This window comes from Nicotiana tabacum, chromosome 4 (assembly GCF_000715075.1).
Source record: "Nicotiana tabacum cultivar K326 chromosome 4, ASM71507v2, whole genome shotgun sequence".
Taxonomy (NCBI): domain Eukaryota; kingdom Viridiplantae; phylum Streptophyta; class Magnoliopsida; order Solanales; family Solanaceae; genus Nicotiana; species Nicotiana tabacum.
In genome coordinates, this window is record NC_134083.1 from 7,665,364 (window position 1) to 7,809,542 (window position 144,179).

The following is a 144,179-nucleotide window of genomic DNA, read 5'->3' on the forward strand; positions in this document are numbered from 1 at the left end:
GACTTTGTTGTTACAAAAGAAAGAAAAGTGACTTTAAAAGATAATTTGGGATACTTTGACTCCTAAGAGTTGACTAAACATATAACTTAATAGACATGATAATAGCATACATTCAGGTTTAATCTTTCAAAATTGTACTACTATCCTTAAAGGAGCCTTGTAAAATTCACTTCAGAATGAACCTTGTAACACCAGCTAGTGAGAAACTTCACAAGGTGCCCAAAAACCTTTAGAGTTTTTGGGCTACCAGATTCCTCACTTTTTCTGTTGTATAACCCTCTCAAAATAATAGTCGTAAAACTATATATTTTTGTATATATACACATTATGTATATTATATTAAAAAATTATACAAATTTTATACACTTTTCGGCTACCAAATATAAATAGTTTCTGGCGCGGGCTAAAAGTGAAAAAGTCCAATTAGCATGGCCTAACAAGTTTTCGGACTGATAATCGAAAAATAGCCAGCGTTTGCAAAGTCATTAAAAAATAGCCATTATTTTACTAAAAAACGAAAAGTTTATTATGCTGGATTATAGAACTCATGCGTATAAACTTCTAGCATATTATGTTAATCCGCTTTGTTTTTGTTTGAAATCATAAATAAGATGGGGTCAAATTTGAATTCCTAAAATAGGAGAATTTTTTTACAACTGATTACCTTAAAACAAAAAACTATAACAAAAACATAAAATGTGGCTTTTGTTAACATTCAACTATTACAAGTGTTCCATTGCAATGAGTTACGTGTTATTTTGCATGTAGATTTGTTTTTTGTGTGTAATAATGACACATAAATAAAACGTGAATAAGCTCTTCTTTATCTTTTTGTGGCTCTTCTTGATTTTCTTTATTCCACTTGAGTGGGTATATTTGATTACTTTTACTACTCCTTAAATACATATCTGATAGTTTGATAAAATGAAAAAAATTGTTTTATGTGAATATAATGCAGTGATTTTTTTCCACGCTTTTTGGTAGTTGAGGACTCTACTTATACAATTGATTTATTCCCTCAGTCCCATTTTAGATTTAGCTTATAAATTTTATCCAAATATAATTGTCACTTTATGAATTTAAGATTAAATTTGTTAATTATTTCCAACGATATCCTTAGTTCTTTTTAATACTGCTCAATTCTCAAAAAATATTTAATAGGGATAACTAATAATACCTTATATATGTTATTTTTCTTAATGGACGTAAAAGAAGCTAAAACGATAATTAAAAAGGGGCGAAGAGAGTACATAATAGTGACTACTAATGAATTGCACTTGGATTTCAGGTATTTTAGTTAGATGGCATTTTGATTTTCAAAGTAGCAATACTTTAATTGCTACAGTTGAATAGGTAATTATCTCATGAACATCCCTCCATGTTTGTGTACATGGCACTTACCTCTCGTGTAATTTGAACTACTATATTTACCTCCCTTATTTTATTTTTTTCCGTAACAAAATTACCGATAAACAATTTTTTTTATATATATTACAAGTTTACCCTTTAATTTAAAGCATTTTGTAGCTCTTCTCATTTTCTTTCATCCACGAGAGAGTCCATTTGATTTCTTTCCTTTTTTCACTTTCTTATTGTAACGACCCGATTTGTCGTTTTAAGAAATTACGTCCCGTTCAGTGACTTAAGGTCTTGAGCAGCTTCGTATTATGTGTATTGACTTGCGTGCGTGGTTGAATTCAGTTACCGGATGATTCGGGGTGATTTGGGACACTCGATCCCAAAGTTGAGTTCCGTCGGTTCCGTTAGTTCTGTTGGGTGATTTTGGACTTAGGAGCGTGTCTGAAAAATTAATTGGAGGTCCGTAGTGGAATTAAGCTTGAAATGGCGAAAGTTGAATTTTTGGGAAGTTTGACCGGGGGGTTGACTTTTTGATATCGGGGTCGAAATCCGATTCTGGAAATTTGAATAGCTTTGTTATGTCAATTATGACTTGTGTGCAAAATTTGAAGTCATTCCGGATTGATTTGATGTGTTTCGGCACAAGACATAGAATTTGAAAGTTTAAAGTTCATAGATTTTGATTTGAGGTGTGATTCGTCATTTTGATATTGTTCGATGTGATTTGAGGCCTCGAGCAGGTCCGTGTTATGTTTTGGGACTTGATGGCATGTTTGGTTGAGATCCCGGGGGAGCTCGGGTGAGTTCCGGGATGGTTTCGAATTATTTTTCCTTATTTTACAACTGCTGGAACTGATATCTGGCATTGTTCTTCGCGAACGCGGAGGGTCTCACGCGTACGCGAAGAAGGATTTTGGACGGCTGGAATTTGCCCATCGCGAACACGATGAAGAAGCCGCGAACGCGAAGAAATAGATGAGGAAAGCCTACACAAATGCAAGTGGGCAGACGCGAACGCGAAGAGGAAAGGGAGTTGGGGGCCTGCCTGGTGTTAAGCCTTCGCGAACGCGACTCGTGTCTCGCGAACGCGAAGGGCAGAGGTCGGAATGCATCGCGAACGCGAACGCGAAGAAGGAATCTGGGCAGCACATTTTTTTTGTGCTTCGCGAACGCGAAGCTATGGTCGCGAACGCGAAGAAAGCCTATCTAGGCAGAATTAAAAGTCCCAAAAACGGAGGTTTGAGTTCATAACTCAAAATCAAATTTGGAGCTCGGTAGAAGGCGATTTTTAGAGAGATTCTTGCGTGGGTGTTTGGGGTAAGTGATTCTTATCCAGTTTTGATTAATTTTCATGATTATATCTTTGAATCCATCATTTAATTCGGATTTAATGGAGGAGAAATCAAGATTTTTGTAAAATCTTCCAAAAACGAAAATTTAAGATTCGGAAGTCGAGCTATTATTGGAATTCGATAAAATTGGTATGGTTGAACCCGTATCTTAATAGGTGTTCGGATTTTATGAAAATTTTGCCGGGTTCCGAGGGTCGGGTCCCGCATTGACTTTTGTTGGCCTTTTGGAATAAAATTTTAAGTCGACGTATTATTATCCGAAATTGTTTCCGATGAATTTTAATGAAGTTATACAATTAATTTGGCTAGATTTGAGCTATCCGGAGGTCAATTCAAGCAAGAAGGCTATTTTAAAATATCGGCCTAACTTCAAAGAGGTAAGTGTCTTTCTTAACCTCGAGTGGGGGAATTTTCCCTTAGGCATTGAGTCTTATGTGCAATTTGTGTAATTGAAAATCATGTACGCGAGGTGACGAGTACGTACTTGGTTTATATGTGCAAATTTCATTGATTAAAAATTCTTAGACGCCCTTATGTATTAAATTGGAAATTATTGGCACTTATTAAATCCTCTATTTGTCATGCATATATCCTTGTTTGTTGAAATTATTTTTACATGATGATTTGGTGTGATTGCCACCTTGATTTTTATGTGAATTATTATTTTGTTGAGTTGTTCACTTTCGGATATTTTATTAAGATTCTTTGTGCACACTATGGTCGAGCCATGGGCTCCTTATTGTGAAAAATAAGGTATTGTTGATTTTTATGGCAAGTTGTAATAATTGAGCACTTAATGTGCAATCTGTGATAATTTATAATATTTGAGCACTTGATGTGCAATCTGTGATAAGTTGTAATAATTGAGCATTTGATGTGCAATCTATGCTATGTTGTAATATCTGAACACTTGAGGTGCAGTTTATGAGATGTGATATTGGCACATTATATTATGGGAGTTATGTTCGGGTATTTGCACGATGTTTCTGCCGTGCTATTATTATTATTAATTTATACACATGCGGTGTGACAAGACGGGCTATATATATATATATATATATATATATATATATATATATGGGTTTGCGCATATGGCGAGACAAGGTGAGAACATTATTATGCACGTGTAGCGAGACAAGGCGGGCATTTACTTTACTATTGCACGCGTGGCGAGACAAGGGGGACTATGTCGAGGATTGATTTGTGATGGCCTGGGGCCATTATTGTTGTTGCATATTTATTTTGGGACTACGAGGCGGTACCTCGGGAGATCCCTTGTTGAGCACTTAGTTCGGGACTATGTTTGCACTTGCCCTTGGTTATTTTATTTTTTCATAATTTGTAAATTCTTGTATTTTTGGTGATGTATTATTTGACTTAATATTAAGTGTTTTGTATTTCTTGATGTATTGTGTTGACCTTGATTTTTTTTGTACGAGACTTTGAGGATTTGTATATTTTGGGTTGTACTTGTCTTTGATCATTGAGTTATTTTAAATTAAAAAAAATTTCCAGTATGTTTAATTTAATAAATTTTATATCCAAATCAGTAGTTTATCTGATGCTTTATTTTAAAGGAAATGTCATTTTTTTTCTCTCAAACGATTTCTAAAATAAACTTATCCTTTTGTTGATTTCTTACTTGATTTAAATAATTTTAACCTTACTTTATTAAAAATAAATTGATCACGTGGATCTTATATACATTGAGGATATTGGCACGTGAGTTGTCCGTGCAGTTGAGATATAAAATGAGGGCACGAGGTGCCGGAGAAATATGATGATTTAATTATGGGCACGAAATACCGTGGAGATATGAAAAATAGGCTGAGACCCGCGTTTATGAAAAATATGAAAAAGGGATGAGACCCATGTTTATGAAAAATATGAAAATGGGTTGAGACCCGTATTTTTTAATGATTTTGAAATGAGGTATCACATGGTGACTTTTTAATTGAAAGAATTATATTCAAAATATTTATTTGGAAGGATTTTTACTTAGAAAGTATTATATGAAAGAATTGTATTTGAAAGATATTTATTTGAGAAAATTTTACTTGAAAAGATTTATTGAAAGAATTATATTTGAAATAGAATTATTTGGAAGAATTATATGTGAAAGACATTTATTTGAAGTACTTGATTTAATTGGTGTAATTGTAATTATTAATAGTTGAGCGATATTAATGGTATTCTTGTTGTCTGCTGTGCATATCACTAGTTGTTTCATGTTGCTCTGTTGTTATTTGTTTCCTATTATTTTGTATATTATATTGCACATGTTATTAGACTAGTGAGTGTCTTGACTGTACCTCGTCTCTACTCCATTGAGGTTAGTCTTGATACTTACTGGGCACCGCTATGGTGTGCTCACTCTACACTTCTGCACATTTTGTGCAGAGCCAGGTATTGAAGATAACGGACTTGAGTAGAGTTAAAGCGAGATCGTAAGGATTCAAGGTAGAGCTGATTGGTCGTCGCAGTCCCTTGGAGTCCTTTCATTCCATTGTACTGTTAACTTGAAATCAAACAGTATTGTATATTCGGTCCTCGTGATCATTCCATGTATTCAGTTAGAGTTTGTGACTCAGTACTACCAGTCTTGGGAGGTGGTATATTCATATTTATTCCGTTGTTAGTTTTGGTTACTTATTTAATTAAAAAAAATGGCTTCAGAATGTAATAGAAATCAGCTTACCTAGTCTTAGAGACTAGGTACCATCACGACTTCTGTGGTGGGATTTTGGGTCGTGACACTTATAATGCGTATCAGATATTTCGGAAACAACATCTCTATCTCCACAAAGTAAGGATAATGTTTATATACACTTTACCTTTCTCAATACTCCACAAATATGAGATTATACTGAGTATATTATTGTTGTTGTTGTTGCGTATCATATAATTTGGTAGAATGAAAAAATATTTATATGCGAATATTGCAATAATATTTTTATTTGTAGTTGACAATTCTACTTGTACAGTAATGACCAAGATTACGTAGTTATTAACAATGGATTTCATGAATCTCAAATTTATGACTTCATTGATTTAATTAGATTGCACTTGGGTTTTTGAAATCTCTACACTTTGACTCCTAAAAGTTGACTAAACATACTCCCTCCGGTCCACTTTAATTAATTTATAATCTTTGTTTTTTTTGTTATTATCAATAATATTTGATTTTTTTAGATATCAAGAAGGAATTAACTTCTTTTTTTCAAAAATGCCTTTGGAGTAAAAAACATATGAATATTTGTTGTATTTTCAATGAAGAAATTAAGGTTAATATGATCAATTTTATTATTAATTAACGTTAAAAGATGAATTCCTAATACATAGGAAAACAACAAAAATCAATTAAAATAGACCATAGAGAGTTTAACTTTTAGACGTTATCACTTGTATTTTTGTATGTAATAATAACGTATAAACGTGAGTGGGGTGATTTTCTTATTTCGTCATATTGTAGTTTTTCTTGATTTTCTTTCTCCCACGAGAATGGATCCATTTAATTTTTTTTTCACTCTTCCTTTCATGCGTATCAGATAATTTGTAAAAAAATAAAAAAATTAAATTTAGATATTCTAGAGTGATATTTTTTCCGCGTTATTTGTACATCGTGCCCCTTTACAATTTTAAAGTTTAAAAAATGATATTTTAGATCTCTTATGTGTAAAAGACAAATCTCTTAAATGTAAAAGTAAATATTTCATATGTAAAAAAAAAAAAAAAAAAAGGTAGGATCATTAAAATAAAATAAATTTTTTTTGTAAAGAGTCACAAAATCAATTGATCATTTTTCCATAGTTAGACAATTATACTTGTACAAGTAATGACCAAGATTGCGCTATATGAATACATAGTTATTAACGATGAATTGCACTTGGATTTCCGGAATCTCAAATTTATGGCTCTTTTGATTTAATTAGCTTACATTTGGATTTTAGAAATCTCAACGCTTTGACTCCTAAGAGTAGCCTACACATATAACTTTTAGACATGATAATAGCATCCATTCAGGTTTAATCTTTCAAATTAACGAAGCCTCGTAAAATTCGCCTCTGAAATGAATAACACCAGCTAGTGAGAAACTTCACAAGAGGTGCCCAAAAAACCTTAAGTCTAGAGTTTTTGGGCCAATAGCCAATTTTAAGCATGTTGTTTAAAATATATTCATATTTTATATTATATTTAAAGATTAGCCAATTTACCCAAACTTGAGGACTAAGTATTCTGAATTTTTGGGCTGCTAATTTGGAATTCAGGACTTAGTGTTCTAAATTTTTGAGCTGCTAATTTGAGATTCAGGACTGTGTTCTGAATTTCTGAACTGCTAATTTAAAATTCAGGACATAAGATTCGAATTTCTGGATACAATTTTCGAACTTTAGAACACGATATTGTGAAATTTGAACTTTAAGGTTTAAACTTTAGGATGTTGTGTCCTGAAGCTTGAGCAATTTGTAATTTTTAAATACATTATAAATCGTGAATATATTTTAAACAACATACTTAAAAGTGGCTACGTGGTGTCATTTCCACCTCACTTTTACTATTACAAAATGGGCCATATCAAAGAGATATTTGGGCCTTGCTTTCCAATGATGATAAAGGGAAAATGGCCTCAAATAACAACACATAAGAGGAATTGACAAATTTATAGCCTTATATTAGGTTTTGAAAAGGTAGTCCCAAACAATTGACATTATATATCCAAATTCTAAAAAAAACTATATTTTTATTTATTTTCTCTCACTCGTTTGTTGCCCTCTCCCTCACCCAATATTTTGAATTGGCGGTTTCACCTTCCCCTTTAGGTTGTTTCAAAATTTATTTTCATTATCTATATTATTATAAAAATACGAATACAATGTTGAATTGTTGATGGACCAAATTAGCCTTAAAATATGGGTGTGGGGGTGTGAGGTTTACTCAGACAAAAGGAAAAAAAAGAGAGGGACACTAGGTGTCGTCGGCCGGGGCTGTCACCGGTAGGGCTGCCTCTTAAGGTTTCTTGAGGGAGTGGGCATAAAGAGGGTCCCTCCCTCTTGTTTTCCGCCCCCCCCTTTCATCTGCCCTTATTTGAAATACCACAAGTTCGGATAATAAGCAATAAGCTAGTAAAAGATGGAAAACCTAAAAGAATCTGCAACCGACAGATTCGGTTGCACCCTATCTTTTATTTTTTTTTCCTTTGAATAACGGTTTGATAAAAAATTAGTCACATGGCTCACCTAATCTTTGCCTGAAAACTCTTCATGTTTTCAAGCAAAGAGGGGCAGCTGCGAGGACCTAATTTTTGACTATATTTGAATTTTTATCACCTTCTACTATTTAAATATTTTTAGAAAATTAGTATATATATTTTTAGCTTTTTTATATTTTTTTTATATAGGATAAAAATTAAAAATAATTTAAAAGGTCAAATTATTATTATTAGTATTATTTTTATTTTTTATCTTTATTTTAAAATAAAATAAATTAAAAATAAAACCGAAAAAAATAAATATTTTTTTAATTTTTGGATGGGAATAAAATAATAGAAAAATTAAAAGTATGGAATAAAAAAGTAAAAGTAAAAGTAATTGGAAATTATTTAATAAAAACGTAAAAGAAAATGGAAAATTAAAAAAATAAAAGTAAAAGAATGTTGAAATTTTAAAATAAAAGTAAATGTAGCTGAAATATTTTTTTTTAAAAAGTAAAATAAAGTAGAAATTAAAAAAAAAAGAAAAGTAAAATAAGTGAAAATTAAAAAAAGAAAAGTAAAAAAAATGGAAAATAAAAAGAAGTAAAGTAAAAAAAGTGAAAAATTAAAAAAAATAAAAGTAAATGAAAGGGGGAATTTGTTTTTTCAAAAAAGAAGAAAAATGGGAAGTGTGAATTCTTTTTAATTAAAAAATAATAAAAAAAAAAAATAAATCTGAAAAAATTTCGAATTTTTTCCCTATAAATAGAAGAGAAATGTGAGGAGAAAATAGTAGAAGGAAGGAAAAAATAGAGAAGAGAATGAAAAAATAAAATTCTTCTTCTGTGCTAAATGAATTTCTACTCATTTCATTATTTCTTTCGAAAATTCAAGCAATTCATCACCCTGTTTAAGACCTAAAAATGCCTCAAATTCAAGCCTAAAAACACCTTGTGAAGTTTCATTGATAGTCACCTCTCTCACGCCAAAAACCAACAGCCTCACGAGGTACAATCGAGTTTCGGTCCGGGCTCGAATTTTAGAAGGTTCGTTGCTAGATTTTCTGCTCATCTGCCGATTTGCCCTTGGTTTGGTGTATTTGCTCGGCTCAGAATTGTTTTTGTATTAATCAAGTTCTGAAGGAAATTTTTTGCTTAAAGGTTCATTGCTTATCCTCCCTTTGTTAATTATTTCATTGTTTTGTGTGATGTTCTTATAGAGGTTCATGTGATAATTTTTTATGTTATTTTATTTATACACATTATCATGTTGTAGTTTCTTTTTACATGTTTCAAGCGATTTGTCAATAAATTATTTGAATAGGATTTCATCTTAATGAGATTTGCTATTTAGAATTAAGAATGAAGATCTTGCCATATTAATGAGCCATGCGTTGGAGTTCAAGTAAGTGAACCAGAAATGAGTTACCACATTTAATAGGAAAGAAAGAATTAGACATGGGTTGGATTGAGTATAAATATGTCAGGCCCAATAATTTTGTCACTAGACTAATAATTAGCCCATTCTTCCATAATGGATAAATGTCTCCTAATTTTAAAGATAGAGTAGTAAGTTATAAATATTTCTAAGTGTGGATGACTTTTCAATACTTTAAATAACTAATATATTTCCCGACTTCCAAATAATTTCCTATCCATAAACTCTTGGTCTTCCAATGATTTCAAATTAGTTTAGGAAAATAATACAAGTGTGCGTTCACATAACTTGACCAATCAACTTCGAATAATAATAAATGTGTTATTGATTGTGTACACGTACGCGTGACATGATTCTTGATGCCAAACAAAAATAAGTACACGTACGTGTGACTTATGTCAAGATAATTTTTATAAATCTAATCAAGCAATAAAAGCGAACATAAGTAAAATATGAGAATCAATAAAACACAGGTTATCCAAAAATAATATAAGCCAAATGTAGTCATAAAGCGACTGTGCTAGAACCACGGGACTTGGGAAATGCCTTACACCTTCTCCCCGGTCAACAGAATTTCTTGCCCGGATATTATTTTCGCGGACCAATTATAATAGAGTCAAACCTTCATTTGACTAGAGATTCAAATAAATGGTGACTTGGAACACCCAAACAATCAATTCCAAGTGGCGACTCTATAAATAAAATAATCCATACTCAAACTTGTCACTTTAATTGAAAAAACTCTTTAACCCACAACAATCCATAACTCATATATCTTTTGGGGCAAAAAGAGGTATGACAGCTCTGGCGACTCTGCTGGGGAAAATAACCCAGAACTTCTGGTTCAAGGTTCAAAATTTGAGCTTGTAGTGTGATCTATACTTGGCTTTCTTGATTGTTGATATTACTGTGTTTGTGGGCCCAATGTGCTAGTTGCCGCTCATTTACCGCTTTGATATTATTTGAACTATATAAACTGTCTTCTTACGCCTCCCTTCCGAGTCTTCTAAATTTATGGTGCACACGTGCGTGTGGCCCACTATTCTGTTAGAGGTCATACCAAATAGAACGAGGCTGGATCAATAACTAGGCCAGGTAGACTTTCATGCTCCTGGTACGTTGCCCCCACCTCGGCTCGAGCTGTCCGCTTGGGTAAGCCAGGTCTAAAATATCTCCTCCCCCAGGATTTTAAACCTAGAATAACATAGCCTCATGCCGGATCCCTAGTAGGAACGTTTGTTTGCATTACGTGCATTTGACTTTGGGGATTCAACACAGGGGTTGGGTCCATCTAGGTCAGGTGTACCCAAATATAAAAGACCATCATGATGCATCCTACGTGCTATTTGTGCATTTTGTTTGATCTGATTTACATGTTGATCGGCTGCTAGAATAAATATAGAAAATTGAGAAAAGGCAGAAGTGAGAAGTAGGAGAAAGAAAATTCATCTGGTTTCCAAAAATCCTGGTATTTGAAAAATCTAGAAACTATGTCGAAAGTTTGAAAAAAAGAGAAAAAGAAAAGTCATTTCAAAATGAGTCAAAAAAATCATGTTTTTCCTTTTGTGTCAAAACCGACCGAACTATGCGGGTCTGATTCTCACTGGATGTGAGATACGTAGGTAAACCTCATCGGTTCCGGCCCCAATTTTTCAAAAATTCAAAAAATATTTTCCCTTTCCTTAATTCCCTCTTTAGAATTTTTTTCCTTAGAAAATCCAAAAAAAAAAAACAAAATCCAAAAATATTTTTCTTCTTTTCCAAAGTCTTTCATTCGGAAAAAAAAATGAAAAAATAATTTTCAAATCAAAAATCCAAAATATTTTCTTTCTTCTTTAGAATTATATATATATTTTTTTTAAAATTCAAAATTCCATAAAAAGAAAAAACTCAAATAAAATAATATTTAAAAGTCTTTATTAAAAAAAAAATGGGTCAGTCTATTCCTGATCTTTCCTGAACTACGTAATGATCTGATTCATACGGCGTCATGATACGTAGGTAATCCCCATCGGATTTGATCATAGCCGTAAACAAGTTGAGTGAAAAAATAAATCGGAAAAAAAATGAGAGAAAAAGAAAGAAAAGAGTGACAAAAAACAATAACAAAGAAAAACAAAGAGCGAAAAATAACAAAAAGAGAAAGAAAAAAGAAATCAATGTAAATACCTAATTTTGTACTGTTTTAACACATCCTAAAGTCATTAGTGTTTTGTTACTTTAATTATTTTCCCCAATTTTTGTGTCTTTGATTGCATATTTCCTATCATAAAAATACCAAAAAATAGTTCTTTCTTTATTTGTGCATTTAAGAATTAACTAACTATTCAATTGGTGAATTAATCTAGTTAATTGATCATTTGAATAAGTTACTTAATTAATTTATTTATTTGTATAAATTTAGTTTAATAAGTAGGATTAAGAAAGAAATTGGGCCAAATTTGAAAGAGAAATTGGCTAAAAGTGCAAGATAAGGGGCTGCCCTTGAAAGGATCTGAAACGACGTAGTTTTGCCTCAAGTGACCCAAGGTCAAATATCATCCATTGATCACCCCTTGATTTAATGGTCCATATTTGATCTCTCCATAGGTATTTAAAGCCTCAAAAATCTGAAAAATTCCCTCATTTCCCCATAACTCTTTCTCTCTTCTCTCCGAACACCTCCAAATTAACACAATGTAATCTCCACAACCTCCTCTTCCCATATCTCCAAACCAATTCCTTCAAAAAAACCCTCAAACTCCTTGAATTTTAGATCTAGAAACTTTAGCCGCCACTTTTTGGCCCAAATTCTTGAAACTCCGGCCAACACCACCCTACAACACATACATGAATGGATAGAGCTCCACGAGACCTATTTTTTCCTACCCATTTCACCCCCAAAATCCCCGTCGCTGCCGTCCCGCTCCCCACTGCCCGCCGCCGCTCACACTGCCTCACCACCACCAAAATGCCCCGAGCCCCTATTTTAGCTATTGTTCGACTCAAAGACACTTGTTTCTTTTGGCGAGATGCTGAAACTCATTTCGTTCTTAGCATCTACCTAAAAGAAACGTGTGTTTCGGTGTCGGACAACCATCTCTTGGCATCCCTGGAGTTTTCTCGTGGCTCGCCCAGTTTCAAGCATACTCGTTAGGTATAATCGTCATCTCTTTAATTAATTTCTGATTTTTTATATTAGTAGATTAGTTTCTGATTTTTGATTTTTTTGTTTTGGTTGTGTCTTGTTAATTAGAGTTTCAAGTTAGTTTTATTTAATTAGTTATCTCTATTTAGTTTAGTGGTTTGTTAGATTGTTATTGATTTAAATATGATCTTTAGTGTATTAGTTAAATCGTTTACTTAGTTTGTCGATTATTTAGTTGTTGTTAGTCGTTGTTCGATTGTTAACGATGCTCGTTCTGGTTTGAGCATTTAGTTTGTAAATTTAGTTGTTTGTTTAGTAATTAGTTTGCAAAATTCTAATTCATTCCAATCAAGTTTGTTTGGATACTTAGTTCGATTATATTTTTAGTTTCGTTCATACTTTGTCAGTTCATAGTTGTTTAAGTTTGATTTGTGTTGAGCAAGTAGTTTGGTGTTGATGGTTAAAATCTGAAGTTTAAGTTTATTTATCACAAAATAGGGTAATAGTAGCCTACCTTTTACTAGTAGGGTGGCTGAAATGATATTTTTTTCTCCTTGCTTCTGACATAGCAGATTTTGAGGCTGTCCTTTCACATTGGACAGATTTTGAATAGTGTTTAGCACACAAACTCAGTCTTTTGGACAGATTTTTGGAGAATCAAAATCTGTCCCAAAAAGTGACTTTATTTGACTATATAAGGGGGCAGCTATTTTCTCACTTCAGGACACTGGATCACACATTTGTTGGACAGACTTTACACCCTAAAAATACAACTTGAAGAGTAAAAAATCAACAACTAAAGCACCCTTTAGTAAGCTGAAATGGTGAGCTTTGTGAGTAAATTTTAGAGTAAAATTTTAAAGTGCAAACTTTTAGAAAAGTATAAGTCTTCTTTAGAGCTTGTTCTGGGTTTCTTCTAAGGTTTTCGGGTTGTTTAAAAACGAAACTGCTGCTATTTTCTGCTTGTGTTTGCTGCTGTTTTTTTTCCTGCTGAGCTCTATTTCTTCACTGCTGTATTTATTTTCTGCAATCTAGGTATTTTCTTAAAATTTGCAATGCAGATTTTTATATTCAATGGATGAGGATATGACTCTTTTTCAGCTCTATGGATACGGTTGATATGCTTTACTGGAATAAATGAATGTTTAGCATGTTATTCATATAGTCATATTTCAGCATGTACATCTGTAATATTTGGTTGATCTTCCATTTTTCTTTACATGTGTAGCTCAAATAACATTATGTTAAGTATATCTAGTTAAGAAAAATAAACATCTTTTAGAATTATTATGTAGAATTTAGTTTTCTTTGCCTTGGTTTTATGTATTTGTGGTTTTATCATTTTAATTTTTCTCTTAGTGCTAAAAATAACTGATAGTAATACTTCTCTTCTTGGTTAAGTAAATGAAGTTGGGGAATAGCATGTGATGAGTGTGCGGGAGAGAGGAGAGAACCAGTGAAAGAATTTCTTAAATGTGTTATTGCTATTTTGAACTTCTGTTTGATTGAGCTTGATGCATATATTTTTTTTTCTCAGTTATATGTCTAGAAGTCCATGTTCATTAATGCATTAGTTTTAGCTACATGTCCTAGTTGAGTTTACATTAATTTTAAGAATGTTTTAGGCCAATATCACCTTTGATTTAAATTTGCTGGCCATTTTTTTTTAACATCAAGGCTACTGAAAAATTTGAATTTGTCAAGTTTAAAGTAGTAAACAAGTTTTGACTCAGTCTTTTAAACACTAGGTTTTTTTATTAAATAAATAGTTTTAATAAATGAATTAATTTAAACGCTAGGCAATTAGTAGGCGCATTTATAACTTCACGGAATCGCTTGCGTAGCGTGAAGTTTAACATTCAATAAATTAGTTCAATAGCCTCACACCATAACCATTAGTTTTAGTTAATTCTTTGCTAAAATCGATGATTCGCTTGCGTAGCGCGATAGTTAACTTTTAATAAATTTTAAAAAAAATTTAGTTTTCTCAAATGTAGTAATTTTTCCAAAAGTCATAGCGTGCTAGTAATCCTTGTCATGACTACACATTCGCTTGCGTAGTGTGCTTACGATATCTTGTTATTCTTTATCAATTCTAATAAAGCAAGTATTAAAAGCAGATAAGTAAAACATGAAAATCATATAAATCACAGTTTATCCAAAATTAATTCAAGCCAAGTTTTAAGTCAATAAAGCGACCGTGCTAGAACCACGGAACTCGGGGACTGCCTTACACCTTCTCCCCGGTCAACAGAATTCCTTACCTGAACTTTGTTTTCGCAGACCAATAATAATAGAGTCAAACCTTCCTTTGACTAGGGATTCAAATAAAAGGTGATTTGGAACACCCAAAGAAAATCAATTCCAAGTGGGGACTCTGAACAATAAAATAATCCCTACTCAAGTTTGTCACTTTAATTGAAAAAACTCTTTAACCCACAATCAACACACATTATCTTTTTGGGGTAAAAAAGGGGTGTGACAGCTCTGGCGACTCTGCTGGGGAACTTTTAAGAATTCGAGCTTGTACATTGACTTTATTTGGCTTTATTAATTTTTGTATATACTATGATTTATTTGGGCCCAATGTGATGTTTGTCCGTTTTTTACCGCTTTGATATTGTTAAACTATACATATAAATTGTATCCTCTCTCGCACCCCTCTGAGTCTTCTGATAGTTAGTTATGTTGTGTTTTCCTATCAACATTACAAAATTTCTGTCTTGAGATAAAGTCAGTTAGCCAACCAGCTTCTGGTGAAGGATTTAGTCACACATGATTAGGCGGGAGAGCCGTTAGCTAGCCAGTGCTGTTCTACTACTGGTGACGCTTGACGCTTCTCGTCTCGGGTTGTCCGCCTGGGTAAGCCAGGTCCAGATACCATTTCCTTTAGGATTTGAAAACTTAGAAGAACAAGACACAAGCAATGAATATCCCTAGTAGGCTACGATTTATTTGCATCATGTGCATTTGACTTAGCAGCATTCGACACAGGGGCCGAGTTCTGTTTTAGGACAGGTACCTTGTTGAGACCATTATGTCATGTTATGTGCTACTTGTTGCATTATTTGGGAGGCTTGCATGTCGACCGACTTTAGCATAAATCAGTTGAACGAACAGAGAAAGAATGATATGGTCTGATGCATATGGTTTTCGAAGATTAATTTTTATTAAAAAAAAAGAATATAGTCGATTTTTACCGAACTACGCGGGTTGAATTCTCACCGGATATGAGATATGTAGGCAAACCTCATCGGTTCCGGGCCCAATTTTCAAAAAATAATTAAAAATATTTTTTCCTTTCCTTGATTCCCTCTTTAGAATTCTTTTCTTAAAAAATTCAAAAAACAATTAAATCCAAAAATATTTTTTCTTTTTTTCTGAAGTCTTCCATCCAAAAAAAAAAAAAATCAAATCAAAAATATTTTCTTTTTTCTTTAGAAGTCTTTCTTTCAAAAGTTTCCAAAAAAAACAAAAAAAACACATAAGACACTATTTGAAAAAATCAAAATCCAAAAATAATTTCTTTATTTTAAAAAAGTTTTCCTTTCAAAAATTTCTCCAAAAAACATAAAATTAAAAAAATAAAATAAAATTAAAAATTCAAAAATATTTTTCTTGTTAGAAGCTTTAGTGGTCTGTTTTTTATATGAGTAGAAACAATAAAGGAAAAAAAAGGGCTAGTTTATTCCTGATCTTCCCCTGAGGCGTGAGTGAAAAGAAAAAAGGAGAGAAGAAGATAAGAGCGTCAATAAGAAGCAACCTCATATGCCGGAATGAAACATGAAGCCTCCAAAAGCATGTTAGACATAGTGACAATGATAGGAGTATGGCACATTACGTGTGATTCATATCTATAAAATGCTTAACCCTAACACGTTTGCTGTTTCTTATCTAGTAAGCTTAAGGTGGTTGGTTTGTGGTGAAACTGGCAACACACCATTACTTCACCAGATCTAAAGGAACAGTAGTAATGGCCAACGATGATGAGATCGAGCTGGTCAGTGACGACCCCCAGGGTCAGTCAGTTGAACAAGAGTCGGAGGAAATAAGAAAATTGAGACAACAATTGTCTGATGTATATCAAGCTTGGGTGTCTGGTCAGCCTCCACCCCGGGGTCCCTCAGAGGGAACTTCCACCGTACCCCTGGCTACTCAACCACCGCTCCATGCAACGAGCGACCACATCCTACCACCAGGGTATGTGCCAAACTACAATCTCTACGTTGCTCCTGGTACCTCTAATGTGCGACCTCCAATCGCACCAGTCAGGAACACTCCTCTAGTCGTGTCTGGTGCACCGGTATACACAATACCGCCTCCACCTCCTGTGACGAGGCCAATCAACGAGCCACCATCTCATGCTTATGATGGCCAATACTACTCTCCAAATATGGCTTTCGGGGTCTCGGCTCCATATAATCAGACTCCTCAGTACGAGTCACCAGTGGAAAATGAAAAACTTGCCAAGACGGTTGAGCCGGATGAGATGGCCAGGAAAATGAAAAGTCTTGAACAGAACATAAATAACATATAGGGACTAGGTGGTCACAAAAGTGTTTCGTTCAGTGATTCATGCATGTTCCCTCACATCCATTTGCCACTAGGGTTCAAGACCCCAAACATTTGAGAAGTGTGATGGACACATCGACCCTATCGCCCATTTGAAAAGGTACTACAACCAGCTGAGGGGTGTAAGTGGAAAAGAAGAATTGCTGATGGCTTATTTTGGGGAAAGTTTTATGGGGGTAGCCTCCAAATGGTTCATTGACCAAGATATCTCTCACTGGCATGTCTGGGACGACATGGCCCAGGCCTTTGTCAAACAATTTCAATACAACATTGATATTGCGCCGGATCGTAATTCCCTGTCCAATATGAAGAAAAAACTGGCTGAAAGTTTTAGGGAGTATGCAATCAAGTGGAGGGAGCAAGCGGCCAGAGTTAAGACACCCATGGATAACCACGAGTTAATCACTATTTTTTTGGAGGCTTAGGAGCTTGATTACTTTCAGAACACGATGTCCGTAATGGGTAGACCTTTTGTGGAAGCGATCAAAATAGGAGAGATGGTCGAAAATGACCTCAAGACTGGCAGAATTGTAAGTCAAGCTACTCTCAAATCCACCACCCAAGCTATCCAAAATGGGTCGGGAAGTTTGGCAAATAGAAAGAAGAGAGATGCAGGGTCCATGATGACTTCCGGATCTAGGGAAGTTCAAAGAGGGGCATCGCACCCTTATGCGCAAGTTCAGCAGGGGCAATCCAGCTACCCTCAACATTGTTATTCCCCGCCAATTACTCAATACTCTGTGGGCCCACCACATTATACAGTGTTTAATGCTCAATCATATGCCCGACCTCCCAATCAACAAGTACGGGCACCAGCTCCAAGGATCCCCCGACCTCAGCAGCAAAATTTTCGGGCACCCTACAATGCTCGTCCTAGGCAGGATTATGGTCGAGAGCAGAAGCCGGTGGAAAAATTCACTCCATTGGCTGAATCATACTCTAGTCTATTCCAGAAGCTAAAGCAGATGTGTGTGATTGGACATATTGTTCCCTACCATATGCATCCCGATTCACATGGATTTTAAGCAAATGCTAGATGTGAATATCATTCAGGTGCTCCAAGGGATAGCACTGATGAATGTTGGAATCTAAAAAGAGGCATAGAAAGACTCATCGCGGAAAAGTTGATTATGGTAACAAATGGCGAAGACCCTCCTAACGTTACAAACAACCCGCTGCCAGCAAACAACGATGCCCATTTTTGGGGAATGATCGGCCGAGATCAAGAATACAAGCCGGTTGGCCGAGCAAAAGTTACAGTGGGAACGATTCAAGAAGGAACAGGACTGGAAGTAAGTCCAAGCCGAGATGTACCATTGATTGTGAAAGGCGCCTAGAGCTCAGGGAAGGTAACTTTATTTATTCCAAAAATCTCAAGGTTGGAAGTTCGATCCAATATTCCAAGCCTAACGTTGTATGTCCTTGGAGGTCACCCCATAACAAAGCAGAATCAGGGCGGTACGAAGGGTATAACAGAGCCGATCATAATCAAACCTGTCGTACAATGCCGTGTGACAAATACGAAAACCATTCTTTGGAACTACAACAAAACTGTAGTAACCTACAAAGGCAAGGAAATCATAGAAGAAGTAGGGGAAACTGGAGGTTTGACTTTATCAGGGAGGTGTTACTCCCCAGAAGAGTTGAGGAAGGCCAAGCAAATTAGAGAAGGCCAAATGCCAATAAAGAAACCGGTCACGGAAGAAGAGGCGGGGGAGTTTTTGAAAAAAGATGAAAGTTCAGGATTACTCAATTATTGACCAGTTGAGAAAGACTCTTGCCCAAATCTCTATGTTATCTTTGCTTATACACTCAGAAGAACATGCCCGTGTACTAATCAAAATCCTGAACGAGGCACATGTCTCAGAGAAGACCACCGTGAATCAGTTAGAAAAGATGACCAACATATTTTTTGAGGTGAACAGAATCTCCTTTACTGATGATGAACTTCCCGAGGAGGGAGCCGGGCACAATAGGGCTTTGCACCTGGTTGTCAAATGTTAGGGGCATTATGTAAAGCGAGTCATGGTTGATGGAGGCTCGAGTGTAGATGTATGTCCTCTCTCTACCTTGCAGAGCATGAAGATCAACACGGACAGAATGCGACCCAGCAATGTTCGCATCCAGGCTTTTGATGGCTCAGCAAAAGATACCATTGGGGAGATCAACCTCACCATGACGATTGGGCCTGTTGATTTTGAAATTGTCTTCCAAGTAGTGGACATGGAAACTTCTTATAACTTTCTTCTTGGAAGACCATGGATCCATACGGCCAGAGCTGTGCCATCCACCTTGCATCAGATGCTCAAATTCAAGCACGACAGGCAAGAAATTATTGTTCACAGAGAAGACGAGTCATCTTTTTATAAAGACCCGTTAATCCCATGTATTGAGGCCAAGGAAGGATGTGAGTCTATTGTCTATCAGGCTTCCGAAGTGGTTGCTATGGACCATGTTGAGGAAGGAAAGCCCATCCTGCATCCTCGTCTCTCTGCCACATCTATAATGGTGGATGCACTTATGATGAGACAAGGTTATGAGCCAGGAAAAGGCTTGGGGACATCAATGCAAGGAATTTCAGAACCCATTTCTCCGGTCAGTAACAAGGGTACTTTTGGTTTAGGCTTCAGGCCAACACAAGCAGACGAAGACAAAGCCAAGCACCGAAAAAAGCATGGGTGGGTCTTGCAGCAACCTATCCCTCACATTTTCTACACTTTTGTCACGCCACGATTCAAAGAAGGTCAAAATTCCTCGACGCATGCAAACATTGATGAAATTTGCCATGGCCTCAGCCAGATGTTGTCTGAAGTGAATATGATCCAGGCTGGTGAAGGCACTAGTCGTGCCGATATGCAACTAATTGGCCCAGACACCATGCTCAATAACTGGGAAGCAACTCCTCTCCCCACAAGGAAGGAGTCTTGGTAGTTGAATTTTGCAGCTTCTTTCTTTTATACTTTAGGTTACTTTCAGGGTTGTAATCCAAATATCTTAGTATGATTGTTTTATTTTGATGTTAACCCTTCTATCCTTTCAAATTCAATGAAATGCAGTTCAGTTTCGTATTAAATTTTGTATCTTTTCCTTTTCCTAATTCCTGCCATTTTATTTCCATTTCAGTTTTGTTAATGCCGGCTTTAATAACATGACATGCATGCGGAATTCATGTCCAGATCTCAAAAAGTTGTCTAATTTCGAAATAATGCATCAAGAGGTCGAATATGATGAAGATAAGGTTGTTGAGGAAATAAAAAGAGAGTTGGAACAATTTGAAAACAAGCCTAGGCCCAACCTCAATAAAACTGAGCCAATTAATATCGGAGGTCATGAAGAAGTCAGAGAAACAAAGATAAGCATTCACACTGAACAAAAAACCAGAGATGCCTTGATTCAACTTTTATTTGAGTATAGAGATGTGTTTGCTTGGTCTTATGATGATATGCCGGGTTTAAGCGCCGATTTAGTGGTTCATAAGCTTCCCATGTATCCTGATTTTCCACCAGTCCAACAGAAGCAACTTAAATTTAAAACGGACATGAGTGATAAAATCAAAGAGGAAATAATAAAGCAATTAAGCGCCAATGTTGTCAGAGCCGTACGATACACCACATGGGTGGCAAATGTTGTGCCTGTGCCAAAGAAAGATGGAAAAACTAGAGTCTGTGTTGACTACAGAGACCTGAACAAAGCAATTCTGAAGGATAATTTTCCTTTGCCAAACATCCACATTCTTGTAGATAATTGCGCAAAGCATGAGATATAGTCGTTCATGGATTATTATGCTGGGTACCACCAGATTCTAATGGATGAGGATGACGCAGAAAAGACTGCTTTCACCACTCCATGGGGTACTTATTGTTACAGGGTCATGCCATTCAGTTTGAAGAATGCAGGGGCAACTTACATGAGAGCCATGGCTACTATTTTCCACGACATGATGCACAAAGAGCTTGATGTATATGTCGATGATGTCATCATAAAATCAAAGACACAGACTGATCACATGTGCGATTTGAAAAAGTTCTTTGAACGGCTTCGAAGGTATGACCTTAAGCTTAATCCATCCAAGTGTGCATTTGGGGTTCCATCTGGGAAGCTCCTTGGTTTTATAGTCAGCCGGAGAGGCATCGAATTGGATCTATCTAAGATAAAGTCCATTCGAGATCTGCCACCCCCGAAGAACAAAAAGGAAGTCATGAGTTTTCTCGAGAGGTTGAACTACATCAGTAGGTTTATTGCTCAGCTCACAACCACGTGCGAGCCCATTTTTAAGTTGCTGAAAAAGGATGCTGCTATCAAGTTGACGGACGATTGCCAAAATGCTTTTGACAGGATCAAATATTATCTGTAGAAACCCCCTGTACTGGTCCCACCTGAACCTGGTAGGCCTTTATTTTTATATCTATCGGTGATGGATAATTCCTTTGTATGCGTTCTGGTGCAACATGATGCAACAGGCAAAAAGGAACAAGCAATATATTATTTGAGCAAGAAGTTCACCAATTATGAGGTTAAATACACCCTTTTAGAAAGGACATGTTGTGCCTTGACTTGGGTCGCTCAGAAGTTGAGACATTATCTTTTGGCCTATACTACTTACCTCATATCCAGAATGGATCCTCTGAAGTATATCTTCCAAAAGCCAATGCCCACTGGCAGGCTCGCAAAATGGCAAATCCTGCTCACTGAGTTTGACATCGTCTATGTCACTCGCACCGCGATGAAAGCACAGGCTTTGGCCGATTATTTGGTTGAGAATCCAGTTGATGATGAGTACAAACCACTTACCACATACTTCCCAGACGAATAGGTCAACTCAATAGGGGAAGTAGTTCTAGACGACAACCCTATCTGGGAGATGTATTTTGATGGAGCTGTCAATATCAAAGGAGTTGGGATCGAGGCAATCCTCATCTCACATATTGGACAGTATTACCCTGCAACGGCCCGGCTTCGGTTCTTATGTACCAATAATATGGCAGAATACGAAGCCTGTATCATGGGTTTGAAAATGGCCCTCGATCTAGATGTGCATGAACTATTGGTTATGGGAGATTCTGACTTGCTTATCCGGCAAACCCAAGGCAAATGGGAGACTCGAGATATCAAGCTTATTCCATACAGACAATATGTACAAGATTTGAGCAAAAGATTCAAATCCATCGAGTTCAGGTACATTCCTAGGTTTCACAACGAGCTAGCCGATGCTTTGGCTACTTTAGCCTCGATGCTCCCTTATCCGGGAAACACTCATATCGATCCACTAGAAATCCAAGTTCGGAATCAACACGGTTACTGCAATACAATTGAGACAGAACTAGATGGTGAACCATGGTATCATGACATAAAATGATTCCTGAAAATAAGAGAATACCCAGAGCATGCCAAGGGAGATCACAAAAGAACTATAAGGCGGCTCGCCAACGGTTTCTTCCTGAATGGGGAAATTTTGTACAAAAGGACCCTAGATTTGAACTTGTTGAGATGCGTAGATGCAACAAAAGCTGAGTGAATCATGGGTGAAGTGCATTCGGGGGTATGCGGACCTCACATGAATGGATATGTTTTGGCGAAGAAGATTCTGCGGGCAGTGTATTATTGGCTTACAATAGAGTGAGATTGCTTCAGTTTTGTTTGCAAGTGTCACCAATGCCAGATTCACCGTGACCTGATTCACTCGCCACCTTCGGAGTTGCATCCCACGTCCTCTCCTTGGCCTTTCGTTGCTTGGGGAATGGATGTTATTGGGCCAATCGAGCTAAAGGCTTCAAATGGGCATGGATTCAATTTAGTTGCAATTGATTACTTCACCAAGTGGGTGGAGGCCGTCACTTTCAAAGAAGTCACCAAGAAAGCAATGGTAGACTTTGTTCATTCCAACATCATCTGCCACTTTGGTATCCCAAAGACCATTATCACTGACAATGCAGCCAATCTCAATAGTCATTTGATGAAGGAGGTATGCGAGCAATTTAAAATTATGCATCGTCATTCTACCCCGTACCGGCTAAAGGCCAATGGAGCCATTGAAGCGGCGAACAAGAACATCAAGAAGATTCTTAGGAAAATGATCCAAGGTTCCAGATAATGGCATGAAAAGTTGCCTTTTGCTCTTTTGGGATACCGCACGACTGCTCGCATATCTGTTGGTGCAACTCCTTATCTGTTGGTATATGGAACGGAAGCTGTAATACCGGCTGAAGTCGAAATTCCCTCTCTTCGGATCATTGTGGAGTCGGAGATTGAAGATACAGAATGGGTAAAGACCCGATTAGAACAACTAATGCTGATTGATGAAAAATGGCTAGCAGCAGTGTGCTTTGGCCAGTTATACCAGCAAAGAATGGCACGCGCTTACAACAAGAAAGTGTGTCCAAGGCACTTCGAGGTAGGCCAATTCGTTCTGAAACGTGTTCTTCCACACCAAGTAGAAGCTAAAGGAAAGTTCGCCCCAAACTGGAAATGACCCTACATCATCAAGAAAGTGTTACCAAAAGGGGCCTTGCACTTGATAGATAAAGAAGGACGGATACCAGACATGACTATTAATGCAGATGCAGTCAAAACATATTATGTCTGATATATACCCACTGTGGAACTTTCACGCATGATTTTCTTAGATCGAGATGACGAAGGCTACCATTGCTCGATATTCCAAATAAGTGTCACCCTTTTGTTTCCCCTTTTAAGTTGTATTTGTCTTCCTGGTTTTCCACTTTTTTGGAACCTGTGCACTTACAAAAGCAAAAAAAAAAAAAGAAAACAAAAAAAAAGTCAAACAATAAATTTTCTGAGTCATTGAACTACGTCCGACCTGATTCCGAAAGGATACGTAGGCAGCCTTACCCTGGGTTCGGTCCCATCATAACAAAAAATCCATATTCCCAATACTCCAAAACTGGGCAGAAGTTTGTTTTATCTTACGATTTTTTCTGTAGAAACGGTTCCAAAAGTTATAATTCAGTTCAAGGTTCTTTTCTCCTTTTTCTGTTAAGAACTTCTGATCGATCTTTGAGAATACTTGAAGTCGCCATGCCAGGGGCATTGGGCAACCTTCCGCATGTCGTATCTTAGTAAAAAAAAATGATAAGAAGAAATGAGAGTGTCTTATCGGTGAAAACCCGTATGGGCACTGTAAGGCGACAGTGAGCAGAGAAATGAGAGAGTCTTATTGGTGAAAACCAGATGGGCACCATAAGGCGATGGTGATTAGAGAAATGGGAGAGGTCAGTTAGCAAAAACCCGCAAAGGGCGCTACTAGCCGAATGAGGGTCTTCGATACCCCGACATGAGCACAACCAAGACAGTTTCAAGATGAACATTTGCGACGGATTTTGAGAATTAGACAGCTCAGACGGATCAGGCGTCTAGTCCAAAATGCATGTCATGATTCATTAAAGTTGGCACATACTTCCAGATAAGTCTCCATATTCCTTTCCCCGAAAGGGACACCTTTTTGTTTAAGCACAGTTCTTTATCACCTTCAATTATTCTTCTATTTTTACCCATAATTATTTTTTGAGTCCCTTTCGGTCTAATCTTGCATCAAAAGCGAAGCAAAGAAATGGCTGCAAAACTGGCTATAGTTTCCCCGTAATATCGAGCATAATTTGGGGCATATATGGCATTGGCAAAGGCAGAATCCATCTGTGATCTCATTTGATAAAGCAAACGAAGTATCTCAAAGAAACTTAAAAGGTCGCCTAAGCAAGACCTTCTTCATGAGAAAAGTTGATAAGCACTACGGACACAAACTGGTACTGGGTGCAAGACAACTGAGTTTGATTTTAAAGGAAAAATTTGCCTTGCCTTAGGGACAAGGGTTAGCGGTACCATGGATATCCGAGTATGAAACGGTCAGGGGCAACGTCGGAAAACAAGGTCTCCAGAATACAAAATAGAGTATCCGAGCACTTCGGTACCACACTGATAGAATCAGTTCTTCAACAGCGGAGTAGCCGTGAATTCAAATTACAACAGGCATCAAGGCCACAAACCGACCACCACTTTGAAAACTCATAAGTTTTTGTTTGGCAGCAGGAACAAAGAAGTGCAGAATGGCGATTCTCAAAGGACGAACGTCACTAAACGTAAGCTCCTTAAAATCTCCATTTTTCTTTTATTTTCAGCATGCATCACTACTGTCCATACCTCCCATTTTCGTAGCTTAACTCACGTAGAACCGTTTCGCCTAGGGGGATACAACTCATAGTTTCGGGTAGAAGTACTCTCCGCTTCGGGTGTTTTCGTAGCTTAACTCAGGTAGAACCATTTTGCCTAGGGGGTCCAACTCATAGTTCTGGGTAGAAGTACTCTTCGCTCAGGTTGTTTTACATAGCTTAACTCAGGTAGAACCTTTTCGCCTAGGGGGATCCAACTCATATTTTCGGGGAGAAGTACTCTTCGCCCAGGCTTATTTATTGTAGCTTAACTCAGGTAGAACCCTTTCGCCAAGGGGGATCCAGCTCATATTTTCAGGTAAAAGTACTCTTCGCTCAGGTTTTTATACACAGCTTAATTCAGGTAGAACCTTTTTCTCCTAGGGGGATCCAGCTCATATTTTCGGGGAGAAGTACTCTTCGCCCATACTTGTTTTTCGTAGCTTAACCCAGGTAGAACCCTTTTCGCCTAGGGGTATCCAACTCATAGTTTCGGGTAGAAGTACTCTTCACTCAGGTTGTTTTACAGTAGCTTAACCCAGGTAGAACCTTTTCGCCCAGGGGATTCAACATCTTTCCAGTAATACAGGGCGCCAACCTCTGGTTACACTCCTTTCTGTAATACAGGGTACCAACTCCTGGTTACACTCCTTTCAGTAATACAGGGTGCCAACCCCTGGTTACACTTTTTTCTGTAATATAGAGTACCAACCCCTGGTTACACTCCTTTCGGTAATATAGGGTACCAACCCTTGGTTACGCTCATTTCGGTAATACAGGGTGCCAACCCCTGGTTACGTTCCTTTCCAGTAATACGGGGTGCCAATCCCTGGTTACATTCCTTTCGGTAATACAGGGTACCAACCCTTTGTTACATTCCTCTTTAGTAATACATGGTACCAACCCTGGTTACATTCTTTTTAATAATACAGGATACCAACCTTTGGTTATATTCCTTTCTGTAATACAGGGTACCAACCCCTGGTTACACTCCTTTTAGTAATACAACATGCCAACTCCTAGTTACACTCCTTTATGTAATACAGGGTACCAGCCCCTGGTTACATTCCTTTCGGTAATACAGGGTACCAACCCCTGGTTACATTCCTCTTTCTGTAATATAGGGTACCAACCCCTGGTTACACTTCTTTCGGTAATATATGGTACTAACTCCTGGTTATATTCATCTTTAGTAATACAGGGGTACCAACCCTTGGTTACATTCCTCTTTAGTAATACAGGGTACCAACCCCTGGTTATATTCCTTTCGGTAATACAGGGTGCCAACCCTTGGTTATGTTCTTTTCCAGTAATACGGGGTGACAATCCCTGGTTACGTTCCTTTTCAGTAATACAGGGTAGCGTCCTCTAATTCCATTTCCTTTGGTAACATAAGATACTACCCCTCGTGGTTGCATATCCTCACATAGTTAGTTTATACTACTCCCTTTGTCTTCATTTCAACAAATTAGATACTTTATAGCTTTCTCTAACTCACAAATTTTCCTAGTGCCAAAATGGGGTAGAAAAATTTCGTTCGTTTTGTTCGTCTTTGATGGCTTTGCAGGCCTCGCCGCATAGCACAAGTAACGATTAAAGCTTGCAGTTTCAGCTTTCTCGAGTTTCATTTTCTCAAATTCTGATCCGGAAAGCAAGCAATCAAGAATGAGCCATGATCTTTTCCTCAAAGAGCATCAAGATCCAATCTAAGGTCAACACAAGCGAGCAGGTCAAGAATCAAGATTTGACTCCACAAGACACATAGATTAGGAATTTTGTAACTCTTAGTTTGCAGACATATGCAGTTCTCTTCTCTTTTCCTTTTGATGTAAGCAGCAAGTTACAGTAACAACAACAACAACAACAACAACAACAACAACAACAACAACAGTCTTAAATCTAGTGTCTGGTAGTCCCAGCTACCAAATTTTCCCAAAACTACACTGACATGATTCCTCAAAACAAGGATATGTAGGCAACCTCGGAAGCAGGGTTCGGTCACCATTTTAAAAAAAAAATACTTTCATTGGAGTAATATGTGAGCAAAAATTAGCCATGGCATTCACTTTTCTTTGCACAAAAACTCTTCATGTTCTCGAGCAAAGAGGCGCAGCTGTGAATACTTAATTTTTGTACTATTTTAACACATCCTAAAGTCATTAGTATTTTGTTACTTTAATTATTTTTTCCAATTTTTGTGTCTTTGATTGCATATTTCCTATCATAAAAATACCAAAAATAGTTCTTTCTTTATTTGTGCATATTAGAAACTAACTAACTATTCAATTAGTGAATTAATCTAGTTAATTGATCATTTGAATAAGTTACTTAATTAATTTATTTATTTGTGTAAATTTAGTTTTAAAAGTAAGATTAAGAAAGAAATTGGGCTAAATTTGAAAGAGAAATTGGCCAAAAGTGCAAGATAAGTGGCTGCCCTTGAAAGGGTCTGAAACGACGTAGTTTTGCCTCAAAACTACATCGTTTCATTAAGTGACCCAAGATCAAATATCACCCATTGATCACCCCTTGATCTAATGGTCCATATTTGATCTCTCAAGAGGTATTTAAAGCCTCAAAAATCTGAAAATTTCTCTCATTTCCCCATAACTCTCTCTCTTTTTTCTCTCTCTCTCTCTCTTCTCTCTCTTCTCTCTCTTCTCTCCGCCGCCGCCGGAAATCACCCACCGGCGGCGAACCACATCCAAACACCTCCAAATTAACACCATTTAATCTCCACAACCTCCTCTTCCCATATCTCCAAACCAATTCCTTCAAAACCCCCTCAAACTCCTTGAATTTTAGATTTAGGAAACTTTAGCCGACACTTTTTGGCCCAAATTCTTGAAACTCCGGCCAACACCACCCTACAACACATACATGAATGGATAGAGCTCCACGAGACCTATCTTTTCCTACCCATTTCACCCCCAAAATCCCCGTCGTTGTCGTCCTGCTCCCCACTGCCCGTCGCCGCTCTTACTGCCTCACCACCACCAAAATGCCCTGAGCCCCTATTTTAGCTATTGTTCGACTCAAAGACACTTGTTTCTTTTGGCGAGATGCTGAAACTCATTTCGTTCTTAGCATCTACCCAAAAGAAACGTGCATTTCGGAGTCGGACAATCGTCTCTTGGCATCCCTGGAGTTTTCTCGTGGCCCGCCCCGTTTCAAGCATACTCATTAGGTTTAATCGTCATCTCTTTAATTAATTTTTGATTTTTTATATTAGTAGATTAGTTTCAAGTTAGTTTTATTTAATTAGTTATCTCTATTTAGTTTAGTGGTTTGTTAGATTGTTATTGATTTAAATATGATCTTTAGTGTATTAGTTAAATCGTTCACTTAGTTTGTCAATTATTTAGTTGTTGTTAGTCGTTGTCCGATTGTTAACGATGCTCGTTCTAGTTTGAGCATTTAGTTTGTGAATTTAGTTGTTTGTTTAGTAATTAGTTTGCAAAATTCGAATTCATTCCAATCAAGTTGGTTTGGATACTTAGTTCGATTATATTTTTAGTTTCATTCATACTTTGTCAGTCCATAGTTATTTAAGTTTGATTTGTGTTGAGCAAGTAGTTTGGTGTTGATGGTTAAAATCTGAAGTTTAAGTTTATTTATCACAAAATAGGGCAATAGTAGCCTACCTTTTACTAGTAGGGTGGCTGAAATGATATTTGTTTCTCCTTGCTTCTGACATAGCAGATTTTCAGGCTGTCCTTTCATATTTTGGATAAATTTTGAACAGTGTTTAGCCCACAAACTCAGTCTTTTGGACAGATTTTTGGGGAATCAAAATCTGTCCTAAAAAGTGACTTTATTTGCCTATTTAAGGGGGCAGCTATTTCCTCAATTCAGGACACTGGATCACACATTTGTTGGACAGTCTTTACACCCTAAAAATACAACTTGGAGAGTAAAAAAATCAGCAACTAAAGCACCCTTTAGTAAGCTGAAATGGTGAGCTTTGTGAGTAAATTTTAGAGTGCAAACTTTTAGAAAAGTATAAGTCTTCTTTAGAGCTGGTTAAAGGTTTTCGGGTTGTTTAAAAACGAAACTGCTGCTGTTTTCTACTTGTGTTTGTTGCTGTTAATTTTTTTCTGCTGAGCTCTATTTCTTCACTGCTGTATTTATTTTCTGCAATCCAGGTATTTTCTTAAACTTTGCAATGCAGATTTTTATATTCAATGGATGAGGATATGGCTCTTTTTCAGCTCTATGGATACGGTTGATGTGCTTTGCTGGAATAAATAAATGTTTAGCATGTTATTCATATAGTCATATTTCAGCATGTATATCTGTAATATTTGGTTGATCTTCTATTTTTCTTTACATGTGTAGCTCAAATAATATTATGTTAAGTGTATCTAGTTAAGAAAAATAAACACCTTTTAGAATTATTATGTAGAATTTAGTTTCCTTTGCCTTTGTTTTATGTATTTGTGGTTTTGTCATTTTAATTTTTCTCTTAGTGCTAAAAATAACTGATAGTAATACTTTTCTTCTTGGTTAAGTAAATGAAGTTGGGGAATAGCATGTGATGAGTGTGCGGGAGAGATGAGAGAACCATTGAAAGAATTTCTTAAATGTGTTATTTCTATTTTGAACTTCTGTTTGGTTGAGCTTGATGCATATGTTTTTTTCTCTCAGTTTTATGTCTAGAAGTCCATGTTCATTAATGCATTAGTTTTATCTACATGTCCTAGTTGAGTTTACATTAATTTTAAGAATATTTTAGGCCAATATCACCTTTGATTTAAATTTGCTGGCCATTCTTTTTTTTTTTTAACATCAAGGCTGCTGGAAAATTTGAATTTGTCAAGTTTAAAGTAGTAAACAAGTTTTGACTCAGTCTTTTAAATACTAGGTTTCTTTATTAAATAAATAGTTTTAACAAATGAATTAACTTAAATGCTAGGCAATTAGTAGGCGCATTTATAACTTCACGGAATCACTTGCGTAGCGTGAAGTTTAACATTCAATAAATTAGTTCTATAACCTCACACCATAACCATTAGTTTTAGTTAATTCTTTGCTAAAATCGATGATTCGCTTGCGTAGCGCGATAGTTAACTTTTAATAAATTTAAAAAAAAAATTAATTTTCTCAAATGTAGTAATTTTCCCAAAAGTCATAGCGTGCTAGTAATCCTTGTCATGACTACGCATTCGCTTGCGTAGTGTGCTTACGATATCTTGTTATTCTTTATCAATTCTAATAAAGCAAGTATTAAAAGCGGATAAGTAAAACATGAAAATTATATAAATCACAGTTTGTCCAAAATTAATTCAAGCCAAGTTTTAAGTCAATAAAACGACCGTGCTAGAACCACGGGACTCGGGGACTGCCTTACACCTTCTCCCCGGTCAACAGAATTCCTTACCTGAACTTTATTTTCACAGACCAATAATAATAGAGTCAAACCTTCCTTTGACTAGGGATTCAAATAAAAGGTGATTTGGAACACCCAAAGAAAATCAGTTCCAAGTGGGGACTCTGAACAATAAAATAATCCCTACTCAAGTTTGTCACTTTAATTGAAAAAACTCTTTAACCCACAATCAACACACATTATCTTTTTGGGGTAAAAAAGGGGTGTGACAGCTCTGGCGACTCTGCTGGGGAACTTTTAAGAATTCGAGCTTGTACATTGACTTTATTTTGCTTTATTAATTTTTGTATATACTATGACTTATTTGGGCCCAATATGCTGTTTGTCCGTTTTTTACCGCTTTGATATTGTTAAACTATACATATAAATTATATCCTCTCTCGCACCCCTCTGAGTCTTCTGATAGTTAGTTATGTTGTGTTTTCCTATCAACATTACAAAATTTCTGTTTTGAGATAAAGCCAGTTAGCCAACCAGCTTCTGGTGAAGGATTTAGTCACACATGATTAGGCGGGAGAGCCGTTAGCTAGCCAGTGCTGTTCTACTACTTGTGACGCTTGACGCTTCTCGTCTCGGGTTGTCCGCCTGGGTAAGCCAGGTCCAGATACCATCTCCTTTAGGATTTGAAAATTTAGAAGAACAAGACACAAGCAATGAATATCCCTAGTAGGCTACGATTTATTTGCATCATGTGCATTTGACTTAGCAGCGTTCGACACAGGGGCCGAGTTTTATTTTAGGACAGGTACCTTGTTGAGACCATTATGTCATGTTATGTGCTACTTGTTGCATTATTTGGGAGGCTTGCATGTCGACCGACTTTGGCATAAATCAGTTGAACGAACAGAGAAAGAATGATATGGTCTGGTGCATATGGTTTTCGAAGATTAATTTTTATTAAAATAAAAGAATATAGTCGATTTTTACCGAACTACGCGGGTTGAATTCTCACCGGATATGAGATACGTAGGCAAACCTCATCGGTTCCGGGCCCAATTTTCAAAAAATAATTAAAAATATTTTTCCTTTCCTTGATTCCCTCTTTAGAATTCTTTTCTTAAAAAATTCAAAAAACAATTAAATCCAAAAATATGTTTTCTTCTTTTCTGAAGTCTTCCATCCAAAAAAAAAAAAATCAAATCAAAAATATTTTCTTTTTTCTTTAGAAGTCTTTCTTTCAAAAGTTTCCAAAAAAAAAAATAAAAAAATATAAGACACTATTTGAAAAAATCAAAATCCAAAAATAATTTCTTTATTTTAAAAAAGTTTTCCTTTCAAAAATTTCTCCAAAAAACATAAAATTAAAAAAATAAAATAAAATTAAAAATTCAAAAATATTTTCCTTGTTAGAAGCTTTAGTGGTCTGTTTTGTATATGAGTAGAAACAATAAAGGAAAAAAAGGGCTAGTTTATTCCTGATCTTCCCCTGAGGCGTGAGTGAAAAGAAAAAAGGAGAGAAGAAGATAAGAGCGTCAATAAGAAGCAACCTCATATGCCGGAATGAAACATGAAGCCTCCAAAAGCATGTTAGACATAGTGACAATGATAGGAGTATGGCACATTACGTGTGATTCATATCTATAAAATGCTTAACCCTAACACGTTTGCTGTTTCTTATCTAGTAAGCTTAAGGTGGTTGGTTTGTGGTGAAACTGGCAACACACCATTACTTCACCAGATCTAAAGGAACAGTAGTAATGGCCAACGATGATGAGATCGAGCTGGTCAGTGACGACCCCCAGGGTCAGTCAGTTGAACAAGAGTCGGAGGAAATAAGACTACGCATTCGCTTGCGTAGTGTGCTTACGATATCTTGTTATTCTTTATCAATTCTAATAAAGCAAGTATTAAAAGCGGATAAGTAAAACATGAAAATCATATAAATCACAGTTTGTCCAAAATTAATTCAAGCCAAGTTTTAAGTCAATAAAGCAATCGTGCTAGAACCACGGGACTCGGGGAATGCCTTACACCTTCTCCCCGGTCAACAGAATTCCTTACCTGAACTTTATTTTCGCATACCAATAATAATAGAGTCAAACCTTCCTTTGACTAGGGATTCAAATAAAAGGTGACTTGGAACACCCAAAGAAAATCAATTCCAAGTGGCGACTCTGAATAATAAAATAATCCCTACTCAAGTTTGTCTCTTTAATTGAAAAAATTCTTTAACCCACAATCAACACACATTATCTTTTTGGGGTAGAAAAGGGGTGTGACAATCAAGTTATGAAAAAACAAAATCAAAAAAAAAATAGAAAAAAAAGAGCCTCCCGATAAGGAATCAGTTCACCCTTGTTGGTGAATCATACTCGAGCTTGTTCCAAAAAGCTAGTCAGGCTAGGTCTACTGCACCTAGTAGCCCCGAACTGGCGCACCGGGCTAATGCTACATGTGAATACCACTCTGGAGCAGTGGGACATGATACAGAAGACTGTTGGATTCTTAAGAGAGCAGTGGAAGACCTCATCGAGGTCAAGACAATAGTGCTTAGGGATGAAGAGGCCTCTAATATGATGAACAATCCTCTACCTACTCACACCAATGGGCCAGTAGTCGGAATGATCTGTGAAGATGAGGAATTTGATCCAGCATTGAAAACCACAGTAGCCATTTCCGCGGCAGAAGAGAAACCTAAAAACGGGTGCCAATCCTGAAAAGTTCTCTGTCAGATGGGAGTCTCTGTAGCCGGTCTTGCTATCTTTTCTGCGTCCGGATTATTTCAGGGTGTAATGCGGACGTTTTACTTTTATTGTCTTACTTTGTGATGTAAACCCTTCTATCTTTAATTTTTTTTAAAAATAAAACAAAAAAATCAAATCAAATGAAATTAATATTTCATTGAATGTCTCTTTTCTTAATCTTGTCACCTTTTTTATTCTCTTTTCAGTTCTGTTAATGCAGATTTTAATGACATGACATGCTTGCGGACTTCATGCCTAGATCCTGAAATGCTGTCAGACCTCGAAATAATGAATCAAGAAGTAGAATGTGTTGAAGATAAGGCTTGTGAGAAAATAAACAAAGAATTGGAACAGTAGGCCTAGGCCAAGTCCGAATGAAATCAGAAGAGGTTGAAATTCTATCTCTTCGGATCATTATTGAAGCCGAGATTGAGGATAAAGATTGGGTCAAGAATCGATTGGAACAATTGACACTGATTGATGAAAAGCGATTGGCCGCAGTTTGTCACGAGCAGTTGTACCAACAAAGAATGGCTAGTGCCTACAACAAGAAAGTGCGGCCCAGGAAATTTGAAGTGGGGCAACTCGTTCTGAGATGTATCCTCCTGCATCATAAAGAAGCTAAAGGAAATTGGCTTCAAATTGATGCAATCAAAAAGGTACTATGTTTGACCCTTCACGCACCTTTAATGCTCTTTGATTGAGATGCCGAAGGCTTTCATTCTCACTACCCAAACACCATTAACCCTTTTTGCCAAACCTTTGAGCCGGTTACCTTTCTTTGATTATCCTCTTCGGAACCTGAAGGAGTTATTGAAAAGAAAAAAAAATAAGAAAAAAAAAGAAAAAAAAGGAAAATGAAAGAGAAAGAAAACAAAACAGACAGAAAGACAAAAGAAAAAAAAATAGTTCATGTTACCTTGAACTACGTTCGACTTGATTCCGAAAGGATACATAGGCAATCTCTCTCTGGGTTCAGTCACACCAAAATAAAAATTCACATTTCCAAAAGAAAAAAAAAACTAAAACTAGGGTCGATGTTACAATGGTTCGGCGATGGTTTCGTCTTAAAGGTTCTAAAGTTGTAATTCAATCCAAATCCTTTTTATCCAAATCCTTTTCAAGTTCTTTCGATCAATCAACGAGAATGTTCAAGAATTGGAGGATACAGTCACTTGGATCTGATACAACAAAATAAGAGAAGTAAAATAAGTGAGTCTTATTGGTGAAAACCCTCACGGGCACTACAAGGCGATGGTGAGTAAAGAAACCAAAATGAGAGTTTTGTTAGTGAAAACTCGCAAAGAGCACTATAAGGCGATGTCGAGAAGAGAAATGAGAGAGGTCAGTTGGTTAAAACCCACAAAGGGTGCCACCGATCGAAAAGAGGATCCTCACACCCATTGGCATTGACACAGTCCTAGGCAAGGTTTCTAGGTTTCAAGACAAAAGTTGTGATAAATTTCTGAGAGTCGTACAATGGACACAGTTCGGGCATCCAGTCCATAAGGCATGTCATGTTCATTGAAGTCCACATATACTCCAGATAAGTCCTTCTTTCCTTCCCCCAAAAGGGGATATCTCTTTTCTAAATTCATTGTCCATTTCATTGTTTGTTGTTCTTTGAATCCCTTTCGGTCTAACTATGTTCCAAAACTAAGGCAAAGAAGGGATAGCAAGACTGATTTATAGGGTTTTCGTTTGATACAAGCTAATATTCAAGAGGCACCCAGCCTTGGCAGGGGCATCAAGTCAACCCCGATTGGCCATGGTGGGTGATGCTTTGAAATCAAAAACTCTTGAAGGAGGAAATCAAATTGAAAGTGCCTACAAGGCAAAATGAAGTTGAATAGGTTAAGTCCCAAGTGGCTAACCGTTTTGGCAAAGTTTGAAATGCCAAAGGTTTCTCAATGCTCTGGAATTGAAAGTTTTGGAGGAAAAAAGTCGAAAGTGAAATGCCACAAAGGCAAAATAAAGTTGAAAAAGGTTAAGTTCTACACGACCAACTGTCACGTAAAAGTTTGAAAAGTCAAAGGCTCTCTGGGGCCAGAAATCCAAGTGGTATTCATGAAATATCTAGTGGCAGGTTGAAATTATCATCAAACGAAGATAGGCACAAAGTCAAGCTGCCAAAGACATCAAGGCCACACACCGACCGCCACTTTTAAAACTCACAATTTTTTTTTGTTTTGAAGTAGGAACAAAGCACCGCAGAATGGCAATTCTTAAAGGACGAATGTCACCAAAGGTAAGTTTCCGTAAAATCTCCATTTTCTCTTATTTTCAGCATGCATCACTATTGTTCATACAGATCATTTTGGTAGCTTAACCCAGGTAGAACCATTTCGCCTGGGGGGATCCAGCTCATAGTTCCGGGTAGAAGTACTCTTCGCTCAAGTTGTTTTTCGTAGCTTAACCCAGGTAGAATATTTTCGCCTAGGGGATCCAACTCATAGTTCCGGGTAGAAGTACCCTTTGCTCAGGTTGTTTTACGTAGCTTAACCCAGGTAGAACCTTTTCACCTTGGAGGATCCAGCTCATAGTTCCGAGTAGAAGTACTTTTCGCTCAGGTTGTTTTTCGTAGCTTAACCCAGGTAGAAAATTTTTGCCTAGGGGGATCCAACTCATAGTTTCGGGTAGAAGTACTCTTCGCTTAGGTTGTTTTACGTAGCTTAACTCAGGTAGAACCTTTTCGCCTAGGGGGATCCATCTCATAGTTCCCGGTAGAAGTACTCTTCACCCAGGCCTATTTTACGTAGCTTAACCAAGGCAAAACCTTTTCGCATAGGAGGATCCAGCTCATAGTTCCGGGTAGAAGTACTCTTCGCCCAGGCTTATTTTTCGTAGTTTAACCCAGGTAGAACCTTTTCGCCTAGGGGATCCAGCTCATAGTTCCGGGTAGAAGTACTCTTCGCTCATGATGTTCTATGTAGCTTAACCCAGGCAGAACCTTTTCGCCTAGGGGGATCCAACTCATAGTTCCGGGTGGAAGTACTCTTCGCCCAGGCATATTTTTCGTAGCTTAACCCAGGTAGAACCTTTTCGCCTAGGGAGATCCAGCTCATAGTTTCGGGTAGAAGTACTATTCGCTCAGGATGTTTTACGTAGCTTAACTCGGGTAGAACATTTTCGCCTAGGGGGATCCAACTCATAGTTCCAGGTAGAAGTACTCTTTACCCAGGCTATTTTTCGTAGATTAACCCAAGTAGAATATTTTCGCCTAGGAGGATCCAGCTCATAGTTCCGGGTAGAAGTACTCTTCGCCCAGGTTGTTTTACGCAGCTTAACCCAGGAAGAAACTTTTTGCCTAGGGGGATCCAGCTCATAGTTTTGGGTAGAACTACTCTTCGCTCAGGTTGTTTTACGTAGCTTAACCCAGGTAGAACCTTTTCGTCTAGGGGGATCCAGCTCATAGTTCTTGGTAGAAGTACTCTTTGCTCAGGTTATTTTTCGTAGCTTAACCCAGGTAGAACATTTTCGCCTAGGGGGATCCAACTCATAGTTCCGGGTAGAAGTACTCTTCGCTCAGGTTGTTTTACGTAGCTTAACCCAGGTAGAACCTTTTCGCCCAGGAGGATCCAGCTCATAGTTCCGGGTAGAAGTACTCTTCGCTCAGGTTGTTTTTTGTAGCTTAACCCAGGTAGAACTTTTTCGCGTAGGGGGTCCATCTCATAGTTTCGGGTAGAAGTACTCTTCGCTTAGGTTGTTTTACGTAGCTTAACTCAGGTAGAACCTTTTCGCCTAGGGGATCCTGCTCATAGTTCCGAGCAGAAGTACTCTTCACTCAGGATGTTTTACGTAGCTTAACTCAGGCAGAACCTTTTTACCTAGGGGGATCCAGCTCATAGTTCCGGGTAGAAGTACTCTTCGCCCAGGCTTATTTTTTGTAGCTTAACCCAGGTAGAACCATTTCGTCTAGGGGATCCAGCTCATAGTTCCGTGTAGAAGTACTATTCACTCAGGATGTTTTACGTAGCTTAACCCGGGTAGAACATTTTTGCCTAGGGGGATCCAACTCATAGTTCCGGGTAGAAGTACTCTTCGCCTAGGTTATTTTACGTAGCTTAACCAAGGTAGAACCTTTTTGTCTAGGGGGATCCAGCTCATAGTTCCGGGTAGAAGTACTCTACCCTCAGGTATTTTTACGTAGCTTAACCCAGGTAGAACCTTTTTGCCTAGGAGGATCCAGCTCATAGTTCCGGGTAGAAGTACTCTTCGCTCAGGTTCTTTTTCGTAGCTTAACCCAGGTAGAATATTTTTGCCTAGGGGATCTAACTCATAGTTCCGGGTAGAAGTACCCTTCGCTCAGGTTGTTTTACGTAGCTTAACCCAGGTAGAACCTTTTCGCCTTGGAGGATCCAGCTCATAGTTCCGGGTAGAAGTACTCTTCGCTCAGGTTATTTTTCGTAGCTTAACCCAGGTAGAACCTTTTCGCCTAGGGGGATCCAGCTCATAGTTTCGGGTAGAAGTACTCTTCGCTTAGGTTATTTTACGTAGCTTAACTCAGGTAGAACCTTTTCACCTAGGGGGATCTATCTCATAGTTCCGGGTAAAAGTACTCTTCGCTCAGGTTGTTTTACATAGCTTAACCCAGGAAGAACCTTTTCGCCTAGGGGGATCCAGCTCATAGTTCCGGGTAGAAGTACTCTTCGCTCAGGTTGTTTAACGTAGCTTAACCCATGTATAACCTTTTCGCCTAGGGGGATGCAGCTCATAGTTCCGGGTAGAAGTACTATTCACCTAGGCTTGTTTTTCGAAGCTTAACCTAGGTAGAACCTTTTCGCGTAGGGGGATCCAGCTCATAGTTTCGGGTAGAAATACTCTTTGCCTAGGCTGTTTTTCGTGGCTTAACCTAGGTAGAATCTTTTCGCCTAGGGGGATCCAGTTCATAGTTTCGGGTAGAAGTACTCTTCGCCCAGGATGTTTTACGTAGCTTAACCCAGGTATAACCTTTTCGCCTAGGGGGATCCAGCTCATAGTTCCAGGTAGAAGTACTCTTTACCCAGGCTATTTTTCTAGATTAACCCAAGTAGAACATTTTCGCCTAGGAGGATCCAGCTCATAGTTCCGGGTAGAAGTACTCTTCGCTCAGGTTATTTTACGTAGCTTAACCCAGGTAGAACCTTTTCACTTAGGGGGATCCAGCTCATAGTTCCGGGTAGAAGTACTCTTATTCAGGTTGTTTTACGTAGCTTAACCCAGGTAGAACCTTTTCGCCTAGGGGGATCCAGCTCATAGTTCCGGGTAGAAGTACTCTTCGCTCAGGTTGTTTAACGTAGCTTAACTCAGGTATAACCTTTTCGCCTAGGGGGATCCAGCTCATAGTTCCGGGTAGAAGTACTCTTCACCTAGGCTTATTTTATGTAGCTTAACCCAGGTAAAACCTTTTCGCCTAAGGGGATCCAGCTCATAGTTTCGGGTAGAAATACTCTTCGCTTAGGATGTTTTACGTAGCTTAACCCAGGTAGAACCTTTTTGCCTAGGGGATCCAGCTCATAGTTCCGGGTAGAAGTACTCTTCGCCCAGGATGTTTTACGTAGCTTAACCCAGGTATAACCTTTTCGCCTAGGGGGATCCAGCTCATAGTTCCAGATAGAAGTACTCTTTACCCAGGCTATTTTTCGTAGATTAACCCAAGTAGAACCTTTTTGCCTAGGAGGATCCAGCTCATAGTTCCGGGTAGAAGTACTCTTCGATCAGGTTATTTTACGTAGCTTAACCCAGGTAGAACCTTTTCACTTAGGGGGATCTATCTCATAGTTCCGGGTAGAAGTACTCTTCGCTCAGGTTGTTTTACATAGCTTAACCCAGGAAGAACCTTTTCGCCTAGGGGGATCCAGCTCATAGTTCCGGGTAGAAGTACTCTTCGCTCAGGTTGTTTAACGTAGCTTAACCCAGGTATAACCTTTTTGCCTAGGGGGATCCAGCTCATAGTTCCGGGTAGAAGTACTCTTCACTTAGGCTTGTTTTTCGAAGCTTAACCCAGGTAGAACCTTTTCGCGTAGAGGGATCCAGCTCATAGTTTCGGGTAGAAATACTCTTCGCCTATGCTGTTTTTCGTGGCTTAACCTAGGTAGAATCTTTTCGCCTATGGGGATCCAGCTCATAGTTCCGGGTAGAAGTACTCTTCGCCCAGGCTATTTTTTGTAGCTTAACCCAGGTATAACCTTTTTGCCTAGGGGGATCCAGTTCATAGTTCCAGATAGAAGTACTCTTTACCCAGGCTATTTTTCGTAGATTAACCCAAGTAGAACCTTTTTGCCTAGGAGGATCCAGCTCATAGTTCCGGGTAGAAGTACTCTTCGATCAGGTTATTTTACGTAGCTTAACCCAGGTAGAACCTTTTCACTTAGGGGGATCCAGCTCATAGTTCCGGGTAGAAGTACTCTTCACACATGCTCGCTTTTCACAGTTTAACCTAGGTAGAAACGTTTCGCCCAGGGGATTCATTTTCATTTCAGTAATACAGGGCACCACCCCCTGGTTACATTTCTTTTCCTTAATACAGGGTGCCATCCCCTGGTTACATTTCTTTTCCGTAATACAAGGTGTCATCCCCTTGTTACATTTCCTTTCAGTAATACAGGACGTCATCCCATGGCAACATTCTTTTTTCAGTAATACAAGGTACCAACCCCTGATTACATTTCCTTTCAATAATATAGGACGCCATCCCATGACTACATTCTTTTCAGTAATACAGGGTACCAACCCCTGATTATATTCTTTTTCTGTAATACAGGGAATCAACCCCTGGTTACATTTCCTTACCAGTATTAGGGTACACCAATCCCTAGTCGTTTTTTTAATATTGGGTCTCCACTCCCTAGTTTCTTTCATTTTAGACATAGGGTATCCATTCCCTAGTTTCTATTTTTTTTTGGGTACGCCATTCCCGACCTTTTATTGCTTTCAATAAAGAAGTAGTTTAAAATTTTGTTACAATAACTCACGAAATTTTCCTAGTGCAAATTGGGGTAGAAAAATTTCGCTCGTTTTTTTATTTTGGTGTCTGAGTAGGTTTTATCTCGAGGCACAAGGTTTGAGATGGCCAAAATAAGAAGTCTCAATTTAGAATAAAAGAAAAAAAAAATAGGTGAATCCAAAATGCAAAAGTAGTTGAAAAGATATGGAATGCTCAAGACATGACTGAAGCCACGAGCATTGGAGTCCCGTTTTGATTAGAAGAAGCTATAGAACAATGAACTAGCACCTACATCTAGCGAGCATCAAGGTTTAGATCAGAGTCTGCATGAAGAACCAGTCAAGACTCAAGATCAAGTTTCAGAAGACTCATAAATAGGAATCTTGTAACTCATAGCTGATAGACTTGTTTAGTTTCTTTTTTATAATAGCAGGACCGCGGACCGGAGTCTCGACGGAACCTCACTCGACTCCTCAACTCGTCATTCCACCATTTTCCTTGAAGTACACGTGACTTGATTCCCCTATAACCCGGAATATGTAGGCTGTCCAAAACCAGGACTCGGTTGCACCCTATCTTTTATTTCTTTTCCTTTTGAATAATGGTTTTGTCAAATATTAGTCACATGGCTCACCTAGTCTTTGCCTGAAAACTCTTCATGTTTCCAAGCAAAGAGGGGCAACTGTGAACACCTAATTTTTGACTATATTTAAATTTTTATCACCTTCTACTATGTAAATATTTTTAGAAAATTAGTATATATTTTTTTAGCTTTGTTATATTTTTTTATATAGGGTAAGAATTAAAAATAATTTAAAAGCTCAAATTATTACTATTAGTATTATTTTTATTTTTTTTATCTTTAATTTAAAATAAAATAAATTAAAAATAAAACCAAAAAAATTAAATATTTTTTTTAATTTTCGGATGAGAATAAAATAATAGGAAAATTAAAAGTATGAAATAAAAAATTAAAAGTAAAAGTAGGTGGAAATTGTTTAATAAAAAAGTAAAAAAAAATGGAAAATTAAAAAAATAAAACTAAAAGAATGTGAAAAATTTAAAATAAAAGTAAAGGTAGTTGAATTTATTTTTTTAAAAAAGTAAAAGAAAGTAGAAATTAAAAAATAAAAAGGTAAAATAAGTGAAAATTAAAAAAAAAAGTAAAAAAAGTGGAAAATAAAAAAAAGTAGAAAATTTAAAAAAAATAAAAGTAAAGGAAAGTGGGAATTCTTTTTAATTAAAAAATAAAAAAATAAATCTGAAAAAATTTTGAATTTTTTTCCTATAAATAAAAGAGAAATGTGAGGAGAAAAGAGGAGAAGGAAGGAAAAAATAGAGAAGAGAATTGAGAAAAAAATAATTCTTCTTCTGCGCTAAATGAATTTCTACTCGTTTCATTATTTCTTTCGAAAATTCAAGCAATCCATCACCCTGTTTAAGACCCAAAAATGCCTCAAATTCAAGCCTTAAAACACCTTGTGAAGCTTCATTGATAGTCACCTCTCTCACGCCAAAAACCAACAGCCTCACGAGGTACAGTGGAGTTTCGGTCCGGGCTCGAATTTTAGAAGGTTCGTCGCTAGATTTTTTGCTCATCTGCCGATTTGCCCTTGGTTTGGTGTATTTGCTCGACTGAGAATTGTTTTTGCATTAATCAAGTTCTGAAGGAAATTTTTTGCTTAAAGGTTCATTGCTTATCCTCCCTTTGTTAATTATTTCATTATTTTGTGTGATGTTCTTATAGAGGTTCATGTGATAATTTTTTATGTTGTTTTATTTATACACATTATCATGTTGTAGTTTCTTTTTACATGTTTCAAGTGATTTGTCATCAAATTATTTGAATAGGATTTCATCTTAATGAGATTTGTTAATTAGAATTAAGAATGAAGATTTTGCCATATTAATGGGCCATGCGTTGGAGTTCAAGTAAGTGAACCAGAAATGAGTTATCACATTTAATAGGAAAGAAAGAATTAGACATGGGTTGGACTGAGTATAAATCTGTTGGGCCCAATAATTTTGTCACTAGACTAATAATTAGCTCATTCTTCCATAATGGATAAATGTCTCATAATTTCAAAGATAGAGTAGTAAGTTGTAAATATTTTTAAGTGTGGATGACTTTTCAATACTTTAAATAACTAATATATTTTCCGACTTCCAAATAATTTCATATCCATAAACTCTTGGTCTTACAATAATTTCAAATTAGTTTAGGAAAATAATACAAGTGTGCGTTCACATGACTTGACCAATCAACTTTGAATAATAATAAATGTGTGATTTATTGTGTACACGTACGCGTGACATGATTCTTGATGCCAAATAAATATGAGTACATGTACGCGTGACTTATTTCAAGATAATTTTTATAAATCTAATCAAGCAATAAAAGCGGACATAGGTAAAACATGAAAACCAATAAAACACAGGTTATCCAAAAATAATATAAGCAAAATATAGTCAATAAAGTGACCGTGCTAGAACCACGGGACTCGGGGAATGCCTTACACCTTCTCCCCGGCCAACAGAATTTCTTATCCGGACTTTATTTTCGCAGACCAATTATAATAGAGTCAAACCTTCCTTTAACCAGGGATTCAAATAAATGGTGACTTGGAACACCCAAAAAATCAATTCCAAGTGGCGACTCTGTAAATAAAATAATCCCTACTCAAATTTATCACTTTAATTGGAAAAACTCTTTAACTCACAACAATCCATAACTCATATATCTTTTGGGGCAAAAAGAGGTGTGACAATATCAAAATAGTTCTAGCATATATATATATTTGTGTATATCTATAAGAATTATGTGTTATACATTGAGATATACAAGGAAGGAAAATAAATTCTTTACATCTTAACACAAAGAAGGAAAACAAAGTTGTAATATACAATTTGGTATACACGTCATTTGATGTGTTATACACTGTGATATACAAAAAATATAATTATTTTTGTGTTATACACTTGGATGTACAGACAACAATAAATTATAGATAACTATAATTATAATTTTATATTTTAGATATGTAAAAATATAAAATAAAGTTGTGATATATATTTTGATATACACAAAAAAAGAAAATAAAATTGTGATATACACTTTATTGTTATGATGTACATTTATTGGCTATCTGATGACAATATCTATAACTTAAAGGCTTTTGATAAACTAATGGATTTTCCAAATTTTACGCACACGGCCTATAACTTATTAGGAATTGTATAATTGCCTTATATGTCATGTTGACAAACTTTCAAATTCTCGTTTCATTCATCACAAGACTTACAGTCTAGTGATACTCGTTAATGTTTCTCATATATCGAGTGCATGTTCAATTCTCGATATTTTGTAATGTATGCAACCGGGAAAAGGCCATCTCTGATGCAAGTTCCTATAGCTCTTTCTTTACTTTTTTTTAAATAAAAAAACTAGGAATTTAATGAGCTTGAGTAACAATAATAACAATAACGTTGAAAATCAGTGAGAAAATTAAAGGTGAATAAAGATGTGAAAAAATCTTGATTTCATGTATCCAATAGCACACCCTATATGATTAATGTATACAACCATATTACTAGCTAGTGCAACTTAAACTCTAATGCTAGAACATATGCTTCCCTTTATTACGTTTATAAGAAGGTAGTAGGGAATGGTGCATTATTGTACATGTACCTTTTGTACTACAGTTTGTTCTCAGTGATTTTACTTTGTCCTATTCAGTCACTTAGAAGTTAGATCATATTTCTCAATCCTCACGGGTTACTTTAATTTGGGCGACTCGCCCTCTCAATTGGTCCAATTTGTCTTGCAAACTGCACAAAGTAACACTGGAATTAGTCATATAAATTTTTATTTTAATTTCCTAACCCGAATTGTCTGCTACCACTTTAGGACCCGACTAATTAAGACCATTTTTTGGGGTAAAACGTTTTCTATCAAAAGAAATTTCATACACAAGACTCAAATTCGAGACTTCTGATTAAGGATAAAGGAGTACTTACCACAAATTTTGATGTCCGAGATATTTGATATAAGGTAATTAATTTAACGATGCAAGTCATTTGAGGTGGAAATGAGACATTATAACAAAAAAATTAGGCCACCTCAAAATAAGCTTCTAGCTTCGTTTTGAGTAGTGCATATTCTCTCTTTAATTGCTGGAAAGTTCTCTTGCATCTGCTTTAATTCATGGAGAAAAAAGAAGAAGAAAGAAACGAAAGAAATCAGTCACGTAACAATTAAGATTAAGAATATAATAACAACAACCCAGTATAATCTCACAAATGGGATCTGAGAAGTATAGTGTGTACACAGACCTTACCCCTACCCTAGAGTAGAGAGACTATTTCAGATAGAAGTAAGATTAAGATTAAGATTAAGAATAAGAATAAGAAAACCAGCCCAAATGAATGAACATGCATCCGTTCATTCCCTGACAGCCCGTCTAAAAATAAAGCGTAAAGACATCTACAAAAATTTACTCTTAATTATTGGGGGAAAAACACATACAGACTAAATTTAAGAAAATTTTTAAAAACCTAGCAGCAATAGGTATTTTACTAACATGACAGTTAAATAAATACATATCTTATCAAAAAGCTATAAACATGGATTAATAATCACGTTTAAGAAAATATTCAAAACATTTCATTCCTAAAAAAGCGCCCAAAGGGATTCAGTTTTCTAAGAATGAGAAATAGTCCTAAAAATAAACAAATATGACTCAGAAACGTATTGGTAGGATAATTTCCATCCAAAAATAACTCCTTCCTCCTCGTAGGCATAGTATACCCTTTTTGAGTGAAAATCTTGTCTCAAAAAGAACTTAATTCAATAAAAAAGTTATTTTAATATTATTTGTATTTTATATTTTAAAATTTATTTACTGCATATTTATACATTAGGAATAACAATGGTGTACATAAGCATATAAATATTAAATTTGTTAGTACTTATACAATTAATGTATATTGAATAATAAATAACATATATCTCATATATACAAATATATATTCTATATGTCAAATATACATAAAATATATTCAGATTTGTTAGATATACATAAATTATAAATTAAATATATAATATATACACCGAATATGTACAGAATTATATATTTTTAAATAATTGTACATTCAAAAATATACTATATATAAATAAAAAGATATGGATGTATTATGTGTTTTTGTTTGCGAAAATAACGGAAATGTGATTTTAAGAGCAACTATTTATTTAAAGAAAAAAGTGACACACAAACCGCAAACAATAAGTTTAGAAAGTTCAAATTAATGATGAGAGAGAATTGTGAATAGATTAATATGGCTTAAAACTAATCCCTTAAATTGTGGGTTAGTGTTTAAATATTTATGTTTAAGAAACTGATGGCCATTAAATAAGGTAACGAATCTTTAAAAATGCTATACATGTAAATTGAATGTGTATAAAGCAAAAATACTATTATTTGTATAAAAATCTCATAATTATTTGAGTTAAAGAGTAAAGGAGATGAAATAACTGTCGTTCATATTTCAACGTAAGCTACCGCTGGATAACATGTTGCACCCTTCCACATTTCCTGCTCGGCAGTATTCCCTGAACTGCGTGCATTCAGTTTTGACCTTCTTGGCTCCAATGCTGCGCAAGACGAGAGAAAATTATTGGCTAGCTTGAAGAAACGGGCTGTTTCATTAAGTATCTAGCTAGCTAGTTTAATTTGTCACATATATTCTTACTATTACTTATTACCTTGAATTACTGCCCTGGAACTGGTGCATATGGCTATCTAGCTTTGCAAAATCAAGAGGATTTTTCTCCCTGAAACGCATCAAAATATAAACATGATCATCTATAGTCTGGGCGGATGCATGTGGAATTACGCCATACCGTTTCGTCTATGTGGTAATACTAATACTGTACGAAAATAATAACATAAAGGAAAAGACATTACTTGAACCTATGTTGTCGCGGTTATGTTTTTACTTTTGCTTTAAGCCTCAACTAGAACATTTCTTTTGGCACATATTTGAGAGACCTTCTATTGTTAAAAATTGTAGATAGATAGAATTGAATAAATGGACTAAAGCTATTAATGTAATAATTTATACTATTATTTATTAGTCATTCTTGAATGTAGTCTCCAACTAATTAATTAGATTGTTATTGTGAGCACCTAATTTTTGACCGTGCTTGAATATTTACCGCTTTCCAGACGTGTCCCCACTCAACTTTTCTTTGTCCCCCATGTTTGTCCCACATACTTGTCCCCCATGCTTTGTTCCCCCATGCTTATCCCACATGCTTGTTCCCCACTCCACTTTCATACTTGTCCCCCATGCTTGTCCCCCCACACTTTGCTCCCTACTCTCTCCATTGTTCCCCACTCCTTGTCCCCCATGCTTGTCTCCTATCACAAATCCCATACCCCATTTTCAGCTATAAAACACACACATAACACACAAAAGAGGAACCCAAAAAGCTCTAAGAGTAGGAGAAAAATCAGCTACCTTCCACTTCTTCATTCTTCCTCATCACATATTCATCTTCTTCCTAAACATTACCTCCATTAAACAACCCCCCAAAGAGCCCATATTTCAGCCATGAAAGTCAGTCGCTAAAGCTCCTTTAATCAATTGAAAGTTAGCTGCAACATGTACAAAAACGCAGGAGCAGTTCGGCTGTAAAACCAGTTCAAATTCCAGCCCGAAATTACCCCCAAAATAGCTGCGAAAATGACCCCAAAACAGCTCTTTTTTCACACAAAAAACCGCAACAAAAACGCAGCAGCAATAGTAGCGAGAAACTACCAAAATTGCTGCCCGTTTTGACCCTCAAAATCAGCACTAAACAGTTCTGAAACCTCCATTGGAATCACCTTGAACCACCATTTAAAACCCGGCAGGTGTTGACCTCGTCCGTTCATTGTTGGCTGAGTTCGAAGAGGTTGGGTTCAAAGTTTGTTGTGAGGTCGAGGTCTGCGCCTTGTCCGACGAAGTTTCTAGTTCGTCAAGGTCCTGTTTGGAGTTATTATTTACTTTTGGACTCCCCTGCTGTAAACCTCTCAAAGTCAGATTCTTCTTAAGGTTCATCTCTTAATTGCATCACTATTTTTAATATATACACCATGAGTGATCTTTATATATTTTAAGTTTTGAGCATCCTATTTTAGTTGGCTTTGAATCGTTCCTTGAAGAATATTAGCATGTTGGCTTCGTTTTAGTGTGATTAATTATCCATTTGATATAATTAACTAATTGATGGCTAGCGTGATAATTGAAATTCAAGTGAGTAAGAAGTGAAATGCGTAGTGCTTTAAAATTTTGGCATCTTCAAATTTTAAGTCTTAAGTATCTGCTTATTTGGTTCTTAAATGGGGTAAATGTTGGCTCATAAATCTAATCAAGAAATAAAAGCGTACATAGATAAAACATGAAAACCAATAAATCACAGTTTGTCCAAAATTAATTCAAGCCAATTTTAGTCAATAAAGCGACCGTGCTAGAACCACGAGACTCGGGGAATGCCTTACACCTTCTCCCGGTCAACGAAATTTCTTACCCGGACTTTATTTTGCAGACCAATAATAAAAGAGTCAAATCTTCCTTTGACTAGGGATTCAAACAAAAGGTGACTTGGAACACCCAAAAAATCAATTCCAAGTGGCGACTCTGTAAATAAAATAATTCCTATTCAAGTTTGTCACTTTAATTGGAGAAACTCTTTAACCCACCATCCACAATCAATAACACATTTATCTTTCGGGGGTAGAAAAGGGGTGTGACAGCTCTGGCGACTCTGCTGGGGAACTTTAAGAATTCGAGCTTGTACATTGACTTTATTTGGCTTTATTAATTTTTGTATACATTGTGATTTATTTGGGACTAATGTGCTACTTGTCCACTTTTTACTGTCTTGATATTTTTGAACTGTACATATAAATTGTATCTTCTCTCGCATTCCACTAAGTCTTCTGATAATTAGTTATGTTGTGTTTGCCTACCCGCATCACAAAATTTCTGTCTTGAGATAAAGCCAGTTAGCCTACCAGCTTCTGGTGAAGGATTTAGTCACACATGTTTAGGCGGGAAAGCCGTTAGCTAGCCAGTGCTGTTCTACTACTGGTAATGCTTGATGCTCCTTGGCTCGAGTTGTCCGCCCGGGTAAGCCAGGTCTAGATACCATCTCCTTTAGGATTTACAAACTTAGAAGAACAAGCCACAAGCAATGAATATCCCTAGTAGGCTACGCTTTATTTGCATCATGTGCATTTGACTTAGCAGCGCTCGACTCATGGGCCAAGTTCTGTTTTAGGACAGGTACCTTGTTGAGACCATTATGTCATGTTATGTGCTACTTGTTGCATTATTTGGGAGGCTTGCATGTCGACCGACTTTAGCATATATAGGTTGAACAAAGAGAGAAAAAATGATGTGGTTTAGTGCATATGGTTTTTAAAGATTGATTTTCATATAAAAAAAAAAGTAGAACATAGTCAATTTTCACCGAACTACGCGGGTCTGATTCTCACTGGATGTGAGATATGTAGGCAAACCTCATCGGTTTCGGCCCCCAATTTTTAAAAATCCAAAAAGATATTTTCCTTTAATTACTTCTTTAGAAGCTTCTTTTTTAAGACCAAAAGTCCAAAAATATTTTCTTCCTTTTTTTTTAAAGTCTTTCTCCCAAAATCCAAAAAAAAAATATTTTCTTTCTTTTGAAATTTTTTTTTAAAAAAAAATCAAAATTCAAAAATATTTTTTTTTACTTTAGAAGTTTTTCTTTCACCAATTCCAAAAAAAAAAAAACGAAAAAAAAAATTAAAAATATTTTCTTTGTTAAGAAATTTTGTCGGATTAATTGTACATGAAAAATAGTTAGTTTATCTATTTTATTTCTGATCCACCGAACTACACGGGTCTGATTCTCACCGGAAAAAAAAAACCAAAAATATTTTCTTTTTTTTAGAAGTCTTTCATTTGAAAAAAAAAAAGAAAAAAAATCAAAATCCAAAAATATGTTTTTTCCTTCTTTAGAAGTCTTTCTCCCAAAAAATCCAAAAAAACAAAAATAATCAAAATCCAAATAAAATAAAATATTTTCTTTCTCCTTTAAGAATTCTTCTTTTCAAACATTCCAAAAGAAAAAAAAAGGAGCTAGCTTATGTACTTTGTTCCCGGTATTCATGAACTACGTAATGATCTGATTCATGCGGCGTCATGATACGTAGGCAATCCCCATCGGATTCGATCATAGCCATAAACAAATTGAGTAAAAAAAAAAAATCGAAAAAACATTGAGTGAAAAAAAAAAAAAGAAGAGAAAGAGTGACAAAAAATAACAGAGAAAAACAAAGAGCGAAAAACAACAAAAAGAGAAAAAAATCAAGATATGAAAAAAAAAATCAAAAAAAAGGAAAAAAAGAAGTAGAAGAGAGAGAGCCTCCCGAGATGGATTACCCCTGTTGGTGAATCATATTCGATCTTGTTCCAAAAGCTAGTCAGGCTAGGTCTACTGTGACCAGTAGCCCCGAACCGGCCAAACCCTGAGTCCCATTCGCACCAGGCTAATGCTAGATGTGAATACCACTCTGGAGCAGTCAGACATGATACAGAAGACTGCTAGAATCTTAAGAGAGCAGTGGAAGACCCCATCAATGTCAAGGAAATAGTGCTTAGGGATGAAGAGGCCCCTAATATGATGAACAATTCTCTGCCTACTCACACCAATGGGCTAGTAATCGGAATGATCTGTGAAGATGAGGAATTTGATCTGGCACTGAAGGCCATTGCAGCCATTGCCGAGACAGAAGAGAAACCTAAAAACGGGCGCCAAACCTGAAAAGTTCTCTGTCATATGGGAGTCTCGGTAGCCGGTCTTGCTATCTTTTCTGCATCCGAATTATTTCAGGATCTGATCCGAATATTTTTACTTCACTGCTTTGCTTTCTGATGTAAACCATTCTATCTTAAAAACTTTAAAAAAAAAATCAAATAAAATTAATATTTCATTGTCGGGGAATGTTTCTTTTCTTAATCTTGTCACTTTTCTTATTCTCTTCTTAAGTTCTGTTAATGCAGATTTTAATGACATGACATGCTTGCGGACTTCATGTCCAGATCCTAAAACGATGTCAGACCCCGAAATAATAGATCAAGAAACAAAATATTTTAAAGACAAGGCTTGTAAGAAAATAAATAGAGAATTGGAACGAAGTTGAGATTCCCTCTCTTCGGATCATTGTTGAAGCCGGGATTGAGGATAAAGATTGGGTCAAGAACCGATTGAAATAATTGACACTGATGGATGAAAAATGATTGGCTGCAATTTGCCACGGGCAGTTATGCCAACAAAGAATGGTCCGTGTCTACAACAAGAAAGTGCGGCCCAATAAATTTAAAATAGGACAACTCATTCTGAGACGTATTCTCCCAATTCATGAAGAAGCTAAAGGAAAATTGGCTCCAAATTGGAAAGGTACATACATTGTAATGAGAGTACTGCAAAAGAGAGCGTTGTACCTGGGAAGCAACGAAGAAAGTGTCCCTGAAACAACCGTCAACGCGGATGCAGTCAAAAGGTACTATGTTTGACCCTCTATATAGCATTAATGTTCTCTGATTGGGATGATGAAGGCTTTTATTCTCGCTATCCAAACACCATCAACCCTTTGCTAACCCTTTTGAGTCGGTTACCTTTCTTTGATTACCCTCTTTGGAACCTGAAGATGTTATTTAAAAAAAAAAAAAATCAAACAAGTTCATGTTAATCGAACTACGTCCGACTTGATTCCGAAAGGATACGTAGGCAGCCTCTCTCTGGTGTTCAGTCACACCAAAATAAAAATCTACATTCCCCCAAAAGTTGAAACTAGGGGCAAGTGTTATAATGGTTCGACGATGGTTTCGCCTGAGAGGTTCCAAAGTTGTAATTCAGTCCAAATCCTTTTCAAGTCCTTCCGATCAATCAACGAGAATGTTCAAGAATTGGAGGATACAATCACTTGGATCTGATGCCACCAAAATAAGAGAAATAAAATGAGAGAGTCTTATTGGTGAAAACCCTCACGGGCACCATAGGGCGATGGCGAGCAAAGAAAATGAAAATGAGAGAGTCTTGTTAGTGAAAACCCGCAAAGGGCACTATAAGGCGATGGTGAGAAAAGAATTGAGAGAGTTTAGTTGGTGAAAACCCGCAAAGGGCACTACTGATCGAAAAAAGGATCTTCACAGCCATTGGTATTGATAATCCTGGGCAAGGTTTCTAGGTTTCGAGGCAAAAGTTGTGATGAATTTCTAAGAGTCGGACGGTTTACACAGATCAGACATCAAGTCCAAAAGATATGTCATGTTCATTGAAGTGCGCATATACTCCAGATAAGTCATTCTTTCCTTCCCCGAAAGGGATACCTCTTGTCTAAATTCATTGTCCATTCCATTGTTTGTTTTTCTTCGAATCCATTTTGGTCTAACTCTGTTCCAAAACTAAGGCAAAAAAGGGATAGCAAGACTGATTTACAGGGCTTTCGTTTGATACAAGCTAATATGCAAAAAAGGCACCAAGACTCGGCAGCAACATCAAGTTGACCCAGACTGGCCATGGCGGCTGATCCTTAGAAATCAAAAACTCTTGTAAAGAGGAAATCAAATTGAAAGTGCCTACAAGGCAAAATGAAGTTGAATAGGTTAAGTCCCAAGTGGCTAACCGTTTTGGCAAAGTGTGAAAAGCTAAAGGTTCCCCAATTCTCAGAAATTGAAAGTTTCAGAGGAAAGAAGTCGAAAGTGAAATTCCACAAAGGCAAAACAAAGTTGAAAAGGTTAAGTCCCACACGACCAACCGTCATGTAAAAGTTTGAAAAGTCAAAGGCTCTCTGGGGCCAGACATGCTAGTGGTTTTCAGGAAACATATAGTGGCAGGTTGAAATCATCATCAAAAGAACATGGGCACAAAGCCAAGCTTCCAAAGACATCAGGGCCACAAACTGACCATTATTTCAAAACTCATAATTTTTCTTTGTTTGCAGCATGAACAAAATAGTGAAGAATGGTGATTTCTAAAGGACGAATGTCACCAAAGGTAAGTTTCCTCAAAATCTCCACTTTCCTTTATTTTTAGCATGCATAACTATTGTTCATACCTCTCATTTTCGTAGCTTAACCCAGGTAGAACCTTTTCGCCTATGGGGATTCAGCTCATAGTTTCGGGTAGAAGCACTCTTCGCCCAGACTGTTTTTTGTTGCTTAACCAGGTAGAACATTTTCGCTTAGGGGGATCCAGCTAACAATTCTGGGTAGAAGTACTCTTCGCCCAGGTTATTTTTCATAGCTTAACCCAGGTAGAGCCTTTTCGCCTAGGGGGATCCAGCTCATAGTTCCGGGTAGAAGCACTTTTCGCCCACGCTGTTTTAGGTAGCTTAACCCAGGAAGAACATTTTTGCCTAGGGGGATCCAGCTCATATTTTCGGGTATAAGTACTATTCGCCCAGGATTGGTTTTTGTAGCTTAACCTAGGTAGAACCTTTTCGCCTATGGGGATGCAGCTCATAGTTTCCGGGTAGAAATACTCTTCGCCCAGGATTGTTTTTTGTAGCTTAACCCAGGTAGAACCTTTTCACCTAGGGGGATCCAGCTCATAGTTCCGGGTAGAAGTACTCTTCGCTCACGTTGTTTTACATAGCTTAACCCAGGTAGAACCTTTTTGCCTAGGGGGATCCAGCTCACAGTTCTGGGTAGAAGTACTTTTCGCCCAGGTTATTTTTCGTTGCTTAACCCAGGTAGAACCTTTTCACCTAGGGGGATCCAGCTCATAGTTTCGGGTAGAAGTACTCTTCGCCCACGTTATTTTTTGTAGCTTAACCCAGGTAGAACCTTTTCACCTAGGGAGATCCAGCTCATAGTTCCGGGTAGAAGTACTCTTCGCTCAGGTTGTTTTACATAGCTTAACCCAGGTAGAACCTTTTTGCCTAAGGGGATCCAGCTCACAGTTCCGGGTAGAAGTACTTTTCGCCCAGGTTGTTTTTCATTGCTTAACCCAGGTAGAACCTTTTCACCTAGGGGGATCCAGCTCATAGTTTCGGGTAGAAGTACTCTTCGCTTACGTTGTTTTTTATAGCTTAACCCAGGTAGAAACTTTTCACCTAGGGGGATCCAGCTCATAGTTCCGGGTAGAAGTACTCTTCGCTCAAGTTGTTTTACATAGCTTAACCCAGGTAGAACCTTTTTGCCTAGGGGGATTCAACTCAAAGTTCCGGGTAGAAGTACTCTTCGCCCAGGTTATTTTTTATAGCTTAACCCAAGTAGAACCTTTTCGCCTAGGGGAATTCAGCTCATAGTTTCCGGGTAGAAGTACTATTCGCCCAGGATTGTTTTTTGTAGCTTAACCTAGGTAGAACCTTTTTGCCTATGGGGATCCGGCTCATAGTTTCCGGGTAGAAATACTATTCGCCCAGGATTGGTTTTTGTAGCTTAACCCAGGTAGAACCTTTTCACCTAGGGGGATCCAGCTCATAGTTCCGGGTAGAAGTACTCTTCGCCCAGGTTGTTTTACGTAGCTTAACCGAGGCAGAACCATTTTGCCTCGGGCGATCTAGCTCATAGTTTCGGGTAGAAGTACTCTTCGCCCAGGTTTGCTTTTCGTAGTTTAACCCGGGTAGAAACTTTTCGCCTAGGGGGATACAACTCATATTCCGAGTAGAAGTACTCTTCTCCCAGGTTTGCTTTTCGTAGTTTAACCCAGGTAGACCCTTTTCGCCCCGGGGATTCAGCATTTATTCTGTAATACAGGGCGTCAACTCCTGGTTACATTATCTTTTTCAGTAATACAAGGCGCCAACCCCTGATTACATTATCATTTTCAGTAATACAGGGCGCCAACCCCTGGTTACATTATCCTTTTCAGTAATACAGGGCACCAACCCCTGATTACCTTTCCTTTTCAGTAATACAGGGCGCCAACCCCTGATTATATTTCTTTTTAAGTAATACAGGGCGCCAACCCCTGGTTACATTATCCTTTTCAGTAATACAGGGCGCCAACCCCTGGTTACATTATCCTTTTCAGTAATACAGGGCGCCAACCCCTGATTATATTTCTTTTTCAGTAATACAGGGCGCCATCCCCTGATTACATTTCCTTACTAGTATAGGGTACACCAATCCCTGATCTCCTTACCAGTATAGGGTACACCAATCCCTTGTTGTGTTCTCAAACATAGGGTACACCACTCCCTAGTTGATTTGATTTTAAATGCAGGATACAACACTCCCTGGTATCATTGCCAATATAGGGTATCCCATTCTCTGACCACAGTTTCCCAACATAAGGTACACAAATCCTTAGTTGAGACATTCTTTTGGGACAATAAAAAACAAAATCATCATGACCTTTTTAGGGTACAACATAACTTTTTTTATTTATTTATTTTTATTTATTTATTTATTTTGCTTTCAATAAAGAAGTAGTTTAGAATTTTGTTACAATAACTCACGAAATTTTTCTAGTGAAAACTGGGGCAGAAAAATTTCGTTTGTTTGTTTGTTATGATGTATGAGCAGGTTTTACCTCGAGGCACAAGGTTCGAGATGAACAAAAGAAGAAGTCTAAATCCAGAATAAAGAAAAAAAAAGAAAAAAGAAGTGAATCCAAAATGCAGATGAAAGATGTGAACTGCTAAAAAAAGAAGTGAATCTAAAATGCAGATGAAAGATGTGAACTGCTCAAGACGTGGTTGAAGTCACAAGCTCTGCATGTCCCCTCTTGATTCGAAAAGCTGAATAAGAATGAACTAGAACCTGTAGCTAGCAAGCATCAAGGTTCCAATCAAAAGTCTGCATGAAGAACCATTCAAGACTCAAGATCAAGTTTCAAAAGACTTATAGATAGGAATCTTGTAACTTATAGTTGATAGGCTTGTTTAGTTCCTTTAGATTTTGATGTAATAACAGGGCCACGGACCGGAGCCTCGACGGAACCTAGCTCGACTTTCGAACTCATCACTCCATCATTCTTCTTGAACTACACGCGACCTGATTTCCTTATAACCCGGGATATGTAGGTTGTCCAAAACCAGGACTCGATTGTACCTTTTTCTTTTATTTTCTTCCTCTTTTGAATAACGATATGGTCAAAACTTAGTCACACGTCTCACTTTATATTTGCCTGAAAACTTTTAATGTTTCCAAGCAAATAGGGGCATGCTGTGAGCACCTAATTTTTGACCGTGCTTGAATATTTACCGCTTCCCAGACGTGTCCCCACTCAACTTTTCTTTGTCCCCCATGCTTGTCCCACATACTTGTCCCCCATGCTTATCCCACATGCTTGTTCCCCACTCTACTTTCATACTTGTCCCCCATGCTTGTCCCCCCACACTTTGCTCCCTACTCTCTCCATTGTTCCCCACTCCTTGTCCCCCATGCTTGTCTCCTATCACAAATCCCATACCCTATTTTCAGCTATAAAACACACACATAACATACACAAAAGAGGAACACAAAAAGCTCTAAGAGTAGGAGAAAAATGAGCTACCTTCCACTTCTTCTTCTTCCTCATCACATATTCATCTTCTTCCTAAACATTACCTCCATTAAACCACCCTCAACACCCCCCAAAGAGCTCATATTTCAACCATGAAAGTCAGTCCCTAAAGCTCCTTTAATCAATTGAAAATCAGCTGCAACATGTACAAAAACGCAGGAGCAGTTCGGCTGTAAAACCAGTTCAAATTCCAGCCCGAAATTACCCCCAAAACAGCTGCGAAAATGACCCCAAAACAGTTCTTTTTTCACACAAAAAACCGCAACAAAAATGCAGCAGCAATAGTAGCGAGAAACCACCAAAATTGCTGCCCGTTTTGACCCTCGAAATCAGCACTAAACAGTTCTGAAACCTCCATTGGAATCACTTTGAACCACCATTTAAAACCCGGCAGGTGTTGACCTCGTCCGTTCATTATTGGCTGAGTTCGAAGAGGTTGGGTTCAAAGTTTGTTGTGAGGTCGAGGTCTGCGCCTTGTCCGACGAAGTTTCTAGTTCGTCAAGGTCCTGTTTGGAGTTATTATTTACTTTTGGACTCCCCTGCTATAAACCTCTCAAAGTCAGATTCTTCTTAAGGTTCATCTCTTAATTGCATCACTATTTTTAATATATACACCATGAGTGATCTTTATATATTTTAAGTTTTGAGCATCCTATTTTAGTTGGCTTTGAATCGTTCCTTGAAGAATATTAGCATGTTGGCTTCGTTTTAGTGTGATTAATTATCCATTTGATATAATTAACTAATTGATGGCTAGCGTGATAATTGAAATTCAAGTGAGTAAGAAGTGAAATGCGTAGTGCTTTAAAATTTTGGCATCTTCAAATTTTAAGTCTTAAGTATCTGCTTATTTGGTTCTTAAATGGGGTAAATGTTGGCTCATAAATCTAATCAAGAAATAAAAGCGTACATAGATAAAACATGAAAACCAATAAATCACAGTTTGTCCAAAATTAATTCAAGCCAATTTTAGTCAATAAAGCGACCGTGCTAGAACTACGGGACTCGGGGAATGCCTTACACCTTCTCCCCGGTCAACGGAATTCCTTACCCGGACTTTGTTTTGCAGACCAATAATAAAAGAGTCAAATCTTCCTTTGACTAGGGATTCAAACAAAAGGTGACTTGGAACACCCAAAAAATCAATTCCAAGTGGCGACTCTGTAAATAAAATAATCCCTATTCAAGTTTGTCACTTTAATTGGAGAAACTCTTTAACCCACCATCCACAATCAATAACACATTTATTTTTTGGGGGTAGAAAAGGGGTGTGACAGCTCTGGCGACTTTGCTGCTCTATTATATATGACTAGAAATTAATTAAGATGTACATAAATGTGTATAAAATTAAAGGATCAGTACTGATGAAACAAAACTCACAATGCCTGGTCAATGCTATGGATTAAGCGAGCAGAATCTTTATAAAACAAAGTAACAACTTCCTCTACGAAGTTAGGATTAGCATCATCTTGTAGCTCTTCCAACTGAATAAGTTGCTCATCAAGATATCCCTGCACACCCACGAGATACCAAACTCATATAGTAATTTTCGATTCAAACCAAAGTGCCAGAATAATATCCTATTCTCGTGCCAAGTGCATGTGGAGAAGAGTACTGGGCACATCTTATATAACAAGAAGAAATGCATGCAACGACTAGGTAAAATATGGTAGGACATATCGATGCACGAAGCATCCTGCATTTCAAAAAGGGCTACACCCCAGGGTATGATGTAAGCAGTCTACCCTGATGCAAGCATCAGTGGCTGGTTCCACGACTCGAACTCATGACCTAGAGGTCACGTTGAGACAACTTTACCGTTGCTACAAGGCTCTTCGTCCGATAAAATATAATAATTAATTAAAGAGTTTAAGTGATATCTTTGAATGTGTGAGAAATATATACAAGATTGGGTTGTTTAAAGAGTAATTACAAGTAACTCTATTTATTAAATAATGAACAATAAACTAAAATAATGGAGTAGTAACTTTACTTGTTATTACAACATGCTAAGAGTAGGAGTGTACGTGGACCGAGTTGGTTCAGTTTTTATTAAAACCAAACCAAACCAACTATATCGGTTTGGATTAATGCGATTTTGACTGGTTTTTCGGGTTTTTTTGTTATATGAATAATATTTCAATCTTACTTTGTTACATTTTTTATAAGTAAATATATATTTAGTAAAAATTATAAAAATTGACAAATATATGATCTATTAATATATTCTTGTGGAAGAATTTTCTTAGAAACACATGATAGTGATTTTTTTAATCGTCTAACAATAATTTTATGTTGATATATACTTTCAAGGTTAACCAAATTTAATAATTAAATATAAAAATAAATATGAAGATATATAATGATATGTTCTATTTAATTTTAAATTATCAAAATATCATTACAAATTCAAAAAAGATCTACGAATTTAATAGACATTGACATATGAATATGGAAGAACAAAGAGATTGACACATTTCACAACACTTGATAAGAAAGTGATTATACAACATATTATATAAAGTTAATAAATATGAAACACTTCATATTTAACTAAATATTACCTCCCATCCCATAAGAGAATCACAAATATTTTTTGATATTTTTAAAAGAAAATTCTATAACACTGAGGACGAAAGCAAGCAAATGGAAGAAAGAGAAACCTGATCGAAAAAGGACTGCCTTAGGTTGGCAAGTTGCCGATGCAAGTGATGATTTCTTTCCATAGGGAGTAATGGTTAAATTTAAATAGCTAGTGATTGATAGAGAAAGATTATTTTTTGGTATAGAAAGTTTGGGGAATGAGAAATTGGGCATATGAAAATAGGGTTTATATAGGAGCGGAGAAAGAATAATATAATGACGCATGTGGACGCGGTGGCAAGAAGTTTTTTCATTGCAACTATATATTAGGCTTGCATGGAACTTATAAAAAATTTAGTACAATCCAAATATATTATTTCGCATATGCTAACACTACAGCAACGTTGTTTTCTTATTCTTCTTTATATTAGTTATACAAATTAGGGGTGTACAAACAAAACCGATAAATCACACTAAATCGATAATCCGAGTTAAACCGAAAAAAAAATCCGATGTGGTTTGGTATTGAAAAATAAAACCCCGACCATAATTGGTTTGGTGGCTTGGTTTTAACTAAAAAAGTCAAACCGAAACCAACCCAACCCGATAATACATTTATATAATTTTTAAAAATATTTTATACATATAAATATTTATTGTAACGTAATTTATATAGATTTCTTAAACTTTTTCACAATTTTATCTTTTAACGTATTATTTCAAGTTTAGACTTAACATTCTCGAATGGTAAGTAAATTTTATGGCTCATAAATATAGTAATTCAAACAAAGTTCAAATCAATACTAATGCTAACAAAAGAAATTCAATTCAATATTAGGAATGACGATATTATAGGATAATTTTATTGGTTTTACATTATTTATAATGAAAATGCATAACTTAGTTTATTTTTTTCTTTAGTGCTTAGTGATGTAATTAATATTAGTACTTATTAGCTATACTTATTTTAGCATGACATATATAGTATTTTTTAGATTATGTTAATTTTCATTATGACTTATTAATTAGCAATATTTGTTTTATGTAATTTTATTATTTTATCGTTGTTATTGAATATTTTAGTATAATGCTATGACTTATCTCATATTATTATATTATTTTATTAGAAAATACATTATAGAGTTGTATTTTACTAGGACTTAAAAAATTATTTGGAGCACGAGTTACATATTTTATGCTATGAAGACTTTACCGGAAAAAAATTCGAAAAAATACGAAAAACCCGAGATTGAAAAATCCGATTTTGTTGATTTGGTTTGGTTTATAAATTTAAAAATCCAAACCATCCCGACCTATGTACACCCCTAATACAAATCGGTACTTTTATGTTGGTTATATATTCAAAATTAGCACCATGATATTTCTTCCTCCCATAGAAATAAAATAATTTTATTAATTTTTTCTGTTGGTAATTAATACGTTCACTCTCATGTCCAATTGTCCATTAGGAAGGCACTCATCCTCGTTAACCCTAAAATATGGTTGTCAAACGGGCCGGAATGGTCCGGTTCCGGACCGATCCAAACCGATTTTAGATTGGACCGGACCAGACTGGTAGTAAGGGGCCGGGCACGGCTGGGTTGGCACGGTGACCGGACTGTGCCGAGTAATTTTTTGGTATCGGTTAACCGGACCGATACGACCCGTTATAGTCTAGTCACATGGGAATCGGTTAACCGGTACGGTCCTGCCAGATCCGATTCAATGGCTACTTTTTTTTTATTTACGATTGTTATACAAAAAAAAAATGCCCGACCCGACCAATTAGCCCCGGAATCGTTTCGGTTAAATTTTGCATCGAGGAAGCCCGGAACCAGTAAACCTGGTAAAAAATAAATGGAACCGTCCCGGTAACTAAACCGGTTGGTTCCCTTTTCCTCTACCCCTGCCCGTCCCGGCCCCTCGACACCTTTACCCTAAAATCAGGGGAGGCGCCAGCCCTATGATTACGGGTCTGATTGAACCTAATAGCTTTGGTCTAAATTTTATATTTGTTTTAAGTTATTGAACAATAATTTAAAAAAAATTAGAATCCCGCACATATAAACTTTAAATTCAGGCTCCGTCTCAGCCTACAATTGGAAGGTTTTATGCATGTATAAAATTTGCTCGCGACATGTATAAAGAATATAGACTTGAATTTATTGATCATTTCAATTCGTTTTTGCACTATTTTATCTAGAGCTTTCGAGGTCGAGCGGGCCGGACTAGCCCAATCCAGCACACATAGGCTTTAGTAATTGACGGGCTGGGTTGGAGTGGGCTAGCCAACTATTTTGATGAGCCTTATAATAGCAAGCCCACTCCAGCCCTATGTGGGTTGCGGACTTCCACGGTCCGGCCCATCATTTTTTAAAATGTAATTTTATAATTTTTCTTTAAGCTCTAACCTAAAAAAAGATATATATTTAAAAGTAAAAAAAATCTTCTTAGAAAAATTTCACAAAACTTAATAACTTTTTATACATTTTCAATATATCACAATAAACACTAAAAAGGTAAAAGACAAGATTATATTTCATTCATTAAAAGTCAAAAGTCAAAACAACCTATTCAAGAGAATGTTCATGACGCTTATGGGATATCCAACACATCATCTTCATCGAACACATTTGAATCCGCTTGTGAGAAGGTTGTCTTAACATCTTCACTTTTATCTTCATATGCAATATTAATTAGTTAAATGTTAAGAATAATTAAATTTTAAAAATTAGTTAACGTTTTAAGACTTTGATCTTTTAATATGATGAGCTTAATAAACTTTAAGCTTGGAATCATTTTCTTGTTATTTTTTAGTGTCATATACTTTTATATTTTATATATTTTAAATACATATTTTTATTAGGCACATGGGCCGGCCCAACCCAGCTTCACTCAAGCCTCACGGGTCATGGGCTTATTCGGGCCGGACTTAAAATCCTCATTTTTAAATGGACTTCAAAAATTATAGTCCAACCTTGCTAAAATACGGGCTGTGGTGAGCCAACTGATCAAGTCCAAATTGACGGCTCTAATTTTATCGAATACGAATAAATGACTGAATTCTACTGAGTATGAATTTGTGTGTCAAAAGGAAGATTTACTTTACATGCCTTTATAATTCGATCAGCGCAGGGTCCACGACACTTGTCGTTCTTTGATGCCTTACTGGGTAATTTATAAACGGAAGCCCAAATTGGAAGAAGATAAAAAGAGAAAGGGATTTTTACCTTCCTATAGTTTTACCTTCCTATACTATATGAAATTTTATTACCCTCCCTAATCAAGTTTTACTTAATTACATGGTCATATACAATTTATCAATTATATACAAAATAGTTTTAAATGAGTATCTCTTTAAATTAGGAATTGAATAAGTAATCAGTTATTCTCATCTATCTCTTCTGCACTCTCTCTCTCTCTCATGCGCTCTCTCTCTCTCTCTATCTCCGTTCTTTATCCAATTTTTCTTCCTCAGATGTTCTTTAATTTCTATCATTTCATATTGTATATATTTTTAAGGGAATTTATCAATGGATTCCAATCGTTTTACTATAGAGTTTTAACTTATCAATTTCCTTTCATGTTGCACAATTTGTGTTCAAATTGAAATTGTCAATCAATAAATTTTGAAGGTGTTTGACTCTCCACCATTGACAGCCATTAAAAAATTTTGAAACTTTGAAATCGAATTTGAGTTTTCAAAAATCATTATTTATTTGGATTGGGTGTTGTTGCAAACAACTGAGAATATTGTTTGGAGTTTATATTGCAATTTTGATGTTTGGTGAAGATTATACTTGATTTTGGCTGAATTTCATATTGATACTCGAAGAAGAAGAAGAAAAAGAAGAAGAAGAAATGACATGCAATATACTTACGAAAATATAGTAAAGTTGTATGTAAATTATATTTTAGTTGTATTTTGTTGTACATATATTTTTTTATTTGAATATTGTATGAAAGTTAAAAAATAGTTGTATAATGTATGAATCGTTGTATGAAATTTGTATTTAAGTTATAAATATTATCTTTTACATAAAGTTGTTGATATGTATCACAATTGTTTTAAGAGAGGAAGTTTTGATTGGAATTTCATAGAGGAAGTTTTGATTGGAATTTCAGAGAAGAAGAAGAAACACCACTTACAAAATATATACAAATCATTTACAAAATATATACAAAAGACATTGTATAAAATTTATATTTAAGTTGTATGATGTTGTAGTTGTATTTAATTGGGTAGAAATGATGTTTGAAAATTATAGATAAATTATATATTATATAATTAGTTGTATGAAATTTATTTTTATTGCGTATGATGTTCTATTAGTCGTTATTGCCGGGACAATTGGGTCAATGCTTACTGCGAGAATAATGCGACAAAAATGGTACGAAATTAAAGAAGAACAAGTTGTCTATTTAGAAAATAAAGACAACATATAACCAAAAAAAAAAAGAAAATAAAGATAACAACCTACACAAGACTTTGAGATCCCATTGCTGTCATCAATGTTGTGAAATCCAGGATATGTGTATTCTGATATTATCCTTTTAGGAGGGAATATAAGTGGATTAACTAAATATATGCCTAAATAGCAGTACAAAAGAAAAGTTGCATAATCTTTCTTAACAGTAATGATTTACTTCTACTTTATTGCAAAAATTCAAGATCTATAAATAAGGCACCCCTCATTTTAATTTCAAAATGCTGGATCAACTTTTTATTTCCTTCTGGAAAGCCTAATTTCCATATTTCTGGCAGTTTTTGACGGACATCAATATTCTACCTAGGGTGGGTTGAATAGGAAGGAGTCTTATTAAAAGAGGAGCTGAGAGAAAATAAGAAAAAGATGTAACTAAATCCCATATTAATAATTGATTGTATATAATTTATAAGTAATTCTTGTTAAAGGCGTGTAATATACAAAATTAGGAGTAAATATTATATAGGAAACAAAAAAATCCTAAAGAGAAAACCCAATGATTGGTTGGCGTATAGTGGATCTGTCTAAACTGCAAAAATTGAGATAAAGTATTGGACTAAACGATTAGAGATAGTTCTAGCTTTATTCCTTTTTACTTCTTTTTACTGCTTTCTCCTCCCCTCCCACCCTCGCAAAAAAAAAAAAATATCACATCTCATCCAATTGTTAAAGTATTCGTTGGTTCCCTATATGTGTTGCAGGTGCCATCACATTTTTTTTCTTTTTTTTTTGCATAAACTCTTGAGTGAGGCATATATCTCTAGAGAATTATCCCATCTTTGACAAAAAAATAATACCAGTTTATTAATTTTGCAAGAAGAATGTGCTCTCAAGAGAATATTGTATACGGTTTTGAGTCAGTCGTACGGATCGATCGAGACGATAATGTTTCGATCAAAAGATATCTGCATGGCAAGCTCGGTCGAGGTCCGAAGTAAGGGCGGCGAGCTTCGATCTCTAAGACTAATCAATGACAAGCTCGATATCATTATCGAGCCCATATCCAAATCGAACTTCGAGGTAAAGCGGAGATTATCGAGAATGCATGGACCGACCAACACTCACCCCGAATACCGAGACCCCAAGTCAGAATCGAGCTCGGGCCAAGGCTGAGGGCTCGATCCAATACCAAGCTCGAGCCAGTATCGAGCTCGCAGACTAGGGCCGTTGCAACCGCACTATGGGAGAGCATCTTGGCGAAAATCGAGGAAAAGACAATACATCATGGGCTCTCCACTAACGTATTTTTTATTATATATAAAATAGGACCCCTCTACTATAAAGAGGGACATGGATTGTAAGCAAGGGCAACACACTGTAACAAAAAATCACTTATCATATTGAAAGATATCCCTATGTGCTTGTTTTACTTTATCTTATTCATTCTTGTTGCTCACTATTTGCATTCTCATAGTCAAGAATACACATATCTCTATTTCTCTATATGATTTATATCGAATTGTATCGCATATCCTTAGAATCATACACAAATCTAACGTTACCCAATTTTTTCGGTAAACAGTTTGGCACCCACCGTGGGGCTAAGGATAACAGTGATTGTCTGATATAAATCTATGATACACACCAGCTTACAACTTCAAATCAGCAATGGCTTTGCCTATCGACCACGAAGCCGGCCTTCAAGATGAAACCAACAACTTGACACCCGGGGCCGGAAGGCCACTCGGTGGTGGCACTGAGGCTCGAATCGAAGCACCCGAAATTCGAGCCGAAGTACCGTTGGATGTAAATTCACAAATAGCTCTAGAGGCGCATCAACGTTCCGAACCAGAAAGAAGCATTCGAGGTGATACTCGATCCGTAACTCGAGACTCCCATAAATATGGAGGAGATCAGAGTCAGCTTATGGATGATCTTCGAGATGTTACAAACCCAGCAAATAGCGATAGCTCAGTCGCAGAGCCAAACTCAGGAACAAAGCAGACCAGAGCCCAATCCGCTTCGAGAAATCTCCCATAGAACGGAACCAGCCATAGTGAAGTCAAATGAGCAAAAATCGGGGACTACTCCCGAAATTACTAAATTGCTCGAAGAACTCACAAAAGAGTCGAAGTCAATGATAAAAAAGTGGAAACATATAATTCCAGGGTCGATCAGATCCCGGGAGCTCCACCAATGATAAAAGGGATAGATTCGAAAAAATTCATTCAAAAGCCTTTTTCCTCGAGTGCAGCCCCAAAACCAATCCCCAAAAAATTCTGTATGCCCGAAATACCCAAATATAACGGAACGCCGACCCCAACGAGCACGTCACTTCTTACACGTGTGCCATCAAGGGCAATAATTTGGAAGATGATGAGATCGAATCTGTATTATTAAAGAAATTCGGTGAAACCCGTGTCAAAGGGGGTAATGTTATGGTATCATAATTTACCATCTAACTCTGTTGATTCTTTTGCTATGCTTGCAGATTGCTTCGTAAAAGCACATGCCGGAGCCATAAAGGTCGAAACCAGAAAGTCGGACCTGTTCAAGGTAATACAAAAGGATAACGAGATGCTAAGGGAGTTCGTATCTCGTTTTCAAATGGAACGAATGGATCTACCACCAGTAGCAAACGATTGGGCTGTTTAAGCTTTCACTCAAGGTCTAAACAAGCAGAGCTCGATGGCTTCACAGCGGCTAAAGCTAAATCTGATCGAGTACCCAGCTATTACTTGGACTGATATGCACAATCGATATTAATCCAAAATAAGAGTTGAAGATGACCAGTTGATTTCTAGGTCCGTTATAAAAAAGCAAAAGTCGACCGGAGATCGATACCAGCCATATAGCGGAAACGATACTACTGCTGAGTATCCAAGGCCTCTTTCAAATCAACCTCGTGTACTAGGGGGCTTTATCATTGAACGCATCTATGGTGATTATCAAGCTCGGTGCAAAGGAAGTTATTTCATTATTTCATGACAAACAGTGTCTCAACAGGAAACGTTGTAAGAGCCAAATGGTCAAGGCGAACCATGCTTATGTAGTTGGCCCGAGCCCTGACGCAAAACATAAACCCATGTATAATGACTTGCAAAGAAAGCCCTCTTCTTTACCGATATTCTATGTTCAAGATTTATTATGCAAACCGGATCGAGTTCGAGCAAGCGCTCGCTCGACCATTATGCCTACGGGCTACATTATTTCGAGTTCAAATCATTCATTCGACTACTAAGCCTACAGGCTACTTTTATTTTGAGTTCGAGCAAACACTCACTCGACTATTACGCCTACGGGCTATATTATTTCGAGTTCGAATCATTCATTCGACTACTAAGCCTATGGGCTACTTTTATTTCGAGTTCGAGCAAGCACTCACTCGACTATTACGCCTACGAGCTACTTTTATTTCAAGTTTGAATCATTTACTCGACTACTAAGCCTACGGGCTACTTTTATTTCAAGTTCGAGCAAGCACTCACTCGACTATTACGCCTACGGGCTACATTATTTCGAGTTCGAATCATTCACTCGACTACTAAGCCTACGGGCTACTTTTATTTTGAGTTCGAACAAACACCCACTCGACTATTATGCCTACGTGCTACATTATTTCGAGTTTGAATCATTCACTCTACTACTAAGCCTACGGGCTACTTTTATTTCGAGTTCGAGCAAGCACTCACTCGACTATTACGCCTACGGGCTACCTTATTTCGAGTTCGAATCATTCACTCAACTACTAAGCCTACGGGCTACTTTTATTTCGAGTTCGAGCAAACACTCACTCGACTATTACGCCTACGAGCTATATTATTTCGAGTTCGAATCACTCATTCGACTACTAAAGCCTACGAGTTACTTTTATTTCGAGTTCGAGCAAGCACTCACTCGACCGTTACGCCTACGGGCTACATTATTTCGAGCTCTAATCATTCACTCGACTACTAAGCCTACAGACTACTTTTATTTCGAGTTCGAGCAAACACTCACTCGACTATTACGCCTACAGGCTACATTATTTCGAGTTCGAATCACTCACTAGACTACTAAGCCTACGGGATACTTTTATTTCGAGTTCGAGCAAGCACTCACTCGACTATTACGCCTATGGGCTACATTGCATCAAGTTCGAATCATTCACTCGACTGCTAAGCCTACGTGCTACTTTTATTTCGAGTTCGAGCAAGCACTCACTCGACCATTATGCCTACGGGCTACATTATTTCGGGTTCAAATCATTCACTCGACTACTAAGCCTACGGGCTACTTTTATTTCGATTTCGAGCAAAACTACTCACAAGGCCCGAAGGCAACAGAGATTTAAATTCAAACTATATATTTAGTTTGAAAGGCTATTTTTCTTCAAAAAGAAGAAAGATTTATATTTATAATTTTTTTGTACAGAGGCGGCTACTCTTCCAAAAGGAGATTCTTTATACAAAAACCGAAAGCGATTTCGGTATTAAAGAACACAGCGATCGACCTAAGGCCCTAAATGACTCAATCTTCATCGGAGGCCGTATTCTCGGGATCGCCCTCGTCTTCAGACTCCCCCGAGTCATCGGAGTCCTCCTCAGGAAAGGCCAACCTCCGAGCTTTGTTCTCCTCTGCCCTGGCGACTTCAATCTCGGCCCCAACATCGAAGCCCTGAACTCTGACCTCCTCTAGAGCCTCTCTCCGAGCCTGTCACTTTACATGTTCGACCATGCTCGCAGCTTTGGCTTGATTAACCTTGACATCGATCCTGAACTGAGCCACTTTGGCATCGACTCTTTTGTTGGCCTCGACCACTTCAGATCTGCCCACTTCGAGTTCTTTGGTCAAATCTGCTTTATCTAAACTGGCCGAATCCAACCGATGCTGAAGCTCTTTCATCTTTTCGATCAGCCCCAAAGCATTTTCCTTCGCGGATCGAAGTTGGGCATATGACAACTCCAACTGAGCTTCGACGGCTTCCTTTTCCGAGGCAAGATTATCCATACACTTTTGAAATTCTTCTGCCTCGGCCAGTAGCGCATCTACCTATGAGTTAAGCCGTCCAATCTGCTCGATCCTATGCCGAACCTGCAGAATCGGATCGTTAGAGGTTATCTCCTTTTCATCTTCACTATCATGGAACATTCGGAATACCTGCTCAGCCATCTTCTCATGTTCTTCCCGAGCCGCTGTCAAATCTGCTCGAAGTTTCTCACTAAGAAGCTTGTACGAGTCACTCTTCTCAGTGAGGCTCCGAACCTCGACGTCATGAAAGGCCTCGTGATGTAACACCGAAGCCTGCAAACAAAAGGAGAACCATTAGAATTACCTGCAACTCTGTGTAAAAGAAGCAACGAAAATGCCATCAGAGTTACCCGATTCAAAGCATGTTGGGACTCGTTGAAGAGACAGGCGGGCCCCGGGCCCCACCGCATTCATCACTAATTATCTTTTTCGGTCACCAAGGACCGAAGGTAACTAGCAATCCCTACAGGGGAAGGAAAGATTCGGGTATCCGCAGGTACGGAGAGCACTATCCTCCGCCTTCGGTCGGGATCGATACTCGAGGCCGAAAATTGGTCCACCAGTTTATGAATCGATGAAGGCTCGGTGGGACCCGACCATGATACATTTTTTAGGTACCGACATTCCACCAAAACCGGTAACCTTCTCTGAGGCACCTGACTCGAGCCCCTCCAGAAAATCGTGGATATCGGCCGACTCCTGAATACCCTCATAGGACCGATCCTCCAACATGACGGCCTCTCGAATCATGGCATCCGAAATTTGAGGGGATCCGCCAATGTCAACTATCCTAAACTCATCCCTTGAAACATTTTCTACTGTCCGATAAGATCCACCCTCGGTATCCCTTCCAATCATCTTAGCTCGAGAAGGGATAATCTCGGCTTCTTCTTGTTTTGGGATTATGGCCAAGGTTCCCTCATCTGCTTCTACCAAATTGAAAGACTATTGAATCACAACATTAGCCCGTACGCAGGCTAAATTCTCCTCTCCTTCTTCGGGCTCGTCCCTTGAATGGCGGACCGCTTCCGAAGACATAACACCATAGCCCCCCTTCGTCTTTCGAGATCTCTTAGCCGTTTTCTTCTTTTCCAAGCTCGGGGAGCCCGATACGTCTTTTCTCTTCCTTTCTTTCACCTGCTTCAGGACAGGAACTTCTTCGCCACCAGATGGCGGCCTCATGACTACATCTTTTCCAAGTCCTACAAAAGGGAAGAGGGAGATTTACCATACAAATCGATAAAGAGACAAAGTCGACAAAAAGATTTACCATGACTGCTGGCCTTTCATCGACCCTTTGATAATTCGACCCAAGCACGCTCGGAATACGGTCTCTGTAACACCAGGCTTTCGACCCATTGTCTAAGATCCGGGATCGGTTCCGGCATTCGAGTTACGGCTGTGATGAGGAAAAATAGGTCAACAAAATAGAAAGCAATCACAAAATCAAAACGGGCAAAAAGAAACGTTTACTCACGACTCATATTCCATTTCTCGGGAAATGGCAAGTCATCGGCAGGGATCAGATCCGAGGTTCTGATTCGAACAAAACGGCCCATCCAACCCCGATCCCGGGTCTCGTCTATGCTCGAGAATGGCGCTTTGGTTGCTCGGTAAGCAAGCTTGATAAGCCCTCCTCTATAAAGTTGGGGACTGTAAGGACGCAAAAGATGATCGAGGGTGAAGATACGCCCCTCGACCTTGCTCGAGAAAAATCGAAGAAGAATCACTATCCTCCAAAAGGAAGGGTAGATTTGGCCGAGGGTCACATCGTACCTCTTACAAAAGGCAACGATGACAGGTTCTAGGAGTCCCAACGTAAAAGGATAAGTATAAACACTTAAGAACCCTTCGACGTAGGTAGTAATTGATTCATCGGGCGAGGGGATTACTACGAATTTATTATCCCAGTTGCATTCTTGTATGACTTTATCGAGAACTTTTTCGGTGATTGAACATTGGTACCTCGACATCGGCTCACACCGACCCGGTCTCGGAGAAGGCTTTTCAATTTTAAAATTGCCTACGGTCGAACACCCAACTAGAACGAATTCCTCAGGGCGGGGCTCTTCCACATCCTCGCCACCAGCAGGTCGAGATGAAGAAACTGTCTCTTTTTGCGGAATAATTTTGGACGTTTTTGCCATTTAAAATTTCGCAAACAAAGAACGGAAGTATTTGGTGTTCTGAGGAAGAGTTTGCAGTAAAAATCACAGATTTACAGGCAGAAAACGCAGAAAAGACGAAAATTAACTTCCAAAATTTGGAAGATTGAAAACGTAAAAATGATGAATGGTGGAAGGAAAGGCTATTTATAGATTGAAGCAATGACGGTTCAATATCAGAGGTGGCCGACCACCGTCTGACACATTAAATGCCTCGGTAAAATCGAACCGATGGGACATCTATAACATACGTCATGGTCGGGATCGATAAAAACGTCAGTATATATCTGATCGAGCTGTTGGAAAATCATATCGTTTCTCGCCACATCCTTTTCCGAGATTTGAGTCAGTCGTACGGACCGATCGAGACGATAATGTTTCGATCAAAGGATATTTGCATGGCAAGCTCGGTCGAGGTCCGAAGTAAGAGCGGCGAGCTTCGAGCTCTAAGACCGATCAATGAAAAGCTCGATATCATTATCGAGCCCATATCCAAATCGAACTTCGAGGCAAAACGGGGATTATCGAGGATGCATGGACCGACCAACACTCACTCCGAATACCGAGACCCCAAGTCAGAATCGAGTTCGGGCCAAGGCCGAGGGCTCGATCCAATACCAAGCTCGAGCCAGTATCGAGCTCGCAGACTAGGGTCGTTGCAACCGCACTATGGGAGAGCATCTTGGCGGAAATCGAGGAAAAGACAATACATCATGGGCTCTCCACTAACGTATTTTTTATTATATATAAAATAGGATCCCTCTACTATAAAGAGGGACATGGATTGTAAGCAAGGGCAACACACCGTAAAAAAAAAATCACTTCTTATATTGAAAGATATCTTTGTGCTTGTTTTACTTTATCTTATTAATTCTTGTTGCTCACTATTTGCATTCTCATAGTCAAGAATACACATATCTCTATTTCTCTACACGATTTATATCAAATTGTATCGCATATCCTTAGAACCATACACAAATCTAACGTTATCCTATTTTTCCGGTAAACAAATATTTAAACATAAATTTGAGCAATACAAAAGCTAGCTTTTAGGGTGACATTTTTACAGATATTTTCACCACAGTATCTATTCTGGTCATACTATCCAACAAATTCTTTTTAGTTGGTAGGCGTTGTTCATTCTTGTTCAGAGCTTTGATGAAATATATAATAATATAAAAAATTAACACCGTTGCCGGAGATCGAACCCGCGTCGTCCGGGTGAGATGCAGGAATACTTACCACTATACTACAACGATCTTGTTTCTCCAAACGGCATAGTTCTATATCTAACGGCCAGTCATCTAAACGTAACAAACCAATCCACTATTAATATGGAAAGACATCACATTAATCAAGCTAGCAAAATGTTTCTAGCGGAAAAAAAAAGAAGATAGCAAAAATGTATATTTTTTGTATATTAATATATATATGATACATATATTTTATTAGTGGATATAATTATTTTTGGGTTATTATCACTTTTAGCCCGTGCCAGAAACTATTTACATCTGGTGACCGAAAAAGCGTGTAAAATTTATATATTTTTTGACTATTATTTTTACAGCGGCTAAAAAATGTCATTTTCCATTATTTTTGGCCGACCGGCAAAATGCATAACTTAAGTGATTTATATTCCATGTTTCCGCTGTGGAAAATAGATACACGACGCAAAAACATTAAAACTTACCACGAGTAGGGCTGCTTATCGGGCGGATTGGGCGGTTATTTACTCTTAACGGTTTGGCTTATCGGTTATCGGCTTTTAAATGTATTAATCCGCTAGCCACCCGATAAGATATCGGGCGGATTGGTATCGGTTTAGCTCTTATCGGACGGTTTATCGGATTGTTTGCTGACCGCTGTGACTCAAAATAAAATTCCTATGCTCAGCAGACTACATTCCAATCTATAGAATATGGCACCTAAGAAGAGAGCTAAATAGAAGAAATATAGAGCTACATTCCAGCGTATTTCCCAGTAGAATCATCTCTGGGGATGAGCCTATTAACAATTTATAACTATCAGAAGAAATAAGAAGAGAACACTGGGTATAACACATGACATCAAAATTATCTAATAGTAACTAACTGGAATAGTAAATTATAACTAAATGTCTAATAGTAAATTAGTAATAGATAGAGTACTGGAAGTGGAAGAAGGGTTTTTGATTATTTAATATATATATATAGATAAAAATAAATTATATATATTCTTAACGGGTTAACGGATTATCCGTTAAGAAAATTGAATAATCCGCCCCCAAACCGATAAACCGTTAATAAAAAAATTTCAATATGTTCCCCGTCCGTTAAACCAATACCAATAAGCCATTAAGCTTCGATTTTCGGTTTCGATTCGGTTTTGAACACCCCTAACCACGAGACATCCATTTTTTCTGTTTTCATTGCCACTTTTATATTTCATCAACTGACGATAAAGGATAGTTAGGATAGGTGACTTTCGACTAATATAATATGATGATCACCATGGAATATTTACATTCCCATCTAACAAAAGTAACAAGGCATACTATAAACTTCTGCTCCCTACATAGGATTGAAAAAAGAACATCTCGAGCACTAACTAATCTTCAAATCAACAAAAAATGACTAGCGGTAGCTACGGTAACTGGGGCTGTACATGCAACTCTCAGCATATGCCACTAGGTTCTCAGGTTGCGGTAGACGAGTGGCCAAACCTGTTGGACAATGAAAAAGACACATCAAAAAATTGCTAAATTATACTATATAAAGTGTGAAGTCTTACAGTGACAAGATTGTAGAGGAGAAAATTAGATACCTAGTTCATATGCTTTGGCTGCCACCTTGGCAGCAATGTGAGCTGAAATCTTTCTTATGTTGGAAAATGGTGGGTATATTAGTCCCTTCTCAAAGTTCTCTTGACTAACTTCTGCTGCTAATGCTTCCGCTGTTCAGACGAAAAGATTGGAGAGAGAAATGTAAGAGTTTATGAAGCAGAAACGGAAGTCATTGTCCATGTTACTTTTAAGATTTAAGCGACTTGGATAGCGAGGATTCATATAGCTGATCTCAACTTGCTTGGGATTAAGGGACAGTCGTTTTTTTGAAATGGTAACTAGTTTTATATTCAGAAGCACAAAGGCTGTGCTGGCCATAATTACAGAGGGATGGACCAAAATATACAACAAAAATTCCTATCTTCTTACAGAGTCCCTAGAACATCTATTATAGCTTACAGAGTCCCTAAACTATTAAGGGATAGTCTTTGTTATTATTGTTGTGATAAGTGAGTATTTTTTTTTTCCTTTTGCTTTTTTCTTTTGGGCTTCAGGGGTTAAAGATGTGACCAAGTTGTGGCGTTGTGTGAAAATCCAGCCAATACAAGGAATTGGAATAATATCAGCTGCAATGAAACTACTTCAGATAATGTGACATTATCGATGTACCAAAGTTGGAGGTAAGAAGCTTCTTGTGTAGGTATGAATCTGTATACAACTAGCAAATATAAACTTTGAAACTTAGGTAAGTCTTTTTAAACATATGTATAAAAAGAACATATTTCATTTAATTTAGCCCCTTTCATGCTTACTATAACTAGTTATTTCGGTTTTCTATTAGCGGCTTTAACTACAACCTCAGCTCTATTTATAGGTCTGAGCAAGATACAACCTTCTTAATTTAAGGATCGCATTCAACCTACATCACGTAAAATGATCTAGGAGTAGTAGAGGTATAAAATGCATAGCTTGACGTAGAGCATGAGAGACCACTGGAATGAAAATGTAGTTGGACAGAAGATGGACTATGTGATGGTGTCAACTGGAGCAACTAAAGCGGACCTGGTTTTGCAGTTCCATATACAACTTTTATTAACATCAACTAGCTCTCATTTTTCTTTTTTCTCTCTTTTCCTTTTTTTTTATGCTTGAAAAGCAACTGGTTCTCATACTTGCTATGTTGCCTGGACTTTCCAAAAACGTCTACGGGTGCCTTTTGGATCCTCCAGAAGTAGTGTATTTTTGGAGGATTCCACACGGGTGCAGCAACATTTTTTAGAGTCCGCGCAACATAGCATACTCGTTAATGCACCACCTTAGTGTAGAGGTTGGAAAGATGCCAATTCCAAGTCAAATGTGAGTAATAGCAGATGCAAAGAATTTTAATCAAGAAAATCTAGAAATAGAAGCGTTTTTGCATTGCCAGGGAACAGAATCTCCATTCCCTCTCTTGAAAACAGCAAAATTAAGCTTCTCGTTGTTAATTATATTTACTGCTGTTCTTTGTTCCACAAATATATTTATTTATTAAGAAAGGAGAGAGCAATTAACAGCAGATATTATAATTTGCAGAACTTACAGGCTGCCAGGAGCATATCATCATGAACGCGAATTGCACCGGAAATTATCAGTCCCAGACCAAGCCCAGGAAAGATATATGCATTATTTGCCTATAAAAGAGAAATTTAGTACTCATACTGTATACCTGTTAAGAGGAAATGTAAGCCACATTGTTTTGACATCTCAAACCTGGCCAGACACGAAGACTTTCCCTTTGTACTCAACTGGAGCAAATGGACTCCCGCTAGCAAAAATGGCTCTTCCCTGAGTGGAACGTGAAAATATTATAGAACTTAAAATCAGAACATATGGGAGACAAGAGCATTGACATAGCAATACCAAGTTCATATATAAAAAGTTGACTGTCTGTTAATTTACCTCACTCCATGTATAAGCCTCCTCAGCAGTACATTCAGACTGTGATGTTGGGTTGGAGAGAGCAAAAATAATTGGTTTCTGCATTGCAGGCCATTAAGAACAGTACGTTATTCTTTCTTATACATAATACCCAACTCAGGTGGGACTGCAGAATGTAGCTTTTCTCCAAGAAGGAGTTCAAGGAACGAGGAGTAGTACCTCATTGAAGGTTGCCATAGCTTGTACCACTTCTTTAGTAAACGTCTTCCCAGCTCCAGAAGACCCAATCAAGACGGTTGGCTTAATCGACTGGCACACAATTAATACGAGTTGAGAATAGAATGATACTGGTTTTGGGGGGGGGGGGGATCGCGAAAGAGGGAGGAGGTGATGTATTCGTACCTTCACAGCATTCACCAGTTCTTTTACTGGCTCATGGTTATGAGCCCAGGGCCTCTTAAAATGTTGAAGTGACGCCATACGAGACCTAACAATCAACCCCTAGAGGAAGAATGATTTGTGGATGCTTAGTATAGTAAAATAGCAGTGCGGCAGAATGATAGACAACAACGACGACGACGACGACCCAGTAAAATCCCACTAGTGGGGCCTGGGGAGGGTAGTGTGTACGCAGACCTTACCCCTACCCCAAAGGGGTAGAGAGACTGTTTCCGAAAGACCCTCGGCTCAAGATGGCAGAATGATCGAAAGGATAAAATATAGTATGATGCAGGGGATTTCAAATACCTTAGAATCCACCATCCAAATTTTCTTACGCGTCTCTTCTGGAGGGGCTCCAGTCTACACAAGAAAGACTAATGCATAAAACACCGCATATTTCATTGTATTAAAGGTGGTTGAAACTTTTGACAGGAGAGCACTAATCAAAACATAGACAAATTGCTTCCTTCAAGTCCTAACCTGCTTTGACATCTCAAGAGCTATGAGTTCTGCTATCCCAGTACCAGCCTGCATTGTCAACAAGTGATTTACCAAACATAAACGGAAATTTAAAGAAACAGAGAATGGAAGGGATAACTAATATATGATCAAATCCAGCTCTGCAATGGATGGAATATGTACCTCTCCAGCTCCCAGGAATAAAAATGTATTCTCTGCTAAGGTTCCTCCCACCAAGTTTAGTGCTGACATGAGCCCTGCAAGGACCACAGATGCTGTCCCCTGTAAGAAAGCACAGAACAGGAAGATGTTAGTAACAGCATCGTGTATCAATCATACAAATGCCACACCTACGTCTCCTTACAAGAATGAGTCCTTATCTTACCTGAATGTCATCATTGAAAACAAGGTGGTTAGTTCCATACTTTGCAAGAAGGTCAAATGCGTTATGATTCGCAAAGTCTTCAAACTAGTGATGTATATAATGAAGTTAGAACACAAAGTGAAGTTCGATTTACATATGTACAACTTAGTCAGAAGAAAACCAACCTGAATGAGCACTTTCTCACCTTAATTCTGCTTGACAGCAGACATAAATTCATCCAGGAGTTCAGCATATTCCTGAATATAGAAGAAGCATCAAGTAAAGAAAGTAAAGAAGATATACAACCATCTATGAGATGCACTTTAAGACCTAGCATTGTAGGAAATAAAATTGTGAACCTGTCCTCTAGCTCTTCTTTGCTTGAGCCCAATGTAAAATTCATCTTTTAACAATTTCTCATTGTTTGTGCCCACATCAATGGTTATCGGCAAGCACTGAAAAGGGAGAAAGGGTAATCAAGATACAACACTATTTGTGAAAGAAAGGCATCATGTCCATTTCTAGCAACCGTTACATTTTCCCTACAGAAACTTACAGCTGACGGCCGAACGCCTCCAAGAGCGGTGTATAAAGAGAGTTTCCCCACAGGTATCCCCATTCCCTGTCAAGATGCAATGATTTTCAGTAACATGCCTTTAGAAACATAAGATAAATATGCTAACAGATATGTAGTAGGTATGTTAAAAAATAAATTGGTGCATAGAGGATCTGGGAGCATCAGTTATAAGACAAAAACTAGTTTTCTGTTATTCCTTGACATTCACCTAAGATGATTTCAAATAATTTGAGTGAAGTTCAAATACAACATACCTGGCAACCTAGGTCCCCAAGGCCCAATATTCGTTCTCCATCAGTTACAACAATTACTTGAATTTTCTTCTCAGGCCAATTCTTTAATACCTCAAGAATTTTGCCTCTGCAAATGGCTACCACATTTCAGTTTAAAATGAAATAAGAAAAAACCTCGGGCCACTAAATTGAGAATTATCTATTGAGTTCCCAATACATACTTTTCTTTCAAGCTGATAAAAAGACCTTGAGGACGTCTGAAGATGCTACCATACTTCTGGCATGCTTCGCCTACTGTTGGTGTATAAACTACCGGGAGCAGCTCTTCTACGTTTTCCATGAGAAGCTTGTAGAATAGCCTTTCATTTCTCTCCTGCAACAGGATGCATACAGCAAGAATTTGTGTATTACGAGGCCAATAAAGTTGGGCATAAAGATGTAGATGGACGTGATCCAACTAAGATCTATTTGTTTGGGACGTCCCAGGTGTAATCAGACTCCAAATATTATATTGTCATCATGCTCAACTTAGTATAACTTAACAGAGAGCAGAAACCGAGCATTATAAAAATCATTTGTGCTAATACCTGAAGATCCATCATAGCTATGTACCTTTGCAGTGGTACATCATACTGACGCAGATTGTTCATCAATTTCTCAACCTGAGACAAGAAAAATGACACAGTGATGCAGTTAAACAGTGAGCTTCCATTTGATCAGGGAGGGGAAGACTGGGAGAAACATAAATCAAGAATATGCAAAAACCAATATGGACAACCTGAAGCTCCTGATCAACAACTACAGGAGGAAGAAGACCCCGCAAATAGTGGGAATCCCTTTCTTTCTCACTGAATGCAAGCCCTTTGTTGTAGTTTGGATCACGCAACAATGAGTATCCGCTGCTCACCAAACAACCAAATCATATTCATAATGGACATAAAAGAGCACTTGTCAAATTCAGCTGTTTATCCTCTTCTTTCTTTCATTTTTAATGTAAAGCTGTTCATCCTTTTAAACACCAAAAAATATTGAAGTTGATCAACGCAACCATGACACCATTTTCAGGTGAGTTCAAATAAAAAAATATTTTTGAATATTTTTAACAAAAATGGATACTTTTGAATTCACTAAGCCAAATATAGAAATCACCCAAATTGTCGTGTACAGAAACCAGAGGCACTTTATATATAGCAAAGGGTTAAAATATGTCTGATTTATTTATTTTCTATTTTTCTGGTTATATAAAAAAATTATAAACATACCATAAAAGTCCAATCCAAGTGGCATTTTACAATAAAAACAAATAAAATCTGTCCAGGGCAAAAAAATTCATTCTTTAAAAGAATCTACTACTAATAATTAGTCGAAGAAAATAAACACAGATTGAAAAAACAAAAAAATAAAAAAATCCGAAAATCAGATCAGTGCATTGGAATTGTCGAAACATAAATGAAAAGGTCAAATGTTTAAACCTAGCAACAGAGTGAGTCCAAGGGGTAATAGTTTGATCTTCAGTGGCACTATCCTCGCCGTAGACGTCGCCGACTCCTCCACTGACCGCCGATTTTGAATCTTTTTCAATAAATGGAGCATCTTCCTTCATCTCCTTTAAAGTATTCTCCATTAAAATACTAACATTCCGGTCTCCAGGTTTGACATTTGAGCTCACAGACGCCACCACCACCATTGGAACTGACATCCTTTTCGGAGACTGAGTCAAACATCTTGAAACCCCAGATACCGAATTGTTCTGCCGAAAAAAAAAGGCACGTAAGATCATCTGCTGTAACAAACATTTGTAGAATTAATTAATCTGGCTTATTCGTCTCTTTTTTTAAAAATAAAAAATAAAAAATTGTGTTACAAAAGTTATTACCGTAAAACTGCTTCCGTTCAATGAGAACATTGTGATAGAAGTAGGAGAAAAGACAGAGCTTTTAGCAGTGATTTGAAAAAGGGAAAGAGAGAAATTAAGAGAAGAAGAGGAAGAGTGTAATGGTAAAGCTCTTAGCTCTCCTCTCCTTCTTATGTACTTCTCTATCTCTCTCTCTCTCCTACCTGTAAGTTCGCTTTTTTATCAGGGGTTTTTGCAAGGAAAATGCGGCTACTGGACGCTGTAAATTTCGCACTCGACAAGTTAGGTAGAGATACATTAATAAAGCAGGGATTGTAATATAGGTATTATAATAATACATGGATTAGTGATTCATGAATTACTTGTTGAATGGTTGATATATCACAAATTAGTATATAATGTATAATTTAAAATATTTATTTTGTCTTTTAATAAAATAAAAATATATATTTATTATTATGAGGGTTTATATTATCAATGTAAAACTTTAATCCATGTATTGCTAGTACCCGTACTTTTATTTCATATAATATTTCGTATAGAATGGACATGAATTTTTGCATATATTTATGCATGTATTACGCATGAGAAAACAAAAGGTAACAACCATTGTATAACTTAATGCTAATTTAATGTGGAGATTAAATTTTTTCAAACCCAACTATAGATTTTAGGTGGAGATTAAATCTTCTCGGCCCCTTATTTTTTCACGTTTCTAATGACCAAACTTATGACTATGATCATTTTTTCCTGTGGGCTATCATTTTCTTTTTGGTTGTCCTGATATTTCCAGGATGGAGTCCACGTGATACTATATTCCAGGTTTTGGTAGCCACAAAAACAAAATCAAAACCCAAAATAATAGAGGTAGATTGAGTCAAAAGATTGACTAATCACTAATGCCTCCTTAATTAAATTGTGACCTAATCTTGCGGCTCACGTTCTAAATTAAGGATTTTACCTTCTATTAAACGAAATTATCGTTTAAAGATGAATACTACGTGACCTAATCTTGCATCTAATGTTAAAAATGAAATCAATTTCTATAAAAGAATATACCATTTAAAGAATAGTTTATATTGTACTGTAAGAATAACGATATATTCAACATGGTTTGAGCTGGAAAATATGCGTAATTGTTCAGATAATTATTATGTACATTAAACATTCAATAATTTTTTAATTAAAATTATACGATTTCGATTAAAAAAAACGAAACATGCAACCAATTTACTCCCCTTTAAGAATTTGACAATACTATTGAATCTAGTTTTTGTTTTGTTTTCTGTTTAAACTTTCATAATTTGAAATTGAGTGTGAATCAAACAAGGTTTTGTACTTAGGAGAATAAAAATGAAAATATGTTCGCTTTAAGTTTAAGTTAAACTAACAATCCGAGGTTAGAGAAGAAGAGTTCAAAGAAGGAAACATTATAGGCTAAAGATGCTGTCTGATGCTGACAAGGATCTGTTTGGGTGCCAGAAAGGCAAGATTGAAAAGATCCTATGAAAATGAAAGCTGACGTGTGGTTATGACTTATGAAAATATATGGAACTTGTCTTTATCTTTGGAAAATGTTTCTCCAAGTTGTCGTTTTGCTTAAATTAAATAAATTGTTGTAATGAAGTGAATGAACATCCTAAACCCAAAATACATCATTTAATGTTTGCTTATTTTAGATTAAATACCAAAATCAAACAAGCTTTTCTCACGTCTTTTTTTCGTTTTCCTCGCACCTACAGACCGTTAAAGTTTTTTGAAAAGAATTTATTTACTGTTATAAAATAAAGACAGTAAAGTAAAGACAAGTATAGAGAGAAACTGATATATTATTCAAACTTTAAACTTATGTACATAATGAACTGAAAACTCCTCTATTTATAGAAGAAATGAAGCAGCTGCGAGGCTTTTCAGGAAGCAACTGCAAGGCTTTTCTTTAGCTGCTTGTAAGCTGTCTGCATGAACTGCTTGCAACCTGCCTGTTTAATAAGAAGCTGCTGCAAATTATTTCATTGAGCTGCTTGCAACCTGCCTGCATCAGCTGCTTGCAGATAAACTTCAACAGAGTACTAAATGGATAATCTTCTTCAAGAAGATTATCTATAGCGGAGTAATAAATGGACATCCACAATATAATTATTTTTATAACACTCCCCCTTAGATGTTCATTAAAAGGTATTGTGCCTCGTTAAAACCTTACTAGGAAAAAACCATGTGGAAAAAATCCTAGTGAAGGGAAAAGAGTACACATATTTAGTAATACGCATTGCTAGCTGCCTCATTAAAAACCTTATAAGGAAAACCCTGTGGGAAAAAACCATAGTAAAGAAAAAATAGTACATCGCGTATTTTACTCCCCCTGATTAAAATCTTGTTTCAAATATTTGAGTCTCCGCATTCCAATCTTGTATACCATCTTCTCAAAAGTTGAAGTTGGTAAAGATTTAGTGAATAAATCTGTCGGATTGTCACTTGAACGGATTTGTTGCACATCAATGTCACTATTTTTCTGAAGATCGTGTGTGTAGAATAATTTTGGTGAAATGTGCTTCGTTCTATCTCCTTTTATAAATCCTCCCTTCAATTGGGCTATGCATGCAGCATTGTCTTCGTATAAAATTGTGGGTCTTTTCTCACATTCCAAACCACATTTTTCTCGAATAAAATAAATTATTGATCTCAACCATACGCATTCCCTACTTGCTTCATGAATAGCTATTATTTCAGCATGATTTGAAGAAGTAGCAACAATAGATTTCTTTGTGGAGCGCCATGATATGATAGTACCTCTACATGTAAACACGTACCCGGTTTGAGATCTAGCTTTATGGGGATCAGATAAATAACCTGCATCTGCATAACCAACAAGATCTGCACTATCTTTGTTAGCATAAAATAAATTCATATCAAGAGTTCCCTTTAAATATCGCAATATATGCTTAATCCCGTTCCAATGTCTCCGTGTAGGAGAAGAACTATATCTTGCTAGTAAATTAGCAGAAAATGCTATGTCAAGCCTTGTAGCATTAGCAAGATACATTAGTGCACCAATTGCACTGAGATAGGGTACTTCGGGACCAAGGAGTTCCTCATCCTCTTCTGGAGGTCGGAACAAATCTTTATTCACTTCAAGTGATCGAACAACCATTGGTGTACTCAATGGGTGCGCTTTGTCTATGTAAAAGCGTTTTAAGACCCTTTCTGTATAGGCAGATTGATGGATAAAGATCCCGTCTGCTAAATGTTCAATTTGCAGACCAAGACAAAGTTTTGTCTTTCCAAGATCTTTCATCTCAAATTCTTTCTTAAGATATTCAATTGCCTTTTGGAACTCTTCTGAAGTTCCAACAAGATTTATGTCATCAACATAAACAGCAAGTATAACAAATTCTGAAGTCATTTTCTTTATAAAAATACATGGACAAATAACATCATTTATATAACCCTCTTTCAGCAAATATTCACTGAGGCGATTATACCACATGCGCCCAGATTGGTTTAAACCGTACAAAGATCTTTGTAATCTGATTGAGTACATTTCCAGAGATTTTGAATATGCTTCAGACATTTTAAATCCTTCAGGGATTTTCATGTAAATTTTATTATCAAGTGACCCGTACAGATAAGCTGTAACTACATCCATTAGATGTATTTCAAGCCTTTCACGTAAGGCTAAACTGATGAGATATCGAAATGTTATGGCATCCATAACTGGTGAATATGTTTCTTCATAATCGACTCCAGATCGTTGTGAGAATCCTTGTGCAACAAGGCGAGCCTTGTATCTTTCAACTTCATTTTTATCATTCTTTTTTCGCACAAAAACCCATCTATGACCAACTGACTTTATACCAGCAGGTGTTTGGACTACTGGTCCAAAGACCTCTCTTTTAGCAAGTGACTTCAATTCCGATTGAATTGACTCTTGCCATTTTGGCCAATCAGATCTTTGTCGACATTCTTCGATAGATCGGGGTTCAAGATTCTCACTATCTTGCATAATGTTAAGTGCAACATTATATGCAAAAATATTATCCACCACTATTTCAGATCGATTTAAATTAATCCCATCACCAGTAGAACTTATTAAAAGTTCCTCACTCACTTGAGTCTTGGGTTCATTGATTTCTTCAGGAATCTCAGAACTAATCAGATCTTGGGTCTCTTCAGGAGATCCCTTTATAATATCATTTTGATCATTTGTCGATTTTTTTTCTAGGATTTCGATCCTTAGAACCCAAAGGTCTACCACGCTTCAGGCGTTCTTTAGATTCACTAGCTCTCATGCTAGTAGATGGTCCTGCTTGGACATCAATTCGGATATGCACATTCTCTGCAGGGATATGCGACTTAGTTATCCTTTTCAAATCAGTGAATGCGTCTGGCATTTGATTTGCTATATTCTGTAAATGGATGATCTTCTGGACCTCCTGATTACATATAGGGGTACGTAGATCAAAGTGAGATAATGATAAAACTTTTCACACAATTTTTCTTTTGATTTCCTTTTTCTCTCCCAATAATTGTGGAAAATTTGTTTTATCAAATCGATAATCTGCAAATCGAGCAGTAAATAAATCTCCCATCAATGGTTCAAGATAGCGAATAATAGAGGGTGATTCAAACCCAATATATATTTCTAACCTTCTTTGGGGGCCCATCTTACTACGCTGTGATGGTGCTACTGGCACATATACAGCACATCCAAAAATTCGTAGATGGGCAATATTTGATTCATGACAAAAAACCAATTGTGACGGAGAATATTTATTATAATGTATCGGTCTGAGACGGATAAGTGATGTTGCATGCAAGATAGCATGGCCCCAAACAGTAGTGGGCAATTGTGTTTTCATAAGTAGCGGTCTTGCTATCAATTGCAGGCGTTTAATAAATGACTCTACAAGGCCATTTTGAGTATGAACATAAGCTACAGGATGTTCAACTTTTATCCCAACTGATAGACAGTAATCATCAAAAGCTTGAGATGAGAATTCTACAGCATTATCAAGGCGAATAGCCTTTATAGGATAATCTGGGAATTGTGCCCTTAATCGAATTATTTGGGCTAATAGCTTTGCAAACGCAGGTTGCAAGATGATAGTAGGTACACATGAGACCATCTTGAAGATGCATCTATTAGGACCATAAAATATCTAAACAACCCACTTGGTGGGTGAATAGGTCCACATATATCCCCATGTATACGTTCTAAAAAGGCAGGGGACTCAATGCCTACCTTCATTAGTGATGGTCTAGTGATCATTTTGCCTTGATAACAAGCATCACAAGAAAATTCATCATTTGTAAGAATCTTCAGGTTCTTTAATGGATGCCCACTCGAATTTTCAGTAATTCGTCTCATCATTATTGATCCAGGATAGCCCAAATGGCCATGCCAAAGCACAAAAGTATTTTAATCAGTAAACTTCTGGTTTACAATAGAGTGTGCTTCAACTGTACTAATCTTTGAATAGTATAAGCCAGAAGATAAAGTTGGTAATTTTTCTACAATGCATTTCTGGCCAGAAATATTCTTTGTAATACAAAGATATTCCATATTCATTTCATCTATTGTCTCAACATGATACCCATTTCGGCGGATATCTATAAAACTCAACAAGTTTCTTCGAGACTTGGAGGAGAACAATGCATTGTCGATAATAAGTTTTGTTCCCTTAGACAGAAATACAGTAGCTCTTCCGGAGCCTTCAATCAAACTTATATTACCAGAAATTGTTGAAACATTTTCTTTTTCCTTAATGCAAATAAGAAAAGTATTTCCGATCTTTGAATATGGCATGAGTTGTTCCACTATCAATTACACAAATATCTTCATGATTGGTCTTTGATCCAAACACAATTTGAGGATTATCCATATTCTTCAAAATGACATAAACAAAATAAATATGATAGTGAACATCATTTTCAAAGCATAACTTTTATTTATGTACAACAATTACATAGCCATACTATCTACTACAAACAACAAAAATTAAAATATTTACATTTCTACAGATTCACTACCGATCACATGACTTGTTTCTCCTTCTAGGAGTGCAAAATAATCAGCTACATCCAAATGCATGAAGTCTAAATTATCTTCAGAAATAAAATTTGTTTCAGCATTTTTCTCTGTCTTCTTCAGGGAGGCTTAATACATATCAACCAGGTGCTTTGGCGTACTACATGTACGTGACCAGTGCCCTTTTCCTCCACATCTATAGCATGCATTTTCTGGCTTTGCTGCTTGCACCGCTTCATGCTTTTGTTCCTTCCTTTTCCACTGCTGGTGGTGAGGAGGGTTCTTTAGTGCATTGTTATTACCACGATTAGAGTTTCCTCCCCGACCACGGCCATGACCACGACTGGGGCTACGTCCTCTTCCACGCTTAGCTTGGTGGAAGTTCATCTCATTCACTTCAGGGAATGGACAAGAACCAGTAGGTCGGCTTTCATGGTTTTTCATTAATAGCCCATTATGTTGCTCGGCTACAAGAAGATGTGAGATAAGTTCAGAATACTTTTTGAATCCCATCTCTCGATATTGCTGCTGCAGGAGCATATTCGAGGCATGAAAAGTGATGAAAGTTTTCTCCAACATATCATGATCAGTAATATTATCACCACATAGTTTCAATTGGAAAATAATTCTGAACATAGCAGAATTATACTCACGGATAGATTTAAAATTTTGTAGCCTTAGATGAGTCCAATCATAACGTGCCTGTGGAAGAACGACCATCTTCAGGTAGTCATATCTATCTTTCAAATTATTCCACAGTATGACTGGATCTTTAATAGTAAGATATTCCATTTTCAGGCCCTCATCAAGGTGATGGCGTAGGAATATCATTGCTTTAACACGGTCTTGGTTTGATGCCTGATTTTTATCTTTGATGGTGTCTGCCAGACCCATCGCATCAAGATGAATTTCGGCATCAAGCACCCAAGACATGTAGCTTTTGCCCGATATATCCAGGGCTACAAACTCAAGTTTAGAAAGATTTGACATTATTTAGAAAAAGAAAGTTCGTACCTCTGATACTTTCAAAGTATTTTCTCGAGATGGCAGAGGCTCGTGCTGATAACGTGTTATAAAATAAAGACAGTAAAGTAAAGACAAGTATAGAGAGAAACTGATATATTATTCAAACTTTAAACTTATGTACATAATGAACTGAAAACTTCTCTATTTATAGAAGAAATGAAGCAGCTGCGAGGCTTTTCAGGAAGCAGCTGTAAGGCTTTTCTTTAGCTGCTTGTAAGCTATCTGCATGAGCTGCTTGCAACCTGCCTGTTTAATAAGAAGCTGCTGCAAATTATTTCATTGAGCTGCTTGCAACCTGCCTGCATCAGCTGCTTGTAGATAAACTTCAACAGAGTACTAAATGGATAATTTTCTTCAGGAAGATTATCTATAGCGGAGTAATAAATGGACATCCACAATATAATTATTTTTATGACATTTACTTATTTATTTCTCACTATAGTAAAAATACTCTCCAGCTATTCCTTGTATCATTTCTCATTATTTTCTTTTTATAAATGTCGCAAATTGCTCATGTGCTTTTAACATTTTATATCAAGAATTCGCGTATGATCATTAAAGGTGATGTTTGGTGGCAGAAGGAGATCCATGATTTATGTTTATAGACCCTACAACTACTTCAAATTAATATAAAAATTACGCGATGCATCAAAAATTTATATTATATTTACCATTCGTAGCTATATTTGAATTTTATGGCAAATTGATGAAATAAGAGATTAATTGTTTTGAACTGGAAAAAAAGAAAGCAACAAGCTCTCGTAGCTCAGTTGGTTAGAGAGCCTGCTTAGTCAGTTGGGGTCTTGAGTTTGACTTTCAACAAAAATACTTTATTTGTATGTATTTCTATATTTCGCCTTAGTTATATTCATTGCGCGACCAAATACAGCTGATACATGTTGTAGCTGAATATAGAGACGCTCACCAATCGGAGGATGAAGAAGCCAAAGAATAATATGTATTACACTCCATGAAGTAGGAAAAGTAGAAATCTTATTGCATATAAGCATTGGTAATTTACAATTACATTTTTCCCTCGGCAACCCGATTATAAGTTACATTTTTTAGCTACTCTGAGGAGACTACGCTTGAGTTTCATAACAATGAAAAGTCCTCAGTTCTCCAAAATTCCTAATACAATGCATACTAAAGATCCTATTGGTGTATAACCTTTTTGATGTCTCAATTCTTATACTCTTATGAATAATACATAACAATTGCCACGAAATTTTCTGAAAGAATAGGTGGCTTAAGGCAATATTTACAAGCCTTTTTACCTATGCATATCTACCTATCTAGTTTGGAAGTTCAATGTCTTAATAGCGTAAGCGTACATAAAGGCGAAAAAGGCTGCAAAACCAACCAAAACCACAGCAACTGGCGCCATGAAGTCCGAATTGTATCCGAAATGATCTTTAATGTAGTCCTTAATCCTTGGGTTTGGAAACACTCCTGGGACTTGGATAGTATCCTCCACATCACCATACTGTGACACAATGCTACCATAAACAGTCCATGCCACTGGACAGATCCAGTAATACCATATCCACCACTTGGGAATTCTCTGAGATTTTAATGAGAAATATTAGTATCCCAGTCATGTTCACAATTATATTTATATGTTTCAATGCCTGTAAAGAAGATTTGACTTACTGGTCTGGGGATGAAGAAACCGGAGAAAAGATTGAAAAGTGCATAGAAAGCTGCAGCAAAGATCGCGGCTACTTGGTGGTTGGGTGTGATGGAAACGGTCATCATTCCATAGTACGTCCAGTATAGGAAGGAGAAGAAGGTTACAAAATAGAACCAGAAGAATTTAGCTGCCGTCCACTCAAAGGCCACCATAGCATACACTATAAGAGTATAGTATGTAGTTTGGACGAGTATGTATGGTATTTCTGCAAATACCTACAAGCCAAATGTATTATAGCAATTACTGAGACTGAGTAAGAAAATATATTCTTAATATATGATATGCATGCTTAGTATGTGTTAGTTTTGTCTTTTTCTTCCCTGGTGCTACAGTCACCATTTAGTTGGATGATGCTTACCTGTGCCATAGCATATGGTAAAGCTGAATACATCCCAGCAGCCCTTTCTCTATAAAAGACAGTTCTTTCGACAGCTACAATTGGCTGTACGGTTGAACAATTATTGATTCCAACAAACAGCACAGCTGCATACATTGCCCCGATGACTGTCATTAGATCACCACTACTTTGTCTGTAGCACAGAAAAAACAGAAGATGGAGTTAGTAATCGCCTTTGAGATTGTCTGGTTTAAACAATTCCGTAAACCCTCTGGGTTAACTTTAATTTAGAGATAGACCTTTTACTGCCAACATTCCAGAAAATTGTCCCAATCAATAGTGCTGCAGCCAGACTAAAGAAGAATCTGACAAGGTTATAGTCTGGACTTCTCCAGTAAGTCCACCATTGCTTCCATAAGCAGGATTTAAACTGACCCCATGCTGGCTGGGAAAATTGTGTGGTAAAATAGAGGTCCTTGGCTCCAGGAGGAGGTGCGCTCAACTCTTTGACAAGAGCCTTATTTCGTCTGCATGAAGCCACATACATCATTACTTTCTTTTTTTTGGTTCTGAATGAGCCAAAGACTATTGCAGTTCACTTATTTTGACTTACTGATGTAAAGCTGATGATCTGTAGTATTCAGCAAAATCCATTCCAAGTCGGGCTTCTGTGCCAATTGAACTCGCTTCTAGCATCCAGGTTGCTGGATTGTATTTCTCTTTGATTTTTTGAACTCCCGGAATTGCCTGCATTAAATGATTGAATTAGTACACTTTGCGTTGAAACTCATAAGCAAAAACTGAGGTGGTTCTTTAGTAATTTGAATGTATAATTCAGCAATAATTAAGTACCTCGAAATATTCAATAATTTTCTGAGAATGTCGACCCAATGGACCTGCGTAGATTACTTTTCCTCCTCTTTTCATAAGAAGAAGCTGAAGTGGAGAAGAAAGTACATATTAGAGAAAGGGGGCTTAAGGAGCTAAGATGCATTTTTTTCAGACTGGGTGGTATGGCAGTTGAGAAGATCTCGTGTTTTACCTCATCAAATGCTTCAAATATATCAATACTTGGTTGATGTATTGTGCAGACAACAGTTCTCCCGGTGTCTACTGTGTTTCTTACAGTTCTCATAACAATAGCTGCTGCTCTTGCATCAAGACCAGAAGTCGGTTCATCCATGAATATAATTGAAGGATTCGCGACAAGCTCTACTGCAATGGTCAATCTTTTTCTTTGTTCCGTTGACAAACCAGTAACTCCTGGAAGCCCTACAATTGCATCCTTGAGATTGTCTAGCTCAACCAGATCCATTACTTCATCCACAAAAATCTGAAAAGAAAAACTTTCAGTATTTATTCAACTATAAAACTATTACAACATAATGAGGTGTTGCTCCATACCATCTTATCTTCTTTGCTGACTTCTTTAGGGAGCCGGAGGAAAGCCGAAAATATCAGAGACTCATGGATGGTTACTTGAGGTGAGTGTATATCAGTTTGTTCACAATATCCTGAAACTCTGGCAAATGTTTCTTGATTTTTTGGAAATCCAGATATTCTTACATCACCTTCGATGTAGCCTCCGGTCTTACGTCCTGCTAGAACATCCATGAGTGTAGTCTTCCCTGCTCCACTGACTCCCATCAATGCTGTCAATACTCCTGGCCTAAATGCACCAGTTACTTCGCGAAGCAATTGAAGTTTATCCTCTGTCACTCCTTGGTCCTTCATCTCCTGACAAAATCATTAAGTAGATTCTAGTTCAGTTATAGAACACACCCCGATAAGCAGATTGAGGAGCTACACGGTTTAGCTGATTACAATTCAATAATTTATCGCACTAATTATTGAGAAATGAGTGAAAGGATATGGCTCTTACAGGTGGCATGTCAACAAAATAGCTCACATCCTCGAAGGACATTGCCAGAGGGGTAAATGGCAGAATCATTCCTTTCTTTGCTGCGACACCATTTGCAGCCTCAAGATTTGCATCCTCATTTCTGTAGAGGCCACTAGAACTGGTACGACTGCTCATTCGTCGGATTTCCATTTCTCCTGCAAAGAGAATTATATTACTGTAAGCATTACTTATATTCCCCAAGCAGATTCTGTTATTGATGGGCTAAAGATCATACTTGTCTTGTTCCCATCTGCTGCAGATAAGGATCGAGGGAGATCATCTCTCTTCGACTGGCTGATTCGAAGTCTAGGGGTTCCCGTGCTTTCTTCTTGCTCAGCTTCCATATCGCTGGCCTGCTCTTTGGATAGTGTAGCTTGTGGCTTGTTTAAAGCTGATAGTGTGACAAAAGATTTAATAGGTTTAGATAATGGACCGAATAGCATATCCTGTTGTACATTTTGAGGAGGAGTGAGTACTTACGGCTGAGATACATAAGGACTAAGGTGAAAAGAACGTTGAAGAGAATTGTGAACCCCAGAAGAGCAGCAGCACCAATCCAGAACCATCGTCTTTCAGTAAAGACGCCAAAATTTTTCATCACTTGCAGACCCAATCTAGTAGTGCCATCTGGAGCCTGTAAATGGATTGCATATGGTTATGAACTTCTAAAAATCACATTGTGCCTTTTGGAGTTGCATCATGTTTCACTTGATAATATGGTCAAAAGAGTTAAAAGCCAAGGAGAACGTAGAGGTGAACTTACAAATTTGTTCATCCACCTTGGAGCAAACATTTCGTTTACAGTGAAGGCATTGAACCCATAGGAAAGAGGTGAAATCCAATAGCCCCATCGCCACCAGTCTGGAATTGAGCCTGTTACAAGTAAAGCAGCACTTTCTCAGTGATTGAAACTTGTGAATAATTCCCCAGAAAGAGGACACCGAGATAAGATTGGAGTTCCTGAATGTTATTACTGAGACAGATGGTGTCAGCGTATCCGACGTACATATTCTATTACCTCCTTTCATTTTATCTTTTATTTTTAATTTGTAAAATTTATTGCCTTCAAGAATCAATGCATTGCTATTGCTATATTCTATTGAATGGTATTATCTTCTACATGTTAATGTTCTTGAACTAACCTCTAGGCAGGATGAAACCACCCAATAGGAACACAAGAAGGAGCATGAGTGCTCCACCAGTATTTGCAATAATCATAGTCCTACAAACTCCTGCAGTGAGCCTAAATAATCCAGCAGCCATTTGTTGGATCAGAAAAGTCAGCAGTGATTGCTTGAAGAACCTGAGAAAGAGAGAATAGCAGTAATGTTAATTTGTATACTCAGCCAAGGTACACACATATCTCGATAAAACCACCAGCGACATATTATTTTAGAGTGCTGCATGCTCAGGCTAATCGTTTATATTATTGATGCAATAACTTTATCAGCTGTATTTGACATCTATTTAGAGATTCATATATACAATGAGAAAATGTGTGAAGTGATTGTTGAGTTACCTGCTAGCTTCAGGGGCATAACCAATGGTATAGTATGTCATGACCATCCACACAATAGTCTCGAACACAGAAATTGGTACCTTTAGGAGCACAGTTGGTAAAGTGAAAGCCCAAGGTGGATGGAAGAGAAGGTCCCTATGCTTGTAGAAAACGGGAAGCCTCTGTATGATCATTGAGAGTTCAGAGAAACCGTTAAACATATTGATGACCATTCCAAATAGGAGTGCACCAACATAGGTAGCGCCATCATCTACAGTATTAGTGTGCATTTTGGTCCTCAAGAACACAGTTGATCCAATGAGTGCAACGATGATGATTTGAACGGTCTTGAAAACGTAAACAAAAGAGTTTCTCTTGATCAAAAGCCATTCCTTGTCGAAGTTTGTCTTTAGAAGCTCTAGTGTAGGGACTGTGTACTTCTTGAATATTAGAGCTGCTGGGTGACTTCTTGTTTTGTCATAGGGAACAGAGAGCTCATTTTCTATACGTAAGCCGACGTGGAAGCGCTTGAATCTCTTTGCAAATTCAGTTACTGAAATGTACTGGTATGGTCTATGTCTATTTGCCCAGTACTGCTCTTGGTCCTTTCTTGATGTAACCTATTCAACACGTTACATGTTAGATTATGCTGGAATTACAAAATGGGATTTAACTCATATGCATTACAGTGTAAAAAGTATATACACAATCAGTGTAATGTAATTTGTGATAGCAGGTTGTCTGCTTTGTTTTCAGGTTACTAATCCACTTATTATGAGCTACGTTGCTTGCAGCCTCACCCGTGTCGTATACTCCAAAAAGCATAACTTTTGGAGGATCTGACGACATATTTGGCGGTATTTTTAAAGGTTCCGAGCAACATAGATTATGACCGGTTAGTTACTTATGTTATCTTTTAGGTGAGCTGACAATTCGTTATTTAAAATGCAGGGCCATTAGCCTTTTGAGGTTCATTTGATGATTACCTCTTGCAAGAAATCAGCAGTACCCTTTCTTTCCGGACATTTAAAACCACAAGTTTCAAAGAACTCGAGGACATGTTCACGTGGGCCCTGGTAAACAATCTGGCCTTCAGATAAAAGAATGATATCGTCAAAGAGATCAAATGTTTCAGGAGCAGGCTGAAGGAGAGACATCAAAACAGTGGCCTCAGTGAGATGTACAATCTGCTGTAAGCATTTCACTATCTGAAATGTGGTAGAGCTGTCCAGTCCAGTAGATATCTCGTCCATGAATAGTGTTTTTGTTGGGCCAACGATCATCTCACCTGCACCAAGCCCAACATTAGTAGCCCATTACTATAGCCGAAGGTCATCCTATTACTTTCGCTTTTTATGGGGAAAATCAGTTTACGTAGATATAATCATATAAATTGTTGATTAATGTGTATATATGATATTAAAGAGAATATTATTTCATGTCATTTTGATTAGATGTCTACCATTATTTTTTTTTATCTGTAATAAAATAAAGTTTTATTTATTTAAGTAGCAGTTACTATTAAAACTTTCGATACTAACAAATACTTTCTAGTTGTACCAAATTGCTACGAGTTTCCTTTTTTGTAATATCATGTTAAGGTTCTTTTGATTTCTTTTTCTTAGTTATATCGGTAGTTTAGGGAAAAAACTAAGTTTTTACTACTAGTTTCTATTATTATACGTTTCTTTAAAAAGTAAAGCTAAGCAGTTACTGGGAGTAATATGTTAGCAGGTCCGTTACAAGTAAATTATAATGGACCAAAGTTCCACTTTAACATTTTCCAATTTTCCTATACGCACGTTTTATTATCATTTTGAGGTGTCGCGTAGGAAAGTAATACTTATGCTTTTGAATGAGACAAAGTCTTAATTAAGACACTACTTATTTCAGAATATAGTCAAATTAATTAAGTTAGGTGAAGCAGCTATTTTGGTGGTCATCCAACAACAAAGCGCGTTAAAGTCGCGCAGACTTATGTGGGAGACTGTGAGGTGTGGTTTGGTATGGCAAACAATTTCTGGTTATAATCATGGGAGGACCTGTATTTAAACAAATTATATATATTAATACTGCATAATTTAATCTGTTATAATATTTCCAAGTTATTAGATCGTATTTGTTATAATCTGATACTCGTTAATCTTATTGAAGGCAATTTATCTTGATAGTCTAAAAATATTATAAACTGTTAGTGCGTATTATTTAAACTCCTTTTACAAACTATAGTGGAAATGGTAAGGGGAAGGGAATTTAGAATTTAACCTGTAGTGACACGCTTCTTCTGGCCACCAGAAATGCCTCGTATCATTTCATCCCCAACAATGGTGTCCCGACACACATCAAGTCCCAAAATCTGCACATTTTTTTTTTTTTTTAGTTCACCACAATTCCAACTGCAATATTGGTATATTTAGTTCAACAACCAACGTTGTGTTTGTTTACCTAATACCGCTTTTTTTCCAAATAAAAAAAAAATTCAAGCTGTTTTTTTTCTTGTGCAGAAATAATAAGTTCTAACCAATAATAAAAAAAAATTCCTTTTCTAAATAGAAGTCAAATCTCAAAGACGTCAAAGGGCTGTGCTCAGTAGACTAAACATCTGAACATTAGAGAGTTGGTGAGTGGAGACTTTTGACCCGAAAACAGAAAGCAACGAAATTTCAAGTAAAAGGTAGGAGGAAAAGAGGAAACAGGAAAGTGGTTAGTTGAGACACATCAAAACCTAATATTTTCAAAAGTCGAATACAAGTTGTAATTAGATGCCAAATTCCCTCTTTTTTTATTGCTTAATGAAACATAAAGTTAAAAAAAAAAAAATGAGAGAAATGGTAGGGCCTTAGTCTCACTTACCCTGAGCGTGTAATCAGTAATAAGGCTGCTTTCAACTCCCTCCATAGCTGTTGCCTAAATTACAACATTGAAAGAAACATCACAACGTTAGTATATATATTGTTGTGACATCACGTAAGGGATTAAAGAAAATACTATAGTAAATATAAAAAAAACAGTTTAATTTCTTAGATCATGAAAATGTGTCATATTTACAAAATCGCTTTTGGTTACCTTCATGAAAAGATCGATTTCAGCCTCCGGGAAGATTCCAGCATCCCTTTCTCTCCTTGCAAGCTCCGTCAGCAGTTCTAATAATTTATATTTGTATTTTTTGTAAGTAAAAAACAAATAAATATACCAACAGGAAATATAGGTAACTTGTAGTACTTTTATTTTTATTTTAATTTTGTATAATATTGGTTGAAATGAGCTTAAATGGAGCGATATCGTGAGTAATGTGCTTGGGTTTGAGAAGTAATACCATATCGAGAGCCGACCCCTTGGCATCTAGCAGAGAAATCAAGGGTTTCTTTAACAGTCATTTCAGCAACGTGAACATCATTTTGACTAATGTATGCCGATGTTTTCTGTGGTACAAATTCCTTTAACCCGTGCCCATTGTAAGTGATTTCTCCTCTAACCTGTTTCATAATTTAATTTCATATAATTAACATGCTTGTTTAATGTTCACATTTTACAATAAAATAATAGTCTGAAATGGGAAGGCAGCAAATAATTAATTAATTATAAGCATGATTAGAAGTAACTGACCTTTAAGGTAGGGTCTAATTTTCCAGCCAAAGCCAACAGAAGGGTCGTTTTCCCAGAAGATGGTGGACCTAATAAAAGGGTCATCCTGTGGAGATTGTGTTTACACATATTTACAAAAAAAGTCAGCATTGGATGTACGTACCCTTTGACAAATTGGATGCTTCTCATTTCATAAAGTAAATTAAATACTCTATCTTGTTTGGCTTTTCAAGAAAAAAAGAAAAAGAAATTGGCATTGGAACTTCAAATAATTGAGTTATATGACAAGAAAAAGTAGTAATTTATTACTGCTACTATGTAATACTATAATCAGTAGCATGCAGCTAAGTACGATTAAAAGAATATGACGTTAATAGTACGTAAACTAACGAAAACATTAATCAGAATTAATTACCTAGAGGGCTTGATTATTCCAGAAGCATCTTTAAGGATGGTAAGTTTTGTTTTCTCCGCCAAATTAATTCCAACGCAACTCAAAGCTGATTCAGCTATATTTCTAGCAGCATTAGGCAGCGTAGGAAGAGCTCTGTCGCCGATATAGCAATCTGCTTCTATAGTTAAATGCTCGTACCGAACTTCTACCGTAGGAAGTGTAATCCCAACCCTGCAACCACACAATCATATATGCAATTAACTTTAACTAAATCTAGAAGCTTACCGATATTAATACGAGTTTAACGCATAGACAGTGTAAAAGAATTTTTCATACTATCAATAATCTAAACAATATTAATATTTAATTGCCCAAAAATGAACTTAGTGATACAAAAAATAAGGCAAATTACATGCTACAAGTTAAACATACAAATTTAGTGTAATACAAATTTTAATTGTATATAAGTTAGTGCATTTTTTTTAATATTATATACGAGGACCCGTTGAATCAGTGGAACGAAGATCCTTTTTTCTTAACGTACGCTTTGTCAGCATACACGTAAGGGTGGAGATAACGTATTCGGCAATCGGCATTAATAGGCATTCTTAGCTGCATTGACTTTTGCTATGGTTTTAGGTAAATGGTTCGTAATCGTACATGCCTTCTTTGATTCCTAAAACAAAAGCTGCACGACTTTGATCACCGTTTCTAATTAACTTTTCGTCTTTTCCTTTGTTTTAACATAAAAGATAAGTCGATCGAGCGGCAAGTGTGATCTGCATTAAGTTTGCAAAACAACCACAAACAAAAAACCAACTATGTCTCAATCCTCACCAGCAAATCCAATTCGACTATATAAATTATTAATATTCATGTCGTTTCATTTAAAATTTATCATAGTCCAATATTATTTAACTTATAAGCAAAAACAAAAAAAAATGTATGTTTATTTGTGGATACAGCGGTTCAATAGTATTGGTTATTTGGGGATAGATCGGTTCAACAATACTGGTTTTGGGTTTGTTAGGTTTTTAAAGCATATTCCCTTTACTTGACTTAGAAAAATAAAGGAAAGGGTTTGGTTAGCGCAAGTTGCATATATTATGATGCAATGCATACGGAAGAACCGATCCATAAAATGTGTGACATGATTTGTAGTCGTTGGAGATTTGACTCATTCTTATAATTAAACCGAAGACACTTCAGATAACTTCACCAACCCATCCCACCCACAAAAGAAATAAAATGATATTTTTCATCAAAATGAAAATTAAAACATCCCTCTCTTGCCTACAGTTCTACCGTCACAATCATAATCGCTTCATTAGTAGCATAGTTGTACAGACTATGCTTCCCAGCGGGAATATATTGGGTTTGTTGTTGTAGTAGCACAGCTGTAACGAAGTTATGTAAATCAAAAGCATGGGCGAAGCCACCTTTCGCTGAAGGTGGTCTAAATATTATGAAATATTATACTGTATAAATAAATAAAATATTAATTTTAGAGGTATAAAATATATATTGAACACCATTTGTTAAGATTTTTTTTTTTTTAATTCTTTCAAGTGTAGACACTCTTGGAAAAAATTCTGTTTCCCCACTCAACAAGTTCGAATTTCATATGTATCAATTTTTTTTCTAAAATTTACTTGTTAGAATTTCTTACTCTTTTAATAATGCAAAATTTCTTCTCCTTCATTCTAATGAACTTACATAGATAAATAGTTAGTATTTACTATTAATATCTTATGCTGTAATGAGTAGAGATTATCGGTGTTGATTACTCCCCAAGATAAAAGGAAGATATAGAAGTAAATTTATTTATGTACAGGTAGGAGCAAATCTACCCTGCAAAGCAACGTCTCGCTTATTTCCATTGCAGGAATTACTATCAAAGGGGCGGCAGAGCAAAATTTCATGTAAAGTAGAGAAAAAGTAATACTGGAAACTTACTTGTCAATTCGATTTCTGAACTTTCTCAGAAACTTTTCATTATCTTCCTCAGCAACCCTGAAAAATCGATCAATGAACTCTTGTCGCTCATTCAATCCCAGATTCCGAACATCAACTTCCTTATGAACAACTTTTTTATTGCCCTGATTATTCTCACTTTCCATGACCGATTTAAGGACCGTTTTTCTCAAACGATCGTAAGTAGGCAATTTCTCTAACGCAGCCCACGTAAGAGCTTCTTCATCTTCTTCGCCACGAGTGCTTCTTCTGCTCGGCATTGGATTGAACACGTCTTCTACATTCCAATTTGCTCTGCTTCTGCTTCGACTCATCGTTCTGCTCATACTACTCCTACTACTCCCCAGCCTTCTCGGTCCCCCATTTCCCTCCATTTTCACAAAAATCTCTTAATTCTCCTTTTTGCCGCTTTAGAAATACAATTTAAAGCTCAATTGGAGAAATTAACAAGACAAATTGTTAATTGAACAAAGAATGCAGAAAAACAGAGAAGAGAAAGATGTTTTATGCGACTCATATAAATGGAGAATTGAAGAGGGGTTTTCTCACGGGCTTGGTCGCTGAAATCTTAATAAATTTTTGTTTTGTGAATTTGTGTTTGATTTTTTCCTACGAATTCTAATTGAAAAGGTCTCACGCTCTTCTAGTTGTGAAGAGGGAGGTTATGAGTCCATTATCTAAGAAACGTTCGTCGCTATTTATATATCAAAACTCAAAAGGCGTAGTTAGTAGTAGTGCGATAGATACTTTGGTATATATTTTTCTCTGACATTTTGTCTCGCCATGTGTTATTTTATTGGTTATTATCTACTTGCTGGTTTTGAAATTATAATTAGATTACACGTTGATAAAATTATTTAATAATATTAATTATTAAAAATTTTGGTTAAATTATTCTTGTCTCTTCCTTAAATAAGTAATTAATGATTATATGCCTTTTTAAGTAGTAAGGGTGGGTTTAGAGAAAGAAAATGTTAATGTTTTTTTCCTAAATCAAGGATAAGTATTTTAGACCAAATTTGTTTGACTAAAATGACAAATGAAAAAGACTTAAGGAAGTAAATTTTGATAAAAACTAACTCGCATAAGGTGTTTACAGTTTACACCATACCCGGCTAATTTATCATAGTTATGTGATTACTTAAGGCTTGTTTGGTACAAAGAATAAGAGATAATTAATCCCGGAATTAAATTTGAGATGAGTTTATCTCATGTTTGGTTGAGATAAAATTATGGTAAAACAAATCCCAGGATTAGTTATCCGAAGATTGTAGTATTTTTTTTATCTCTATGGGAGGATGAGATAACTGATTCCGGAATAATTAATCATGGGATAACTTGTTTCCCAACCAAACGGCCCCTTAAGGTAAAAATATATATTAATTAACTATGATTTAGTGAATAACATATTTATAAAGATAAATGTCTGATACAAGTAAGTATTTACCTATATATATATATATATATATATAGATTAATCTAAGGCAATTATATTAAAAGCATTTGTCCAATATCTTTTTATGGTTTGACAGGTTTGAATTCAAACATGAAGGCTTAGTCCACTTGCAAAACAATACTATAATGCTTCGCTGGATTGGGTTGGTGAGGGTGGCTATATACAAGTTTACAAATTACAACTCAACTGGTCAACGTAATTCTACACTGCTTCCTGGAAATTATGTAATAGTATACGATTATCACGCTTCGACCAACATTGAATTATAGTATTATTTTTGTTTTTTACGTGCATGTTTGTAGATTAGCTGCATGCTTGTATTAGTTATTTCAAGTATACGTAAGATAAATGGATACAACTTGCTCTAGAAATGCTTTTAGAATTGAAAGGACAAGATCGAATACGCTTGCAACGTTCTTCCTATTCGAAATATTAAATTAAGTTGATTAAAAATATCCCTCTGTAGAGAAAAGAAATACGTAAAATAACAACTTGTACTTAGGAAGGTTAATTTTAACCACGGTAATACACAATATTTTCTTTAAAAAAAGTTTGGATTTAAGTTATATACAATGATATTATAATTATTTTTTAAATACTATTAGTGAAAGTTAGTTGCTATCTTTATCAGATTATCAATTAATATTTATCAAGAGATTTACATATAATTACCTAATATGAACTAATTGTGTTATATTTATACCGTCATATCTGCAGTGAGATCTAAAAAAATACTTACATGCTCAAATCACTTAATAGGTAAATCTCTTGATAAGCACTAACTAACATACTATTTGTATACGGGTAAAAACGGGCCAGTTAGCACCCCGATTTTTCGGTGGGGCAAACAAAGCAAGAACATAACTACATGAAATCGGAATCGAAGCTAGGAACTGTGAATACCTAATTTTTGTACTATTTTAACATCTCCTAAAGTCATTAGTGTTTTGTTGCTTTAATTATATTTCCCAAATTTTGTGTCTTTGATTGCATATTTCCTATCATAAAAATACCAAAAAATAGTTCTTTCTTTATTTGTGCATTTTAGGAATTCACTAACTATTCAATTAGTGAATTAATCTAGTTAATTGATCATTTGAATAAGTTACTTAATTAATTTATTTATTTGTGTAAATTTAGTTTAATAAGTAGGATTAAGAAAGAAATTGGGCCAAATTTGAAAGAGAAAGTGGCCAAAAGTGCAAGATAAGGGGCTGCCTTTGAAAGGGTCCGGAACGACGTAGTTTTGCCTCAAAACTACGTCGTTTCTTTAAGTGACCCAAGATCAAATCTCACTCATTGATCTAACGATCCATATTTGATCTCTCAAGAGGTATTTAAAGCCTCAAAAATCTGAAAAATTCCCTCATTTCACCCATAACTCTTTCTCTCTTCTCTCTCTTCTCTCTCTTCTCTCCACCGCCGCCGCCGCCGTCGAAAATCACCCACCGGCGGCGGACCACCTCCAAATTAACACCATATAATCTCCACCACCTCCTCTTCCCATATCTCCAAACCAATTCCTTCAAAAAACCCTCAAACTCCTTGAATTTTAGATCTAAGAAACTTTAGTCGCAACTTTTTGGTCCAAATTCTTGAAGCTCCGGCCAACACCACCCTACAACACATACATGAATGGATAGAGCTCCACGAGACCTATCTTTTCCTACCCATTTCACCCCCAAAATCCCTGTCGTCGCTGGCCCGATCCTCGCCGCCGCCACGGCTCCACCGCCTCACCACCGTCAAAATGCCCCGAACCCCCATTTTAGTTATTTTTCGACTCAAAGACACTCGTTTCTTTTGGCGAGATGCTGAAACGCATTTTGTTCTACCATCTACCCGAAAGAAACATGCGTTTCAGAGTCGGGTAGTCGCCTTTTAGCATCTCCGGCGTCTTCTCGTGGCTCGAACGACTTCAAGCATACTTGTTAGGTATAATCGTCATCTCTTTAATTAATTTCTGATTTTTTATTTATTTAGTAGATTAGTTTCTGATTTTTTTTTTTTTTAATTTTTTTTTCTGTTTTGGTTATTTCTTGTTAATTAGAGTTTCAAGTTAGGTTTATTTAATTAGCTATCTCTATTTAGTTTAGTGGTTTGTTAGATTTGTTATTGATTTAAACATGATCTTTAGTGTATTAGTTAAATCGTTCACTTAGTTAGTCGATTATTTAGTTGTTGTTAGTCGTTGTTCGATTATTAACGATGCTCGTTCTGTTTTGAGCATTAGTTTGTGAATTTAGTTGTTTGTTTAGTAATTAGTTTGCACAAATCCAATTCATTCCCATCAAGTTGGTTTTAATACTTAGTTCAATTACGTTTTTAGTCTCGTCTATGCTTTGTCAGTTCATAGTTGTCCAAATTTGATTTGTGTTGAGTAAGTAGTTTGTTGTTGATGGTTAAAATCTGAAGTTTAGTTTATTTTATTACAAAATAGGGTAATAGTAGCTTACTTTTACTAGTAGGGTGGCTGAAAGGATATTTTTTCTCCTTGCTTCTGACACAACAGATTTTCAGGTTGTCCTTTCACCTTTGGGACAGACCTTGAACAGTGTTTAGCACACAAAGTCAGTCTTTTGGACAGATTTTTGGTGAACCAAAATCTGTCAAAAAATTTAACTTTATTTGCCTATTGAAAGGGCTGCTTTTCTCCTATAAAAGAGACTGTCTTATACTTAGAATGCATAGATCCTTACTCACTGAAAAGGGGGACTCTAGCTTATACTGAGACACATCTTGGAGAGTTTCTTAAAGACATATATCTTTTGAGAAAAATCAGCAGCTTAATACATATAACAAGCTGAAATTTCAGAGTTTTGTGAGGATTATTTGAGTGCAAAAACCTCAAAAAAAAAATAGAAAGATCCCTTAGGCAATTTGTGAAGTTGATAGCTACCAATTTCAAGCATCTTTGTTGAGTTTTCTGGGTTGTCTTAACACTTGAGTTGCTGCTGTTTCTACTGTATTTGCTGCTGAGTTTTTTTTGTTGCTTTACTGCTGTATTTTATTATTCCACAAACCAGGTAACTTTCAAATTCTTATATTGCAGATTCTTGATGATAATAAGAAGGATTTGATCCCGGTTTGGTTGATGGAACATATTAGATTTGATTTTGTTTCAAGATGAATGTTATATTAGTGTTATTATCATGTAAATCTGTTAAAAATTAGTTAAATTATCATTTTCTTATTTATATATGTGATTGAAATTGCATTATGTTAAGATTACTTAATTTAAGAAAAAGATAAAAACCCCACTTTTAACCATGTTTGTTTAGTTTGGGCTCTTTTCCGTGAGTTACTTTCATGGTTCATGTATAATTATCTAAGAAAGACTTCTAGCTTCAAATATTTTGATGCTTTGAATTATAGTCAACATAATGTTATACTTAATATAGTTCTTCTCTTTAGCATTGAAGTATTACCGTTTTCTTGTAGTTTTTATATTTAGTCGCGGTTTTTTTTTTATGTTGTTAATGAGTGTAGTTTGATTAGTGTCATGATTGGTGTAGATGAGTAGAAATATTATGTTAGTCCTTAAGAAATAGTTGGTTAAGAAGATAAAAGATAATAATTAGCATGTAAGTTTATTTTATGATTTTTTTTTTTTTAGTTTGGATATCAATGTAAGAAGCAATTTGGGCTTAGAAGAATACTTGTTATTTTGTGTTGTCTTTGTCATCGAGGCTCTTAAGCAACATGGTCCAAATAAGCTAAAATTTGTAGGCCCAATGACAATAGAAAGCAAGATGTGCATTTTCTTTAAAACCAATAAATTGTCTTTTGTTAAATAAAATAAGTGGCTCAATACCATGAAAGCTTAACATAAGCCTACCCGGGTTTAATGTCTTGCATTAGTGAAAATTATTTTTAATAATAATATTTTTTTTTCCAGTCGAACAAGTAATAAATAAAAAAGAAGCGCTTTTTAATTAATTTAAGCGATAGACAATTTTAGGCACGTTTGAGATGTAGACCATGTGTTCATACACGGTCCTTGGTCGATTTTGTTTTTAATAAAGTAGTCATATGTGCATTCCCGCTCCTTGACTTTTCAATATTAATTGTATTTAAACCATGTGTACCGATACGTTCTTTGTTTTAATACATATAATCAAATAAAGACTTTGTGTGCTTGCACGCTCCTAGGCCAAAATTATTAATTATTAAGCAGCACTAGACAATAGTAACTTAAGGCAAATAATACACATTTTATCCAAAAATAATTCAAGCCAAATTTTAGTCAATAAAAGCGACCGTGCTAGAACCACGGGATTCGGGGAATGCCTTACGCCTTCTCCCCGGTTAATAGAATTCCTTATCCGAATTTTATTTTCGCAGACCAATAATAATAGAGTCAAATCTTCCTTTGATTAGGGATTCAAATAAAAGGTGACTTGGAACACCAACAAAATCAATTCCAAGTGGCGACTCTGTAAATAAAATAATCCCTACTCAATTTTATCACTTTAATTGAAAAAACCCTTTAATTCACACAATATTACTTTGCGGGTAGAAAAAGGGGTGTGACAGGAACCTCTCGTACCAAGGTTCGAACAAAGCATCTGCCACCGGAGCCATTGAGACCACGCCCGGGATCCGGTTCGAGCTCCAAAACCTCGGAAAACATTACCAAACGTCGCACACGATGAACAAAGGGCTGTGATATCCGTGCCCAACCGGATATATCACAGTGTAGATCTCGGTCTGTATCAACAACAAATTAGTGATTTATGAAAAAGAAGATTTTTACCTTTTTAGAGTTATACTAGGAATGAAACTCTACTATTAAATAAAGGGAGTCATTTTTATTCCAAAAATATATTATAACACGCATATCAAAGCAATATATATTTGTTTTCTCTGCTTCTAAGATTTATTTAAAAAGTTCTTATTTCTGCTCATAGTTCTTCATAAGTATTTGGCTTTGAACCGAGGGCAGAACAATCACTAAGCTCAGACTCGAGCTCGGGCCTAACATCACAACTGGTTTGGTTATTTATTCTATCTTCAATTCACTTGTTTGACGTTATTGATCGCTTGTATTGAATTATTCACATATCCTTAAAAATGCGTATAAATTCAGTTGTTATCCATTTTTAAGGGTAAACATTGTTACAATTTAAAATTCACTGACTATTATTGTGCATAACTTAAATCCTTTTTTAAAAAAAAATTACATAGGGATAAATGGATAATTAAGAGGAGGAGGAGGCAACCCACCAAGTCAACTATCCTAATTTCCAGTAATTAATCCAAACGTTGAATGATTCAAGAAGGAACAAATTGATGGTGTTTGGTAAATGAACAAATTAAACTATTTCTTAAATGTTACGGCCTATATTTTTCTTAAATGTCTTTGTTAAGAAGTTTGGCAAAGTTGCTTAAACATAATTTTGTGAAACGGTATTTTGGCTAAAGCACTCAAAGCTAACACCGTGAAGCTTCAATTATTAAGGATGGATGGTTTCTTCCCAAATTAGAGGAGAGTTTCATTTTATTTAATTCATTAAGATTAGAAGGTATGTCTAAATAATTGAAATTTTCTTTTCCTTGAGGAACTTTTCATCTTTTTAATTTTTCAGTATGAATTGCAGGGATGTAATAGGGACAAAGGCTTTAAATTAATGTTAATATAAAATCTCAGTTCAAGAAAACTAAATATCAAATTTGCCAAGTATATAATTAACGTAACATAGCATACTTACATTAGGTTTTACATTCGTATAGGTTGCAGTAAACGTAAAATCACTGAAGGGCCAGCTGTGTCAAAAAATGTAAAAAAATCTACAACATTTCGAAAACATTAGATTTAGCTAAGTAATTAAGGACTCAACACAATAGAAAGGATCCATCTATAAGCAATACCAATTAATTGGAATTTATAAGTTATTGATTTATTGAACCTTTACATTAAGATGATATGCGAACTGCAAATTTAATAGTTCATCATGTTTGATAAATTATTTATTTATGAAAGATATTATATATGGTTTACCCGAAAAATCGGATAACGTTGAATTTGTGTATGGTTCTAAGGGTAAGTAGATTCCTTTGATCTGAAGATAACAATACACGTATTTATGATGTAAAATAGGAAATGATGAACAAAGATACTTAGTGAGCTTTAGAAAGATAAACACAATGAATTCTTAATCCCCCCGGGAAGATGTCTTCTATTACAATCTATCTTGTCTTTTATAGCTAAGGATCACTACTTTATCTATAGCAATGTAATGGAATAATATTACTAGTGGAGTACCCATGATGGTGTGTCTCCTCCTTAATTCCCGCCAAGATTCTCTCCTTTGGTGCGGTTGTAATAGCTTTTTGTCTGTGAGCTCGATACCGACTCGAGCTCGGTGTCAGATCGGAACCTCGGCCTTGGTTTCGAGCTTGGTGATCACTTTCGGGCCTCGATGTTCGGGACCTGTATCGGTCGATGTTACCTCGGTTGATTCGGACGCCCCAAGCTCGACGCCCCCGTCTCGAAATTCGTTCGGGTTCTCCATGAAGATACCCCTTGACTGAGATGCCATTTTCGATCGATCTTCATGATCAAGGATCGATTTTAACCGTATACAGATAGCCCCCTCGTTTCTTGGAAAGGAGATGACGAGAAACGATGTGATTTCCCTAAGGTTCGACCGAATCAACGATGACGTTTCTATCGACTTTGACTATGACGTGCGTGATAGCTGTCCCATCGATTTGGTTTTATCGAGGCATTTAATGTATGTCAGTCGGTGGTCGGCCACCGCTAGAAATGAATCGCCATGCCTTATAAATAGTTTTTCCATGTAATGTTTTCCACTTTTGTGCTTCCTCTTTTCCCAAATTCCCTTTGATTATTTTCTCTACTTTGTTGCTTTAGTGCCGCTTATACCAGAGTTTTAGTGTTGTCCCCTCTTTCATCTTCCTTTGCGACTTTTCTTCTCATATTGATGGCGAAAACTTCAAAAATCGTACCTTACAAGGAGAGAGCTTCCTCCTCATGGCCGTGTAACGATAAGGCGCCGACGGAGCCGTCCGTTCAAGATTATATTCCCGGCCCGTGTATTTTAAAAATTGATTTTAGGGTGGAGAACCATTCGTCCGTTCCGGGTTGGTGTGAGCACGTATCGATGTATACGTGCTCTATAGCGGAGGTTCACCTCGAGGCTGTCAGAAAAGACTGCGACTGGGGTCCTGAGGTTGTGTTACAAATCCCATCCTCCGATGAGAGCGTCACTACCTACATGGAGGGATTTTTAAGTGTTTACACCTATCTTTTTACGTTGGGAGCTGTCGATCCCGTAATTTTTGATTTCTGCAGGAGATATCAGGTCACCCTCGGCCAAATTCATCCTTCCTTATGGCGTATAGTCATCTTATTGCGTTTCTTCTCTACCAAAGCCGGAGGGTTAGATTTTTCTCTGAACCACCTTATACGACTGTATCAGCCTCAGATTTATCGTGGACTAATTAGGCTACATCGTCGAGCATCGAAGGCTTTGATGTCGAGCATCGATGAAGATAAGGATTGAGGTTGGATGGGTCGATATATTCGAGTGAGGACTCATGATCTTATCCCGGAGGAAAAAATGCCATTTCCTGAAAAATGGAATTTTGACCGTAAGTGATTCTTGTTTGCTTTTCGTGTCTTTTTTAGTTTTTGTTAATATTATTTTCTGATGTCCAGCTGCACCTTGGATGCCACAAGTTGTGCCTGATCTCGAGGATTGGGTTCGTAAGTTAGCCTCGACTTCATCCTATGCCGAACGCGCTTGGCGTGATTTGGCTAAAGGTAGATGGGAGGCCAAGAATCATGGTGAGGTTTGGTTCCTGTTTCCCTCGAGGTATATTCTGCGTTCATTTCGTTATCGATTTTTCCTTTGTATATAGGTGTAACTAGGGATGCCGTTTTGAGGCCTTCGAGCGGTGATGAAGGAAACAAGTCCCCGGTCCTGGAACAGGGAAATGAAAAGAAACGAAGGGCTTCCTCTCGGCCGGAGGACCCTAAGCCCAAAACTCGAAAGGTGAGGAGAAAAATCATTGCCCTTTCGATCGACTCGATCCAACGACTGAGAGAGGAAGAAGAAGAAGAAGATAGCTCCTCGGCTTTGGTAGTTCGACCTATGGAGGCAGTCGAGGTTGCTAGAGCTGCTGAGCCGATGGCGGCCGTGCCCATCGGGGTTGGTTCCGAAGACCTAAGTCTCGATCGGAGTACTCCGAGTGATTTGCTCGGGGCAATGGCAATGGGTCATTCGCCTTCTCTTTCGTCTTTTTCTGAGGAGGCGTTGAAAGAGGCTCGAGAGCTGAAGACTCCCGATATTGGTGCTGGCTCAGGTGCAGCGGATCCTTTTAAGGATTGTTTTACTGGTGTTGATGACAGTTCCGATATCGGTGATGCTTCTCTTTTGTTAGAGGAAGCTCAGCGTTTTATTACTCGGGTAATGATTCTTCCATACTTGGCTTCTTTGTTCTTTTCCATACTTGATGGTTCTGATATCGGTGATCCTTCTTTGTTTTATTGGTGTTGATGACAGTTTCTAACTATGCAGGCCATCGGTAGGTTTCGAGTTGATCTTAGCCAGTGTGAGGACGAACTCCGGAAGGTCCTAGGTTAAAGAGATGACCTTCGGCTTCTTTGTAGCAAAAAGGAGGAGGTTATAAAGGATCTTCAAGCGGATTTGGCTAAGGTTCGTGAAGAAAGGGTCGAGCTCGATCAGCAGGTGAGCCTCGTTCTGTTAAAGTATAGATTCGATTCGACTGTGGAAGTTAACCCTTCGTTGTCTCAGTTGCAGCAAAAGATCGAGAAGATCGGGCTACTTCGAGAGGAGGTCGATCAAATCCGGGCCGAATGCAACCGGTGGAAGGAGACTATTGACCGTCTAGCAGTGGAGAAAGAAACCATCTTAACAAAGTTATTATTAGCCGACATTCAGCTTTGAAACGTCAAGCAAAAGGTGTCGGTTCAGGCTAAGAAAATCGATGAGCTTGAGATACGACTTGCTGAGGCTAAGGCGGAGGTTGAGTTGTCGAAAGTTTTGGCGAATTAGTCTATTGCTGTATATCAAGCTGATGCTGAGGCCGCTCAGGTGGAGGCCCGGGAAGCGGCAAAGATTGCCGATGCTCGAGCTCATTGGGTTGCCGAACTTGTTAAGTGTAGATCTCGGAGGGAGACCCTCGAGGAGATACATGCTCGAGGTTTCGACCTTACCGAAGAGGTAAGAAAGGCAAAAGAGCTTGAAGCGGAAGCTAAAGCCTTGGCTTCTGATGATGATGATGATGATGGTAGCAAAAGCGGGTCCGAGGGTGGGGAAGACCCCGACCCAGAAGCTTAGAGTCTAACTCTCCATATCTGTAAATTAATTACGTAGGCAATTTTGTATATATATAACAAGGTCGATTTTGATCGATCAGATAATATGGTGGTTAACGTAAACTCTGAGTAAACGTAGCTTTTTCAATGTTTCAAACTCGATTGGGCCCTCGTTCGAACTAGGCAGCCCGTAGGCTTTAATATTTGAGTGTTTATTTCGAACTCGATATAGAAGTAGCCCGTGGGCTTAATATTCGAGTGTTTATTTCGAACTCGAGATAATGTGGTAGCCCGTAGGCTTAATATTCGAGTGATTATTTCGAACTCGAGATAATGTGGAAGCCCGTAGGCTTAATATTCGAGTGATTATTTCGAACTCGATGTTGAAGTAGCCCGTAGGCTCAACGGTCGACTGAGTATTTCGAACTCGATATAGAAGTAGCCCGTAGGCTTAATATTCGAGTGTTTATTTCGAACTCGAGATAACTCGATATGCCCGCAGGCTGGTCGCATAATAAATCTCAAGTCATTGTACATATGTTTTGGGGCAATCTATATTAGTATGGTTCATTTTGACCATTTTGGCTCTTACAATTTTTCCTCTATTGTTGTGAGAAGACTTTGTTGCATCTGAACTCGATGTATTTGAGGGCCTGGTGCCCCCCTGTATTCAAGGCCGTTCGGGCTAAGGGTCGAAAGCCTCGGATACTGTTTTAAAAGTGCAGCACGATCGATGGTTGCCTCATTAAAAACCTTGCCGCAAAAACCCATTTGGGAAAAAACCGGTCTAAGGAAAAAAGAGTGCAACACGTGCTTTTGAGTAAAAGAATACTTCTGTTCTCTGTTCGAACTTCTGTGCGGGACAGTTGAATAAATATGGGGAAGGTCGGACTTTAGTAGTAGTACCATTTTAGATGTGATACATTCCAACTGCTTGATAGTTGTTTGCCGTTTATGATGTCGAGCCTGTACGATCCTTTCCCAAAGTTCTCGAGCACCTGGTACGGTCCTTCCCAATTTGGTCCTAGTTTTCCTTCGTTTGGATTCCGAGTATTGATGGTGACTTTCCTTAACACCAAGTCCCCTGGCTTGAAGTGGCGAAGTTTAGTTCTTAGATTGTAATACCTTTCGATTCGTTGCTTTTATGCATACAACCGGATGAGGGAGCTTCTCATCCTTCGTCCGATAATTCAAGGCTGGTGTTCATAGCCTCGTTATTTGATTCTTCCGTCGTGAATCGAAATCTGGGACTAGGCTCTCCGACTTTGACTGGTATCAATGCCTCGGAGCCATATACTAAGGAGAATGGGGTCGCCCCTGTACTGGATTTTGATGTTGTTCGGTATGCCCAAAGGACTTCGGGCAGGATTTCTCTCCATTTTCCCTTAGCGTCGTTCAATCTCTTCTTCAGGTTTTGAAGAATAGTTTTGTTTGTTGATTCGGCTTGTCCGTTTCCGCTGGGATGGTATGGGGTTGCTAGTATCCTTCTTATTTTGTGGTCTTCGAAGAATTTTGTGATTTTGTTGCCAATGAATTGCCTCCCATTATCACATACTATTTCGGATGGTATCCCGAATCGGCATATGATATGATCCCACAAAAAAGTCGATAACCTCTTTTTCTCTTACTTTCTCGAACGCCTGCGCTTCAACCCATTTAGAAAAATAGTCAATCATAAACAAAATAAATCTGGTTTTACCTGGGGTCGATGGTAGGGGGGCGACGATGTCCATTCCCCATTTCATGAATGGCCATGGGGATAGGACCGAGTGAAGTTGTTCTCCGGGCTGATGGATCATTGGAGCAAACCTTTGACATTTATCGCATTTTCGAACAAATTCTTTTGCGTCTTTGCCCATATCGATCCAATAATACCCTGCTCTGATCACTTTTCGAACTAACATGTCGGCACCGGAGTGATTGCCACAAGTGCCCTCGTGTACTTCCCGGAGGATGTAATTGGTATCTCCCGGACCTATGCATACCGCCATCGGTCCATCGAATATTCTTCGATATAACGTCCCGTCCGCAGTCAAAGTAAATCGAGCAGCTTTAGTTCGAAGGGTCCTGGACTCTTTGTGGTCTGAAGGGAGCTTTCCGTTTTTTAAGTATTCAATATACTTGTTTCTCCAATCCGAGGTTAAGCTAGTAAAATTTATTTCGGCATGCCCTTCTTCGATTACAGATCTTGAAAGTTGAACGACAGTTTCCGAGTTCAAATCATTTACCTCGACCGATGATCCCAAATTAGCAAGCGCATCGGCCTCGTTATTATGTTCTCGTGGAACATGTCGTAGACTCCATTGTTTGAAATGGTTCAAAGTGGTAAGCAGTTTGTCCAAATACCTTTGCATTCTGCCTTCTCGGACTTCGAAGGTTTTGTTTACTTGACTCACCACCAGCAAAGAGTCGCAATTAGCCTCAACAACCTCCGCTCCCAAATTTCTATCTAGCTCGAGACCTACAATTATGGCTTCATACTCAGCCTCGTTGTTAGTTAACCTGATAGTTTTAATAGCTTGCCTAATAATGTTACCCGTGGGAGATTTTAAAACTATGCCTAGCCCGGACCCCTTTACGTTCGAAGCTCCGTCCGTAAAGAGGATCTCATGCCCTCGTCGATAAATTTGATTTTAACAGTAGTTCTTTTTCGACTTCGGGCATGAGGGTTGGCGTGAAATCGGCCACGAAGTCTGCTAAAATTTGAGACTTGATGGCCATTCGAGGTCGATATTCGATATCATACCCGCTGAGTTCGATGGCCCATTTGGCCAATCGGCGTGATAGTTCATGCCTATATAAAATATTACGAAGTGGGCAGGTGGTTAATACGCTTATGGGGTGGCACTGGAAGTACGATCGCAACTTCCTAGAGGCACTAATCAGCGCAAGCGTCAATATTTCCAAGTGCGGATATCTAGTTTCCGCTTCCCCTAAGGTCCGACTTACATAGTAAACAGGAAATTGCGTACCTTTCTCTTCTCGAACCAGGACACTGCTTATGGCGACTTCTGATACTGCCAAGTACAGGTAAAGTTTTTCATCGATTTTTGGAGTGTGCAACAGTGGTGGGTTCGATAGATATCGTTTCAGTTCTTGTAATGCTAGTTGGCATTCCGGTGTCCAAGCGAAGTCGTTCTTCTTTTTGAGGAGAGAGAAAAATTTGTGGCTTCGATCTGATGATCTCGAAATGAATCGGCCTAAGGCTGCTATTCTTCCTGTTAACCTTTGTACAGCTTTCATGCTGTTCACGATGATGATGTCTTCAATGGCCTTGATTTTGTCTGGGTTAATCTCGATTCCCCGATTTGACACCATGAAGCCGAGGAACTTACCCGAGCCGACTCCGAAAGCACATTTTTCGGGGTTGAGCCTCATGTTGTATTTCCTCAGAATATCGAATGTTTCCTGCAAATGGGTCAAATGGTCCTCTGCGCGCAGGGACTTGACTAGCATGTCATCAATATAGACTTTCCATTGATTTACCTATTTGTTCTTCGAACATTCTATTTACTAGGCGTTGATAAGTAGCTCCTGCATTTTTTAGCCCGAAGGGCATTACGTTATAACAATATGTTCCATATCTGGTCACAAACGAAGTCTTTTCCTGGTCTTCCGGGTTCATCTGGATTTGATTATACCCGGAATAGGCATTGAGAAAAGTGAGGATCTCGTGGCCGGCCGTGGCATCGATCAAGTGATTGATGTTGGGCAGTGGATAAGAATCTTTTTGGCATGCTTTGTTCAAGTCCTTGTAGTCTATACACATTCTAAGTTTGTTTCCCTTTTTAGGCACTACGATCACATTGGACAACCATTCGGGGTATTTTACCTCTCTAATGGATCCTATTTTGAGCAGTTTAGTTACCTCATCTTTTATGAATGCGTGCTTCACCTCCGATTGGGGTCTTCTTTTTTGCTTCACCGGTTTGAATCCAGGGGACACACTTAGTCGATGCGTCGTTACGTCCGGCGGGATTTCTGTTATATCTAAATGGGACCAAGCAAAGCAATCGATGTTATCGATAAGAAATTGAATGATTTTCTTCCTGAGTTCGGGGCTCAAACCCCTTCCCAGGTATACCTTTCGTTTGGGCCAGTGTTCGATCAAAATGATTTGCTCCAATTCCTCAATAGTTGATTTGGTGGCATCAGAGTCATCGGGGGTCATGAAGGATCGAGGGATCCACTAATCATTATCTTCTTCGATGCCATGCTTATCTGGCTGGGTCGAGGCCGATGTCTTTGGTTGCTATTTGGCGTTCCGGTCTTCGACTATGCCTCCTTTTGAACCCGATCCATTCACCGGCGAAGACGAAGATGTTGGTTTTGCCTCCTAGACGGAGAACATTTCCTTTGCGGCTGGTTGTTTTCTGTATACTATTTTGACACCTATCGGTGTTGGGAATTTGAGGACCTGGTGTAGGGTCGAAGGTACAGCTCTCATGTTGTGGATCCACGGCCTTCCGAAAAGGGCGTTATATCTCATATCGCCTTCGATCACGTGAAACTTTGTTTCCTGAATTGTTCCGGCGACGTTTATCGGTAGGGTTATCTCGCCTTTGGTGGTTTCGCATGCCATATTGAATCCGTTTAAAACCAAAGTTGCGGACATGACCCGATTTTGTAGGCCGAGCTGTTTTACGACCTTCGATCTGATGATATTGGCCGAGCTACCTGGATCAATTAACACACGCTTAATTTTAATTTTATTCATGAGTACGGATATTACCAGTGCATCGTTATGGGGTTGGATGATTCCCTGTGCATCTTCATCATTGAACGATAAAGTCCCTAAGGGAGTGTAATCTTGAATTCGAGATCGCTTTTCCCTCACAATCGACGTTTTAGTGCGTTTGAGCATAGGTCCCTGAGGGGTATCGACGCCACCGATGATCATGTGAATGATGTGCTGTGGTTCTTCTTCTTCGTTTTGCTTGCCGAAGTCCTTGTTTTTAAAATGGTTCTTCGCCCTATCACTCAAAAATTCCCTAAGGTGCCCTTTATTGAACAAGCGGGCTACTTCCTCTCTTAATTGTCTGCATTCTTCCGTTTTGTGACCATGGGTGCCATGATACTCACATATTTGATTGGGATTCCTTTGGGCCGGATCGGTCTGCATGGGTCGAGGCCATATGGTATCTTTGATGCGTCCGATAGCCGATACGATGGCGGATGCATCGATGTTGAAGTTATATTCCGATAATCGAGGAATTTCTATAGGATCGGCATATTTATCAAAGCCTCTCTTGCTCCTAAGTCCCCGAGAATTTTTCCCTCGATCATACCTGCGGTTATTTCTAACTGTCTCATGTGCCGAACCGTGGTTCACCCGATTTGTGACGTACGGCTGGTATCGGTCTCTGTTTGACCTTTGTTCTCTGTTGGTTTCCTTCAGAATTTTAGTGGTTGCGCAGTTCTGACGCGTGGGTTCATACGGAAATCCCAATTGATCATCTTCGACCCTGATTTTCGATTGATACCGATTGTGTATATCCGCCCAAGTTATTGCAGGGTATTCGATCAAGCTTTGTTTCAGCCGACGTGACGTAGTCGAACTCAGTCCATTCAACCCTTGGGTGAAAGCTTGTACGGCCTAGTCGTCTGTGACTGGTGGCAAATCTATACGTTCTATTTGAAACCGGGATACGAATTCCCTCAGTATTTCGTCACCCCTTTGTTTTAGTTTGAATAGATCCGATTTCCTCGTTGCGACCTTTATGGCACCAGCATGTGCTTTTACGAATGAATCTGCTAACATGGCAAAAGAATCGATAGAATTTGGTGGCAAGTTGTGATACCAGATCATTGCTCCTTTTGCGAGGGTCTCTCCGAACATTTTCAATAATACGGACTCGATCTCATCGTCTTCCAAATCGTTGCCTTTGATGGCACATGTATAGGAGGTGAGATGTTCGTTAGGATCGGTCGTACCGTTATATTTGGGAATTACGGGCATACGAAACTTTTTTGGGATTGGTTTCGGGGCCGCGCTCGATGGAAAAGGTTTTTGTATGAACTTCTTCGAATCCAGCCCTTTCATCATGGGCGGAGCCCCCGGTATCTGACCGATCCTAGCATCATATGTTTCGAATTTTTTGTCGTTGGCTTTGACTCGTTTTGTGAGTTCCTCGAGCAGTTTAGCAATTTCAGGTGCGGTTCCTGATTCTCGCTCGTTCGATTTCACTGTGTCGGGCTCCGTTCTGAGGGTTACTTCTCGAAGAAGTGGATTGGAGTTTGGATTACTTTGCATATGAGTTTGGCTCTGCAACTGAGCTATCGCTACTTGTTGGGCTTGTAGCATTTCAAAAATCATACGCAAGCTGACCCCGATTTCCCCCGTGCTGTGGGTGTCTCGGGCTACGGGTCGAGCGCCACCCTGAACGCTTCTTTCCTGCTCGGAACGCTGATTCGCTTCTAGAGCCATTTGTGAATTGATATCTACTGGTACTTCGGCTTGAATTTCGGGTTCCTCGATTCGAGCCTCGTTGCCGTTGTTGGGTAGCCTTTTGGCCATGGGCACCAAGTTATTGGTTTCATCCTGAAGGCCGGCTTTGAGGTCGATTGGCAGAGCCATTGCTGGTATGAAGTTGCAAGCTGGAGTGTACTGTATATTTGTATCAAATTATCACTTGTTATCCTTAGCCCCACGGTGGGCGCCAAATTATTTACCCGAAAAATCGGATAGCGTTGAATTTATGTATGGTTCTAAGGGTAAGTAGATTCCTTTGATCTGAAGATAACAATACACGTATTTATGATGTAAAATAGGAAATGATGAACAAAGATACTTAGTGAGCTTTAGAAAGATAAACACAATGAATTCTTAATCCCCCCAGGGAAGATGTCTTCTATTACAATCTATCTTGCCTTTTATAGCCAAGGATCACTACTTTATCTATAGCAATATAATGGAATAATATTACTAGTGGAGTACCCAAGATGGTGTGTCTCCTCCTTAATTACCGCCAAGATTCTCTCCTTTGGTGCGGTTGTAACAGCTTTTTGTCTATGAGCTCGATACCGACTCGAGCTCGGTGTCGGATCGGAACCTCGGCCTTGGTTTCGAGCTTGGTGATCACTTTCGGGCCTCGATGTTCGGGACCTGTATCGGTCGATATTACCTCGGTTGATTCGGACGCCCCAAGCTCGACGCCCCGTCTCGGTATTCGTTCGGATTCTCCATGAAGATACCCCTTGACTGAGATGTCATCCTTGATCGATCTTCATGATCGAGGATCGGTTTTAACCGTATACATATATCTAGCATTTTTAATCATAAGATCGAGAGAAACATATACAAAGATGAAGTAGATAAATATATAGAGTAATCATAATGAATTATGAGGAAAATAAGAGTATCATAATTTATAATTGCTGAATGTTCTGCTTCCACATCCCCCGGGGGGCGGGGAATGGTTTTAATCAAAAGAAGAAGAAAACAAAATCCTTCATTTAAAGAGCACAACATTTATAATCAGCAAAAGCGGACATTAGATTCTAGAAGAATATACAAGGAAAAAAACAGACCGTCCCAAACTAAAGCTAGTTCTTATTAATGAATTCTTTAATTTGCGCACCATTTTTCCGTACACAATAGCCTTTCCATCCTACTATTCCTAAAGAGTAAATACATTATGTAGCACCTGAAGAGCCCATCACCAAATCTTTGAAGTTTGATTTCATCTTGATATGTTATTCCTTTCAATTTTCCATCTCTTTGCTACTGAAACTAAGGACCGTTTGACCATAGAATTTATCAAAATAAATTTGAGTTTTATTTGGCAAACACATGTTTGGCCATAGATTTTGCCTACATTTTGGTCAAATCCCAAGTCTCAAATCCCAAATTTCAAAACCAACTCAATAGCTGATTTTGGACCAAAATATCACTATTATATTTTTTAAAAATTATTCCAAACTTTTGTATTTTATAAAAGAGCCCGCCATTTATTATTTTGTAACGATGTTGCTTCGTCTTCTCGGTCATCTGATAGTGTATCATGTAGTTAATTATAAAAACGATAATTTTGTATCAAATTTATTTATGTTCAGGACTATGGTTTGCGATAATATAATGAAGTTATTGATAATGGTACTGTTGGGTATTTGTGATAGTTTTTAGAACTTGTGGGTATAAGTCATGTTTCATGTTTTTCCAAACCAAACTTCACCCAAAACAGATGTCCAAACACATTTTCATCTTCAAACCAAACTTCATCCAAATCAGATTTTTCAGAATAAATTTGAGAATTTATGACTAAATGCTGACTAAATTTTTATCATTTTCTTCTAGAGACAAATCTATTTATTAGCGAAAGAATTGAGTTAAAATATATGTTCCAATTTTAGTCTCGACCCAAAGGTTTACAATTATTAGAGTATTTTTGAACTAAATTCAGGCACAAATAAGGGGTCCAAAGGATTCGACCTAATGGTCAATGAAGTATGTTCAAATCTTAAAAATCACAATTTCAATTTTAACAGAGAAAAAAAGTTAGATATAAAATATCCAATAAAATAATAAAAATACGTACAAACTAACTTGCACACCAATCTCAATTAAAAAAAATAAGGGGCCAAAAACATGGACGGAGTTTGGATTAAAAGAAAATTCTCTCTTGCTTAGTTCAAGATACCAATTTGTTCACGCTCACCATGAAAAATAGTCAAATAGGGAAGATATAGATGTTTCTCACGTTTCTAACGTGTAATTTTCTTACTTTTCTACTAATTTTTGTTCGGATATGACGAATAAAAGATACTAGAATCTAACTACCAAAACAAAAAAGTGCAGTGATCGAAAAAGGACCTCTACTTTTCTCCGATTATGATTTATGATCATCAAATTCTCCAGCTTAACTTTGAATCTTCAATTATTTAGACTATATCGAGAAACAATGACGGTTAGTTAATTCGTGATTCGGGTTTAATCTTTTACACAATTTTCGGGTATTTAAAAATTATTTTATTGTTATATTTTTCATATTTTATTCGGTAAATTACACAAATAGTCATATAACTATTACTTTTTTTCACCAAAGTCATATAACTTTATTTTCTCAGACAAAAATCATACAGCTGTGACTTTTTTTCATCAATGTCAATAACTTTGTTTTCTCACACAAAAATCATAAAACTTTCACTAACTCACACAAAAATCATAGTGGTCGAAAAATAATTTTTTCGGTAGTATTTTTTTATGGCAGAATGGCCTAAATGGCACCTATACTTGTGTCATTTTGTCATGCACGTCCCCAAACTTAACAATTTACCAATTGAACACTTACACTCCTTCAAACCATGTATAATAAACGCTTATGACAGGAGGCTATTAGTGCGTGTAATACAATCTCCTCCATGTTGGCTGCCACGTCAAAAAATAACAATGTGTAGATGTCATGTCACATGGTAGATTAAAAATAATTAAAATCAAAAATAAAAATAAAAATAAAATTCAAACATAAAAATCATCTATTCCGATCATGCTTTTCACGTTTCCTCTTATCCTTACCCCATTGTCTACTTATTTTATATTTTTACTATCATATGGGTTTTAGATCCGGAACTTTGGCCGAAATTTTCGCCGACCGTGACTCTTATATAGCCGGCGATGTTCAATGAAGCTAACTCCGGCGACTTGTTGAGCTTTTTAATCGTTGTTCGGTGTCATTGCCATGGGAGCAACACCACTAACCCCACCTCTATGCCGCCACTTTTAACAACCTTCGCCAGAGACTACCTCCGACCACCGGGAATTCTCGCCAGTGATTTCTTTCTCATATCTAATTACTCGGTGCCTTCTCTCGCCTGTGTATGACCCAATCTATAGTATTATATACAAAGAGAGAAACAAAATCGAATTTTGATTATAATTATAGAGAGAACAAAAACTAAAAATTAGGGTTTGGAAAATTCGAGGAGGGAAATTTAAGGTGTGATTATCCAAATCTGTTATATATATATAGAGAGAGAAATAAAATCGAATTTTGATTGAATTTAGTAGTAACATAGAAGAGGATGAAAAATGGGAAGAAGAAGAAGAAGCGTATAGGGAAACAAGAAAACAAAAAGGGAAGGGGTGGGGGAAGAAGCTAGCATGGAAAAGAAAAATGGGGTGGGGTGAGGGGTTTTTTTTTTTTTTTTTTTTGCTTTTTGCTTATTTACATATTTTATTTTCCATTCTTATTTTAATTATTTCTTATTCAAAATATCATATTCACGCTCGTTGTCCGCGTAAATTATACTCGTATTGTTCAGTTCAACCATTTTGTTGCCACACTACTTGGTCAACAGTTAGAGGGGTTTAAAATATAGGTTTTAAGTGTCTGGATGAAATTTTGTAGATTATAGGGAGTGAGATGACAAACCGAAACAAGTACAAGTGTCTATAATCTTTTCGGTAGTATTTTCTTATTTTATATTTTTTTTATTTTTTATTTTCAATCTAATAAATAATTATCCAATTAAAATAGGAGAAATACGAGTATATTTTTAGTCGTTCCGTATATTTTTAGCCGTTCCAAAAAATAATAGCCGATAAAATATTTTTTTATATATATGTGTGTATTATATACATATAATATACACATTCTATATATATTTTGGCTAGCAAATGTAATTAGTTTCGATATATATATATATATATATATATATATATATATATATATATATATATATATATATATATATATATATGTGTGTGTGTGTGTGTGTGTGTGTGTGTGTGTGTGTGTGTGTGTGTGTGTGTGTGTGTGTGTGTGTGTGTGTGTGTGTGTGTGTGTGTGTGTGTGTGTGTGTGTATATAATATACATATTCTATATATATTTTGGCTAGCAAATATAATTAATTTCGGACAATCGATTAATTTTATATTTTTTTCTTAAAATAGGAATGACCCAACCCAACCTAACCCAATACGTAAGCTAAAATAATACTAAGAGTGAATTATTTCCCCATAAGAAACTTAATTCGGAATGCATGAGATTTTGACCCAAAAAAAAAAAAGTAAATAAAAGGTATAATTAGAAAGCACTTGAAATAAAAATGCTATCGATTTGAATAAAAAATCTTGAAAGGAAAAATAAAAGATAAACGTATCATGTTTTGAAGGATTTACTATTTATCCCTATTTTTATTGGATTATTATTTATTAGACTGAAAATAAAAAAATAAATAACCACAAAACAAGAAGTGACTACTGAAAAATTATATTTTCCAATCACTATGATTTTTGTGTGAGTTAGTAAAAGTTTTATGATTTTTGTGTGAGAAAACATAGTTATATGACTTTGGTAGAAAAAAATCATAATTATATGATTTTTGTGTGAGAAAACAAAGTTATATGACTTTAATAAAAAAAATTATAATTATATGACCATTTTTAAAATTTACCCAACGAAATATGAAAAGTTTATCAATAAAATAATTTATACACTAAAACAGCGTTAAATTTAACCATGAAAATTGTGTTTGACAGCATCTCATATCCTTACTAAAGTTAAGATTCTTAAAAGGTTTCTACAGTCAATTTTTCTCATCTAAGAAAGAGAAACTACAGACCTGTTTGGTCATAGATTTTGCCAAAATAAATTTGAGTTTTATTTGGCAAATATATGTTTGGCCATAGATTTTGGTTACATTTTGGCCAAATCCCAAAACCAGCTCAATAACTGATTTTGGGCCAAAATATCACTATAATATTTTTTAAAAATTGCCCCAAACTTTTGTATTTTATAAAAGAGCACATCATTTATTATTTTGTAACGATATTGTTTCGTCTTCTTGGTCATCTAATAGTGTATCATGTAGTTCATTATAAAAATGATATTTTTGTAACAAATTTATTTATGTTCAGGACTATGATTTGCGATAATATAATGAATGTTATTGATAATGGTATTTGTTGGGTATTTGTAATATTTTTTAGAATTGTGGGTTTAAGTCATGTTTCATGTTTTTCCAAACCAAATTTCATTCAAAACAGATGTTCAGACACATTTTCATCTTAATAATCAAATTTCACCCAAATCAGATTTTTCAAAATAAATTTGAGAACCAATGGCCAAACGCTAGCTAAATATATAGCTTCAACTTTACTTTCAACATGTTCCTGTTGAACAGGCAACTGTCTGTCCACGAAAGATACACTTCAGCTGTTGAAATTTGATTAAAACTGGATTAAAACAGTTGCACGCTTTTCTTAAATTGGATTAAAACTTTCATAATTTATACACTAAAACAGCGTATAATTTATATACGATAACTTTTTTCTTTTTTTTTTTTTTTGTAAAAGAAATATGCTCGAAGTTCAGTAAGTACGGGAACCGCATGAGTATATGACTTATTAGAGAAATATTGTTCACCAACCTAAGCATATTAAAATATATAATGTGAAAGGGATGAATATTAAGACCCTTTCAACTATAATTTCCAAGTCCTTGTCAGAGGTAGGTAAGTTTTTTCTTCTGTTATTCTTTATACAAAAACACTGTACACTTTGAGTCTTTGATACTGAGCCATCCCTAATTAAGGACCTAACGTTAGACAAATTGGATTTTGTTTGTTGAATTAATCGAAAACGGGTTGTTAGATATCCGCTTCTCTGTCTCATAAGCCAGTATTATGATTTTTCAAACCCTCAAATCTCTGCCCCAACCCCTCTCTTTTCCGCATTTTTTTTGTTTGTGAGGTGTGGTGGCAAAATGGTTAAAAGAAAAAATAGTTATCCACCCATATTATTCACTAAAAAATAGATTGGATAATAAACTTTTTAAAAACGGATCAAATATGGATAAGAACCATATTATCCATTTAGAAAATGGATAACCATTTGATAACTAATGTGTTTAACTTTTATATTGTAAAACCTCAAATTGGGGGTTCCTCAAGTTTGGAGACAAGGAATTCTCCCAACAGTGATCATATTCAAAAAGTCATGGATAATATAGATATCCATATTATTTGCTAGTTAACCTATTTTTTATCCATATTAAATATGGTCGGGCCGAATAATTTATACGTCTTTGCATTATATGTTTTCGACTCGATCCATACCCTACCCGTCCCGTCCCATCCGATTGCCACCCCTATTTGTGAGCTTCTGTTCTTACTTAGTAAGTTAGGATAAAAGTGTTTTGAGAAATTAAACTATCTACGTCGCAATATTTGAGAAGTGGCAGAGTCATGTGAGATCTAGAGCAGAAGCTTTGGATTGAGCTACTACTCTATTCATCCCATTTTATATGAAAATGTTTAAGTGGACATGAAAGTTAAGAAATTAAAGTAGCGTTTGACATGTAAGCATACATAGTTATCCTTTTAAATAGGTCGAGGTAGGAGTTCCACACATCTTTTTATTTACTTTCTCTTTAATTATAAAAGTGAACTTTTAAGTTAAGTGATTTCTCCAACAAGTTATGACAACAATGAAAAATTGAGATGCTAAGTTTAAATAATTTAAGTTTTTCTTTTTTGAAAAAATAGCAGTGTGTCATATAAAATGAGGCAGAAGGGAGTATATAAGTAAGGATTTTCCTCTCCAAAGCCTCTCGGTCTACTGAATTAGCTCGGCTTCGTCATTGTCGAACATTTTAGTGAAGAGAATGTTCAAAATAACAATAAATAGAAAAGATAATGTGAAACTTATGACTTTGTTAAAATTTCAATAGTTTCTAAAAGCAAAGCTATTTTTACCTATAGCTTTTTTTAAAGGTTTATGGTCTCTGTTTTCCTCTCATTTTTACTCACAAAGTCACAACTTGTCTTGTTTTCGTTACAACGTTTGTGACTAATAAATTGAAGTAGGTCCAACGAAAAATCCTATGATTCGTAGAGCATTTGGGTTTTTGTTCAATCAACTTCATTGATGACAAAAAATTCTGCAAAATTTCAAAGTTGGGAGAAATTCTTGGATATGCTTCGAAGATTGAGCCATCAAGTTGGTTGAAATCTTTTGACTTTTCTTAATCCCCCAACAATAATTGTTGCATAACTACAAAAAATAAAATAGTGGGCCCATTGGGTTGTTGATGGTGGCTAGTTTTGGCCCATTATACCGACCCAGAAAATGACATGGCCTATTTTATACCCGGAAGCTGACATGTGATATGCTTGACTTGGGGAGAGAGAGTGATAGACAATTGACAAGTGGAATCATCATTTTAAGTTCTCAATTTTCGGGAAGATAAGGTGCTTTGTTTAACTTTAATAACCGAGTTCAGAATTTAAATATGATAAATTCAACTTTTATATTTAAAATATAAATCAATTACATATTTCTAGCTATAGGTTCAAAACTTAGTATTAATTGAATTTTAATGATTTTACATATATATTTATATTTTTCTAAAATAAAACTATATTCAGTTGAATCCGTTAAAACTATACGACAGCCGCCAACTAACTTTAACTAATAAATTGACATGGTAAGCCAATGAATAATCTTCAACCAAAAAGGGGGGAGGGGGAAGAAGAAGAAACAGCCCAATATTTACATTTTCAGGATTTTCTGGAAATAAAGAGTTACGTATTAAGTATCTAAAATAAAATATAAAAAGATTGTATAGCCTTTTTAGCATAATAAACTCAAATCACGTATGCATAATTCAATGTAGGTGGAATAGGTCATAAAATGTGAAAACTATTTAGCAGTTTCAAGGTTGAGGTATCAGAAACCAAATTAACCGACTTCGTGTATGATGTAAAGTCGTTTTTCAACAGATCTGAAATTTGAATAAAACCATCTTCCTTTTCCAGTCTTGTTATGTTTGCCTACGTGGATCTCGGATTAGGTCCTTGAAAATGTGAACATCATACTGTAAAAGAATGTTGAAGATTACCCCAAGTTTCTACTATTGACTTGATATATCTTGTAACGTCCCAACTCCCAACGACTGTTTGGGTGTGCAAAAAGGTAATGTGTCCAGCAAACACAGTATCTGATCTCCGATTTGCTAGAGTTTGGACAATTTTATTGGTTTTAGGTTATCAATAGATACATATAGACCGGAGCTTAAGATTTGAAGTTTATAAGTTCGAATTCTAATATTTTAAGTTATTGGATTTTAAATTAAATAACTTTTATATATTCAATAAATTTTTTAAAATAAATAAATAATTTAAATCAAAATTACTAGATTCGATCGAACCCGTAGATTCTACTCTCCCTCGCCTTCCTGAATAGATATAACTCAGTGATGCAAATACTAAAAACAAGTTGATAAAGACATAAATGTATTCTTACTTAACAAGCTCACTCAAAAAAATAAAAATAAAAATAAACTACTCCTATACTTCAGTACTCTCACATCCTTTTCGTTTTGTCATAGCTCACTGTTTGCTTGTTTCAGTACAGTATTCATAATTGTAAAATTTGTCCTTTATATACACAAGTTAGGACCTTGTTATACTTCTAGAAACGTTTCGATTGGAAACTAAAATAAACTAGAAGCACATCGACATATATTCCTTTTAGATTTCTGACTTTCAGAAATTCAAAAAAATCATGGGATAAAGTGAATACAATTAATATGACACTTTTTGAATGCAATTTTGGCAACATTTTAGCATTTAAACTCATTTGTCTTTTCAAATTTAAAATCCTATAAAGTGGAAATAAACATCCATCGCCTCTTTGAGGTAGACAAGGGATTAGTAGATCATTCTTTGGACAATTGGGCTAGAATCCAGCTTCAGCGACAGACCATTTAATTTTCATAATGGGCCGGGACTTCTCTATTGGGAGAAGGACACAATTACCCACAAAAACAAAACTATTTACCATTGCCTACCTATTTGTTTTTCTATCCATCAAACTAATTATATTTTCTACCCATAGTAGTTTTTGTGGGAAATTTTCTCTTTTTTCTCCAATACTTTTTTTATTTCTATGCTTCTTTTCTTTCTTTTTTTTCCTTTTTTTCTTTCTTTTCTCCTTTTCTTTTTTCTCGTTTTATTCTTCTTCTTTTTTTTTCCTTTTCTAATTTCATTTAACTAATTTTTTAATATTCCTTTTCTCTTCATAATCTAATTTCATTTACTGTTTTCACTATTTTTTATTATTCTTTTTTTATACAATAAGAAAAAATAACTGATATAGTAAATATTTGTTCACCTTTTTTTTAATATAACTAGTATAATATACCTTTTGTCTTTTTTCTCATTTTTTAAATTCAATTATTAAACTGAAATAATATATGTTGTCACTTGATCTAATTCACTGAATATCACATTGACTATTGCTGAGCACCATAAATTATATAATCAGATTCTAGGAATCAACACGTGATTGTCATGCAAACCTTGATCTCCTTCCCTATAAATATTGGTACACACTCGACAATTAGCAGTAACATAACTAGTTATGGAGAAAGAAAACATAATCTACGGCCACCAAATCTCCATATATACTAGTTAGAATATAAATGATAATAAAATATTAGAAAATGCAATAAAGGTATAAGTAGCAAAAAAGACTTATAGTACCGTATGATACCAATATGGTATACATGTATACCAATAGAGTATATGATTGCTCTAGAATATTGCTACAACTATCTGCGACTATACTATTGTATCAAAACATTAAAGAAAGCAATAAAAATATGAGAAAATTACATTCTCGCATTGCAAGCTAAATATTCGTAAAGGAACTTGCTTATTCCGTATACTAATACGGTATATAGTTGTATGGGGTCGTTCCAATAATTGCCTATAACTATAAAAACTATTACATAATACACATAATCTATGTCCATCATTACAAAAAAAATTCCAGCACTGCAAATCATGTTCATATAAATAATTTTAGAATAGTAATCACTTAAAAATGCAGCTAAAATAACCAAAAAAAGTTCAAACTACCATATGATACCAATATGACATATAACTATACCAACATGGTATACAACTGTACTTGTTAATTTTCAGCAACTGTATGACTATACTACTATTAAATAACACACATGCATAAAGAGAAAAATAAAAAAATAGTGTACCACATATTAATATAATAAAGTATTCCAAGATATTGTACTATATTACTATTATCTATACTATATTAAAAGCACGAAAGCCTTTAGCGAAATGTCGTTCACCTTTTTTACCCTTAAAATGTTATTTTCGCACAAGACAAAATAGTCATTTGAATTACTTATCTAATATATAGGAATATGCATTTAGTTATTTTTCAAATATTTATGATTTCAAAATCAATTAGGTTTTGTGTATTATATCCTTTCTTATTTGAACTACTAATATAACTTATTTAATTTGTACTATTTCTTGTAGGGGACTTTAAAGAACATGGAATGTAGTGAGAAGTATTGCTTCTTCTCAAGTTTTTGTTTATTTCCTCTATTTATTTTGTTACTAATTTAATCATTTCAGAATAAATTATATTAGGAATAAATTTTGTTAGTTAAAAAATAACACAATAATGAACAACAAATATATGAATTTTACTACATACTAAATATCAATATTGTTATTCGTCCTAAGCATTTGACTTTCAGTCTCCTTTTCCTAATATAAACATACAAAAACAATGATAATTATACTTGAGTCACAAAAGCACATCTATAAAAGGAAGTTTCTTGTATGTATATTTACCTTTATTTACCTTTGTCTACCTTCTTCATTAATAAAAGAATAATGTTAAAAATATTCTAAGAGCTCTTAGTATTTAATTTTTACTATTAGTTTATAAGGTAAAATATTAACTAGCTTTTATATTTGACAAAATAGTAATTTAAGTTATTTAGTTTCTTGTATGTATATTTACCTTTGTCAACTTTATTCATTAATAAAATAATAATGTTAAAAATATTCTAAGAGTTCTTAGTATTTAATTTTTACTATTAATTTATAATGTAAAATCTTAACTAGCTTTTATATTTGATAAAATAATAATTTAAGTTATTTTTCTAAACGGTAGGAATAGTCATTTAATTATTTTTCTAATATTTAGAAATAATAACTTAATTATTTTTTTAATACTTAGGACTTTGATCTAGAAAATTATGTTATTTAATTGGAGTCCTTCATATAAACTACATTTAGATTTACAGTATCGAATTCTAATCACTTCAGGAGTATTTTTTTTAATATTAGGTTTACGAGTATCCTTTTTGTTATAAAAGTTTAGTAATAACTTTTTTAATATTAGGTTTACAAGTATCTTTTTGTTATAAAAGTTCCTTACTTTCCTTTTCATGATTAGGAGTCCTTATTTTTTTTCCAAGTTTAAGAGTCTTTTTAAAGGTTTACGAGTATTTTTTTAAATAACAAAATAGTCATTCAATTATTATTTTTTATATTTAAATTTTGATAGTAATTAAATTTATGTTATTAAATCATGCTTGAGAGTAAAAATAAATATCTAGCAATCACAAACATAGTAATCTCAAAAGTTTATCAATTCCATTTTTTTTTATAATTTGAGTATCAAGCTTAACTAAAAAAATATTTTAATTTTAAGAATATAAAAGAAAGAGAAGTGTTGGTAAGATTCAGTAACACTAATGGTTATACTAACACAAAAATCTAAAAGTGGTATGTCATAGCGATTTTCTTATTACTCTTAACATAAAGTTCTTATTGGATAAAAATTATAATTACATTTAACTATATAAAACTTGGGATGAGCTAATATTAAAATTTGAATCAACAAAAAATAAAGTAATATCTTTAATGTTAAGAAGAAATAATTAAGTCCTTAAATTAATTAACCAAAGAAAGTCTTTAAATTAACTAGTTTGCAAAAAAAAAATCCAAGTCATTCTTTTCAAAATTCATTATATAAATCAATTGTAGTATAGTATTAAGAATCAAATTGTTAAAAGTACAAATATTAAACAACAAGGATGAAATATTAGAAGATAAAATATATTTTAAGTGAGTTGTCATTAATTATTTTTATTTATTTTGGTATTCATTTAAACAAAAGACAAAACCCTATAATTTTCTATATACTAAGTTGCTTATTGTATAATATTAACTTAATATAGACATTTTAAAACTTAGCATTTGATAACCTAATTTGTGTGTTCCTCTCGTACACACATTTTATTCGTTGATGCTAAGCACACGTACAACGCACGTACATTAAAACTAGTTAAAGGAAAATCATATAGTGTACCAATTAAATACATCTAATACAATCAAAAAATGACTCAACTAGCATATGATACCAATATAGTATATAGCTATACTAATAGGGTATATAGTTGTACGAGGTCGTTCCAACAACTGCATATAACTATAAAAACTATTACATAATACACAAAATCTATGTCCATAGGTACAAGAAAATCCAACACAGCAAAACATGATCATATAAATCATTTCAGAATAGAATTCACTTAAAAATGCAGCTAAAACAACCAAAAAATATTCTAAATACCATATGATACCAATATGACATATAATTATAGCAATAGGGTATACAATTCTACTAATTAATTCCAGACAACTATATATGACTATACTACTATTACATAATACACATGCATAAAGAGAAAAATCAAAAAGTAGTGTACCACATATTAATATAAGAATGTATTTCAAGATATTGTACTATAACACTATTATATAAAACAAACGCATAAAGAAAAAATCAGAATGATTACATAATACACATGTGTAAAGAAAAATTTAAAAAATTCAAGATAGTGTACTATTCTACTATTGCTAAAGAAAAATCAAATAGTGTACCAATTAAATGTAGCTAATACAAATAAAAAAATATTTCAACTAACATATGATACCAGTATAGTATATAGCTATACCAACAGGATATACAATTGTACGCAGAGAGTTTTTTTTTTTTAAAAAAAAATTTAATTATTAAACTGAAATAATATCAATTGTCACATAATCTAATTAACTCAATGAGAGCTTATGCAATGAATAATACCTCCATGGAATTCCATTAATGTTAATAAATATTACTATTTATTTATTGAAAATGTGGACAACAATTGGACAAAAATTTAGGACAATCCTTCTGAAATTCATATCACTTATACGCTATTTCAATTAAATTTTAAATTTGAAAGTTCAAAAAATAATAATAAAAAATTAGAGAATTTATCGTGCCTAGGTAAAATGTTCCTCATCATATCTCCACACAGTAAAAGTGATTATGTATTTGCAAGTTAAAGGAATTTTGAGTTTGATCATTTTAATTATTACTTTTCAAAAATTTGCTCTACGGTTTCAACTCAAAAATACTAAAAACAAACTAAGAAGAGGACCTTAATTAGAAGAGGACAAATTCAGCACGATAAGACCGATGAAAAATATATGGGTCAAGGGGAAATGGATAGTCGGGTTATTAAGTTAGATCGCATAGGTATAAAATGTAAATAGATTCAATGTAGGTAAAAACAGGTAATTATTTTAATTTTTATAGGTAGTCTGTGTTAATTCCTCCTCTGTTGGCTCAAAAAGTCCATAATTTCCTTTGCTAAGTTAGCATTTACTCAAAGAATTGCAGAATTATGATACTTTTTTGGGTGGTCTTTAACTTTTGACCCCTTCTTGTTCCGTGAGCAAAATTTTAAGGTCAAAATTTAAAAGTGATGCTCATGAGTCAAACGATGTACAACACTTGTTAAACTTGAAGTTGTGTCCATTGAGCAAGCAAGGACAAAATTTAAGACCATCTACTTTAAGGCTATTTCCCTACTTACTAGAATGTGTTCAAGAATTCATGGTATGAACTTCGAAAAATTATGTATTACTACCTTAGTTTCAGTTTATGTGAACCTATTTTCTTTTTAATCCGTTCCAAAAAGAATGATCAATTTTTAAATTTGAAAATAATTTTGCTTAAACTTACAATTATACCCTTAATGAGAAGCTTTTATAACCACATAAATATTCTGAGCCCCTTTTTGAATTGTTTAGGATCACAAATTCTAAAGTCTTTCATTTTTTCTTAAACTTCGTGCACAATCAAACAAGTTCACATAAATTAAAACGGAGGGAGTATCATTTAACAGGCCCGGATAGTGCTTTCGAGATATATAGTACAAGCAGGGGCGGATGTAGCATATACTCGGCGGGTTCAATTGAACCCATAACTTTAAAAATATAATGGGTTCAATGCTAAAAAATTTAAAAATTGAACCCATAAGATTTAAATCATGAATCCGCCAATGTTTTTGGACTATACTACTCCTACTTTTTTTTTTCCTCCTTTTATCCTCTTTGTTAGAGTTAATTGCTACTTTGGTGTCCTTGGGTGACTCGAATAGATGGGAGGGTCGTAAATTTCTAAATCACTTTTACTATGTCAAGGAAATACCATAATATCTAAGAAAATTCCCTCATGAAATCTATACATTGATTTCAAGGTAGGAAAATTATCTTTTAAATGTGCATGTCTATGAATCAATAGCTTCAACTGTCGTAAAATTCTAAACTCTGAAGTATCAAAGACTCGTAAAGGCCACAAAAAAACTAAAACAACGAATCAGTCAATATAACCAAGCGCCATGTCCATGTCAAGCTGGCAATATAGTAGTACAGTAATGCCAAAGTAGCAAAAGGTACTTAACAAGGAAGAAGAGAAACCATCATACCTGTAAAGCAGAGTTAAGATTTGAAAAAGCAGAGCATATTAAAAGTGAAAGGACATGCCGATTCTCCAATTGTATGCGACTTTCCAAACATTCCCATCATTACTGCTTCCTCCTCTTTTTTCCACTTTTATAATTCTACCATATTCGCCACAATGATCAGTAGTGTGTTTTAGATTCAGTGAGAAGGGAAAAAAAAGATGGCAGTTTCACCTGAAACAATGCCGGAGAATTCTGTCATCGACTTCCGTGCACCACCGCCATCTCCGATCGCCTCTGGACGGCGATCCTGCGTCACAAACGATGAAATCCTCACGGAATTTCTAGAAAATTCGCTCAAAGTCCCAGACCTTAGGCTTCCTGATCGAGTCTTCCCCAGGCAAAAATCCATTCGCAATCCATCAAAACTCAATTATGAGTCTTTAGCGTCGTTAAACAATGACTCAATTTCGAAAATTCTGGATTCGGTTGCAACGATTGGGTGCTTTGAGGTGGTTAATCATGGAATTTCAGGAGATCTCATCAAATCAGTCTTGTCCGTCGGTGACGGAATCTTCGGGATTTCACGGGAGGGAAAGGCAAAATTGATGAGGTTATCGGAGAAGCCATATGGATTTGAGGAGTTTCACGGAGAGGAAGATATAGAGACGAGTGAAGAGTTCGTTTGGTGCAGAGGTGAACAAAATTTCAACAAGGAAATGGAGGGAGTTTGGCCTATTGGATTTTCGAATTTCAGGTAATTCAAATTTACAAACTTACTAGTCAATCGTTTGTAGTAGTACTAGCAAGATTGGATTTAGATTTTAGACGCAAGTATAAAATTTTTTGTGCCATTTTTAGCGGAAATTCTGGTCATTTAAGGAATCAATTAACCATAGAGTATTGCTCAAATTCTTCAAAAATACTTTTGGTGTGAATCGTAAAAATAATATATAATAAATATTTTTGAACGATCCAAACACATAACTCATAATTCGAAACAGCCAAAAAAAGGACACATGTCTGCATGGTAAAAGCATCTAGCTTGAATCTTCTGAAGATCTATGTATTGTGTACCTTCTATGTTAGAGATGAATACAATTTTTACAATAAATGGTTTTAGAGTGTGCTATTTATATACTAGGAATATATTCTGAGTTGGAGGACACTGATTAATGCAATCTCTCTCATTGTCGAAGCTGGATAGATACCCTTCTTGTCATGATATATATGTTCGAATTTCGTATAATAGTTGTGTGTCTATGATGTAATTGTGTAAGTAGTAAACAAGCATTCATGCATAATTAATTATCGACTCGAACATATATTGATATGTTAAACATGACCTCTTAGTTGATTACTTGCTGCAAATTACAGTAACGACAATCTTTTTGTTAATTACATTGTTTATAGTATGCACAAACTAAAATCATTAGCATCACGTACTAGTACTTCTTCTTTTTCTTTCATTTTATTCTTGCTTTTCATGATTCGCGTGCATGCTAGATGGTGACTTTCAACGTGAGATACTCTATTATATTAGCTGATTATAATTTATCTTGGCGTATCGTACAAATAAAATTATTCAATTTTAATGTCAATAGTGAAAAGATGGAAAAGCTTTTGGACGAAATGGAACACAAAGGTGGGCGAATCCTACAATTTCTGCAGCAGAATATTACTCCTAGAAAATTAATCCATGAAAATGGGGAGATGCAGGAGCAATTAGGAGAATTGCCAGCAAACTCCATCTGTTATCTACACAAGCATAAGGGAAGTATAAAAGGAGATCAAGAGTATATGAACACCTTGAAATATGATGTGATTAGAATGTTGATAAGAGGATCCGAGTTTCCTCATTCATTGTGTTTGCATGTTAGCAATGGTTGCTCAGAGTTTCATGTTTATTCAAAGAAAGGCTGGGTCTCTTTTCAGCCTGATAAAGACTCCCTTATAGTCACCATTGGAGATCTATTACAGGTAATTATTAAATCTTTTTACAAATTTAATCACTTGACTAACAATGGCAGAATTTAAATAGTGACCTCAAAAAAGGCTGTTTGTGCAAATGCCCCATATGGTCCATTATGACGGCCATCATATGTTTCAGTTATAGAAAGCCCTACCAGCAGCACCAAGACGACCACTTTTCCATTTACACTCACAGCCTTTTTCTTTTAGTATCTTTTTTCCATTTTCAATAGAAAATTTCGAACAACTACGGCCCCCACCCTAACCACATTGTCCTATCAGCATTTTAGATTAAACGAAAACACAATCATTAAAATCTTTCTTGGATTTGCAATATGAATCTTCAAGTATAAATGAATTATGAATTGTTTTATTTTTTTCTTTTTCAATTTTTACATATTGATTTATTTTAGACATGGAGCGGTGGACAATACAAGCATGTGATAGGAAGACCAGTTTTTCAAGGTCAAACAGAGTCTCCTCCTAAGATCACCGAAGACTCAACTAAGCATGAAAAAGAGAAGACCCTTTCAATTGGGCTACAAATCATTATTGCTATAGCATTTACGCTTATTTACCATTTCTTGATTTATATCTATAAGAAGTTTTGAAGTGTTGAAGATTTTTTACTATGTTTTTGCATATACAGGCTGTGGAAATTCCACAGTGGAATTATGGAGTCATCAGTTTCATTTTCTTTTGTTTTTTTTTCCCGTTAAATTGTACATGGTTTCTGGATATGTTTATTTAGTTAAATGATGATTCTAAGAATTCGATGTCTCTATCGTTCTTTTTTCCCTTTTGCCATCCAAGAGAACATTGTACAAAAGCATGAATCAGATATAAAGTGTAAGTTTCAAGTTAGCATGATCATTATGGCAGGTCCTTTACTTCTATTACTGGATTAAAAAAAACAAAGAATTGCTAAGTGCATTATTCTAGAGGGGAAAAAAAGGAAAAGGTGCAAATACGCAAATGATTTGCCAGCCCAAACCCACCTCACCCGCAAATCTAGGGGGAAGTGCACAGATAACCATTGATCAGAGATGTCTTTATTTTTAGTCACTATTTTAAATATATTTACCCGTCGGACAAAAATATCCATGTGCTAGACATAAGTGTTGTGTAAATATTAAGGAAATGATGTCCTTAACTTTATGAATGTTGTGTAAATATTTAGGACAAAGTGTCATGTATTTGCACCTTCTGCTGCTAAACTTTAGGACATCATGTCCTTAACTTTATATGTGCAGTGTAAATATTAAGCATGGTGTCCTTATCTTCATGTGTGTAATATAAATGTTAAGGACATAATATCATTAACTTGTATTTGCAACTTATATTGTTAAACTTTAGGACATCATGTCTTTAACTTCATATGTATAATGTAAATGTTAAGGACATGGTGTCCTTAACTTCATGTATGCAATGTAAATGTTAAAGACATAATGTCCTTAACTTGTATTTGCACCTCCTGTTGTTAAACTTTAGGACATCATGTCCTTAACTTCATATGTGCAGTATAAATATTAAGGACGTGGTGTCCTTAACTTCATGTGTTCATTGTAAATGTTAAGGACATAGTGTCCTCAGATTATTTGTGACTAGATTCGAGGCGTTTGGAGGCCGATTCGTGAAGTAAAGGCATTGCAGAATAAAGAATTACACGGTTTGAGGTAAGTAACAGTTCTAAATTTGGTCCTGAGGGTATGAAACCCCGGATTATGTATTATGTGACTGGTTTTGAGATGACACACATACTAGATAACGAGCGTGTGGGCGTGCACCGTAGGAATTGTGACTTGGTCAATTCCATAAAACTGTGTAGTTGAATAATCTGTTGATATCCGTATAATATTTTCACGTATTAGAGAAATTGATCTATACATCATGTTTAAACTATGTGTTGACATTGTTGGGACCCACAAAGGTCGTGTACATATTGAATTATCTGCTAAATTATTGTTTCATACTCAGTCATGATTTTTACTCGCATATTACATCTCAGTTTCTCTTATTCATTATTAATGCATCATATCATTGTTATTGGGGTGCTTATCATGATTTCTGAGAGCCCGAGAAACTGGAGAGGTTGATGACTGAGTGAGGCCGAGGGCCTAATTATGAGAATATTTATGGGATCGGTAATAACTAGGATTAAGGAAGAAGTAGGGCCAAATTTGAAAGAGAAAGTGGCCAAAAGTGCAAGATAATGGGCTGCCCTTGAAAGAGTCTGAAACGAGGTAGTTTTGCCTCAAAACTACGTCGTTTCATTAAGTGACCCAAGATCAAATCTCACCCATTGATCACCCCTTGATCTAATGGTCCATATTTGATCTCTCAAGAGGTATTTAAAGCCTCAAAAATCTAAAAAATTCCCTCATTTCCCCATAACTCTTTCTCTCTTCTCTCTCTCTCTCTTCTCTCTCTTCTCTCCACCGCCGCTGCCGCCGCTCTCTCTCTCTCTCTCTCCCCCATATCCGCCCCCCCACCGCGTGCCGCACGCTGGAAATCGCCTACCGGCGGCGCCCAACCTCCAAATGATCCCAAAATTTCACCATGTAACCCACAACACCTCTTTCCATATCTTCAAACCGAATCTTTCAAAAACCCCTCAAACTCTACGAATAGTAGATCTAAGAAATCCCACCCGCCACCCTTTTCTTAAAATCGTGAAGATTGAGCTACCCTTTCCACCTAATTTTTACATACATAGATAGAGCTCAGCGGGGACTATGTTTTCATATTAGTCTTGACCCAAAACTCCGGCGACCGAAATTTCGGCGACCACCACTGCCGATGCCGCATCGCTATTGCCGCACCGCTTCTCCTCTATTTTAGCCTAATTCCGACCCAAGAACACTCATTTCCTTTTTGTATGACACCAAGTTCATTGAATTTGGTGTCTACCGAAATGAAATAATTGTTCCATGGTCGGGCAGTCACTTCTTGGCATCTCCGACGTCTTCTCGTGGCTCGAACAACTTCAAGCACGCTTATTAGGTATAATCGTCATCTCTTTAATTAATTTTTGATTTTTAATTTTTCTATTTTTGGTTGTTTCTTGTTAATTTGAGTTTCAAGTTAGGTTTAGTTAATTAGTTTTCTATATTTAGTTTAGTTGTTTGTTAGATTGTTATTGATTAAATATGATCTTTAGTGTATTAGTTAAATCATTCACTTAGTTAGCCGATTATTTAGTTATTATTAGTCGTTGTCCGATTGTTAACGATTGCTCGTTCTGGTTTGAGCATTTAGTTTGTGAATTAAGTTGTTTGATTAGTAATTAGTTTGCACACATCGAATTCATTCCAATCAAGTTGGTTTGAATATTTAGTTCGATTATATTTTTAGTCTCGCTTATGCTTTGTCAGTCTATAGCTGTTCAAGTTTGATTTGTGTTGAGCAAGTAGTCTATTGTTGATGGTTAAAATCTGAAGTTTAAGTTATTTTATCACAAAATAGGGTAATAGTAGCCTACTTTTACTAGTAGGGTGGCTGAAATAATATTTTTTCTATCCTTACTTCTAACATAGCAGGTTTTCAGGCGGTCCTTTCACCTTTTGGACGGATTTGAATCAGTGTTTAGCACACAAAGTCAGTCTTTTGGACAGACTTTCGGTGAACCAAAATCTGTACCCAAAAAGTGAATGTATTTGCCTATTTAAGGGTATGCTCTTCCCACACTTAACGGACTCGAACACACTTAGACATCTTTGCACAACAAAAAAACAACACTTGAGAGAAAAATCAACAGTTGAACATCTAATAAGTAAGCTGAAATTTGAGCTTTTGATTGAGTTTTCTTTTCTCTTGGAGAGCAAAAATCTCAAGTTTCTTGAAGCTAGTTCTGGGTTTCTCCTTCTTGTAATTTTGTTGAGTTTTAAGGTCGTAGTTTTGGGCTCAAGCTGCTGGTTTGGTTTCTGTCACTGGTTTCATTCTTGCGGTGAGTGTTAACTTGTGAAAAGTAAAATTTCCTCACTGTTGGTTGCTGATTTTTCTGCATTAGGTATTCCCCTTTACCTTTAATAATGTAACTCTTGAATAAAGTTTATGGAACATGAGTTTATTTTAGCCCTCTGAATCTATTCGGATTATCTTAAATATGATTTGAGCTAACTAATACGAAGAATGAATGCTTGAGTATTAGAGTTCATTTGCATGTAGATCATAAACTTTAAAAAATAGTTTTTTTTTCTTGTGTAAATAACAAACATGTGACAATGTGCTCTATTTCTTTCTGGAGTTTCAAGATATAACATAATGTGTTGAAGTTTCTAGCAATGTTCTTTAGGTACTTTGTGTTAATAAACTTTAAGGGAGAATGTTTAAATTACTGGAATGGGCAGTAGCTTGTTTATTCTTCGTTTTCTATTAGTATGCTAATAGAAGATTAAGTAAAAAATAACTTCAGTGTATTTGTTTTGGAAGTTTAAATCTATAGTTTAAATAGAAAATGGTATTGAAGCAGATCCTAGTCCGTAAGATGTAGTAGATTCGACTTTAAGTCTTCATGTTGGAATAGAGTTCTTGATAGGAACTTGAATTACAGCATGTATTTCTCATTAAGTCAGTAATTGTTTTTTAAATATATTTGTTTTTAAAGTAAAATTACCAATAAAAGTGAAATCAAGTATTTTATTTTGACTCTTGATGCTAGATGCTATCAATAATTTTAGAGTAATATTTTATTAAGTCTTGGGGGGAGAAAAAGAGTTTCTTTTCTAAGGATAATTCTAAATGTTTATAAAAAGGTGGCGGATGCGTTATTTGTTGTTGATTTTGATGCTCTAAATCCCAATTACGTCTAGTTTGGAATAAACTTATCATTTGCTATTGTTGGAGGAATTTACAAAAAGAAAAGATAGCAAATGGGTCACTATTTGAGTTGTATTTTTGGTTTTCGTTTATTAACTAAAAAAATTGGAATTAGAGCAAAAGTCAGCTGCCAAGCTCACTTCCATAAGAAACAAAGCTGATCATTTTTTTAAGAAAATAAAAGCCGGCCTCAAACATTAAAGCGTTAAGTTCAACAAAAGCTTTTCAATGATTTATTTTGATAAAATTAATTAAGTTCGCTAGACAATTAGTAGGTGCACTTTAACTTTTTTTATTCATGGACTCGCTTGCGTAGCGTGATGTTTAACATTCAATAATTTAATTCAATAATTCTATACCATATCTAATAGCTTTTAATTAAATTTATAAATTAATTAATCCCTTTCTATAACTGCGAGTTCGCTTGCGTAGCACGGTGGTTGATATTTCATAAATTTCAAAATTATTTTCTTCGAATGTAGTAATTTTCTCCAAAAGTAATAACGTACTAATAATCCTCGTCATGACTGCGGATTTGCTTGCGTAGCGCGGTTATGACAAAAATCAATAAAATTTATCTCGGTCACACATTCGTTTGCGTGGTACGGGTAGGACAATTTTATTCAAATATTTTCTTTAATAATTTTAATAATTAAAAGTGGATAGGTAAAACATGAAAATTCAATAAAACACAGTTTATCTAAAATTAATTCAATCCAAGTTTAAGTCAATAAAGCGACCGTGCTAAAACCACAGGACTCGGGGAATGCCTTACATCTTCTCCCCGGTCAATAAAATTCCTTACTCGGACTTTGTTTTTGCAGACCAATTAATAATAGAGTCAAACCTTCCTTTGATTAGGGATTCAAATAAAATGTGACTTGGAACACCGAAAAATCAATTCCAAGTGGCGACTCTGTAAATAAAATAATTCCTATTCAAATTTGTCACTTCAATTGGAAAAACTTTTTAACCCACAATCCATAAAATAACATATATCATATATTATTTTTTGGGGGTAGAAAAGGGGTGTGACAATGTGCAGTGTAAATGTTAAGGACATGGTGTCCTTAATTTCATGTGTGCAATGTAAATGTTAAGAACATAATATGATTAACTTGTATTTGCAACTTCTGTTGTTAAACTTTAGGACATCATATCCTTAACTTCATATGTGTATTGTAAATGTCAAGGACATGGTGTCCTTAATATTTTACACATTACTCATGAAGTTAAGGACACCATGTCCTTAATATTTACACATCACTCATGAAGAAAGGGCAAAAAGACTTTTCGTATCAATTTTAATAAAGTAGTGGCTATTTTTGCTCAATATTAAAAATACTGGCTAAAAAGTAAATACCACTTAAAAAGTGGCTATACCACGCCATTTCTACGCAAATCTAATGATTTTCAAAATAGTTACTAAAAGGTTATTTGTTTAATATGCTTCAGTTTTATGTAATTCGCATAAGCTATTTTTTTTTAAGATAACATCTTTAGAAGAAAAAAAATCGTACTCCCTCCGTTCCAATTTATGTGAATCTATTTTTCTTTTTGGTCCGTTCCAAAAAGAATGACCTCTTTCTAAATTTGGAAACAATTTAGCTTAAACTTTCAATTTTATCCTTAATGAGAAGCTTTTATAACCACGCAAATACTCTTGACCCCTTTTTGACTTGTTTAGGACCATAAATTTCAAAAGTCTTCATTTTTTTCTTAAAACTCCGTGCCCAATCAAATAGGTTTATATAAATTAGAACGGAGGGAGTAATACCATATTGATGATGTCATGCTATTAATAATACTATTGGTATTTATAACAGTTCACGATCTCTTTCATCCAAATTAGAGACAATTACAATTGGTCAACACATTTTGCAAGCCAAGTCAACACGAGGTCGAGGGTTGAATTGATGAGGCACGACAACAAAAGGCTTTGAGTATCCATGATTATGACGGCCTCTAGCTCGTCTGCCACTAGAGTTACGATCTCCATTGTAATTTTTACCACGATCTCAACCATGAGAAGTAAAAAATTATTATTTTGCAACAAACTGTGGTTGATTGATCTGAAGGAGGAGTAGAGATACTCGCCGATTTGAGACTCATGAAGAAAAAGAAGAGAACGAGTTTCAACAAAAGAAGTAAGAGAGACACGAGTGGAGATAGAGGTGTTAGAGCAAAAAAATACTTTAAAGATAAACATTGTCATCTTTCACATGGGAACTATCATGTCAAATAATCAAGAATAAATACTAGATGCGGAAGCATAACTGAATTCATGAGCACTACAGAGATTCTTCAGTCTTGCGGTTATCGATCTTCTAAACCAAGACGTGAGTGGCTCTCAATTTTTCCAATGACGGGATATCAGAAAAGAAAACCCTACGTCTGATTTGGGGACCATAACTCATTTATAGTTGCACATGTTTATGTAATTCTAATTTAGTCCATCATTAATTTAGAAGTTACATCCGGGTATCTACACATATGAACCTATACTTTAGGAGGTGTCTTATAAACCCATTTAACTTTAAACCTTAGCAGATCACTTTTAATTTGCGTCAACCTTTTAACGATAGCAACCAACATATAATTATTCTTAATACAAAATATATATGTGTAAGTCCATAAACTCTTACAATCTCCCACTTGGACACCCTTCCACCCCCCTCCCCCCCCATATATATATATATATACACACGTCACCTTATGAGTTCAAACATACTTGCTATCATAAACCAAAGTACCTCCGAACAATCTCGTCCATTAGTCATGCCAATATTGGACCAAGGCGGCTTTTGTTACATTTATCGTAACTAAACCTTCCTTGATCACGAATACCAACATAACCAAATGACATAGATCAAGTATGGATGTGTAGCATAAAAATTACATGCAATGTGATCCAACCATGCCTATTTTCAACTTGTCCAACTGAAAAATAAGTCAGAGTGAAAAATAAACTAAATACTTTATTTCTGTAGAGATAACCTCAAAAATCCTTAAACTAAAGCCATAACTTGAAACCTTAAACTGAAAGCCAAATTATATCTGTAAAGCACATTTAAATGGTTATAAACTCCTACTAAAACTGAATAATCTTAAATGACATGACACCCATATGAGTAGTGTAACCATAAAAGACCTTGGGTGGTAGTAACATAGTAAGTGATAAACAACTATGGAGTTTGTACCAATATGTTCTAGAGACACCTAATCACTAACTTTATGTCAATGTGTTTTGACTTTATCGAACTTCTGTTGTTATTGGAATACAAGACTACTAGCTTATTGTCACAAAATAACTTAAATATTTGTTCAACTTTATCCATAGATTCGCAGCCAGTGGCAAAATTCTGTAGTCATATTCCATAATCAAATGCTACACAATATGTTATAAATTAATTGCCATGGTAAAAAGAGCTATGAGTGTTGTTTAACACTCTTGCTTATATAGCTCATCAACCAAGTATGTCATATTATATCAGCATCTAGTGAAGTCGATATCTGAATACCTGATTATCTTTAACTTTTTCGGTTTCCTTTATGTGAGCACAAAATATTTGTTCTCTGTAATTACCTTTTGAGCCTTTAAGTTGCTTTCAAAAGATAAGCTTATAAATTATTTAAATATTTGCCCAGCATTCCTAAAGTAAATGAGATATTCATATATATACAAAGTTGATCATACATGACACAATAAAAAATATACTTACTCCCACTAAACTTGTGGTATACACAATAATTAACAAGATTTATCTCGAAACCAAATGAGACAATAATTTGAAATTACTAATACTATTAATGAGATATTTTTCTTAAGTCCATAGATGATTTTCTTTATTGAAATTTATTCTTGAGGTTGTAGAATTTTATAACACCCCGGAAAATTTTGAAGTAGTTAAGTGTAAAGCCCGATAAAGTTTGCAAAGGAAATAATATTTCATGGTGCCGGAATAGGCTTACGTGTTTGAGGATTGTAGCGGTTCGAACTTTTTGGGTTGAACAATGCACCGGAAAGTAAAGAAAAATTTTCGGCGGAAAAGTACATTTCTGCGGTCCATTATGCGACCGCAGAACCACTCTGCGGACCGCATAATGGCCGCAGAGTGAGGCAGTTGATTGGGTCAGTTGGAAGCAACTATGCGGTCGACTATGCGACCGCATAACAGTTATGCGGACCGCATAGTGACCGCATACACAGGCAGTTCTTTTGGATATTTTGTAACCAAATATGCGACCGATATGCGGTCCACATATCAGTTATGCGATCGCATACCTTATTCCGGAGCTCCATTTTTAGGTTTTTAAAATCCGGCCCTATTTCGTTAAATACACTCTTTGGGCCATTTTTGAGACATAATCTGATATTTTAGAGTGAGAGAGAGTGCCCTAGAGTGAGAAAGTGTTCTTCCATAATTTTTCTTCAATTCTTGCTCAAATTTTGGAAGATTAAGAAGGGAAGCTTACTAGCTCTTCATCCTACAGGTAAGATTCTACATCCTACACCCTAATTTTAAAACTTTCTGAAAGTGGGTAACTAGCAAGATAAATTTCTGGGCATGTGAGTTGTTTATTTTACATGCATGTGTTATCAAAGGGTGTAGGAAGATTATTGAGCTAAAAATAGTAAAGATTGGGTTGTGAGATGATGAAGTCCTTCATAAAAAGGACATTAAAACCTTATGCACACCTAGTGTTTGATAAAATGCTCAAGTGAGCTAGAACCATGATCATCTTCCTAATTTTGATTCAGTTTGTTATATTTCTAAAATAGATTGAAGTTGCTAAGAATTTCAGAATATTTTAGAGTGTAAGAAAGCTCAAGTGAGGTATGTTGTCTAAACTCTTCTCTTAGAATTGAATCCCACGATATTCATGTAAATTATGTAGGTTCTGAGTGATTCATTATAAAATTGGCTATTCCGAGTAAGATTGGGTTGAAAGATATATGTTCAACAAGCATCCCAAATGCTCTATTCATGTTATGTTACCAATTGAAGATATGTTAAAATATGGGATGTGCATTAATAATGTTTTGACTTTAAGTCAAGTTCAAATGAAGGCTATTATGCCAAATTTTGTGAAATATCTTTATGTGTACTACACACTTTGATTTGAATTGTGTTTATTGTTGATGATGAGGATGATATTTGAAATTGATAATGTGAGCATGAAATACTGAATATGGCCAACGTACCAAGAATGATCTTATAATTATGGCCACTAGTGCCAATGAAATGAAAAGATGTGAAAGTATTATGAAATGCGATGATTGATATAAAAGGGTTGATGTCTCAAATAAGATGGCCTAGCCGACCGGGTCGTGATCGAATACCATGCCGCACACATGGTGGTGATTGTGCTGGAAATTGTAATTGAAATGGTAATTGTGGTTGATGTCCCTAATGGATAGCCTAGCCGATCGAGTCGTGATCGGATTCCGTGTTAAAGACGGTGGTATTGATATTGAGAGAAATTGTGGTTGATGTCCCTAATGAGATGGCCTAGCCGATCGGGTCGTGATCGGACTCCGTGCTGAGAGTACGGTGGTACTGATTTTGTGAATAATGATATTGTGAATAATGGTATTGTGGACAATGGTATATCGATACTAAAAATCTCCCAATGTGAGATATGGAAATTAATTTGAACATTGTCTTGATCCTAAATTGAGGTTTGATGTTGATTAAGTTTTTCATTGATATTATGATAATCTTATTTGTATTATTTGTCATTCTATTGAGAGGGTGTTTAGTTATATATACTAGTGCTATTCGACGGTACTAACGTCCCTTTTGTCAGGGACAATGCATCTTTAAATAGACGCAGGTGGTTCCACAGCATGAGATATTGTAGACATGATCACATTTTTGTCTAATTAATGATAATATGTATTATCTCTATTTATGGATGAGTTTGGGTAGAATGAAATCTAACAGGCTTGCTCGGTCGGGTTCACTCGGTTGAGCGCCGGTCGCGCTCCTCGATTTTGGGGCATGACAAACTTGGTATCAAAGCCTAAGATTTTAAAGTGTCCTGATGTCTCGGAGTCGTGTCTAGTAGAGTCCTTATTATCGGTGTGTTGTCGACCACATCTATAATTAGGATGCTACATGGCATTTAGGAATAATACCCTTCTTTCATGTTCTTGATCATGCGATAAAGCTGGTTGTAAGATTGTTCCTCCTTTCACTCCTGCGTTGCTCTAATTTTCAGTACATGGCACCTAAGAAGAAGGCAAGAACTGGCCAAAGAGCCAATGTCACCCCAGGAGTGACAGTTAATCCTATAATTGATGATGCGGGTGAGCACCCGAGGAGTGAGAATATTCCTCCAGTTACTACACTGCCTGACTCTACTACAACTGATTAGACCGCACTTGTCCCTACACCTACTGAAGGTGCAACAGTTCCTCCAACTGATATACCAGTTCCATCTCCAGTTCCAGCTTCCGATTCTAGTGTTTTTGATGTTGATCTTAGGGGATCCATATAGATGTTGGATCAAATAGTGGCTTCCCAGACCCAGAGGTCAAATATTGCAGCCACTTCTTCCAGTCAGCCATGGGATTCTACTGGTTCCAGGGTGAACAGGTTTCTCCAGTTGGATCCTCCAGTGTTCACGGGTACTAACCCAGAGGAAGATCCCTAGGATTTTATTGATGATATGCACAAGACTCTCAGAGTTATGTGTGCTACTGAAATAGAGGCAGTGGAATTGGACTCCTACCGCCTGAAAGAGGTGGCATATTCTTGGTTTGAACTATAGGAGGAGTCCCGTGAAGAAGGGAGCCCTCCGGCGAGGTGGAGTGAGTTTGTCGATGCCTTCATTGATCATTTTTTGCCTGCCGAGACTAAGGCAGCCCGTGCTGCTGAGTTTGAGAACTTGAGGCAAGGTAGCCTGAGTGTGTGGGATTACCATATGAGATTCGCGTACCTGTCTAAATATGCTATTTACATGCTGCCCACTATGGAGGCTAGAGTTCGCCGATTTGTACAGAGCCTTAGTCCCTTGGTAATTAATGAGGCCGCTATAGCAGCCTTAAATTCCAATATGAACTATGGTAAGATGGTGGCATTTGCTCAAGCCACAGAGACCTGCAAATTGAAGAACAGAATGAAGCGTCAGAGTTGTAGCAAGGCCCGGTCTGCGAGCAACTTTGGTGGTTCTTCTGGTGGTGGTGGTGGTAGGTCGGCATTCAGGGGAGGGTCATCAGGACCATCCCAAGCATTCGCCCAGTCTTCGATGGGTGCACAATCATCTGGACCCAGTCAGGGCAACAGGGGACCCCACCAACAGGGTCGGCCCGACAAAAGGTTTCAGCAGCGGAGGCTTCCATGCCCTAAGTGTGGGAGGATGCACTTTGGGTCATGTTTCATGGACCTACCAGTATGCTATTGGTGTGGTTTGCGGGGTCACATTCAGAGAGATTGTCGCTCGTCCCACCGAAATATGGGCAGATGCGCGGCACATCCATCTAATTCTGCAGCTACTACATCCACAACACCTCCAGCTCGAGGCACCCCAGCACCCGCAGGGTGTGGTGCAGCTAGAGGTAGTGCACAAAATTCAGGAGGACCCAACAGATTTTATGCTATGCGGAGACGTCGGGAATTAGAGGCTTCTCCAGATGTTGCCACAGGTATATTGATTATCCAGTCTCATGATGTATATGCTCTTATTGATCCCAGTTCCACTTTGTCATATGTCACTCTTTATGTTGCTATAGAATTTGGGATAGAACCAGAACAACTTTATGAGTCGTTCTCTGTATCTACTCCGGTTGGTGAGTCTATTTTAGCCACGCGGGTTTATAGGGATTGTGTTGTTACGTTGCGTGGTCGGGATACCGTGGCCGATCTTATTGAATTGAGAATAGTTGATTTTTGATGTGATAATTGGGATGGATTAGCTTTATTCTTGTTTTGCCAATCTTGATTGCCGAACCTCACATGTGTACTACACACTTTGATTTGAATTGTGTTTATTATTGATGATGAGGATGATATTTGAAATTGATAATGTGAGCATGAAAAACTGAATATGGCTAACGTGCTAAGAATGATCTTATAATTATGGCCACTA

The 144,179-nt window shown here is 36.3% G+C and overlaps 3 protein-coding genes and 1 pseudogene across 3 annotated transcripts; 1 reads left to right on the forward strand and 3 right to left on the reverse strand.

The window, feature by feature from the left end:
- Positions 1-44,308: 44,308 nt before the first annotated feature.
- LOC142180182 (histidine-containing phosphotransfer protein 4-like) lies at positions 44,309-58,512 on the reverse strand. The gene is made up of 5 exons (XM_075251124.1): positions 58,406-58,512; positions 57,123-57,253; positions 45,960-46,028; positions 45,777-45,848; positions 44,309-44,390 (listed from the first exon to the last, which is right to left on the reverse strand). The coding sequence occupies exons 1-5, from the start codon at positions 58,466-58,468 to the stop codon at positions 44,309-44,311; spliced, it is 417 nt and encodes a 138-aa protein (XP_075107225.1). The 5' UTR covers positions 58,469-58,512.
- A 13,794-nt stretch (positions 58,513-72,306) lies between these two features.
- Positions 72,307-78,771, reverse strand: LOC107784258 (NADP-dependent malic enzyme, chloroplastic-like; annotated as a pseudogene).
- Positions 78,772-86,876: 8,105 nt separating this feature from the next.
- Positions 86,877-97,361, reverse strand: LOC107831523 (ABC transporter G family member 35-like). Its single transcript, NM_001326263.1, is given in 22 exon segments — positions 86,877-87,149; positions 87,239-87,493; positions 87,637-87,808; positions 87,915-88,142; positions 88,229-88,362; positions 88,468-88,551; positions 88,658-88,948; positions 89,020-89,352; positions 89,498-89,673; positions 89,754-89,909; positions 89,999-90,152; positions 90,282-90,391; positions 90,661-90,821; positions 91,038-91,636; positions 92,003-92,304; positions 93,282-93,372; positions 93,870-93,923; positions 94,083-94,159; positions 94,333-94,492; positions 94,623-94,707; positions 95,017-95,226; positions 96,952-97,361. Coding segments are annotated over 22 exon segments (4,497 nt in total). The 5' UTR covers positions 97,344-97,361.
- A 32,047-nt stretch (positions 97,362-129,408) lies between these two features.
- LOC107811887 (flavanone 3-dioxygenase 2) lies at positions 129,409-132,000 on the forward strand. The gene is made up of 3 exons (XM_016636880.2): positions 129,409-130,053; positions 130,901-131,276; positions 131,681-132,000. Exons 1-3 carry the CDS (start codon positions 129,518-129,520, stop codon positions 131,876-131,878), a joined length of 1,110 nt encoding a protein of 369 aa, XP_016492366.2. The 5' UTR covers positions 129,409-129,517; the 3' UTR covers positions 131,879-132,000.
- The last annotated feature ends 12,179 nt before the right edge of the window (positions 132,001-144,179 follow it).

What these genes read in the sequence shown, in the direction of transcription:
- LOC142180182 (XM_075251124.1), bottom strand. Translation starts at nt 58,468, where the DNA reads ATGGAAAGAAATCATCACTTGCATCGGCAACTTGCCAACCTAAGGCAG. An exon ending in GGCAGTCCTTTTTCGATCAG is followed by an intron (nt 57,254 to 58,405) that starts GTTTCTCTTTCT and finishes GTGGGTGTGCAG; the next exon opens with GGATATCTTGATGAGCAACT. An exon ending in CATAGCATTGACCAGGCATT is followed by an intron (nt 46,029 to 57,122) that starts GTGAGTTTTGTT and finishes GATGCGTTTCAG; the next exon opens with GGAGAAAAATCCTCTTGATT.
- LOC107811887 (XM_016636880.2), top strand. Translation starts at nt 129,518, where the DNA reads ATGGCAGTTTCACCTGAAACAATGCCGGAGAATTCTGTCATCGACTTC. An exon ending in ATTGGATTTTCGAATTTCAG is followed by an intron (nt 130,054 to 130,900) that starts GTAATTCAAATT and finishes TAATGTCAATAG; the next exon opens with TGAAAAGATGGAAAAGCTTT. An exon ending in CCATTGGAGATCTATTACAG is followed by an intron (nt 131,277 to 131,680) that starts GTAATTATTAAA and finishes GATTTATTTTAG; the next exon opens with ACATGGAGCGGTGGACAATA.